Raw genomic sequence first — 144179 nt, 5'->3', positions numbered from 1 at the left:
ACAAAAAAGTATGGTACTTTGATCATATAATGAAGGAAAGCCATAATAAGCAGGCCATTTACAGGAAAAGTTTTCATTAATAAAAATACCAGCTCTTCACGGCTTTTTTATCAATCCTCCAACGTATGAGCAAAGTGCCAATAATTAAATTAGTAATTTTTTTGATTTATACATAATTAATTTTTTTTTTTTGCATTTCCACAAAAAACAAATGAAATTTTTTTATCAAAAAGCACAAAAGTCAAAATGATTGGTCTAAAAGGGAAAGAAATAGCAGATATGTACAGTACTTGTATTTCACGTTCGAAATGCTATAGTGCTATTTTTGAAAAACACTCTAAAAAACATCTAATTCAAACGGAACCAATCATCATTATTTAAAAGAAAAATCGTTCAAAACTTCCATCACATTTTACAAGATGACTTTTTTCGTCCCTCACTTTTAAAAGTGTAATTTTACGTCCCTTACAAATTCACATTGATCAAATTTGGTCCCTACCTAGGTTTCCGACTTGTTTTTGTCGGAATCCATCACGTGACTTGCATGTGATCATTTTTAAGGGCAAAATTATCAAATCAAATTTTTACATAATCTGATTCATAGCCCCTCATATTTCACAAAATGAATTTTTTCATCTCTCATATTTTTTAAAATGAATTTTTTCATCCCTCATTGATCATGTATACGAATAGTTTTTTTTCTATAAACCCACGTATATATCTATTTGATTTTACCTGAACAGTATGAATCACATGTAATTTATCTCTATTGGATTTTATCTAAACATGCTAATCGTAGTTATACACATGCTATTCAATTGATATATATAGGGGTTTTAAACTAATAATTTTGTTTTGAAACCCATGTATATATTTATATGATTTCACCATTTGAACCTATTCAATATTTGTGACATTTTTTTATAATAATTTATTTATTGAATTGTATAATAAGGTCATCTAATTAATGAGTCCTAACTCGAATTCTATAATTGTGCTAACAAATTTCAATTTAAATTTGAAATTTCTACTTGACACTTTTAAGACCAACAGTTGAATTATTTGCCTTGTGATTGTGTTAAAATTTGAAAGTGCCAATCACTTATTTCTTTTTGTCATACTTTTCTTTTGTTTACTTTTTCTATCCAAATTTAATTCGATATAAACACTCAATAATATTTAATATTAAATGTTTTCTTTCAAATTTCGAGTAAAAGAAAATGAATATAAGTGAAAAACTAACAATTTTTTTAAATTCATGTATATATCTATTTGATTTCACTTGAGCAATACGAATAGTGTGTAATATATCTCTATTTGATTTCACATGCTATTCGTACTGTTCAGGTGAAATCAAATAAATATATACATGGATTTAAAAATAAATTATTCGCATACATGATCAATAAAAGATGAAAAAATTCATTTTGAAAAATGTGAAGGACGAAAAAATTTATTTTATGAAATGTGAGGGATTATGAATCGAATTATATAAAATTTGATTTGACAAATTTGCCCTTAAAATATGATCATGTACAAGGCACGTGGTGAATTCCGATCAAAAACTAGTCGGAAACCTAAGTAGGGACCAAATTTGACCAATGTGAATTTGTAAGGGACGTAAAATTACATTTTTAAAAGCGAGGGACGAAAAAAGTTATTTTGCAAAATGTGAGGGACGTTTTGAACGATTTTCCCTTATTTAAAATACCAAATCTGTGAATGTGTTTTAACTGTTATCCATTGGTATTTTAAAGTATCATTTTTTCATCAAATACCATCTCTTTAACACCCATTTTTTCATAAATAAATTTATTTATCGGATAAAATAAAAATATACCCATTTTTCAATAAATAGCTTTTTCCAATAAATAGCTGGTATTTTATTGAAAAATGAATTTATTTTTATTTTATCCAATAAATAAATTTATTTATGAAAAAATGGGTACTCTGTTTTTATAATAGAGAAAAGCCATAAAGAGCTGACGTTTTATGAAAAAATGAGTACTCTGTTCTTATAATAGAGGAAAGCCATAAAGAACTGGTGTTTTATTGGAAAGCAGATTTATTTTTATTTTATCCAATAAATAAATTTGTTTATGGTAAAATGGGTATTAAAGAGCTGGTATTTGATGAAAAATGATATTTTAGGATACCAATGGATAACAGTTAAAATACATTCACAGATTTGGTATTTTAAATAATGAAAACTGTGATTTAAAATACCAAATCTATGAATGTGTTTTAACTGTTATCCAATGGTATCCTAAAGTATTATTTTCCCATCAAATACTAGCTCTTTAACACCCATTTTTTCATAAGCAAATTTATTTATCGGATAAAATAAAAATATACTTGTTTTCCAATAAAACACCAACTCTTTATGGCTTTCATCTATTATAAGAACAGAGTACTCATTTTTCTATAAAACACCAACTCTTTATGGTTTTCCTCTATTATAAGAACAGAGTACCCATTTTTTTCATAAACAAATTTATTTATCAGATAAAATAAAAATAAATCTATTTTTCAATAAAACACCAGCTATTTCTTGGAAATAGCTATTTATTGGAAAACGAGTATATTTTTATTTTATCCGATAAATAAATTTGTTTATGAAAAAATGAATGTTAAAGAGCTGATATTTTATGGGAAAATAATACTTTAGGATACCATTGGATAATAGTTAAAACACATTCATAGATTTGGTATTTTAAATAATAAAAATTGGTTCCGTTTGAATTAGATGTTTTTGGGGGTGTTTTTCAAAAACAGCACTATAGCATTTCGAACGTGAAATTCAAGTACTGTACATATCTGCCATTCCTTTCCCTTTTAGACCAATCAATTTGATTTTTGTGCTTTCTGATTAAAAAATTTTCATTTATTTTTTGTGAAAATGAAAATTTTTTGTAATTATGTATAAATTGAAAAAATTACTAATTTAATTATTGGCACTTTGCTCATACGTTGGAGGACTGGTAAGAAAGCCGTGAAGAGTTGGTATTTTTATTAATGAAAACTTTTTTCGTAAATAACCTGCTCTTTATGGCTTTCCTTCATTTTATGATCAAAGTACCATATTTTTTTGTATTTATCACGAATTCACATATTGTGATTGTGAATTAAAAATTTTTCGAAATCGTATTTTCATTAATTAGTCTTTTTTTTCGTACTATCGTTAGTTTGAATAAAAATTTTGTTGCACGGTGTTTGGGAGCAATTTATAAAGTAACTATATAATCCTAAATATTTTTATAATTGCTTAGTATATTTATGTCATGGGTATATATTGTTGGTATGTTATTATTAATTTTATTAGAAAATTATAGTTTCACAATTTTTAAATATAATAAAGCAGTGGGAAAACAATGCACAGTGAACGGAGGAATTGAAGGGAAAAAAAAACTGCATCCGTATACGTCTTGTTTGATTTATGTCCACGAGTGTTACCATTGCATTGCAACATAACGGTTAATGATTTCCTCATTTTACAAATATACATGTGATGTTACGAGAGACTGGCTATGAAGCAATGATCAAAGGCTTCCTACCATAAAGATTCCGTCTCAATAATATGGCAGGCAATGTCAATTTCAACCAGGAATTTCCGGCCCCGTCTGCCTGGCGGAGGATAATAATAATCCATCTAAATCAAGTCCATACGGCCATGTGAAACTGTCGACTGCGGGAATCTATCCATCCGTCGGTCGCCGTACAAATCCAATCCTCCTCCAGCCATCTTCATCTGAGATGTGGAAGCTACTCACTTGTTACTCGCTATGCCTATAATGTCCAGCTGGCTAGTAGTAACGTAGATTGATCAGCAAATCAACTTCTCATTGGATAACTACGCTCTGAATTAAGAAAACAAGGATTCTCGTACTTCTATAATTCAGAGCGAATTGCTACGTACTTCGCCATGTGAAATCAAGTCTATACGGCCATGTGAAGCTGTCGACTGCGGGAATCTATCCATCCAATCACCCATCGGTCGCCGTACAAATCCAATCCTCCTCCATCCATCTTCATCTGAGATGTGGAAGCTACTCACTTGTTACTCGCTATGCCTATAATGTCCAGCTGGCTAGCAGTAACGTAGATTGATCAGCAAATCAACTTCTCATTCTCATTGGATAACTACACTCTGAATTAAGAAAACAAGGATTGCACGTACTTCTATAATTCAGAGCGAATTGCTACGTACTTCTCATTTTCACCTGTACACTTGTGTCATGTATATTTGTACTGATATGTATATGTATCTCAAGATCAATCTTGTCAGGGTGACTGAGCCCCTTTATTATGGACTCTTTAATTCAGAGCGAATCGCTATAAATTACATTATGGGAAATGCTGCAAAATACTCTGATCATCTGGGCTGTTCCATTCAATGTCATCAAATTAAGTTCTCTCCTCTGGGCACATCCATGTGATCCTAAAGTTGATATTTCACTGTTACCTGCAACAATTTCTGAATGGGTTCAGGTTTTAGGCTTTCAGCCATTGTTGGAAAAAGTTCAAAATGCATGATACGTAGAGATTAAAGTTGGGAAGATGTGGAGGGATTCAGAAATAAACACTCTTCCTTATAGTCATTATTAATAGTTAAAAATTTCTTCACTCGGCTCATCTGTCCACATCCACGTCCTAAAGTCGATTTGGCATCTATCTTACCATCCCATGGAACCTTCTCTCACATAAACATGACTAGACAAAACATGCGTCATGGGAAATTACACGTGGCAGTTTTCTGTGGTGCCGACATTTTCACATTTACTTTTTCGTTGGTCCATTGTGTATGGTACGACAATTTATTGGAGATGGACAACTCTAGGACCTGGTCCCAAGCCCTCCTTTCCGGTTATTTATCAATCAGACAATCAGTGTTTTCAGAATCGGATCGAATCAATCGGTTGGATTGCGAACCGGATCTACCATCGGTCCAGTCTAGTATCAAACCCGAAAGTTAACGAAAAATTACTAAAAATCGATCAAATCGTATGAACAATTAAAAATCGTACAAATCGTAATCCTGCAGTTTTTAAATTTTCAACAAAATGTCCAGAATGAAGCGATTGAGATTCAAACCTGAGTTTCCATGTTCTCATAAGGGAATCTTACCACTAGACCACAGTCATAGGACAAGTAGAGTTTGTTGAGAATTCTACTTAACTTGACTAAGAAATAGATTGAAAAAATGAAACCCTAACATTAAGAAAAGAAACAGTAGAGTGCAAACACACTTTTCTTTCCATCACTTTCTCGGCTTCATGAGGCGGCCAACGGCTCTCCAGTTCTCCTCTTGAATTTTTTTTTTCAATTTTTTCTTCTTAACCCTTTCAAACCCAAATATCCACAACAAGATTTTCTCAAGCCTTCACCATTATCATCAGGCTATCATCTTTAGCAGACTGTAGACAAGTTGGAAATTTCAACTTTTCCTGTTTTCCATCATCTTTGTAAGTTTAATTTTTCCCTTTTCAAGGTTTTTGTTTTCTATATTATTATCTTTAGCCATTTTTTTGCATTTTCTTCTTTTTCTCCCAATTTTCATCTGTTTCCCCTAAACTTGTTTGATTTTTATTTGATTAATTAGGGATGAAATTATTGCAAAAGTAGTGCACCTCCGTGTAGGAATTGGGTAGGAATTACAAATAATAACATTGGGCTGGTAAAAAATATGGTAGTTGGCACATAATCGAAACTATTGCTCATTGAATTTAAAATAATTAATGGTATAGGATCATGGAATAATGAAGATCCAAACAGGAATTAAAATATTCTTGAACCTTTCTGGCGACAAATGAAACTGGTTATCATGCGAAGTCAGGAGTATGTCCTCTAGCTAATTAAATGCTAATGGTAATAATTTGCATCCATGTGAAGTCCATTCTACAATAAGGCATGTTCCAAACTCCTTTATATATATTTTATATTTTGCAATCCATTAAATTTAGTAGCAATTTATTTTTTATGTGTTTAGTTGTATCTTTGTTTTTCAAAATTTTTTATTTTTCTTTTGAGTTTGAACAATTAGATTTATATTTTTATAATAAAATTTTAACTTTTTCAGGTTAAATTGATGAAATTGTGAAGGCGGTGTAGTTGCTTATCATGCCACTGATGGAAGTTTGTTAGTCAAATGGTTTGTCTTGATTATGAGTTGGACTCTTTTAAGGATTGTAAAAAAATTTCAATATTTATTTTATTTATTTTTGTGTTTTTATTTGTGATAATTGGTGAACATTTAGATTGTATCTATTTATGTTTGTAATGAATTTATGAAAACTTGTGGTGAATTATGATATTTTAATTATGTTTATCATTCCAGGTTTTATGTATAACTTTTAGAAAATTTGTTATTATCTCAACTTAAATTTAGTTATGTTGGTGAATGCATTTTAGAAACTTAAGTTATCAATAACCATGTTAAATTGTACATTAGTCGTCAAATTCAAGTATAGAATGAAGACCTGTGAAATACTTAACACTAAAGCTGCAAAAAAAAAAAAAAAACCGATGAACCGGCTGATTGGATCGATCGAACCGCGAACTGGCCACCTCTCCGATTCGCTGGCCGGTCCGAGTTTAAAAACATTGCAGACAATGACCCATACAATCATTAAAATTTCCAAACGTGAATGGGTAATCTGGCAAGTAGTTGGGGCCCTACATACAGGCTCGGTGCCACAGCAATTGTTAAGACAGCACATCTGCACCAGCTGTAGCAATAGGTAGGGTTGGCCATATTTCAACCTTATATATGGCATCCTAATTATCTGGCCATATTTGGGTGTTCTTAGATTTACTCCGATGCTGAAGTTCACTGAAGTTAGCATTCGGTAAACAGTAACACAAAAAATAGGAAATGAGGTGGGGAGTATGAATTAGTTTTAGTAGTTATAGATGATTAAGGCAGTAAATGCCTTAATCAGAATTACAAATGTACCATTAACAAATGAGGTGATTAATGAATTATTTGCTGACATTTTTGTGTAATGTGTATCATCAGTATACAATAGATTTAAGGTTAACTTTTTATATACTAACAATATAGTGACTTTTTTATATTAGTAGTTTTGGATATATGTCACATGTTTATAATTTAAATATTAAATTTAAATTCATGTTATGTGGCATGATCTATATCTATCAGTGTTAAAAAAAAATTATACGCTGATAGTGTATAAAAAATTTATCTATAGATTTAACTCCGTGCATTAACCGTGCATGCACAGAGTATCTTTAATGCACATAGGTTATATTTATCAATAAATAAACGCATTAGTGTTTTCATATTTCATTTACATCAAATTGAACAAAATTATTTACGTTGCTGTGAACTATATGACAAGATTACACTTCCAACCAATGTATAAATTAAAAACCAATAATTGTGTTAAGTGTAAAACAGAAAATTGGATCATGGGAAAGAGAATCATTATCTCTTCTTGCATTACATGAGATTTTTTTTTCTTTTACCAACACAGGCCATATTAACAATAATTGACAGGCAACTTGATGCAATCAAATAATCATCAAGGGTAAGGTCTTATGCAATCAAACAATAATGAAAACAAGTTATACACAAAAGTAATTCTGAAAATATCAAGCAGATAAATATAACGTGATGTCAAAAGTATTGATAAGAGACAAATAACTCACAAATTTATGAAATCTAATAGACAAGACAATCAACAATTTGTGAAATGCACAATTCGCTTTTATAACTCACAAATGTATGTATTTTTAGTTTTCTCTTTAATTATTTAATCTTCTTTCTTAAATCGCCCTCAAATTTAATTGTTGTAATTATAACACTTTTTGTCTAAGACACTGAAGATTGTAGGAAAAAAAGGGGGAAAGCAACCAGCAGCCGGCAAATGGTTTTTTTGCTTATGCATCACCACGACAAAATGGGTTTTTCTTTACCGCTATTGGTGCATTATTGATAACTCATCGGCATGACTCATCGAACATGTGGAGAAGTCGGGAGAGCTATGAAAGGAAAAGTCGATAGAGTGAGAAAGGACCGATGGTAAGCTAACCAACCTGAAAAGTGATAAGGGTTCCAGCGATAGGCGGATTAAGATAAGTCTTCCAACATACACCCTACATTTTAGGAAGGCAGTTACCTTATCCCCAGGACACAGGAAAAAGTGATAACCGTTCCTAGCAGTTTTGTGCATTTTGCACATTGCGTACTTCTATTTGCACACGATGTAATTTTATGTGTTCAACGTGTAACTTTAGAACAAATTTTTGTGGACTTCACACATGTTATTAAAAATGAGATACAAGAAGTGATCTGAACCGTTGGGACTAAAATCTGGCCGTGAACAGCTCAGGAGCGATTCATCTGATGACCGCTCCTGCCCCTCGTCCAGGAAAAGTGGTTGTCAATCAAGGATCAAATTGCAGAGTGGGACATGTTACTCACCACATCTCAGGAAAAGTGGAATTATTAGCCATTAAGGCAATGAAGGAGAGAAAGTGGTCCATGAAATTAACAATAAAGATCAGACCAATTAACAGCCATATTCTAGATGGAATCTTTGGCTAAAGGATGTTGATAGGACCAAATCCCGCAATATTATATTTAACTCCGTGCATTAATCGTGCAGCAATAATGCACATAGGTTATATTTACTTGATAAATAACCAGAGTAACATTTTTGTATTTCATTTACATCAAATCAAACAAAATTATTTAAGTTATTGTAAACTATATATCTTGACAAACTTATACACTTTATTCAATTTGAAAAGACATATTGTCTTGAAAAAATGGAGATTTTTTACTGCAATTTGTTTTTGGGTGGAAATCTGAACAGAAAGCTCAAATCAAGATTTAATCTGGCAGGCGGAGATAATTTGTACTGTCTGACAAGATTACACTCCCAACTAGTGTGTAAAGTAAAAAATAAAAATCAACGTGTGTAAATGTAAAACAGGAAATTGGATCATTGGAAAAGGAATCATTTTCTCCTCTTGCATTACCTCATTATTGGCGTATGAGATTTTTTTTCCCCCTTCTCTGTAATCTGAGAATCATAACAACACAGGCCAAATTAAAAATTATTAGATAGGTACCCAGTGCAATCAATTATTAGATAGGTTAAAGACTTTGGAGGGTCCAAAGACACAACACAGGCCAAATTAACAATTATTAGACAGGTACCCAGTGCAATTATTAGATAGGTTAAAGACTTTGGAGGGTCCAAAGACTTTGGATGACATGCAGAAATCGAGAAATGGTCCAAAGACTTTGGAGGTGACATTGGATCAAGGGTCTCAAGTCTAACAACCAACCTCCCACAAAAAAATGAAACAAAACAAAATAAATAAAAAAGACTTCATCCTACCAAAGAGTAAGTGAAGTCAATTACAATACTTTCAAATATTCGTCCCATCCTATCACATACAGTTTCGTGTCCACAATAAAATTCCAATTTCAGTTGGTCAAGAAATGCAGTAACTCCTATCTATATTCCATGTTCGATTCAAATGTTAGTCTTTGGGTTGTAAACAAAATTGGCTGGAGGATCCTGGTCTTGTTTAACGAGGACGGGAGAAGGAAAACTTTCCCTGCCTTCGATCTGCACGGGTTTGATTTTCATTGATATTCATCCTTGCTGCGGCCGTCCTGAGTGATATTTTAGTGCTTTTGTGTGGTATGACCTGCAACATATGTAGTCATAATTTTTCAAGTCAAGGTCTGTTGAAGTTGAATAAATCACACATGCTATTATTTGGAATGGACAGAATTAGTCATAGATCATAAAACGAAAGTGAATACTTGTGGTTTATAACAACAAAAAAAAAAAGAAAAAAAAAAAAGAAAAAGTCCATCCACAGGAAATGAAGTGGTATTTATCACCCCGAGGCACGATGTAGTCCTGCAAGTTGAAAAGAAAAAACACACAAATAATTAGACATCATAGATTTTGTCACAGAAAAATGAAATTCAAGTTCCAAAGTCAATTTTTGTAAGATTAATCGAAATAGTTAGATCCTTAATGCTACTTCTAAATTTCAGCAATAAGGAGCTAAGGTGTTTTGGAACTTTATTTTATTATTATTTTTTTAATTTTTGGGTCTAATCAATCGGAAATACACAAACGAAGTAAAGTCTCAATAATATGGCAGGCAATGTCAATTTCAACAGGAATTTCCGGGCCGTCTGCCTGGCGGAGGAGAATAATAATCCATCAAAATCAAGTCTATACTCTATATGGCCATGTGAAACTATCAACTGCAGGAATCTATCCATCCATCCATCCATCCATCCATCCATCCCCCATACAAATCCAATCCCCCTCCATCCATCTTCATCTTAGGAGTAGAGCTGTTAAACGAATCGAGCTGTTCGGTAGTTTGGTTCATTTCGACTCGTTCGTATTCGTGAAAGACTCGTTCGAAATCTTAAACGAACCGAGTTCGAACGAATTTTTTTGTTCGATTAATAATCGAGCGAACACGAGCATGTTCGCGAGTTTTAACGAACGTTCGCGAACATGGACATAATTTTTATTTGACAAATTTTAAGGTAAATTTTATGGTTGGACTTTTATATTTGGAGGACAAATTGCTTTGTTTTATTTATTATTTTTATGTTAATGTTAGTTATATAGTTAATGAATAATAGGATTTAGTCACTTAGTGCTTTTATTGATTTTGAGAATGATTAATGATTGGTATGACACATTTAAGGCTTAAAATAATTTGGATTCGAACATTTCTAGCATGTTCGCGAACGGCTCATTTATGTTAAATGAGCCAAACACGAACTCGAATTCGAATATGAATTTTGTTTAACGAGCCGAATACGAATACAAGTTTGGAGTTCGAAAATTAACGAACGAACACGAACGCTTAATGAACAGAGTTCAAACACGAGATACTCGGTTCGATTCGACTCGTTTACAGCTCTATTTAGAGATGTGGAAGCTACTCACTTGTTACTTGCTATGCCTATAATGTCCAGCCGCCTATAAATTCTCCACAATTTCTACGCCTATAATGTCCAGCCGCCTATAAATTCTCCACAATTTCGTATCCTCAGGTCAATTGCCTTTGGCATTTCATATTTCGTGATCCCATCAGCTGAAAACTATCCAAACACAACTTTTGTGTTGGGCAAACTAGCATCAACACCATATCTATTAACTGCAGAGATCGACCATGGAAACGACTGGTAATACTAAAAGCCATTTTAGTCCAGATCAGAAGCGGCGGTTACTGGGGGAAAAAGCAGCTGTGTTCTTATTTGGTGGAACTCTGTTTCTTGCGGTTTATTTAGGAATAACGGGGACTTCCCTTTTCTGCAATTCTAGGCAGCAGAGTGGCTTAAGCTCACAGGTTCAAGCCTTCTCGACAGAAGGTTCATACTCAGCTGAGACGATGCTTCAGCTCAACGCCGCCATTGTCCACTATGCCACATATCCCCAAGTCCCGCTACTATCACGGGACGAGATCCAAGTTGCCGTTGACGTCCTCAAAGCTAAGTCTCCATGCAACTTCCTCATCTTCGGACTCGGCCACGATTCCCTCATGTGGGCTTCACTCAACCCTGGTGGTACAACGTTATTCCTAGAAGAAGAACCCAAGTGGGTCGACAAAATTCTCAAGGACGCACCGCATCTTCGTGCCCACGTGATCAAGTACAGGACTAAAGTCTCCGAGGCGGATGATCTCCTCAAAGAGTACCCGACCCAACCGGAATGTTCCGCTCAGAAAGCTTTCCTCCGCGGAAATGAGAGGTGCAAGTTGGCGCTGAATATGTTACAGGAGGAAGTTTACAACCAGGATTGGGACCTGATCTTGATTGATGGCCCGATAGGGTTTTTTCCGGAGGCACCAGGGCGGATGTCGGCCATATATTCAGCGGCTGTTATGGCAAGGAATAGGAAGGGATCGGGAGCGACGCATGTGTTCGTGCACAATGTGGATCGAAAGGAGGAGAAAACTTATACGGAAACGTTTTTGTGTAACAAAAATCGGGTCAAGATCGTTGGGAAGCTTGGGCATTTCGAGATACCGCCGGCCGCTGATTCCAACCCACATTTTTGCTAGAATATTGGTCCGTCTGATGGTGTGCCTAAAATTAATATTACTGTATTGTCAACTTTCTACAAAAATTGTTGTGTATTAAAAAGTATCTTGAGAATATTTATAAAATTCTGTCACCTATTATGCGCCACCCACAACATCACTAATCTTGGATGCGAACCCACCAACAACCGTGATCCTCTATCCGTTATATCTATTCATTTTTTCTGTTTAATATAAAATTACGTAGTTCCACTAACTAATATTATTGATGTGGCACATAACATTGAATGCATATTTAGGGGTGTTTAGTAAATGGGTTTCAAATTTAATAATATCCATAAATAATGTCTGTTTACGCCTAACTGTACCCATAGTCTTCTACTTTTGAATTTGACGTCGCATGATTTAGATGAAATTAGACAAGCATTTGAGGACGAGATCCTTGAATTTGTTAAAATTGCAATTACATGCAGTCATGTTGATTAAAAAAAAGGCTATTCATGCTAAAATTGAATTTGAAATCCAATTATCAAACACCTCCTAAATATGCATTCAATGTTATGACCACATTAGCAATATTAATAAGTGATTACGTATTTTTCCATTGGACAGGAAAAATAGATAGATATAATGGACAGAGGATCCTCTCTACAAACAACCATGACCATCCTCCCCTGCTAGCGACCAGCACCTACCGTCACGTCAAGCTTTTCCTCCCTCTCTTATCCTTTATTTTTCCCCTCCTCCTACCTTTGGTCATGCTACCAGCTCCTTCATCCTCCCCCCCCTCACGCTTTCCCCTTCCCCAGCTGGTAGCATGACCAAAGGTAGTGAAGGAAAATGGGGGTTGTAGGGGAAAGAGAAGAAGGAGGGAGGAAGGAAAGAGAAGGGGAAAGGGAGGAGAGGGAGGGAGAAAGGAAAAAAAAAGGAAGGAGAAGGGAAAGCGAGGAGGTGGCGGCAGAGGTGACGGCAGGCGATGGTGGGCTAAAGTGGGGATGGAAATGGAGGTGGTAGTGGTGAGCTGAGGTGGCAGTAGGTGTTGGTGGGTTGAGGTGGTGACACTAGCAGTGAAAGTGGGAATGGTTAGACGATGACATGTTTTCATACTCAGCTGAGACGATGCTGCAGTCAACGCCGCCATTGTCCACTATGCCACATCTCTCCAAGTCCCGCTACTATCACGGGACGAGATCCAAGTTGCCGTTGACGTCCTCACAGCTAAGTCCCCATGCAACTTCCTCATCTTCGGACTCGGCCACGATTCCCTCATGTGGGCTTCACTCAACCCTGGTGGTACAACTTTATTCCTAGAAGAAGAACCCAAGTGGGTCGACAAAATTCTCAAGGACGCACCGCATCTTCGTGCCCACGTGATCAAGTACAGGACTAAAGTCTCCGAGGCGGATGATCTCCTCAAAGAGTGCCCGACCCAACCGGAATGTTCCGCCCAGAAAGCTTTCCTCCGCGGAAATGAGAGGTGCAAGTTGGCGCTGAACATGTTACCGGAGGAAGTTTACAACCAGGATTGGGACCTGAACTTGATTGATGGCCCGATAGGGTATTTTCCGGAGGCGCCAGGGCGGATGTCGGCCATATATTCAGCGGCTGTTATGGCAAGGAATAGGAAGGGGCCGGGAGCGACGCATGTGTTCGTGCACAATGTGGATCGAAAGGAGGAGAAAGCTTATACGGAAACGTTTTTGTGTAGCAAAAATTGCGTCAAGATCGTTGGGAAGCTTGGGCATTTCGCGATACCGCCTGCCGCTGATTCCAACCCACATTTTTGCTAGAATATTGGTCCGTCTGATGGTGTGCCTAAAATTAATATTACTGTACCGTAAAATGTTTACTATAATTGTTGTGTATTAAAAAGTATTTGGAGAATATTTATATGATTCTGTCACCTTTTACGCGCCAACCACAACGTCAATAATCTTGGATGCGATCCCACCAACAACCATGACCACCCTCCCCCACTAGCAACCACCACCTACCTCCACGTCAAGCTTTCTCCTTTTTTCCCCTCCTCCAGCCTCTGGTCATGCTACGAGCTGGGGAAGGGGAAAGGGAGAGGGAGGCGGGTAGGATGAAGGAAAATGGGTGTCGTAGGGGAAAGAGGAGGGAGGAAGGAAGGAGAAGGGGAAAGCGAGAGGGAGGAGACGGAGGGAGAATGGGCAAAAAAAAAAAAAAAGAAGGAAGGGGAAGGGAGGCTAGACAGCTGATTGCTTCAGCTACGGAAATGGTTGGGTACTACCATTTCATATAAGTTTCCTATAATTAGTGAATACATAATTCGCTTTTATAGCTTGCATGTATTCTTAATTTTCTGTCATACTATCAGAAATGGTTGGGTACGACCCTTCATATAAGTTTCGTATTTAATTATTTAATTGTCTTTCTGAAATCGCTTTTACCGCTGTTGGTGCAATATTAATAACTCATCAGCATGACTCGTCGAATGTGAAGCGAAGTCCGGAGAGCTATGAAAGAAAAAGTAGATAAAGTGAGAAGGATCGATGGTACATTAACCAGCTTGAAAAGTGATAAGGGTTCAAAGGAACCGCTGATGATTATGATAAGTTTTCGACCATACACCCTACATTTTATGAAGGTGGTAACCTTATTTCTAGGATATAGGGAGAAGTCCTTATCAATCAAGCATCAAAGTGGGACATGTTACTCGCATATCCCGGGAAAAGTGGAAGTTACCAGCCATTAAGGCAATGAAGGAGAGAAAGTGGTCCATGATATTAGCGAATAAAGATGAGGTCAATTAACCGCCATATTCTGAAGGGAAGTTTTAGCTATAAATACCGGGAGATGTTCCAGAGAAGGGGACCGCAATTCGCATTAGAGAATGAACACATTTAGTGTCTGTTTGATAATATAAAAAAGTGCTGAAACTGAATTCATTCAGACATTCAGATGTTGTGAGTGTTTGATAAATAAAAATTCACCTGCTGAACTTATTAAGTAGTGCTGAATTTGTATGTATTTTTTTCAGCACAAGAATCGTAGCTGAATGCTTAATTTGATAAGAATCAAGACATTTACTTCAACTACTTTATCTTATCTACCAAATATATCCCTGTTTGTTAATTACATTCAAAATCCTTATCTGATTAACAACCTAATATTCTCTATTCAAAATTTTTTTTTAACAATAGTATTTTTTTGAAGTAATTTTCATCCACAAACATTTATATTTTGATATATATATTTTTTGTGCAGATAAATATTATTTATGTGATGTAGCTTATCCACACACACGTGGCTTTATGACACCATATCGAAATATTAGATATTGGTTGTCTGATTTTCGAAATGCTTCTCGTCCAATATCAAAAGAAGAACGCTTTAACCAAGCACATGCAAGATTGAGAAATGTAATTGAACGTGCTTTTAAAGTATTAAAAGCTCGTTTTCCCATTTTTAAAACAATGAAACCATACCCTTTTCCCACACAAAGAAACATTGTCATTGTATGCATTGCTCTTCACAATCATTGTCATTTTCATACCTAACAATTTTAAGTTAATTAAATCATAGGTTCTATTTCCTTTTTGGATTAAAAGATAGAAGGGTAAAATTGTACAATTTAGCTTATTAAGCATTAAGTTATGAATATTTATCAAACAGTATAAATAGATTCAGTATTAAGATTCAGACATTCATATATCTCTTTTCAGTGCTTAAAATTCAGCAAATTAATTATTTCAGTATTCAGAATTCAGAATTCAAATTCAGTGTTATCAAATGGAGCCTTAGTCATGTCTCCTAAAATGTTGTTCTCTTTTAGTTTCTTGTTTCCTTAGATTTCCTTAGTTAATCATTAGGTTTTCTTTAAGGTCCTTCATGTTTTCATATTACGTGACACTGATTTAAACCTATTAGTGCAAAAAAAATTATAGACTGACAGTGTATAAAAATGTTTATCATAGATTTAATTCCATAAGTTAACCGTGTATTCACAATGTATATTTAATGCACATAGGTTATATTTACTCAATAAATAATCACATTAGTGTTTTCATATTCCATTTATATCAAATCAAACAAAATTATTTATGTTGCTGTGAATTATCTTGAGAAATTTATATAATTTATTCAATTTGAAGAGACATTGTCTTGAAACAATGGAGAATTTTCATTACAATTCTTTTTATTTTTGAAATTTGAATGATGGCTCAGATCCCAAAGAAGCTACAATGGCAGTTACACTTCGATCAGGGATAGTGCTGGATGAACCGGTGCAAAGATCTAAAAACAAAGCAAAGCAACAAGAGGAGGCATTAAATTAGGAAGGACAACAAGAAAATAGAGAAAATGGGTCTAACTCAAGTGACGATGCTACAAGTGATATTGCTTGAAGTTAAAGCTTGCGCTCCATCTATTCCGTTCCTGCAAAGGCTTACAAAGAAGGCAACTGATGCACTATATCAGAAGTTAGTGGATATGCTTAGGAAGTTACAAGTCAATATGCCTTTTTCTGAAATTTTGGCAAATATCCCTACCTATGCAAAGTTTTTAAAGGAGATAGTGTCAAATAAAAAGAAGTTAAAGGACTTTGCAGAAGTGTCTCTTATTGAGGAATGTAGTGCAGTACTTCAAAATCGTCTTCCAATTAAGATGAAAGATCCAAAGAGTTTTATTGTACCTTGTCAATTTGAACATATTCTTGTTGATAAATGTTTGTGTGACCTTGAATCTAGTGTTAATTTGATGCCTTTATCATTTTTTTAAGAAATTGAAATTTGCCAACTAAGTGCCTATTCAAGTGATTCTGCCATTGGATGATCGTTTAGTGCATTATCCAATGGGCATTGTAGAAAATCTATCGATTAAAGTTGATAAATTTTTCCTATTGATTTTATTGTTCTTTAAATGGAGGAAGATATTTGTATGCCTATTATCCTTGGTAGAGTGCTCTTAGCTATGGGAGGAGTTAATATAGATTCACTTTAAGGAAAATTAACTTTAAGGGTTGGCAAAGAGAAAGAAGAATTTAATATTTTTGAATCCTTAACATACCCTTCGTATGAGAAATCTTGTTCCTATATTACTGCTAGTGACGATTTGTATGGTGAAAGATATGTCTTAGAGTAGGATGCAAGATTTATGCCTTTGCATGATCATTGCTCATATTCTTCTTCGGTGGTCCGAAAGCGCAATATTGATGTGAGCAGTTATACACTTCTACAAGCACATAAATTAGAGGATGTGCAAATATCTGAACCATTTCATCCTTCTTGACCTTATCAGCCCTGTCCGGCTGAAGAAATAAAATTTAGCACTTATCGCGAGGCAACCCGACTTCTTTCTAATTTTGTTTAATATTTTTCTTTGTTTGGAATTAATGGAGGTGTTAAGTTCTTTAAATTTTATTGCTTTCAATTTTGGGTTATTAGGTGGTGTGTTTAACCCCTATTTATAGTGTTCACTTGTTCTTTTAAATTGGTAGGATGACTTCCTGCCCTTGACTATTGGATGGTAACTAGCAATTTCTAGCCCACTATGCTTGGTCATTGGAATTCATTTGTTATTAGGAGAGTTTCACTTTCATCTTTTTTTTTTCTTGTTATTATTTCTTTATTTTATCCCTAACATTGAGGACAATATTGTATTAAGTGTGGGGGAGGGGTGAAAGAGTGAAGTGAAATTTTTGGTTAAAATTTTCAAATTTTTGTTCTTATTGTTGATTTTCTGATAGGTAATGGCTTATATTTCAAGTATGATTTTTGCTAAGTTTTATCTATATGAATGTTTTAAGTGTTAAATGGTGCTGTTTTAGAGTGTTTCTTTGGTGAATATGTGGTATTTTGAACTTTTTCAATTTATAGCTAACTTTTTTAGGTATTGTAAATATTTTTCTAGCACTTTTCTTGTGAATTTGGCCTAATTATTAATATTAGCTCTGCATAATATTGGGATATAAAATAGGCTTTTGTGTTCTTATATATCCCTATATGCTTATTTTATTAATATAACTGTATTCCACTGGTTGTCGTTACCTAATAAGCGGGGTTCTTCACCTAAAAGTGTCGACTTTCACATCAAAACGTAGCGATAGCTAAGAGTATGTGATTCTTAAGCGGTGAAAAGTTTAGTAACTAGGCTCTTTCATTTAGGAGATGTTGGAGTTTGCGTCAAAAGACTTGAACGGCTGAGAATTAAGTACCTTTCCCTTGTTAAAATGTGAAGAAAGCTTAAGTGTGGGGGAATTTGAAAAAAAAATAGAAAGAGAAAAATAAGGAAAAACAAGAAGGAAAATATTATAATAATAGCCTAGGGATCCATGTGGTTATATTTTTGAGATTTTGTTTAATAGTTGGGACATTTGTAGGGAAATGTTTATTAAATATTTTATATACCTAATTTGGTTAGCCGAAGTTGAAAGGGTTTATCATATTAAACGCTAACTGAAGAAATGTCCTTTTGGTTTTCACTATTGACACTTGACATATGTTTAGAATGGTTGCTTTAATAATAATAGTCTCGAATATAGCCATTCTTTGTATTCAATAGGTTTTGTTCTTGTGTTTGAGGACAAGTACAGACTTTTTAATTTGTATTATTATTTGGTTCTTGTGCTTGAGGGCGTATTTTGTATTACATTTATATATACAAGTCACTAGTTAACTATATTATTTGAGTTTTATTTTGAATAGAAACTACTTAATTTTGTTCTTATATTGTTCTAAGAGAAAACGGACCAAAACGTGGCACAAAGAAACAATGGAAGAACAAAAGCATGATGACAGGTTCTCAAAACAAGTACAAGTTTAAATCCAAATATACCTGTTTGACAGCAAATATATAGGTTTAAAACATATATTGGATCGATCCCATGAGGAGCAACTAACATAAGTACCAGGTCTCTACTCTACTATTTAGACTAACTACTAAATAAAGCAATACAAATCACGATACTTACTAATAAACTAACTTAACTCTATAACTTGCAAGATAACAATGGAAAAATATCACTAAATACTTGAATCTAGGGAAGTAGAGTCTACTTATCGTACAAAAGATACAAGTGAATAGATTTACCTCTTTTAATACTCTTGTTTATTTAGAGATTCATTTCCATATTTACCAAAACTCACTCTCATGATGTAATGGCCTAAAATAGTCTAGTTTTCCCTATTCTCATGGTGAATAACTAAATCTATTCTTTTGCTCTTCATGAAATACAGAATCAATCCACTTAAGGGTATCTCTATTTTCATGAGTCTACTCCTTAAGTTCCATTTATGTTGTTTCATCATTATTACCAATTTTTTTGAATAATAACAACTATAATCTTGCTATCGGTGATCAAGCAACAACAAGTAATAAGCATAACTGGACAAATTAAAACAAAAGGTAACAAGTATAAATTATATTCAACTCATATCAAGTAGCCATAAGTTTCAACTACTCCCTAGATCTAGAAATTTAGCAACTCAATGTGATATTTAATAAGAAAGACCATAGCTCCATTGCATAAACACATATTGAATCACAAGTAAAGAGAAAGAGAGAGAAAGCTTAGCCAAGGTGATAATCATGCTCCCAAATATTCTATTTCTTCAACAAAAAGAAGTGGTACAATGAATTCTTCAAATTTTTCTTGCAAATCCCAAGCTAGAGAGAATAAGAAAAGACTGAAACTAAGCTCTCTCACTAAAATCTGATCAATATTCTCCCTAAAGACTAACTCTCTCTTTTTTTTCCCAATGATTCTTACATATATGTTGTAAGGAGAGTCAAAAAGTGGAAATGATAAGATATAAAGCTCATTTTCTCTTCCTTAAGGAATCTTGAGTATGTGCAACCGAAATTCTGAGCTAGAATTGAGTTGGAAAGCAATGTGAAAACAAAGCAAGTTGCAGTAAAATAAAGGACAACAGGCAACCTCTGAATATGTGACCTAAGCCAGTGTATTCGAGGTCGCGTTTTCTCTTTTATTACATTTTCTTACAAGGAGATGCACAATTGAGTTAAAGCACCAATAACCATTCCAAATATATGCATACCATTGCATTATGCATGTGGCTGCGATAACTAGTTGCAATATGCATGTGGACAAATAACTGCATGTTTAATAATTTCTATGCATCGTACTTGGTCGGTTACACGGTGTATATTATTTCAACCAGATTATACATGTATTTATATACATGCTACTCATTGAAATAAACTATAGTGTATGAATGAAAAATTATTGGGCGATTTTACAATGCTAACATTTTTCTTGTGGCTAGTTGGATGCGATTCCTATGTCTTTTGGTAGTAGCGACAGTAATAAACCAACCTACACAATAAATGAATCACTGTCAATTAAATACAACAAAGGAGGGACCTGTATAAGCATAGGAATGGTACTCAAATCTTCTTCAACAAGTTACAATTATAGGTTACTTGGACTAATAGTGGGACTACATAGCTTGCTTTTGAGTGTAAGTTTGGTGGAATTGCTAAAGAGGTTTGAACTTTTCACAAAACGCAGCAAAAATATTGTGAGTGAAAAAGATTCATTTACAACAGCTTATTAGCTATAACAAGTACCTTTGATGATTGTAAAGACAGCTATATTGTCCCCGCAACAAAACTATTTTTGTTGTAAAATTTATAGGCATTATCTTTTGTGTCAAACTCCATTCCTAATTGTGGAGTACCATCTTTTGTCTACTTGCTTATTTCCACAAATCCAATTCCTGAAAATCACCACATGTATGTTAGGTATCACAATGTGACCCATTTAGTATACAGGTTGTGCAAAAAGATTTTACAGGATTATCAATTACATATAGGGCATAGCTAATCAAACGCCAATTGTACACCTATATGAATGTTATGAGTCTGACATAATTAAAAACTATCTAATTATTCAATCTACAGTTGACTGGGGTTCCAACTTATAAACAAGAGTAAACAATCACTAATGCTTATTAATGTTTGCATTTCTTTCCCACAAAGGTTCCATTATCAATCTCTGGGACCCAATTTAACATCAGTATACTAGTTGATTGTGCATTTACGATTGTATCAAATATTTCTCCACTGTCACTGTTCTATCATAGAATATAATAGTTATTTAACAAGATGTACATGCACACTAATTATACATGCACACTAATTAAGATAACTTATAACCATTTTTCACATTAAAAGATAGTCTGAACAATATGTTATTTGACCTAACAGATACAAATTATTATCTATGCTCATACACATCTAATTTTAAGAAATGAACTTCATTTATTATACTGCTATTCTACAAAGGCACAAAGTTATAAGTATGAGGTAAAAACAGTTACTATTTAATATTTTGTGGACTTCCCCCTTCCCCCTTCCTTCTCCTTCCCATTCTTTTATAAAATTTCATTCTATTGTCATTTGGATAGACCTAATTTTAACATCATTACATTAGTGGATTACTAATTTACAATTCTATCACAATTTGAATCCATTGACACGATTTATTCACATAAAATAATACTTCTCTAATATGATGTCAAGGCACACTGAATTGTAACCAATTTCTTTCACTAGGTAAGTTCAGCAAAATAATATGTACATAGCATAACACATATATCTACAATCTGCACTTATACTAACCAAGTTTAAAAGAAATTCTTTTTAATTAATTCATTGCTATTGCATGAATATGTACCAAATTTGTAACATGAAATAGTAACTAGCAATGTTTAATTAACAAAGTGTGTAGCTCCCTCCCCCTTGTACCCACTATTCCTTTTTTTATTATTGTTTTCCACTCAAATGTGATTCTCTACATATATAGATGCCAAACCATGTTAGAATCCACTTAATTAGAGATACATGAGAGTATTTCTCAACTATCAGATGCAAGGCAAGGACGGTTGCCAGTTCAACTGTCCTTGAACAATGTAATTTTTTTGAACGTTTTGTAATTCTATGTAAATTTCTTGTACATCTTTACAACAAGGGGTGATACTGTGTCACTGTTCATGTGGGTCTCATGTATAATAATTAGTCTCTGTTGTTAAATTTTACAAATAGTTCATATAAAGTTACATCTTATTCAAAAAATATTATATCATTTTGAATAGTTGTTACTGCCAACCGTTTAGGTCCCGCATCCTTAACTATCAGTAGTTTATCTTAAAAAATATTTGATATCAAGAAGTATAGCTAGCCACAATCACTCAAATATCTCATAATCTTGGAAGGATCCTTCTTTAGAGATATATGAGAGTATTTCTCAACTGTAAGTAATTTATCTCAAAAAAATATTTGCTATCAAAAAGTATAACTAGCCACAATCACTCAGATATCTTGTAATCCTGGAAGAATCTTTGTTATACTCCTTATTTCATTCGTGCAATTTATAATAACTCACTTTGCTTATCTTTTATCTCTATATCTGTCAGTCTACTATGATGAGAATGCCCATCTGCAGCCGGTAATACAATCTAAATTGTATGGTATCACTGCTATCCTACAATAAGAATGAAAAAAGTAATTAATGATTACCTTCATACTCTCCTTATTATTTTATATTCCTATAAACTTTCCAAGTCATTTAATTCATCTACTGAGTCAAATTTACAAACACTTGGCATGCATGAGTTTCTTGTGCATACCTCCCCCAGGTTGGTTCTTACTATATCTAATTTGTGCTACCTATCATCTTCCTATTCAGAATTTAAGACTGGTTTCTTTTGCCTGTTTATAGAAATACATTAGGTGACGAATCATTAGATGTAGTTCACGACATGGTTCAGTGACATTACCTTCGTCAAATTGGGACATTATGTTTCACTAATGTCAGATGGCATAGTTGCTGTTATTTAGTTGTTTGACAAAACTGGAGGCTGTTGTAAATCTATTTCCTCTATTCCCTTCTACTTTGTTGCCTGCCCTGGAAAGGATGTAGAGAAATTGTCCTAACAATTTTTAGCCTTATTCAATTGTTGCATTTGCTTCCAAAGATGTCTGCAAAGATAAATTGGTCCTTCAATCTTCACTCAAAATGCCCCACGAGTTTGGTTTCCTCTCAACAGATTTCGCCCCCTTTCTTCTTCACATAAACGTGCCCCAAAATTTTCCTCCCACTTCAATGTTTGCATTTTTATTTCTCAATTATTTTTGGCAAATATCCGTAGAAATAGCAAGACTTATTTTGGTGTACATAAGAATGAATGCATGCTTTCCCTGCTTTTTCCTTTCGTTTTATGCGGTTGATTCAAAATTTTCATTTGATATTTGAATTTTGAATCATTCCATTTGCCCCAAACGGATCCCGTTAGGACTTTAATACATTTTTTACTTTTTTATTCTACCCACTTGTTGCAACGATGTCGTTTTTGGTTCAACAACAGAACTGGTAGACGTGGCTTCTTCTTCGCCTCATCGCATTTTGTAAGAGAATTGCTCAGGAACGGTCATCCTAGTGACTGTTACTGCCCAAATCCGTTGCTAAGGCCCTACATACAGGTTCGGTGCCACACCAATTGTTAAGACAGCATATCTGCACCAACTGTAGTACCACAATTATGTATACTAACAATAGGCAGGGCTGGCCATATTTCAACCTGTATATGGCATCCTAATTATTTGGAAATTGAAGTATAAACCGACAAGTTAGCTGAAGCAACCAGCCTGACAATTTAGAGGCTACATATGTAGAGATAATTAACTTCTACACTGCATATAAAAATGCCAAGTGATATATTAGCTGCTTAAGTAACACACAATCTTCTAGAGATTGGTATTCCAATGCTATTTACTTGTTTAACCTAAATTTTCTAAGCACTGAAATAAATATTAGAACATTTGGTCAAGTGAAACTATAATTCATTGATATAAGCAAGAGGGTTTCTAAAGGAAAAAGAGATCTCAAGTATATAAACCTATACTATGTACATACAAATATAGACTAGATAGCTAACTAAAACCTGTATGTTTAAACTCGAATTGAATCAGCTCGTTCGATCGACTGGATTGGGAATCAGCCAGTCCTCTAGTCCAAGTTTGTGTTGAAAATCGGGTGCAAGAAACCTGATCAAAAAGTCGATTTGACAGTTAATCGGTAAAACCAAAAATAACCTGGTTTTAAGCTAACCAAGCATACAAATTTGATACAACTTGGTTACCATAAATTTGACCTCTTAATACACAAGACATCTTGAAAAAAAATTGAAATTACCATGACTACATATTTATTCTATTTATTTTACGCTATGTACAATTCAAATATACTTATGATGTTATGCATTTCGACTCCTAGATTAACCTGTTAAGAAATCAGTTACGTCAACGCAAAATGTCAAATCATTAGTGAAAGTCTAGAAGATCACTGATTTGGCAATGAATCATTCCCTTTCCTTGCTTCCGCCATTTTTAAGTATAAACTAGATCTAAAGTGCTTTAATTTGTGAAAGATTTGCATAATTTTCTGAATAGTCTGACAAACAGTAATAATCAATAACGATACAAGCTCAAGTGAAGTATTTGAGCAATCTTCTCGTGCAAGAGGCTGCAGATTTAGGGGTGTTCCTAGATTTACTCCGATGCTGAAGTTCACTGAACTTTTGGTAGAAAGTAACACAAAAATAGGAAATGAGGTGGGGAGTATGAATTGGTTTTAGTAGTTATAGATGATTAAGGTAGTGAATGTCTTAATCATAAATACAAATGTACCATTTACAAATGAGGCGATTAATGAATCATTTGCTGACATTTTTGTGTAACGTGTATCACCGGTATACAATAGATTTAAGATTAACTTTTTATATACTATCAATGTAGTGATTTTTTTTTTACACTAGCAGTTTTGAATATATGTCACATATGCATGATTTGAATTTTAAATTTAAATATTTGTTATGTGGCATGATATAAATTTATTAGTGTAAAAAAAATTATATTCTGACAGTGTAAAAACTATATACTGATAGTGTATAAAAAAGTTATCTGTATTAATAACTCATTAGCGTAAGGTAAAAAAGAGGGAGAGCTATGGAAGGAAAAGTCGATAAAGTGAGGAAGGGTCGATAGTATAGTAACCAACCTGAAAAGTGATAAGGGTTCAAGCGAAACCCCGATGAATTGTGCCGATAGGGGGACTAAGATAAGTCTTCCAACATACACCCTGAATTTTAGGAAGGTGGTTACCTTATCCCTAGGACATAGGGAAAAGTGGTTGTCAATCAAGGATCAAATTGCAAAGTGGGACATGTTACTCGCCACATCTCAGGAAAAGTGGAAGGTAAAACCAAACCCCGCAATATTAGATTTAACTCCGTGCATTAATCGTGCATGAACGAAGTATATTTAATGCACATAGGTTATATTTACTTGATAAATAACCAGAGTAGCGTTTTTCTAAATTGTATATCTTGACAAATTTATACACTTTATTCAATTTGAAAAGACGTTGTCCTGAAAAAATGGACATTTTTTACTGCAATTTTTTTTTTTGTGTGGAAATCTGAACAGAAAGCTCAATCAAGATTTGATCTGGGAGGCGGAGATAATTTGTACTGTCTGACAAGATTACACTCCCAACTAGGGCTGCAAACGAATCGAGCCCCTCGTAAGCCGCTCGCGAGTGGCTCGAGTCAAGCTCGAGTCGAACTCGATATTAATCGAGCTCGAGCCGGCTTGAGTCAAACTCGAGCTCGAACTCGAGCTCAGAATATTAAGTCCGGCTCGCGAGCTTGAGTATATATATATATTTTTTATTTTTATTTTTATTTAATAATAAAATTACGTGTATTATATATTTTTTTATTTTTTATTTTCATAGTAAAATTACGTATATATCTTTAATATTTTATTATTTATTAAGAAAAAAATATTATTTTATTTATTTTTTTAAAAATAAAATAATTATTTTTTATTTTTTTCGAGTTCGAGTTCGAGCTCGAGCTCGGCTCGACTTGATTCGAGTCGAGCTCGAGCTTGAAAATTACTGGCTCGTCGAGCTCGAATTTGATAAAATTTAGTCGAGATTCGGCTCGATTAGCTCAAAACTCGACTCGGCTCGACTCGTTTGTAACTCTACTCCCAACTAGTGTGTAAAGTAAAAAATAAAAATCAACATGTGTAAATGTAAAACAGGAAATTGGATCATGGGAAAAAGAATCATTTTCTCCTCTTGCATTACCTCATTATTGGCGTATGAGATTTTTTTCCCCCTTGTCTGTAATCTGAGAATCATAACAACACAGGCCAAATTAAAAATTATTAGATAGGTACCCAGTGCAATCAATTATTAGATAGGTTAAAAGCTTTGGAGGGTCCGAAGACTTGGGATGACATGCAGAAATCGAGAAATGGTCAAAGACTTTGGAGGGTGACGTTGGATCAAGGGTCTCCAGTCTAACAATATGGAGCTATGGAACTTTATTTTATTATTTTTTTAATTTCTGGGTCAAATCAATCGGAAATACACTAACGAAGTGGGGTCTCAATAATATTGCAGGCAATGTCAATTTCAACGGGAATTTCTGGCCCCGTCTGCCTGGCCATCAAAATAATTGGAGAAGGAGAATAATAATCCATCAAAATCAAGTCTATACTCTATATGGCCATGTGAAACTGCCAACTGCAGGAATCTATCCATCCATCGCCATGCAAATCCAATCCATCTTCATCATAGGAGATGTGGAAGCTACTCACTTGTTACTTGCTATGCCAATAATGTCCACCCGCCTATAAATTCTCCACAATTTCGTATCCTCGGATCAATTGCCTTTGGCATTTCATATTTCGTGATCCCATCAGCTGAAAACTATCCAAACACAACTTTTGTGTTGGGCAAACTAGCATCAACACCATATCTATTAACTGCAGAGATCGACCATGGAAACGACTGGTAATACTAAAAGCCATTTTAGTCCAGATCAGAAGCGGAGGTTACTGGGGGAAAAAGCAGCTGTGTTCTTATTTGGTGGAACTCTGTTTCTTGCGGTTTATTTAGGAATAACGGGGACTCCCCTTTTCTGCAATTCTAGGCAGCAGAGTGGCTTAAGCTCACAGGTTCAAGCCTTCTCGACAGAAGGTTCATACTCAGCTGAGACGATGCTTCAGCTCAACGCCGCCATTGTCCACTATGCCACATATCCCCAAGTCCCGCTACTATCACGGGACGAGATCCAAGTTGCCGTTGACGTCCTCAAAGCTAAGTCTCCATGCAACTTCCTCATCTTCGGACTCGGCCACGATTCCCTCATGTGGGCTTCACTCAACCCTGGTGGTACAACGTTATTCCTAGAAGAAGAGCCCAAGTGGGTCGACAAAATTCTCAAGGACGCACCGCATCTTCGTGCCCACGTGATCAAGTACCGGACTAAAGTCTCCGAGGCGGATGATCTCCTCAAAGAGTACCCGAACCAACCGGAATGTTCCGCCCAGAAAGCTTTCCTCCGCGGAAATGAGAGGTGCAAGTTGGCGCTGAATATGTTACAGGAGGAAGTTTACAACCAGGATTGGGACCTGATCTTGATTGATGGCCCGATAGGGTTTTTTCCGGAGGCACCAGGGCGGATGTCGGCCATATATTCAGCGGCTGTTATGGCAAGGAATAGGAAGGGGTCGGGAGCGACGCATGTGTTCGTGCACAATTTGGATCGCAAGGAGGAGAAAACTTATACGGAAACGTTTTTGTGTAACAAAAATCGCGTCAAGATCGTTGGGAAGCTTGGACATTTCGAGATACCGCCCGTCGCTGATTCCAACCCTCATTTTTGCTAGAATATTGGTCCGTCTGATGGTGTGCCTAAACTTAATATTACTGTACCGTAAACTTTTTACAAAAATTGTTGTGTATTAAAAAGTATTTGGAGAATATTTATAAAATTCTGTCACCTTTTACGTTCCACCAACAACCATGACCACGCTCCCCCCACGTCAAGCTTTCCTCCCCCTCTTCTCCTTCATTTTTCCCCTCCTCCTACCTTTGGTCATCCTACCAGATGAGGAAGGGGAAAGGGAGAGGGAGGGGGGTAGGATGAAGGAAAATGGGGTCGTAGGGGAAAGAGAAGAAGGAGGGAGGAAGGAAGGAGAAGGGGAAAGAGAGGGCGGGAGAGAGGAAAATAAAAAAGGAAGGGGAAGGGAGAGTGAAGAGGTGGTGGCAGGCGATGGTGATGCTCGTCCTTTTCCAGCTCAAGAATTTTTTTCCGTTTTTGTTTATTTGAACATTAAACTTGAAAAAGATGCTACGTACTTCTCATTTTCGCCAAGTGCATTTGCGTACAAGTCACCTGTACGTACTACTATATATCAAGATGAATCCTGTCAAAGTGAGCCCCTTTATTATGACTTCTTTTACATTCACTTTTTCGCTCTCCATTGTGGATAGTACCAGGGTGCGACAACTTATCGGAGATAGACAACTCTAGGACCTGGTCCCAAGCCCTCGTTTTTCGGATGAGGGGCAGGAGCGGTTATTAAAAGGATCGTTCCTGAACTGTTCACGGTCAGGATTTGGTTCAAAAAAATTATACGATTTATATTATTTCTTGTCCCTTATTTTTAACATCATGTGTGGGGTTAACAAAAATTTGTTCTAAAATTATACGTAGAAGTGATGTTTTAGCTGTTCATGTAACATCATGTGTGGGGTGCCAAGTGATGTTTTAGCTGATCAAGTAACACATAATCTTCTAGAGATTGGTATTCCAATGCTATTTACTTGTTTAACTTAAATTTTCTAGGCGCTGCAAATAAATATTATAACTTTTGGTCAAGTGAAACTATAATTCATTGATATAAGCAAGAGGGTTTCTAAAAGAGAAAGAGATCTCAAGTTATTAAACCTATACTATGTACATACAAATATAGACTTGACAGCTAACTAAAACTTGTGTTTTCAAACTCAAACTGAATCAACTTATTCGATCGATTAGATTGGGAATTAGCCAATACTCTGGTCCAAGTTTGTGTTGAAAATCAAGTGCAAGAACCCGATCAAAAACTGGATTTGACCGTTGACAAATCAAATAATCAAATAATCATCAAGAGTAAGGTCTTATGCAGTCAAACAATAATGAACACAAGTTATACACAAAAGTAATTCTGAAAATATCAAGCAAAAAGATATAACGAGATGTCAAAAGTATTGTTAAGAGACAAATAACTCACAAATTTATGAAATCCAACAGACAATCAACAATTTGTGAATGCATAATTCGCTTTAATAGCTTGTATGTATTTCTAGTTTTCAGTCATACTACTGGAAATGTTTGGGTACAACCCTTCATATAAATTTCCTGTTTAATTATTTAATCTTCTTTCTTAAATCGCCCTAAAATTTGATTGTTGTTATTATAACACTTTTTCTCTACGACATTGAAGATTGTAGGAAAAAAGGGGGAAAGCAACCAGTGGCCGGCAAAGCAGAGGTGCACCAAGAACAGTAATAAAAAACAAGCTTTTCGAGCTCCTTTTTTTTTGAGAGAGAGAGAGAGAGAGAGAAATAGATATTTTCAGAAAATAAGTAATAGTTAGAATAAATAAAATTCAACAAGTGTGCAAGACTGAAAACTGGATCATGAGAAAGAATGTTATTTTCACTTATGCATCACCTTGACAAATGGGATTTTCTTTACCGCTATTGGTGCAATATTAATAACTCATCGGCGTGACTTATCGAACATGAGGTGAAGTCGGGGCCACAACCAGGTGCAACCGTTCCCTGACGGTTGTGTACATTTTACATACCGCGTAACTTTATTTTTATACGACATAACTTTATTTGTACAATGTGTAACTTTACAATAAATTTTTGTGAATCTCACAAACGTTATTAAAAACGAGATACAATAAGTGATTTGGACCGTACAATTTTTTGGATCAAATCTTGGCCGTGAACAGCTCAGGAGCGGTCCATCTGATGACTGCTCCTGCCCCTCATCTGGTGAAGTCCGGAGAGCTATGCAAGGAAAAGTCGATAAAGTGAGGAACGATCGATGGCATACTAACCAACCTGAAATGTGAAAAGGTTCAAGCGAAACACCGATGAATTGTGTCGATAAGTCTTCCAACATACACCCTACATTTTAGGAAGGTGGTTACCTTATCCCCAGGACATAGGAGAAAGTAGTTGTCAATCAAGGAGCAAATTGTAAAGTGGGACATGTTACTCACCACATCTGAGGAAAAGTAGAAGTTATTAGGCATTAAGGCAGGAGAGAAAGTGGTCCATGAAACTAGCGGACAAAGATCAGACCAATTAACCGCCATATTCTTGCGGGAAGCTTTGGCGAAGGGATGCTGACAAGATAAGGAAAAACAAACCCTTGGCTGATCCTATCAACATCACGATTGCCATTGTGTGGTTTGGTTTTGATAGCCTTTGATAAATTAAGGAGCCATCTTCCTTAAAGCAAATGGCGTTTACTAAGAGACCCAATGACAAACGAGGAGCAAATAAACGGGTTGCTTTCCTAGTGTTCGTAATTTAGTGCATCATACAGACAAAGATATTATTCAAAATATAGGCCACAAAATAAACTTTGAAACAGTGACGCTGCATTATTGTGGTGTAAACCGACAAATATATAGTGCGCAATAATGCACATGTACACGAAGCAATTGATATATTTCGAGCAATAATGAGTAGCAAGTGTTCTTGGCAACCACGAATGTGGTTTGGTTATGATCTTGATCAGGACCCATTTTGATTCTTGTACGATTCTCTATTGTGTGTAACAAAAGTATCAGTGTCTGTGATTAATGTAGTCATAATTCCACTGTTGCAAAATTTCTTCAGCAATATTAATCACTAATCTAGGGACCAGACACTGACGCTTTTAAAAAAGAAGAAGAAGAAGAAAAAAACATGTTGGAAATGAGACTCGATCGCCCTAAAACGCATCCACTTCTTTGTATGGAATATATATAACTTAATCAGCTAAACATGAAAATGTTTACATTCTTTAGAGCATAGGAATTTGCATTTTAGCTCATGAGAAAATACTTGTAATTAAAGAGGGTTTCGATTTAACGAGTAACGAGTGTTGGTAGAGAGATGAGAGTGGACATGCCAGATTGCATTATCTTAGACTGATTTTGTCTACAATACGCTGTAACCAGCATCTATCTGACTAAAGAAGAAATGCCCTTTTTTTTTTTTTTTTGTCTGGCAAGAGAATAAATTTAAGGGCAAATTACATTTTATCCCCATGTGGTTTAGCGTTTTTTTACATAACCCTCCTATGGTTTCAAAAGTTATACATAACTCCCTCATGGTTTGGATTAAAGTGTCAAAGTGACGGAAATAGTCATTCGTAACGGAATTTCTAAAAATATCGAAATTACCCTTATAAATACATGACACACTAACCCCGTATGTTTTTTATATTTTACCATATAATCCTCTTATGGTTTAATACTTTATCATATAATTCTCTTATGATTTTCAAAATATACAAATAACCCCCCTTGGTTAATAAATAATTTTCAACTTTACATAAGGATTTTTTTTTGATATTTTAGATGACTCCGTTACGAATGATCATTTCCGTCACTTTGATACTTTAATTCAAACCATGAGGGGGTTATGTATAGCTTTTGAAATCATAAGAGGATTATTTAAAAAAAAGCTAAATCATAGGGGGGAAAGTGAAATTTGCCCTTAGTTAATTGATTAATAAGCTTGGTGATTCCCCTTTATAATCAAAATGTTGAAATCTATATTCACCCAAAGACTAGATTTTGCTGATTCTCATTATTCTCTATCATCAATTTGTCTAAACAGATTGTCGAGTACTTATTTTTAATCTTACAAGGAGCTAAAATATTACAGTAACATGTTCTATAATTGAGTTACATTTGCAGATCATGCCAAAATTGCAAATCATACAATTTATATTCATGATTTGGGCCTAAATGTACAAGATATTATGCATATTATGCTTTTGAACTCAACTGGTAAACAAATTATACATTGAGCACAGAAAATAAAATTCTAATCTAAGTTTTGTAGCTGAGATTCCAAATGGAAACAATCACAAGTCATACAAATAATAAGCAATCTGAAAAACGATCTCAAACTTTCTTTTGAAGAATTTGCTAATAAGGAACTCCTAGTGAATTTTGTGACGCGAACTATGAATGATTTTTATTTCTATTTGTTTGTGATTACTTGTCTCTAATTTGTAAAGGAAATTGATAGAAGATGGAAGATGAATTAGGAACCCGATTTAGTTATTGCTTTGTTTAACAAAGAAAGATTCCACTAAGCCCTTAGAGCCAAGTTTGGGAGTTCTAGAGTAAAAGAAACAAAATGAAGTGAATAGATTCTAGGGAAAATTCCACTTTACCCCTCTGTGGTTTAGCATTTTTTATATAACCCCTCCATGATTTCAAAAATTATATATAACCCCCTCATAGTTTGGATTAAAGTGTCAAAGTGACGGGAATGATCATTCGTAACGGAATCACCTAAAATGTCAAAAATACCCTTATGTAAAGTTGAAAATTATTTATTAACCAAGGGGGGTTATGTGTATATTTTGAAAACCATAAGGAGGTTATATGATAAAATATTAAACCATAAGCGAGTTATATAGTAAAATATAAAAATCATACGAGATTAGTGTGTCATGTATTTATAAGTGTAATTACGATATTTTTAGAAGTTCCATTACGAATGACTATTTCTGTCACTTTGATACTTTAATTCAAATCATGAGAGGGTTATGTATAGCTTTTGAAATCATAAGGGGGTTATGTAAAAAAATACTAAACCACAAGGGGGTAAAATATAATTTGCCCTAGATTCTAAGTTTAAGAAAAATAGAATGATTTTTTTATTTTGGGAGGAAAAGGTTACTTAAATTAAAATTAAATAGTATCAGTTATAAGCGTACACGTTAAAGAATGACATTTTGTTCATTGGTATGCTAAGACTTTGCTTAGCGGTCAATTATGCTTACTGAATATCGGAGTCGAAAGCACCCAAATATTTTTTTTTTATCAAAAAATAAATGTTGATTGGGTAAGTATGAAGTTTAATGGAAGCACTATCTCAATATGCTAAAGATGAAGGATTCTAATTAGCCCAAAAAAAAAAAAAGGAGAAGGATTCCTTTATCTGGTGGAGCAGTCCGCCCGAGTTTATACTGCCAATTCTATTGCCCGATATAACATGTACTCTACACAAGAATTACATACAGGTCGAACAAGTTCAAAAAGCTAATAGAAGCCAGATCGTTATCTGATGAGCCAAAATTTGTTTATCAATCTATAAACTGTTTTTGGTCTCCAGATTTCCAGGTCCCAACAAATTGAGCCACACTATGACCAATTCAAGGGCTGGCTGCTTTAAGAAGACAGAGGGGCTCAATTCACAGATTGAAAATGCTTACATTAGATATGAAAGACCCCCAATAATAACCTGTGAATGCTCAGAGGAAATTTTCTCTACTAATTCTCATTTCCCTACAACCATCGACATTAGCACAGTAAATTTTAGGATGTGAAGTACTTGCCCTAAAACACTAGGTGGCCGGCAGTTCTGCTCAGACATCCTTACAGAATAAGCATATGCTTCCGATGCTTTTGATTATGATTAGACAAAATACCCTTCGACTTCGATTGGACTTACGTCTAAAGGGCTAGAATCCTTAAATTATGCACTTTTCATTGCTAGGGGCTAATCTTTTTTTTTTTTTTTCCCTGCAACGATAGATGTCTTAATCTAGCCTAATCTAGGAGAAAAGGTAAAGGGAGATGGTCAACTAAGACCAGCCACATATTGTAACAAATTTGTAGGAGGCAGGAGTTGAGCCCCTGACCTCCAGCATCATCATTGCTATGGGCTAATCGAAGATAAAAAATGGATTAGGGGAAGTTATGGTACCATTTGTTTTCCTTCCTTTTTTGGTTGCATTAGGACTCACTTTTGGAAACAATTGAACTTACTGCCAAATGCCAATCCTGCCATACTCTTGCAGATCAAGAACACTGCCGTGCTGGTTTAAGAAGAAAAATGTAATCAAGTTTAATCTTAGTGGTTAATAGTGGTTGCTTAAAATGAAAAAAAAATGACTTGACTATTATTTGTATTTTCACTTTAAGTTAGTTATTGCTTAAGATCTTAAATCATGTTCGGTGTAAAGTAAGTTGCTTAATTCTAGTACATTATCTAGGGACAAGTATGACAGTATCCAGGCATGTCTAAGAAAATAACTCCTTAGTCAAGTTCAACAAATATTTGCACTCTAGGATGTTTCCTCCCTTGCTTTTTTTTTGGGACCATTTTGGTTCGTGACAACATATGGCATACAATCTTTCACACTGAATAGTAAATCTCCCAAAATATTGGGTTCGTGCCAAACCTTATTGCAGAATTATGGCTCTATGGAGAGGACTTCTAATTGCTTGGGACTTACAGTCAAAATAAAGTAGAATTTATCTAAGGCCATCTGTTTGGTTTTCCAAAAAACTGTCCAAGCGCATTCAAACCTTATTTGGCAAATTCAAGAGCTATTGAATTACAGATGAGCTACTGAATTAGGGATGGCAGTGCACACGCTAGATCACTTTTGAAGGAAAGAAAATCAGTGTGCAGATGTTTTGGTGAGAATGAGTTTGAGTTTGCAACCAGGTCCAACGGTCCTTCCTCGTCCACTGCTCCTGTTAAGGACTCCTTGTCAAGGGACATTGTGGGAGCCTCTTATAGTAGATTAATTGTGTTTTGATAGGCTTTGATCCTCCATTTGCTTTAAATTTATTCACTTCCCGTATGTAGCAATTAAAAGATCTAGTTTTGAGTAGATAAATTACATGAACAGATGACAGGTGCCGAACCTGTACAATAATAATTACCTACTCAAGAAAAATACAAATTTTGTATATAGTGGTGATTAGGGTCGAATCCACAGGGATTGGGCAGAAATTTGCTCCCTTTAGAGTAAAGATAAATAGGGAGTTTTAGGATTAAATGCTAATAAACTAAATAACTCAAATGCAAAAAAGAATTTAATTAACAGAAATAATTGGGAGAGCTCTAGCCAAGGGTGCACTTCAGAAATGGTTCATGCACTGATCATCGATTCACAGATAATTCCAACATCTATCAATAGATTAATTATAGTTGTCATGCACGCGATAAACAACCAATCTTTCCTTAATTTCTCGATAGTTAAGGTACGACCGTTAACTATTTCTCTAACCCGGAAACAACCCTAGGTACGACCGTAGGATTTAATTTCTAGATTGCATTAATAATTAGAAAAGCCCAATCCTAACTAACAAACACGCTACGAGGGTTTGTTTAAACTAGATCGTATGCTCCCCTGACATAAACCCAATTACGCCAATTGCTACTAAGATAGAGATAACGAACAATTACGGATTCAATTACCTCTATTTAGCAAAATAGCCTATATGAATAATTAATTATTGCGCACTAATCAATCATACATAAGGACTATAACAATTAAAAACAAGAAACACATAAATACCAATAAATGAGGAAATGATTAAAATAATTTCGATCTCACAGTAAATGCTGAACCAAGTCTTCAGTTGTTCCCTTGACTAGAATTAGGAGGTTAGTCGTCCATTAATGGAGAACAACCATGCGAAAGAGCTACCTGAAGTTTACAAGATTGTTCCTGGCCAAATCGGCCACGGAAGAAAAGTCAAAGATGAAAATCAAAATCAAAGCAATTGTCCTCCCCAAGGTCGGCTAAAAAGAAAAAATGCAAAGACCTAAGTCCCAGCCGAATTGTTCCTCCCGGATTTGTTGCTGCCTTCAACTCTTAATCACGCGGGATCCGGCCTTCTCCTTTTCCCAAAGAGTCACGGCTCTTTTTCTTGTTTTTTTGGCTGAAGTCCTAATCAAACGGGAATCTGGCTTCTCTTATTATTTTTTGTTTCCTAATTGAAGTCTACTAGCAAATAAAACTAATCTCCTAAATAGGAAAAGAAACCATAAAAGAAAATATTCCAAGTTTTCTAATCCAATATTAAAACTAATAATGAAGATTAAAATCTTCAAAATCTTCCTTCAAAAATTGCTTTGAATTCGACTCGGACTTAGAAACCAACCCCAAACGTGCCACCATCCAATGAATTGGAAAATTGTCACTTTTAATCACGTTTTGCTCCTTTTCCTACAATTGGCACTATTAATCAAATATAAGTAGAATTCGACAATTAAAACAATATTTGGCTAAAATCAAGTGGAAAAATAATTATAAATGTAGTAACAAATTATAACCTATCAACAGATCCGGAAGACTATAGCTATATGTCAAGGAAAAGTAAAGTATAAAGCAGACTTCAATGGATTTTCTATTACCTAAGGCTATAACCAAATAATCAAGGGTCTCCTAGATTTCAACAGTTTTGCATACCCTATTACCAAATACTCAAGGGTCTCCTAGATGTTTTAAATAGCATCTGTCAAAGATTACAGGTGAAGTTAGTCGTCGCAGAATGAATTTGCTGTTTTTAATTGATGGCTCACATAAATTTAGACCAAGCGTTCTCCCAAAAACTTCATGACTGCAAGCTGTCTATTAACATCCCATTTCAATAAAAAGTGAGAATGAAACCAATCTAGCAGACAGCAAAAACCGGTTTTCCTTAACCCATAGATTGCTACACAGTAGGCACATAGGAAGATGCGGTACACAATGCTGTACAAGACCACGCTTCGGTTTCTTGTAGTACATCATTTCAGCATGCGAAACACAAAAAAAAGTTATAACCTGGCAATATTTACTTCTCTGACAAAGAGAATCTATCCCTTCCTTGAGGTTTCTTGGAGATCATCACAGATATCGCCAAAATACTTCTTCGCTTCGTCTAATATGATTTCACAATCTTCAGAGCCTCTCTTGAATAACAATATTCTTCTACAAACTGAAGGCATCAGAATCTTTAGAGCTTTCCCATTTTTCAAAAGATACTCAATCAGCTTCAATTGACATTCTTCTTCCTCCTTGTAAAGAAACTTAAATTCAATTTCCTTCAGAAGTTTGATGAAGCATATGGGGAGAGCCTCTGAAAACAAGCACTCCAATTCTTCGTTCTCAATGACATTGCCCAAACACACCTGTCCATTCGAGAAGATTAAACTGCAAAGCCTAATGAAACGGTTTTTGGGATAAAACACAGCATCATATTTACCTTCGAAAAAGTGAGAGCCTCAAGGCTAGGGGCCTTCCCAAATAAGCTAGCTAACGCTTTCCAAGAAAGGATATGGTCAGTTTCATCAGGATAGCAGCTGCCTACAAGCGTCAGGCTCGTCAAATTCTTGAAAATCGGCAGGAAATCTTGGGAATCATAGAGAGCCTTCATGGAAATGAACCAGAGCAATAAGGATTTATCATCTGAATATATGACATCATGAAATTATAGAGAACACCTAAATAAATTATTAGAAGACAACGTACCTCCAGAAAGTCCTGTCCTAAGGAAAGTGATTTCACTGTTTTCACCCTTATAAGATGAACAATAGCATCACGACTGTTTAGTTGATCCTTGCACAATCCAGCTCCTATACTCGCTTCAACAAGAGAGTTTAGGTTTTGAATGAAATTAACTCCAATTGCAGGTGCAGAGTAGGACAAATGTGTAAGGTTTGGAACATTGAAGATGACCTGATGCTCGCCATCATGTCTAGGAGCACCATATGCCAAATGTTCCAGAACACCTGAATCCACAAGAACAGTACAGTCACCTCCCCACAGTTCAATTCTCAATCTTTTGATCGAAGGACCACTGAAATCAACTACATCAGCTTCAGCATCATTAGTCTCCTCATCCTTCACAGATTGTAAGTCTAATGCTACATCCAGTTCTTCAAGCAGAGGGCAACCTTGAATAAGCCTTCGAACAGAATCAACAACTTGTCCCTTTAACGACATGTGAAGCACCTTAAGATTTGGTAAAACCACTAAACTGGGGACTTCTGTAGAAACCACCAGTAGTCGCAGAGAAACTAAGGTTTTGCACGCGAAAATTCCGGGACAATTTATTGCATAATGTCGAATTGAGACAAATATTTTAAGTTCTTGAACATTAAACAAAAGTGCAGCAGATATCCACGAGTCAATTAGCGATCGGAACTTTTTATCAACCATTTCATAAATCCAGAAAACGGAGAGTGTAAGTTTTGTAATGGGAACCCCATCTCGGAATTGAAGTATTCGCCAGGCAAGATATAAGAACTTAATGAGCCTTTGACTATCAATAAACTCAAGGACAGATTTTCTGACATTAGGCCTATAAGTTGACTTGAATTGGAGATCAATATCAGCAAGTGAAGCAAAAAGGAATTTCCACCTGGTGGATAGAACTGAGGTGGCTGCAGATTCTTTCAGTGGGAGAAACGATAAAATGTGGCAAATAAGAGGGTCTGGAAGGGCACTGATCCTATCAACACTACCAACATCTGAGCCTGGGGTGCTTTTCATCATCATTAACTATGCTGTTATTTCTCTTGATTACTGAAAAAGATCAAATGGGGTTTTAGTCAATTTTCCCAAAACAGAGCTTATAAAGGGAAAAGGGATCTTTTGCCAACACAAATATCAGCTGAATTTCTGAGTCTGTAGACAAGGGCATGCAACAGAAGAGAAAAGTAAAGGAAAAGCTGGAACAAGAAACACCCGAGATTTATGAAACCCTTGATTGCTTCGAGTTGCAGAGAAGCCATAGTGTTCAGAAACTAGCCGCTGAAGCAGAAGCAGCAGCACAAGAATTTCCAAGCACCATATGTATGCTTTAGGTCAAAGATTGGCATTTGAAGTTTAATAGTATTTGTTTAATTACTTTTTCATGTACAGATGTGATGTAAATCTAGTGGTTTGTTATGAAAATGAATAAAAGGTCGTATAATTGGGGACATACAAGTTGAGAAGCCGAGAGCAAGGGGCAAATTGGGGAACGAGATGCGAACCGAATTTGAGTAGCTCGATTAAACATTCAAATCAAGTTTGAATCCAAACATATAGGTCTGTTAATGGGTTGGGTCCTGATCTGGAATAATACATAATATATAGGACTTGGATCGGATCCATTTATCTGACGCGTCTTATACTTCATATTCCGGATCCGAATTCGATGGGTCTTGGATTCGGATTGATTTATCCGAAAAAAATCTATCAAATCTTACAATTTTTAACAAAAATGAGAAAAAAATATATTTGTAAACTAATTTCTAACTAAGACAAAAAAAATCAAATAAGAAAAGAAATCAAATTGACCTTATTCAAATACATCACCCTAATCAAATTATATTGATAAATTTATATTATTTGAATTATTATTTTATTTATTTTCGGATCCGACCCATTGTTCTGTTTGACAAAATGAATTTGGATCCGAATCCGGATAATGGAATTAAATCCCTATCCATACCCGAAATAAATTGATGGATCCAATCCGGATTTGGGTCTAGACCCAATCCATTGACAGACCTACAAACATATCTCCAAAGTCCATTCCAAGCAGTAATAATATATATTTAATTTGTTTTAATACTTATGAAGGTGAAATGCCTACTTTAACCATCACATGATGGGGAAAAGTGGAAGAGGGGCAGATACTGTCCAAATTTCATCTTTTATCTCGATTTTAACAACATATATGAGAATCATAAAATTTTATTCTAAAATTACACATTATTAAAAGTAAATTATATCGTGTATAAAATACACATAACTATCAGAAACGATTGCAGGTACAACCATTCCTGCCCTTGTTCCGGGGAAAAGCAGTTTAGTAAACCGATATCAGCGGATTTTCTAGCGCCTATAGGTTCTAGCCAAATGATTTCAGCTAGATTTCAGCTATTTCGCATACCCTACAATCAAACACTCGAGTGTGTCCCGCTGGACTATTAGATGTGTTTAATAGCCTATCCCAAAAGACTACACGTGAATTTAATTGTTGCAGAATGATTTTTGATCTTAATAATTTGTGGCTTCACATAAATTTAGACCAAGTTTCCTCCAACAGTTTCACAGCTACCCAATTTGCATAAAAAGCAAGAGCAAATGCAATCTAGCAAACAGCAAAAAAATGGTTTTCCATAACGTATATTGCTTCACAGTAAGCACATAGGATGATGTTGTGCTCTTGATATTAGACAAGACCATACTTGGCTTTGTTGTAGGAAATCATTTCTGCAAACAGAAGATGAAAAACAAGTTATAACCTATGAATATCTACTTCTCTGACAGACAGAATCTATCCCTTCTATAAGTTAAAGATCTTCGCTGACATGGCCATAATATTTCTTAGCTTCGTCTAACACAATTTGGTAATTGATTCAAAAAAAAAAACACAATTTGGTAATCTTCGGAGCCGCTCTTGAATGACAATTTCTTCTACAAACTGAAGGCATTAGAATATGACCAACAATCATCTTCTTCAAACCTTTTCCATTTTGCAAAAGATACTCAGTTAGCTTCAACTGACATTCTTTCTGGTCATGCCCAACTTTGCTATTATGGGATTTTAAGTAGTTTGGGTGAAATTGAGAAGCTTAGGAAAGTTGTGGGGTGGGAGTGTATTTAAATAAAATATTGGAAGATGTAAATTTGTAGTGGGATTCTACTATTCTAGAAGCTTTATCATTTCCTTGATTCTTTCCTTCTTCTACCGAGTCTCCAATCTTCTTCTTCTTTCTTCCAATCAAATGGCATTCTTGGAGGATCAAAATCAACGGGGTGATTGGGATATTGGGAACTCTTCGTTGTTTACTATTTGAGGTAACCTCTTTCATTTTTAAGTTGTTATAGTTTTATTTGATGAAAGTTTGATGGATAAAGTGAGTTTTGTGATTAGATCATTATTTGGGTTTCACGTATAGTGTTGGGCAAAATACACTTTATCCCTCATAATTTAATAATTTTTCACATAATCCCCTATAGTTTCAAAAGTTATATATAATCCCTTTATAGTTGGGATTAAAGTGTCAACATAAATTAATTAAGTAGTACACTTAATTTTCTAAGCAAAACTTAGCTTAAAAAAATTGAGTGATAAGTCATTCACTTATCACTTAATGTGATATACAATAAAATACATTAAATTTACTACTTAAGAAGTAATTTAAATTTTAAATTTTAAATTTTATATTTTAGTTTTCAAACTTAAAGTTTATCAAATGCACCCTAAATTCATCTTGATAATAAAAGGAAGTGGTGAACGCTCTTTAATCTTTGTCCCCCATCTCTTTTTCCCTCTTCATCTTATAAATCAAGGAAAACTTCATAGTTTCTTTAAGGTGCTTTTCCTCTAAGATGACGATAGTGGTCTAAACGTTAAAATTTTCTAGTCCATATAATTTAGGAGTAAAGAATACTTATTTCACCATCTAACGGTGAATTTAAAATGAGCACGTGATATTCAAAAGAAATTTATTCAGTTGTGTGGAATAACGATATGCTATAAAATACCAACCATGCAATCTATCTTGACGGTGCACACTCTTTAATCTTTAATTATTTCCTAACTTTTTACCCTCTCCTCATCTTATAAAGTGGGGAAACTCTATAGTTCCTTTAAGGTACAATTGTTTTAAGATGATGATAGTGGATTAAATGTTAATTTTTTCAGTTGTAGTGATTTATTATTTTACCATTTAACAGTGAATTTGAAATGAGCATATGATATTCAAAAGAAATTTTAGAAACTCCCAGAAATCATGTCTCTAACTTTTCGTAAAGCAATCCCTCAAGCTTCTTCATCGTTGGTTAGCAATACTCTATCTAAACCCGTACAAGTAAAATTCAGTTATTTAGTGGACTTCAATCACTAAAGCAAGACATGATGGCAATGGATGTGGTTGCCTATTATTGGGGAAAACGCTTTTCCATGCGAGTTGAAGCTCGTCCCATCCCTTGCCCCATCAGACTCGACTTACTCAATTGATGTTTTTATATGTCAAGCTATATGTTTGTGTGATTTTTTTTTTGTGCAATTTGTTATTGTATTTTGAATTTTAAGGTCAAACTTTGATTATTTCACAAAATAATTTTTCATGTACATATGTGATGTAAATTTAATGATGCTCATGAAATAAATAGAATAAAAGGTAGACATAAGTGGAAACCTACCAGTGCAATTTGAAAATGAACTAAATTACTCAATATTTATGATGTGGGAGATGGGAGAGGGAAAGGGTTGGATGGTTTGGAGGAAAAGAGTGCAATTGAGAGGTCCTGAATTTGAATCCTCTCACTTATATTATTAAAAAAAACTACTCAATATTCAAAGGAGTTCAAGTTGATAAGAGTTTGATTAAACTTGGTTTGCCAATTGATCAAACAAAATTTGAACGGCATGTGTTCTGTGTTCAGTAAACTTTTAAACTCGGCTCGAATTTAACTCAATTAATACAAAAATAAACTTTACATGTAAAAGATGAAATTATTTGAATTTGACTCAAGTTTGACTTGATAAAGCTAGTTTGAATTTGATTCAATAAATAAACAAGTAAAATTTGAAAACAATTTAACTCTTTTAAACTATTTTACACTCCTACCTATGAGACTGGGGTAGGGGACCAAAATAGGAGAGCAATGCTGCGTTATTGTCATTGTGAAGACTCCTCTAGTAGAATGCATTTGACAGGAACATTAACCTAGTCTATATTATGGAGAAGTGAAACTCCAATTGGGTGATTAAAATCTTGGGATAGATTTCCTAGTCAAGCAGGTGGATCAAGTCCACGTTTGTATAAATCTTAACCTTAAAACATGTAAATAATCTTGCCCTGTCTATGTGGCCCGAAAAAAAGAATTAAACCAGCTCAAAAATTCTCAAGTTGGAGTCAAATATGAGTAGCTCTAACTCTAATTGAATCGATTCCAAATCCCAAGAAAGAATGCTTACTTAGAAGCCCGTGGTCTTAGTAATAGTATATAACTAATTTATTTCAATGTTTATAAAAGTGAAATATTTATTTCATCCATTATATGACGAGAAATAGTGTAGAAAATAATTGTCAATTTAATTTCTATCGCCTATAACCAAACAATCAAGGGTCTCCTAGATTTGAAAAGTTTCACTTACCTAAAACCAAATAATCAATGGCATCCTAGATGTTTTTTTTGTAACATATTTTGAAAGACTACATGTGAAGTTAATTGTTGTGTTGCGGAATCAATTTTGCTCTTTATAATTTAGGGCAAATTACACTTTATCTCCCTGTGATTTAGTATTTTTGTACATAAATCCCATATAGTTTCAAAAGTTACACATAATCCCCTCATGGTTTGGATTAAAGTATCAAAGTAACGAAATTTGCAATCCATAACGGAATCACCTAAAATATCAAAAATACCTCTATGTAAAGTTGAAAATTATTTATTAACCACAGGGGGATTATGTGTAAAGTTAAAAATTATTTTGAAAACCATAATAGGGTTATATAATAAAGTGTTAAATCATAGGAGGATTATATGGTAAAATAAAAAATCATAAGAGTTAGTGCATCATGTATATTGTATATATATTTTTTGGTCATTTCGACCATTTTAATTTTTAAATAAGAGTAATTTCGTCATTTTTAAATATTTCGTTACGAATGATCATTTCTTTCACTTTGACACTTTAATCTAAACTATGAGGAGTTATGTATGGCTTTTGAAACCATAGGGGGGTAAAATGTAATTTGCCCAATAATTTATCACTCCTATAAATGTAGACTTTCTTCCAAAAATTCACAATTGCAAACCTTCAGTTAACAGCCACTCTAGCGTACAGCAAAATAATCGGTTCTCCATAACCTTAGCTTGCTTCATTCTATGCACAAAGGAGGCTCAAGAACTTAAGGAGCCGCTGACTCTCATGATATTCAAAGATAGGCCAATAAATCGCTTTAAATTCGAGATCAAAATCAGGAACTGAAGCGAAAAGGTTTCTCCGCCTAGCAGAGAGAATTGAGGTACCTCCACCTAGCAGAGAGAATTGAGGTGACTACAGATTCTTTTGTTGGGAGAAATGATAGAATATGGCAGACAAGAGGGTGAGGTGACTTTACTAATATCTCAGGCATTGTTTGAATTTCCGTTTTTCTCCAAACAATTTGTGTAATTAATCTAAATTAAGATAGTGAGATGACTTTACTAATATTACAGGCATTGTTTGGATTGCTGTTTTTCTTCAAACAATTTCTATGAGTTTTATTAATACATTTCCGAATCATTTTTTTACTTTATATATATCAAACTATTGGAGCATATTTTTCTATAAAAAACTTTAGAAAATAGCCATCGAAATAGTTGTTCTCTAGGAAAGTTTCTCCAATTATTGCTTGTGATATCCAGACAGGTTTCATGGTTAAGAAAGTGGAACTGTCAAGGTAGAAGTAAGATTTTTTTTTTTTTTTTGGGCACTACTTGATCAGCAAAAACAAAAAGGACATTTAGATCTAAATGCTAACCTAGATAGCTAAAACTTTGGGTTTCGTTAATGTTGCATTGCAATTTTGAAATTTGTAACAAATTATAGACTCGCATTTAAATAAGTTTGGTGATTAGATGCCTCAAGAAACACAACTTGGTGAATAGACGAAGAGAATTTAAAATTTCAGCATTACCAAAATTAAGTACTTGTGCTTAGTGTTTATAAATTATATCCAAGGACACCCAACGTCCATTTTCTTTTATCGTGATTCTCACTAAAAGTTGGTTGTGCTGTTGAAAAAAAAAACTTCAAGATTCTCCTATCCCGTATTCAATTTGTTTGGTTATTTATCAACCACAAAGTGACTCTAATATGACGGTGCACGAATTTCATTGATTAAGTTACAAAAAGTTTCTAATTTGCTTGGAAGAGGGTAAACATGATTATGCCAAATAACCTTTTTTTTTTTTTTAAATCGAGATGCCCTTATTACCTTAAATTGGCTAAGAATGCAATGAAATTTAATATGGTAACAGTGTAAGAGTATCAAACAGGAGTGTATCAGTATCAAATGGGCCAGAAAATCACCCACCAGCTTATTTCCAATCTGTTGTTTCACAAATACTACCTTGAATAACTAGAGAAATTTCAGTTATAGGTCGATTCCATACACATATCAGTTCAAAGATTCTGCATTACAGCCAACCTAGTACCTAATGATTTCTTAGTTGCCAATAATTCACACACTGTAACTCTTGAAGATGTAATTTGAGTAGAAATATCATATGAACAAATCCAAAGGGAGTCCTCCGATCAATACTGAATTTGAAGTTGTTGTCCAAGCTCTCTTCCACAAATTTCATGATAGCAAGCTGCCTATTAACAGCCAAATATATCATGATGTGAGGACAAAACCAAGCTAGCACACAGCACAAAAATTTGTTTTCCATAACCATATTCTTCCTTCCTGTAAACCCGTAGGAGGATGTAGCACTGAAAACAATACATTAAAAACCATATCTGTATTCTTGTAGATCATTTTAGATAACAAAAAATGAAAAAAAGTAGAAGAAGAATAAGAAGTTATAACATATAAAGATCAACTTCCGTCCTTTCTTTAAGTTCTGAGAGAAAGAACCTATCCTTTCTTTAATTTTTCTTCAAGATCACCGCACATCTCGCCTAAATACTTCTTAGCTTCGTCTAACACGATTTCACAATTTTCAGAGCTTGTTTTAAATGACAATATTCTTCTGCAAACTAAAGGCATTAGAATAGGACCAACAAGCTTCTTCTTTAAAGCTTTTCAATTCAGCAAAAGATACTCAATTAGTTGAATTCAAATTCATCCTCCACCGTGTTGAACTTTTCGAATTCTATTTCCTTTAATTGTTTGATGAAGCATATGGGAGGAGCAGCTAGAAAGAGACTATCAAAACTTTTATTGAATGTGATTGGGTTGGATCACTGTGATCGAGCAATATTTCAAGTTCTCGAACTTTAAAACAAAGTGCAGCAGATGTGATTGAGTCAATAAGTGACAGAAACTTTTCATAAACCCAAGTGATAAGGAAATCGAATATTCTGATGGGAGTCATGTCTCGGAATTGAAGTATTCTATAACTGAGATTCAAGAAGTTAAAGAGCCGAAGAATATCAAGAGACTCAAGGACATCTGTTTCTCTACAAATGTCAAATTCAAGATCAATTTCAGGAACATTAGCAAAAAGGTATCTCCACTTGGTTGATCGAACAGAGGTGGCTACAGATTCTTTAGTTGGGAGAAACGATTAAATGTGGCATCAACATCACCAACATCTGGGCATTTTATCTAAATTATTATCTAGCTGTGATAAGTGAATATGTTACATATGTTTTGTATGATTACATGCAAATTTTAGGGGTTCATAGCCATGTCTAAGCCCTTTTTGGTGCACAATTGCTTTAAGTGTTAGTGAGGGTGAGGCAAATGTGCAAAATGAGTGGATTAATGCATAAATATGTGATATTTGGTAGGTTATTGGTGCATGAAACACTCGCTTAAGTTGAAAAAGATGCAATGTATATCTTGGAGGATAACACATAAGTGAGACCAGAAGAGAAAGTTGTGCACCAAAGGAAGGAAATTGAAGCTGGAAACAAGGGAGTTGAATCCGACCTCAGATTGGAGCAAAAAAGAAGAGATCCGACCTCGAATAAATTTCTGTAATCAGAGGCTGTATCTGAGGCCATGATTCGAGCTCGGATCCCTTCGATAGAGGCCTCGGATCTTGCATGCAAAATAAGTAAAAATTGAAGAAACCTTACATTCAAGCTCGGATCAGCTTGGAACCCCTCGGATCCAAGGGCTTCGACTTTCTCTCTCCTCTACAATTTTTAGAACAACTTATGTACATTTCACACTTATTTTTTTAACTCTTGTTTCACAACAAATTATAGTTGGAAAGCTGGAAAAGCATCTTGTACACTGAAGAAAAAAATTATTTGAGATTCCAATGAAGGGCATTTTTGGAAGAAGAAGTAAAGAAACAAGTAGAAAAACACATTATTGAAGAGAAAGAGAGAGAGGGGAGAATAGGAAGAGATAGAGAAGAGAAGATATAGAGCTTTTCTTTCTTTTCTCTCTAGATTAGTGATAATTTTAGATCTAGTTTTCATTTCTATTGAAAGACTTAAAGAATTCTTGATGTAACAATGTATTTTTGATGGCAATGAAGATGATGGACCTTGAAGATCATGTTTCTTCATTTGAAAGAGCATTTCTTCTCCTTTACTCTCTTTACTTGTTTCACTAATGCTTTGTTATATTGAAGACGTGAGCTTTATTGTTAAATCTACTGTTTCTAGTTAAATCTTCTTGTTCTAGGGATAGATGAAGTTATTTGTGCCTTAACTATGGTTGAATAAAGTTGATTATTCCTATATCTTGTACTAGCTAGTTCATTTGTTCATGCTTTAATACTTGTGAATGCTTGATCATCAATCACAAGCCACTTTAGTTGTTGTTAATCTATGAAAATAGTTGACAATAATAGAAAATGAATGAATGGAACCTTAGGAGTAGATACACGAAAGTAGTGGTATACTTAGGTAGATATTTATAACATTTCTTGTACTTGGTATAGTTTAAATTTGAGATTTCACCACGAAAGTAAGAAAACTCTAGTGTAGACTAAGTTTGGTTCATTGGCGAAAGCTAGTACCAATTGGTTGAGTGAAATGCATCCTTAACAAGACAACAGCATAAGTGATATTTAGCTAATTCATCCATGATTAGGTGCAGTTAGTAGATTCTACATCCTAGGGCACTTGTGTTTAGTTGAGTTACTTGGAGTTGTTAAAAATTTGCATTGTCTTACTTTTGCTTTTTGGTTGATTAAACTAGTTAAAATTCTTGATAAGTTTAGATAATAGAGTGAGCTAAAAGCCTTGGTAGTTAGTGATTCCTCGTGGATTCGATCCTAATTATTACTGAGTATTACGAACTACAACTTGTACACTTGCAGTGCACGAGGGATTTAGGTTAAAATTTAGAGTATAGGTTTAGTCCTCGTCAAGCTAATAAAGTGAAAAACAGATTTTTTTGCTAAGAAACACTCGCATGATCAGATAAACACTCAAGCCATAACAACAAGGGCAGACAATAGTAAACCAAGAAAAAGAAAAACAAGAAGAGGAGAAAAGAAACCTGGGATTTTTGGGGAACGAATTGTGAAGGTACTGTGAGTTGCAGAAAAGCCAAAGTGTTCAGAAATCAGCTACAGAAGCAGAGGCAGCAGCTCAAACGTTTCCATTCATCTCTTTATAGAACATTTTTTCAAAGGACTAGTAGACTTTGAGCCAACACATTCGGCTTTGAGCCACATCAGTTATATCCATAATTGACTTAGATAGTTGTGGATTTTGGAAATACTTGTAATGCGTCACGTATTTTGCACGTGGCTATAATATCATAAAACATAATGTTTCTTATACATTAAAATTTATTTGTGAAAATTATTTTAACAAATTTAATATGTGCATATTTTTTTTTATTTAGCTTTTTATCTTCTTTAATTTATTATCCTTAAAATCATTATTTTAAAAAAAAAGTTCACAAAATTTTATATCTACAAATTCATATAAAATCTCTAGAGACTTTGTAACAAATAAGGATACATTTGGTCTCTTTCAATTTAAAGTAATGGTTTAAAGGAAAATAAATTAAAGAAGATGAAAAATTAACTTCTAAAAAGTTAAAGATTTGACCAAATATGAAATGATTTGACAAAAGTATCAATATTTTGAATGGCATGTATAATATTGATACCTCTAATTACTTCGTTTGTTTTTTTTTTCCATGACAAACAAATTATGATAGTACCACTAAAATTGTATGATTTTTCGTTAAATATATGAAGATTTTTTTTTTATTTTTCTTTTAGAGCTGGATGACCTAAATTTGCATGCTAAACAAAGGTTAATTGTTTGCAAATCACTGGGTTGGCTCAGTGGTTAAGGTAGGGTTTTTAGAGTACTTTTTGGTTCAGAATTCGAATCCTATGCATAATAGTTAGGGATGAAAAAGGTTTTGGGAGAGTTAGAAGGGCAACAGAAAAAATAAAATAAAATAAAAATGATTGTTTGCATAAATACTAGTTGCATGCTTTACCATTATTAGTTTTCATGTTACATAAGTTAAATTTGAAATTCTTCAATATGAAGTTATATACACCATTTTTTAAAAGTGAAGAGATGCATATTCTTTGAAATTGAACTCTTTGAATTATTTTGTATGTTATTTCTGTTAACAATGGAATATAAATAATTCACCATGTATAAATTTTTTCCGTCTATCTATATCATTTTTTGAGAATTAAAATTTCATTGGTAGCGGTAATTGAGTTTGTCTATTTTTGGTTTGTCTTCTTTTAATTTTTTTTTGGGGCAAAATCTAACTTAAAGCACAAACGACAAGTAAGAGCGCCTTGTTTTGGTATCAATAGTAATATTTTCAAAGATTTAAAAATTTAATTAGGCTATGATTAATTATTAATTTTTAATTGAAATAAAAAATTGAAAATAGAATGCAAAAAAACACATTAGTTTGGAGTGTTATAATTTGTTTATTGTCTTCATAATTCAAATTTAATTAAGGTTACAATGTTTTCCTAATTACTACAATTATTGCTATTATTCAATTGCAATAAATCTAATTATTAGGGTTATTAGGGAGATTGGTATTTTCGACAAAATAAAAAAGGGTTAAAAACAAAAAAGCCCCATGTGGTATAACTAATATACGAAAAAGCCTCCCGTGGTTTCAAAACATACAAAACAACACCTCATATTTTGAACTAAATTGTAAACTAATAAGATTCGTTGAAATTAACGAAAATGATGGTTTCGACTGTTAAACTTACCGGATTCTGTTAAATTTAACAAATTCTGTTAAATTTTTCGTTAAATTTACCGGATTCTATCAAGTTTAATGAATTCTGTTAGTTTACAATTTAATTCAAAACATGAGTTGTCGTTTTGTATGTTTTGAAATTATGGGAGACTTTTTTGTATATTAGATATACCACAAAGGGTTTTTTTTTTTGTTTTTAACCCAATAAAAAACTAAGATCAATTTCTGCTCAATCTCTATTGCTTAACATCATCAACTATTATTGTCTTCTAAATCAATAAATACAACATAATGAATTTTAATCATCATAATACATTAAAAGAGTATAATGTGAAACTTCAATCATTAATTAATAAGGGTATAATTGAAATAACAAAAAATAAAATCACAAAAATGTTTACACACACACTCCAAAGTATCGAGACTCATGGTACTTTTTATATAGTAATGAAAATGATTATTATAAACTCTTTTATTATTCATTGAATTAAACAACTTGGATGATTACATGTGAAAGATATCGTTTCAGCATCACAAAGACTTGAAATTAGCTTGTTAGATGCTTGTAAAACATGCCCAATGCTAACCAAGTTCCTTCTTCTGTTAATCACATAATTCTCACTATAAAAATTGGTGTGCTATGCTCAATTCTTTCATTATCCTGAGTCTTTAACTACAAGAAACAATCCCATCACACATTAAATCTGTGTGCTTATTTAAAGGTCATATTGAGTTGCAAACAGATTTCTAGTAAGTTTGTGATCATATTGAGTTCTGAACATGCGTACTTCCATGAGTTTATGGTGTTTTGATATTGTTTTAATTCATTTTTTTCTTAATAAATTACTAATTGTGTCCTAGTTTAGATCTCTTATTAGTTGAGCCGATTGTTATGAGGCACAAAATTAGTTTAGGTTTCATAAACAGATTTAAACTTCTGCGTGATTTTGGGTTGATTATGCTTGAAGAAGAGCCCATATAAACTTATGCTTTTTGGAGCTAAGGTACCTTAAATTACTCCATCCCTATTCTTGTCACTCCAATTAGATCATTCACAATTGCTTAATTTTGGTTAAACAGAACTAAAATATCCACTTAAGTAACCCTTTTAACTTAACTCCTACCATCTTACATATTTTAAGTTGCAGTCTATAAAAGCATGTAGAAAAGAGAACAATTCCATTAAACAAATGTTGCCAAAGAAAGATAAGCAAGTTGCAAGAGAAGAGCAAGAATTCAAGTTTATGAGATCAAGCTGTTATACTTAATCCCTATGATGTATCAGTGTCATATTAGGCTGAAGTCACATTCATGATTCAACTTGAAATGTTTTCAAACTATCCTTGACCAATTAATAGCATATAAAGATTAGGGGACCATAACATTAAGCTAATGCATAAGAGCCAGTTTTTCCCAGCACAAAGGAAGATGAGATCTCTCACAATAAATCTTACAAAGTCGAGAACTGTCTTGCAAACAACATTATATAGGAGGTTAACAAGTCAGATAGCAATACTTGGATCTCAAACCAACAAAACCTGGAGCAATAAAATCTGCTAATGGTAATGCAGAATCATTAGCAGAAAGACTTCTGCTGAACATAAATTGAGCTAGAATACTAGTTAAGCTTCCCGTAACACGAGTTTACAGTTCACAGAGCTCCTCTTGAATGACAAGATCCTTTCACCAACTGAAGGCCTTAAAAATTGACCTACAATCATATCCTTTAAACCTTTTCCATGCTGCAACAGATATTCAATCAGCTTGAATTCATATTCCTGATTGCTGAAATTTTTGAATTCGATCTTCTTCAGCTGTTTGACGAAGCATACTGGAAGAGCCTCCAGAAAGAGACTCTCAAGTTCATTGCTTTCACTGATGTTGTCCAAAATCATCTGTCCATTAAAAGTAGGTTAAAACTGAAAAGCCTAATGCGATTATTTTTTGTGATCAAAGAGTGCATCACGACTTACATGAGTAAAAGTAAGAACTTCAAGGTTAGGGGCCTTTTCAAACAAGGTAGGTAGTATTCTCCAAGCAAGGGTATGATCAATTTCACCAGCATTGTGGCCATTGTGGCCAAGTCCAAGCTCCAAACTGGTCAGATTATTGAAAGTTGGCAGGAAATCTTGCGAACCATAGAGAACCTTCACGCAAACCCAAAACAACTTAAGAGTCATGAAATGCAAACGCCTAACAAAAAAAAAAAACAGAAAACAAGCCATATAAAAAAAAAAAAAAAAAAACCTCCAGATAGATAGTGATTTCACTCTTTGGGCCCTGTAAAGATGATCAATAGCATCATGAATTTGTAGTTGATCATCAAGCCACCCAACTCCTATTCCAGCTGCAACAAGAGAGTCTAGGTTTCCAATGAAGCTAACTCCGGCCACAGGCGCCCAATAGGTGAATTCTTTAAGATTTGGGGCGTTGAGGATGACCTGATGCTGGCCAGCATAGTTGTAAGCAATATAAAGCAAACTTTCAAGAATATTTGACTCCACAACAATCTTATACTCACCTCCCCACCGTCGAATTTCCAGCTTCTTGATGGAAGGACTGGAAAATTCAACAACTACAACTTTAGTATCATTTGTATCCTCCTCCTCCAAAGGATTGGAATACAATTGTAAACTTAGTTCTTCAAGAATAGGGCAGCCTTGAATAAGCCTCTGAACAGAATCATCAGCCAATCCCATTAAATACATGCGGAGAACCTTAAGGTTTGGTAAGAATACAGAGTTGGGGATATCCGCATGCACCCATAGTTGCAGATAAACCAAGCTTTTACGCTTGAAAATCCGAGGACAAGTGATTACATATGGTTCATTTTCAGCTTCCACGCATATTTCAAGTTCTTGAATTTCATACAGAAGGGCAGTAGATATTAGCAAGTCAATGGTCGACCGAAAATTTTCATATGCCCAAATGATGGTGAATTTAAATTTTCTAATGGGAGTCAGATCTCGTAGTTGAAGTATGCTAAAGGTCAGACGCAAGAACTTTAAGAGCCGCCAACTATCAAGAGACTCATCATCACTTGTTTCTGGTTCAAGATCAAAAGTTGGTTCAAATGTGAGATCAAATTCAGGAACCGAAGCGAAAAGGTATCTCCACCTACCGGATAGAACTGAGGTGGCTACAGATTCTTTGGTTGGGAGAAACGATAAAATGTTGCAGATAAGAGGTTCGGGAAGGGCACTGATCCTATCAACATCATCAACATCTGGGCTTGGGGTGCTTTTGATTTTCATCGAATTTGTTGCCATTTTTATCTAAATTATTATAGAGCTGATAAAGTGAAAAGGATTTTTGCTAAGAAACACTCAAGCCATAACAACAAGGGCAGGCAACAGTAAAACAAGGAAAAGGAAAACAAGAAGAGGGGAAAAGAGACCTGGGATTTTTGGGGGAACGAGTTCAGGTGCCGTGAGTTGCAGAGAAGCCAAAGTGTTCAGGAATCAACTGCAGAAGGAGAGGCAGCAGCTTCCATTCAGCTCTTTATAGAACAATTTTACAAAGGACTAGTAGACTTGCAGCTGTCAACACGTTCGGCTTTGCGCCAGATCAGTTGTATCCGTTGCTTACTCAGATAGTTGTGGAATTTTTGGGAATATTATTAACTCTTTTTAGTATCCATTGAATGTTTGAAAATCATAACAGATTGCAACAAAAACAACTTCGGTGACTATAGGTGAAAGACATTTTTTTTCAGCATTACAAAGACTAATAATTAGCTCGTTAGATGCTTGCAAAACATATCCAATGCAAGCCAAGTTCCTTCCTCTGTTAATCACATAATTCTCACTGTCAAAATTTGTGTGCTAAGCTCAATTCTTTCATTATCCTGAGTCTTTAAGTACAAGAAACAATTCCATCACAAGCTCAATCTGTATTTAAAGATCATATTGAAATGCAACCAGACTTCTTGCAAGTTTGTGATTATACTCAGATTCTGAACTAGCGCAATCAGGCATGCTTCAATGAGTTTTTGATGTTTGACATTGCTTTAATTCTTTTTTTTTTCTTAATAAATTACAATTTGTGTCCTAGTTTAGATCTCTTATTAGTTGAGCTGATTGTTACGAGACACAAAATTAGTTTAGGTTTTATAAACAGATTTAAACTTGTGCGCGATTTTGGATTGATTATACATGGGGCAGAACGCATATAAACTTAATGCTTTTTAGAGCTGAAGTACCTTAAACTACTTAATCCTATGCTTGACACATCCACAATTGCTTAATTTTGGTTAAACAGAACTAATATATCCACTTAAGTAACCCTTTCAACTTAGCTCCTACTATCTTACATATTGTAAGTTGTAATCTACAAAAGCGCGTAAAAAAGCAAAAATTCCATCAAAAAAAATGTTGCCAAAAAATTAATTAAGTTGCAGGAGAAGAGCAAGAAGTAGACAAGTTTTGTTTCCTTTTGCTTTCAGATTTAGGGTGCGAGCTGTTATGCTTAATTTCAGCCCTTTTTGATGTATCAGTCTCATATTAGGCTGTTGTCACATTCAACTTGAAATTGTGTCGAACTAAACTAATGAATAGCATATAAAGATTCTGCTGAACAATAAGCTAATGCATACAGACCATAACAAAAGCTGGAGCAACAAAAGAAGCTAATCGTAATCTACACATCATTATACAGAAAGACTTCTGCTGAACATAAACACACAAGCTAGGCAGTTAAACCTTCACTTAGCTCTAGATAGCAAAGAAGATATCAACACATCAAGAAAGCCAAATGAAAGCAGTTCATCATCATCTTGCTGATACTTGCATAACATCTTTAGGACAATGCCCAGAGAGCAGACCACATACAGAGAGAAACAACATTAATTCAATCCATTGTAACAGGATCTCCCCCCCCCCCCCCCCCCCTCCTTCCCACCACAACTACAACAAAGTATAGGGGGAGAAATGCTCATTAGTCGGCCGCCATTTGAAACAAACGCTCATTTCAAGGTTAGGGGCCTTTTGAAACAAGCTAGGCAGCATTTTCCACCAAAGAACTTCATCTATATTACCAAAAAAGCAGGCAGATAAAAGCACCTGGATGGTCAAGTTTCTAAAATTTGGCAGCAAATATTGGGAACCATAGAGAGCCTTCATGCAAATTAGAAAGTATCAAAGCAACTTCCTTAGCAAGTGTAATGCAAAGAAAAGTAAATTTCAAAAAAAAAAAGAAAAGAAAAGAAAACAGAATACCTCCAAAATGCGTGGCCATAAAGAAAGTGATTGCACTCCTTGCACCCTCACAAGATGATCAATGGCATCATCACTTGGTACTTCATTGTTAAGGTTAAGGATAAGAAGACGGGTTAAGGTTCTGAAAGAAGCAAACTCCAACAGCAGATGCAAAGTAGGAAAAGGATCTAAGATTTCGGGCATTGATAACCACCTGATGCCCAAGAGTGTGTTTGGCTATCATCATACTCCAGACTTTCTAGGTTATTTGACTCCACAAGTATCGTACACTCTGCTCCCAAGTGTTGAACAAGCAACATATTGATTGAGGGGCTAGAAAATCAAGCTCAAGTTTACTACCTTCATGCCCTTCATTCAAACACTGGATGTGTAATGACAGGTTTCCAAGCACAGGACAACCTCGAATAAGCATTTGAACAGAATCATCAACTAATTGCCTTAAACACATACTCAGAACTTTAAGCTTCGGTAAAAACACTAAATTGGGAATCCACATCATATAACAGTAGCAGATAAACCAATGTTTCACATGTAAACATCCCGGGACAAGTTATTGCATATGTTCGAATTTCAGAACATGACAAAATTACGAGTTCTTCAACACTAAATCCAAGCACATCCGATATGATTGTGTGCTGTAAAGCCTGTAATTACTTGACTAGATCAACCCGAACAGGTTTGATGTGCCAAATTACTTATTCAAATCGAAGGATACTATTGCTTCTTGATTGAGAGGATCAAGACTGATGGAACAAGGAGGAGGACACCAGCTGAGCAGGAAAATAAGACTCCTAGCTGTAAATTCCATGAAACAGATAAACACATCGATACAAATTCATCATAACCAAAAAAAGACGTTCAGAAAAATAAACTAAAACCACAAACAGAAGCTCATACAAGGCTGAAACAATAGAGGAACCTCAAGCAAAAGATATGTGCACAATGTAGAAAAGCAAATAGAACGCTTTCTCCATGTCTGTTGCTTCAGAACACAATTTGCTGAAATGAGAACCCCCAACTTCTAAAGATGGAATTAGTAACCAGCCCAAGCCAAGAAGTTAGCAAGGATTGAAAGGAATTCAGGGCACATGCTTTTTGCTTCATGATATCATGTATCATCATAAAGAGGGGACCATTTTTGAGACAATGCTTTGACAGCCGAGTGTGGATAAACCCCCTCCAGATGAAGAGGGCATCCATCAAATAATGAAATACCATCCACTGCAACAGGACTTGGTTAAAATTTAGACAATAAGGCAAGAAAATCACCGACCAGCTGATTCCAGGTCTTTACTTCTGCAGTAACTTACTTGAAAATTATAGGAAAGAGTACTGACTATTGAAGCAAAATTCAAAAATATCAGAATTAAGCTCTTTATGTCTCGAACAATAATGCAAACTGTTGCCAAATCTTTGAGAACATCTCCTCTATCATGGACGAAGTGCAGCACTAATGAAGATTCTGAGGGCAGCTAAATCATCAGTCTTCTCATTCTAGCTAGACGGGCTAAATATATGCTTTTTCCTTAATGTCATGTTTTTACCTTTTTTTTTTTGTTTCAAAATGGGATTCCCAAACTTTTCCTTCGGAAAAAGTAATTTTCATGCATCTCCATCCACTCTTAATGAGTGACTTATTTTGAATTACTGGGTCACATTTGTCGATTTATCCCAAGCCAACTCATCGAAACATTTATGCCTCCTTACATATGACTATATGTCTCCTTAAAAATTTAAATTGCAATTTTTAAATTCCAAAAAATCACTGATCGGGGAAGGATAGTGTACATGTCACGCTCCGGACTCGCAGACCCAAGACGCAACAAGAGTCTCAACAGCCAAGTTCAACTATTTGAGCTCTATTCTCGCCTCTGTTTTAAAACTCGGACCGGACCGGCGGTCGAACCGATTGAACCGGGAACCGGCCAGGTAGCCAGTCCGAGTCATATTAAAAAACCGGAAATTTAAAACTCGGTCAAAGCCGGTCAAAAATCGGGTTTGACCGGGAAAAAATCGGTTTTTCCGGTTCAACAGTAATTTTTTTTAAAAAAAATTCAAACTTTTTAATATTATGTTTTGACCCCCTAAATTGTTAAAACTTATTGATATACCTCAAATATTTGATACTTTATAAATATTGTCCTAAAATTTGATGTTATTTTTCAATTAAATTCATAATTTTAATTCTAAACTTGTTAATATTTATTAAATAATATAAATTGCTACTTGATTGTTCTAATTTCTTTATATTTTCTTGTTAAATATATTTGAAACATCAAATATATATGAATATACCTTTATTAATATCAATATATTATTAGATATTATATATATAATATTTTAATTTTTAAATAATTTTTATTTATGATGTCATCCGGTTCGACCCCCTATCGACCCCCGGTCGAACCCATTGACCCCTGATCCCTGACCTCGGCCGAGTCACTATCCGGTCCGGTTCTGAAAACATAGATTCTCGCTAGTCCAAAATAGATATTCAAGTTGGACTTGAGTGCTCATACTCTACTCAAGTAGAGGTCTATAGCACTTTATATTTCCGCTGTGAGATGCAGTATAACATTCACCCCTCCTTTTTATGTTTTGCAGCCGGATTGTCCACTCAGTTGTGTCAGATTCTAGAGGTAGATCATATGAGTTTTAGAGATGGCTTCTATCCTTAGGTCAACAAAGCACTTAGCGCTGCACAAGACTTAGTTCCTCCACTTCTTTATGTAGTCTGATCCAATACCATTGACCTAGTATCACTCATGCAGAAACTACACGAGATTCATTCTGATATCACAATGTCACATTTTGGGCCCAAGATGTGACTAGAGTCTCAGCAGCTAAGTACCAGTACTTGGGCTGATATGGAGTGATCTGATCTAAGGTTGGTTTAGTGCTTGGATGATTGCATTTCCTATATAATATGTGGAGTGAAGCTGTAAGAAGTATAAATAAGAAAAAAAAAAAAGAAAATATAAACCTTATCTCAATTTTAATGGTCTCTTTGGTAGGTATATTTGTATCGTAGGAAGTTGTTTGTGTCATATGCAGCGGGTGTGACTACCTATTTTGTCAAATCAAAAAAAAAAGAGAATAAAAACCTTGTCTCTATAAGAGAACTAGTTTGTACCCATTCATTGAATGGGAATTATCTAAAAATAATAAATTATTTAGTGTAGTTCATAAAAATATTTGCATAAAATACAAACTTGTTGTATAATCTATTATAACCTTTCTTAAATACATTGTTATTCAAAAATAGTCTTATAATGTAAATTTAAACATCTAATTCTGTAATTAATATTTCAAAAATGCAAAAAAAAAAAAAATCGACAATATGATGACATTCAAAAACTTGAAAATAGGGAAGATCAAATCTTGGCTAATCTTCGGTAAACAAAAGAATGGCCAACCCGTTACCAAAACATCAATTTTGGTACTTAATAAAAATGGCTTAAAGGTTAATGTGAAAAGAAAAGAAACCGAATGAAATATTAATAAAAGATAAGAATTCAGAATCAATCAAGTCATAGGAACAGACAACCTTCTAAATCTGTTCATGGCTAATAGAAACCAAAACGAAAACATAAGATGTACTTTGCTATTAAGTCAAAAACATAAAAAATCTAAATAGTCTGATGTATATTGCATGACGTGAACTGCTGTATGACAATGAACTTGATGCCTAGCCATTTATGTAAACAGTGACACCTTCTTGTTCTTTAGAAGCTTTCTACCAAAGTCTAAAAGAAAACATTGAAAACTACACAAAATTTTTTTAACCCCAGACACCTAGAAAAAAAAAATTAATACGTTGTTGAAGACAATTAATAAATTGTCAAAGACAATTAAAAAATCGTGTGAAAACACATAGTTCAAAAGGTCATTTTTAAATCACTAACCAAAAAAGCAATATGTGTTCTACTTGAATTGAAGAGTGAATCCATAAATTGAAATAACAAATTAATTACAAAAACCTTGCTAGAAATAAAAACCAAACGGTAACTTTTGAAGACTTAGAAAATTCAAATTCAATGACCTAGCTATAAAGAAGGTGTAGGAAATTACAGACCACATACAGCGAGCATAAACAAAGTCCAAATGCGGTCCTTGCGTTGAAGGGAATAAAAACGAAGTTCCAAATCCGATCCTTGCATTGAAGTAAAAAAAAAAAAAACTTTCAAAAAACATTGTGAAAAAGTGTAAACATCTGCACTGCTTGTAGAGCATCTTCGATAGCGATAATCTGATAAAGATAATCTAATATTTGAATTGATATTTCGAACTTTTGAGTTGACGATTAGAGAGAGTTAAAAACATAATTCAAATTATTTATACTAATCCCCATGAAATTTAGGCATGACAATTGGGGTTAAGGCAAAAAAAGGTGAGAGAATGGAAGAGATAATTATGGAAGGATTATTTAGAATTGTAAAGTCAAGAGAAAAAAAGGGATAGAATAGCGTAGGTTATCGGGGGGTTAACCCATAAAGCGCGTTGCACCTACTTGCTATGTCAATAAGTCACGTAGGCAAAAAATAAACTAAAAGGATAAGGATGAGAATACGACTTTATTATATATATATATATATATATATATGATATAACGATACACACCCTAGTCTATCCATAAGTTACACACCCCCAGATTAGACAATGCATCTGCTGCCATCAACTTCCCTAAAGCAATGAGAACAGGAAACTACAATAGTAGAATAACAAGACCAATCGTTTGATTCCTTCGCTGTCCATTTTGGGGGTCGATTTATGAAACCCTTAAAGTGCCACGAGTTGCAGAGAAGCCAAAAGTGTCCAGAAATCAGCCGCAGAATTAGATAACAACAGCTAAAACATTTCCATTTTCATTAAGTTTCCAAGTCTAACAACAAGGGCAGGCAACAGTACAACAAGAAGGGCCAAAAAATAACAATAAAAGAAGAAGTACAGGGGAAAAAGGAAATTAGAGCAAATGGGATTTTGCGAGGCGGTTTATGAAACCTTAACTGGTGAGGTGCAGAGATGCCAAATGATCAGAAATCAGCAGGAGAAGCATAGGCAGCAGCTCCAACGTTTCCATTCATCTCAAAGGGGAGAACCTTTTTTTTTTCTTTTCCCCCAATGGCTGGAAATTTGTGTTTTGGGCAGAGAAAGAACTCAGTATTTTTTTTTTTTGATAAAAACAAAAAAACCACTTGTGATTAAGTGAACATATGAAAAAGTTTTCGTGATTTCAAAACATACAATCCTCTCATTATTTGAATTAAAGTGAAAAGGAGACAAAAAAGAGTTTATAATAATCATTATGATTATCATTACTATATAAAAAATACCATCAGTCTTAGTACTTTAGAGCATGAGTGCAAGCATTCTTGTGATCTTAGTTTTTGTTATTCCAATTATACCCTTATTAATTAATGATTGGAGTTTTACATTATGCTCTTCTTAATTTATTATGATGATTAAAATTTATTATATCATATCTATTGATTTAAAAGAAAATAATAGTTGATGCTAAGCATTAGAGACTGAGCAGGATTTGATCTTAGTTTTTTATTTTGTCCAAAATACCATTCTCCCTAATAACCCTAATAATTAGATTTATTGAATTTTAATAATAGCAATAATTGTAGTAGTTAGGAAAACAATGTAACCTTAATTAAATTTGAATTATGAAGCCAATAAACTAACTATAACACACCAAACCAATGTGTCTTTTTTCATTCAATTTTCAGTTTTTTATTTCAATTTAAAATTATTAATTAGTCATAGCCTAATTAAATTTTTAAATCTTCAAAAATATTACTATTGAGACCAAAACAAGGCGCTCTTATGACAATGGAATCTTTCGTTTGTGCTTTAAGTTAGAGAAGACAAAAAAAAAAAAAAAAAAAAAACTCAATTACCTCTACTAATGAAATTTCATTCTCAAAAAAATTGAACAGTAGTTTATATGTAGTGAATCATTTATATTCCATTTTCAACAGAAAGAACATAGAAAATAATATAGAGAGTTCAATTTCAAAGAATATACATCTCTTCACTTTTTAAAAAATGGTGTATATAATTTCATATTGAAGAATTGCAAATTTAACTTACATAACATGAAAACTAATAAATACAGAAAGCAATTATTAAAACAAGGAAACATAACAGGAGCAATTATAATGGTAAAGCGTGCAACTAATATTTATGCAAAAAAATTATTTTTATTTTATTTTTTGCCCTTCTATCCCTCCCTACACCTTTTTCCATACCCAACTGTCACGCATAGGGCTCGAATTCTAAACTGGAAAGACTACTAAGAACTCTACCTTAGCCACTCAGCCAACCCTAGTGATTAACAAACAATTAACTTTTGCTTAGTGTGCAAATTTAGGTCATCCAACTCTAAAAGAAAAATAAAAAATAATTCATATATCTAATTAAAGATTATACAATTTTAGTGGAACCATCATAATTTGTTTGTCATGGAGAAAAACAAACGAAGCAATTACAAGTATCAATATTACACTTACCATTCAAAATATTGATACTTTTGTCAAATCATTTCATATTTGGTCAAATCTTTATTTTTTAAATGTTAATTTTTCATCTTCTTTAATTAATTGTCCTTAAAACCATTATTTTAAATTGAAAGAGACTGAATGTATTCCCATTTGTTAAAAATTCTCTAGAGATTTTATATGAATTTGTAAATATAACATGTTGTGGACTTTTTTTTGCTTTTAAAATAATGCTTGTAAGGATAATTAATTAAAGAAGATAAAAAATTAAATAAAAAATAAAAATATGCAAATATTAAATTTGCTAAAATAATTTTCACAAATAAATTTTAATGTCTAAGAAACATTATATTTTATGATATTATAATCACATGCAAAGTACGTGACCTATTACTAGTAAAATGAAAAGGGATTTTTTTGCTAAGAAACACTAGCATGATCATATAAACACTCAAGCCTTAACAACAAGGGTAGACAGCAGTAAAACAAGAAAAAGAAGGGCAAAATACACTTAAATCCCTTGTGGTTTAGTGATTCTTTACATAATCTCCCTATAGTTTCAAAAACTATATAAACCCCCTTGTAGTTTGAATTAAAATATTAAAGCGTCGAAAGTGATCATTTGTAATAGAATCCATAAAAATATCGAAATTACCGTTGTTTAAAAACTAAAGTGACTGAAGTGACAAAAAATATGAATATAATATGCATAACACTCTAATCTCCTTAGTTTTATATTTTATCATATAACCCCCTATGATTTTCAAAATATATAAATAATCCCCTGCAGTTAATAAATGATTTTTAATTTTATATAGGAGTGCTTTTGACATTCTAGTTGACTCATTATGGAATGCAAATTCCGTCATTTTGATACTTTAATCCAAATTATGAAAGTGTTATGTATAACTTTTGAAACTACGGGGGAATTACGTGAAAAGGCAGTAAACTAGAGGGGGTAAAGTATATTTTGCCCGAAAAAGAAAAACTAAAGCAGGGGGATTTTTGGGGTCGATTTATGAAACCCTTAAAGTGCTATGAGTTGCAGAGAAGCCAAAAGTGTCCAGAAATCAGCCGCAGAATTAGATAACAACAGCTAAAACATTTCCATTTTCATTAAGTTTCCAAGTCTAACAACAAGGGCAGGCGACAGGACAACAAGAAGGGCCAAAAAATAACAATAAGAGAAGTACAACAGGGGAAAAAAAGAAACTGGGGCAAATGGGATTTTTGGGAGGAGGTTTATGAAACCACCCTCAACCCATTTCGTGCGTGCTGTGTGCGTGACAAGTACATAGTATGCATTTTCCTAATATGTCTTAAGTATACAAATTTTGGTTGCACAGAAATGGATATCTTCCAAGCATCACTGTCAACGTTTCACATATCGTAACACACTTGCATCTCTAATTTGAGTAGAAAAATCCTACAAAAAGATCCACTATAGTAATATGACAGTGGAAAAATAAAATAGAAAACGCCTACGGATTTTTCCCATAACCTATATCCAAAGAATCAAGGTTCTTTAGATGTCTTAACATAATACTAAACGTTACATGTTACATTAGTCACTGCAAGAATTGATTTTCCTCTTTACGTACGTTCAAGGCTCGTGCAAATCAACACTAAGCTTTCTTCCCCAAATTTCATAAGAGCAAGCTATCTATGAGAATCAAATAGTTGTGCTGAACGGTAACACAAAAATTCTAGCATACTGCAAAACTATTGGTTTTAATTATCGTAGATTCCTCCACTTAAAAGCATATAGGCAGATGTAGTAAGCATTATTAAATTAAGAAGCAAATCATGATTGTATTTCTAGCAGATGATCTCAGTACACAAAAAATGAAAGAAACCAATGATATATGCCTGTCCTTTCTTCAAGTTTTATCATAAATCACCAGAAGTCGACAATACAACATTTCAATCCACAGAGCTCCTCTTGAATGACAATATCCTGTCACATACTGAAGGAATTAGATCTGGACCTACACTCAGCTTCTTTAAAGCATTTCCATGCTGCAATAGATATTCAATTAGCTTGAGTTCACATTCCTTAATGCTGAAATGTCTGACTTCGATCTCCTTCAGTTGTTCGATGAAGCAAATTGGAAGAGCCTCTTGAAGGAGAGACTCGAATTCGTTGCTTTCACTGATGTTGTCCAAAATCATCTATCCATTCAAAGTAGATTAAAAGTGAAAATCCTATTGCAATTATTATTACAACAAAGACAGTGCATCAGAACTTATGTTGTTGAAAATAAGAACTTCAAGGTTAGGGATCTTTCTGAACAGGCTAGATAATACTCTCCAAGAAAGTGAGACTTTTCATAAACCCAATTGATATTGAATTTGAATATTGTAATGGGAGTCATGTCTCGGAATTGAAGGATTCTGTAACTGAGATTCAAGAAGTTAAAGAGCCGCAGAATATCATCTGTTGGATCAAATTCGAGATCAATTTCAGGAACCAAAGCAAAAAGGTATCTCCACCTGGTGGATAGAACTGAGGTGGCTACAGATTTTTTAGTTGGGAAACGATAAAATGTGGCGGATAAGAGATTCAGGAAGGGCACTGATCCTATCAACATCACCAACATCTGGGCATGGGGTGCTTTCAAATTTGTCACCATTTTTATCTAATATTATAGAGCTGATAAAGTAGAAAGGGATTTTTTTTCTAAGAAACACTCGTATGATCAGATAAACAATCAAGCCTTAACAACAAGGGCAGACAACAGTCAAACGAGAAAAAAAAAATTAAAGCTAGGCAAAGAAACCTGGGATTTTTGGGGGTCGATTTATGAAACCCTTAAAGCGGTATGAGTTGCAGAGCAGCCAAAAGTGTCCAGAAATCAGCCGCATAAGCAGATAACAACAGCTCAAACATTCCTATTTTCATTAGGTTTCCAAGTCTAACAACAAGGGCAGGCAACAGTAAAGCAAGAGGGCCAAAAAAAAGTAAGAAAAGAAGACAAATAGGGGGAAAAAACCTGGGGCAAATGGGATTTTTGGAGGCGGTTTATGAAACCCTTAACCCGTTTTGTGCGTGCTTGCGTGCGTGACAAGAGCATAGTATGCATTTTCCTAATATGTCTAAGAATACAGATTTTCGCTGCACAGACATGGATATCTTCCAAGCATAAAAATACATAGTTTCCAAGAGCTATATCCTGCGAAATTGACCAGGCAATAGTGGCATAATTTCACAATTAAGAGCTGTAACTCTAGGCACTCCTCTAGTAACTTACCTTCACCAAGGAAAGATTGTTGTGTCTCCTTTGGCGTACAATCCGGCAATGTATCAAGAGTTATCTTCTCTAAAGCTTTTCCATTCTGTAAAAGATATTCAACAAACTTGAATTCACAGTCTTGGCTGTCATAGAGATTTTGGATTTCTACTTTCCTAAGACATTCAACGAAGGATACTGGAATAGCCACAGCGAAAGGACATTTAAATTTCTAGTATCTTTTGCCATCATCATACCAAAATACTTGTCCATTTCAACATTATTATATGCAGAAAAAAAAACGCAAAAAAATTATTAAAAATGGCAAGAGTTACAGTAACTCATTTTGCCAAAAACAAGCACTTCGAGATGTGAGGAACTTTCAGGTAATCTTTCTAAGGTCTTCCACAAATAGATGGAGACAGCTTCACAACAAAAGCCACCTTCAAGCTTTAAACTGATCAGATTTGCAAAAGTTGGCAACACAGATTGGAAATAAGAAAGAACCTTCATACGAAATGAGAAGAAAACAAAAACAATGTGCAAGTGGAAAATCAACTATTCTACAACTCTAAAGGAAAGCTTGAATTCATGGAAATACAAGAAAGTGCAAAACCTAATGACAGCAAGTATAGACAACATAACTAATTGATGCTATAGTATCAGGATAATAAGCACACGTAGTTCCCTAAAAGTCATACAATGTGCGGAGCACGTGCATTCAATCAATGCTTGAATTTTCCCTTTCTTTTCTTATAATTAAGTTGATTATAATTGTATTTTTATTCTGAAAGTTCACAAAAGTACATTTTATTAGACATTTTTCGGCACATGCATTTTCCTAGCTATTTGAAGAATATTCAGAAGAAATTAGCAACAAAATTTTATTGGGCAAATTCCACTTTACTCCCTGTGATTTAGCGTTTTTTCACATAACCCCCCTATGGTTTCAAAAGCTATACATAACCCCCTTATGGTTTGGATTAAAGTGTCAAAGTAACGGAAATAGTCACTCGTAACGGCGTCACCTAAAATGTCAAAAATACCCTTATGTAAGGTTGAAATTTATGTATTAACCAAGGGGGGTTATGTGTATATTTTGAAAATCATAAGGGGGTTATATGGTAAAGTATTAAACCATAAGGGGGTTATATGGTAAAATATAAAAATCATAGGGGGTTAATGTATCATGTATTTATAAGGGTAATTTCGACATTTTTAGAAGTTCCGTTACGAGTGACTATTTCCGTTACTTTGACACTTTAATCCAAACCATGAGGGGGTTATGTATAGCTTTTGAAACCATAGGGGGGTTATGTAAAAAAAGGGTAAACCACAGGGGGTAAAATGTAATTTACCCAATTTTATTTGATAGACACAGTGATTTTACACTCTGCAATCCATGCATAAGCTCAGAAGCTTGACTGTATTTTGCTCTACTTTCAGTTGAAAATTTGTAGTCCACTGGTATCTTGGCTTTAACAAGAGACTTCAGATTGTGACCAAAGCACAATCCTAGCTCATGATCTGCATGGACCGAAAATTTGAGATTATAGGCTTTTGATATATCAAATTTAGAACGTGAATCACAGTCAAAATTCAAAATTTCAAGATTCGGGCATTAACTAAATTGTCCAGAATACTTCAAAGTCTTCAGATTGATCGCATCCACAACTATATTGTGTAATTTGTTTTCATGTCCACTGCAAAACACAATCAACCTTTTCACTGAAGTACTCGGAATTTCAAGAAGTTGAACCTTAAAATCGTTAATAGTATCAAGAAATCAACCTGCAAGTAATAACAATTAACAATACTACCTCAACAAGAAAGCCAGATGGAAGCATGTCATTATAGATTCTTATCACTCATACTTGATTAAACCAACTTAGAAGGCCATCTTTGGATGATACTTAAACAGTAGAAATTGCAAGCACACAAGATACATGAACATCTTATCTTCCGCCAATGTAAGCACGGAGGAAATATATGAAAAACAATTCGGTTTACAGTTGGACTCCTTCACTATACATAGGCATCGTGTCTTTAAATTTTTTTTAGCATGCGTCAACGCCAGTGAAACCACATATTTCTCTTCTTTTCTAACATAACCTGGCAATGCTTCGAGCATCTCCTGAATGACATTATCCTTTTGTTAGTTGAAGGTTTTCTAGAGCCACCAAGTGTCATCTTCTTCAAAGATTTTCCATTCTTTAAAACATACTGCACTAGCTTCAATTCACAAGCTTTCCCATACAACTCTGCAATTTATATTTCCTTGAGCTGTTTGATGAAGCGTGTGGGAAGGTAGCTCAAATTTTTTTAGATCAAACTGCCAATGTACCTGCCCACAAAAATCAGAGACATGAACTGAAGACAAAATATCAATATAAAGGATTAATCGTCTGATTAAAAAGTTCATGAAAACTCACTTTGCCATGTATAAGTGACTCAAGGTTAGGGACGCTCTCAACTATGCCAGGTAACTTGTCCCAATCAAAGATAATGTCAAGCTCCAATCTTGTGAGATTTTCAAAATTTGGCAAAGAATGTTCAAAACCAAAGAGAGCATTCATGCAAATGAGAAGAAGAATTAAGAACAACTTAGAATTTACAACTCAAGCAAAGAGCTTTAAATTCATAACCAAGTGCTCACGAAAGAGTGCGTACCTCTAGAATATTCTCTGTTAAGCAAAGTGATTTCATATGCTGCACGCTATGAAGAAGCTCAAAAGCATCCTGAGCATATCTATCTACTGTACCAATCCCTCCTATCAATAATTTGGCTCTAACAAGGTGCTTTGGGACTTGAATAAAGTTCAACCCAATGCTTTGAGCATTGTAAGCCAAATATTTTAGATTTGGGGCATTTATCTCAAACTTTACCATTGTTTCACCTGATATGTCACCTGATGTATCTTGGTATAGTTAAAACTTTCAAGACTTTTGGACTCTATAACAACAGTATATCCATAATCCTTCTCACAACAATCGATTTTCAATTTCTTTAATGAAAAATTAGAGATCTTAAGAAGTTCCTTAAGACATTTGTACCTCAACTTCAGCTCTTCGAGCAAAGGACAGCCCTGGGTATGGCGGTTTGGTTTTGCTCCTCTGTGGGTCTATGTTTATAATAATGTAATTTTTACTTCGACTTTACAGATTTGGAGTTTGGTGGGCTTCAGGTTCTTTTCAATTGCTTTCTTTACAATGATTTTTCGTAGTTTCTATTATCTTATCAAGAAAAACTTGAACATGTTTTGTTTTACAACTTGCCGCATAAACTCCAAATCCCTTAACCAATACAGTTAGGCGATGTTTTGAATCCTTTCACAATTTTGGATTCCCATTGTCAATTTTGATGTTACTAATTTTCTCAATTTTGGGCAATCATTTTGAAGTCTCTAAGAATGGGCTTCTAGTAAGTTATACAAAGCTGCAGTACTTTTCATGAACAAAACTCAATGTGTTCCATCTTATATTTGTTCTTTAAAATTAGGGTAATTCTCACTTGACCCCTTTAAACTATATCATTACTATTCATTTATCCCTTAATGTTATATTTTAGTCATTTCACTCCCATAGGTAATTCAACTCAGCATAGTAATTAATTTTGGATAAAAATTCCCTTTTATTTTATAGCATTACTACATTGTTATTATAATTTTATCCCTTTAAATTATAGTGATACAATCATTTTACTCCCTAACATTATTTTCTACTCATTTTACCCCATTGTCAACCTAGCCAGTATGTTTAAAAATTTTTTAAAAGTATTTACTTTTTTTATATATAATTAAAAATAAAGAAGTTGGAATGGCTATTCTTTTTTTCCCACTCTAAGAGTTCCAAAAACATAAAAAGAAAAAAATTTTCTCAAATTACTTTATTCACATTTATTAATACTAGAAAAAGAAAAAGAGCTATGAGAGAAGGATAGAAAATTAGATTTTACAAAGAAAAAATAAGGAACAATCAAATATTATCGTATTACTTTAACATTATCAGGATTAGGATTGGAATTGGGTAGTAAACAGAAAAGTAAAGTATTTTTAAAATAATAAAAATATTAAATTCTTTTTATTTGTATATTTTAAAAAAGAGTTGAGCTCTCTCTCTCTCTCCCTAGCTATCTTTCTAATTGTTTTTCAAAATTAATAAGATTGCCAAGAAGAAAAAGATTAATTTTCTGATTTTTTGCTTGATACTAAAAAAAAAAAAAAAGAGCCACTCTAAAAAAGGAGGGTACTTTTTAAAAAAAATTTTAACTTGCAAAATTGGTTTAATGGTGGGATAAATTACCTAAAAAATAACTTTGGGGGTAAATTGATCATAAGGCTATAGTTTATAAGGATAAAATGATAATAATTTTTAGGGCTAAACATGTCCTTTCATTTGAATTAACAGACTTTGTTAAGTTTGACCATTAATTTTGGGAGTAAAATGACTAAAAAGTAACTTAAAGAGGGAAATTGAGAAGTGGCACAAACCTTAAGGGAGTAAAATGATAATAATCTAAAAAATAAAAAATAAAAAATTGATAACAACCCTTAAAATTGTCTATCATTCATAAGGAGGATATCACTTGTATTTACCAAAGATTGCACTTTTTTTTTCTTTGGCAAAATAATAACTTTCATTTATATAGCAAAGAGAAGATTGTACTCTTTTCGAACTAATTCATTATAGAAAGGGTTAAATGCACTAAATCTCCATATACTTTGGCCTCAATTGTGTTTTGCCCCTGTGAACTCATTAAATAAGTACTTCACTCCTATTTGATATTTTAAAACAAAAATTCTCTTATATTTTATTTTTATTATTCATTCCCTTATTTTTCCTTTTCCACTACTTTCTTTTATTTTTTATTTTTTATTTTGTATTATTTTTCACTTCTCTCTGTCACTATTTTGTTTCACTTTTCTATTAGTATTACTAATTTGTATGTTTATTATAACATTGCAATTATTTTTTACTTACAATTTCATTCTTATTTAATTTATTTATTTACACTTTTAGAAAATTCAAGAAAAACTTTATAGTGTAAAAAAACTAATATATGTCTGTTATAGTCAAAAAGTGTATGTTACTAACAATTTGGCTATTTAAAAAATATTAGTGAACTAGAACTTTAAATTAATTAATATTTAAAATTATATCCCAAAAACTAAAGTAACCGATATTTGTATTCTTTTTTTTTTTGTACATAGTTAATAAACCATTATGTATTATGATTTGAATTTGTTGCCATTGTTATTAAAATTAATTTATTCTAAACTCTAGACATATTAATTTAAGTAATATGTGAAATAATCTATGTGTATAAATAACATATACTTTATTATAGCATAGACTTTATGATCATTCAAAAAGTAAAAAATAAATAAATGATAAGTTTAAGAAGATTAAAGTCAATATATAGATTGCAATAGTAAAGAGAAGAAAGTCGTTGATCATATGAGAGGAGAGTAATTTTGGAATAAAAAAAGAAAAGAGACAAGTAGACAAAGGGTAAAAAAAAGAGAAATAAAAGAAGTAAACTAATAATTAATATGGACTAGACACTTTTATTCTAAAACAAAAAGTAGCTAGGAGGACAAAATCTCTATTTATTGAGTTGAGGGTGGGTAAAGTACAACTGAAAATGAAATTCACGAGATTTAAAAGTTCTTAACCCTTGTGGAAATTGAGGAGATTTTGTTGAACATATCGCCATTGTTATGAAGTGATGAGTTCCACTTGATAAAACTCCGAATTGTAATTTAGCAAAGTTTCAGGTAGATGGACTTAGCAGATCTTGTTTTTTTGATGCAATCACTCAATTTTATTTTCTATTGAAACGAACATTTACATTCTTCTCATGCTTCAGTTCAGTACTATAATCATTTCAAACTGACAAGGAAAGTCTGTTTTATTTATTAAATACTATAACGTTTTATTACCCTCATGACTAAAGTAAATCACCGAAAAAAATTGCCTGGGAACCCAAGGATCTGAAGGCTTATAGTTCTTAGGGTGGGAGAGAGGGGGGGGGGAGTCTTCGTGAACCTACAGAAAGTATATCTAGAAGAAAATAAGGAAAAATCAGTCTTAGCTTCGTCAACATATTTTACATCCTAAATCCTTATACTATATAAGAATGAGTTTAGGGCTTGAATTTCAACCGTAAGGGTGGGTTTTTTTGAAAATATGAAAGTGTTTGAAGTGCAATTAAAGTATTGAATATGGGTCATTATAACTAATTTAGTTTTGCTGTAATTACTTGGATGTCCTTTTAAACATTTAAAACTAGGGGTAAGTTTGATATGTGACATTGTTTGATATCCGATTAAACATTGGATACAACTGAATTCAGCTTGTGTTTTAGTGAAATTACATAAAAGCCCTTCTAATCATTTAATTGTATTAACATCTAAGTCTTTTAATTTCTTAAAGCCTTTCTCATCAGTTATTTGCAAAGTTATGATATATAGATGTTAAGACACAATTAATGTCAATTAGTAGAGAAGTTTGATTTTTTGGCCGTTAGTTATCATAGATGTTAATTCGGATGTTGTTACACTAGCTACTCTTCTTCCCTATTTTGCAACACCTTTTTCAATAGATATGTTTTCTTTAACCAATTTACTTTTTGGTTGTAAAAAATTTGTAATATTGCAAGTTGTATGTGCAATAATTTTTTAGTATTTTAATTCAATTACCCATGTTAGACAAGCTTGATAAGGAAGAGACCACATTTGTTAATTGTTATTTATGGTTTAAAATAAGTTTATCATCATAAATTTTCCCATTTATAGATTACATCTACTTCTTTTGTTGTTTTAACTATTAGTTAGGATAATTTTCAAATCGTTTGCTATTTTATTGACTATTCCATTTAGACAATTTTTCACTTCATCTGATTAGCCAATATGTTTAACTATCTACTTAAAGTTATTTGGCTACAAATCTAAAGCATGTATCTCATTACTTTTAATTATTTTTCTTAAATTGAATGGATTAAAATGCTTTAGTACTTTTTTGAGGTAATTATTTCTCTAAATTAGCATGTTAGTTGTTGTATATCTTTGCAACTAACACAAAACTGATATTTCGTGATTGTGACCCCTATCGAGAAGGAGATGCTTTGCTATATGTCCTAAATCATACAATAAATTATAATTAATTGCTTGCTCAATGTGAAGGTCTCGTGATGATATATGTCCTTAGAATCAATATAAATTCAAGAATTTGGCTTGCAAGAACCGAAATTCTACTAGCAATGATTTCTTCAAGTATGCTAATTGTTCAAATCTCACTTATATGACAAGATAATGTGGTGGATTGCCCTTATAGCAAGATCAAATTCAAACTAAATAACAAATTTTAAGATCTCTAAAGTGCATGAGCAGATATAAATATGTCTTTTATTATATTAGGTTAGATGGAGATGCAAAGTAGTTGATCGTATCTTATAATTATGTTTTATTACATATTATATTTTTTAACTTAATATGTAACTTATGATTTTTTTAATTTAATATCACATAATAAAATTATCATACTTCAATTCTTATACTAGAAAATACCAAATAATAATTATTAACTATCTTAATTATAGGCACTAAACTCCCACGCGTTGCGTGGGCTTTTCCTCCTAGTGAGTACAAACAAAATGCACATTGGATGCTTTTTTTTAATAAGCATTTTTTCCAACAGGGGAGAGATAGGATCTAAAAAGTGATGAGAGAACATGGGGATTCAAACCTAGAAAAATACATTGGATGCTTCAAGAACCTAAAGAACATCTAAGCAGAAAGACGAAAAAAGTATAAAAGAAGTAGCAATCAATAATGAATTAAAACAAACAAAGGACAAGAAGAAACCTTTGTTGAATGATTGGCTAAATTTCAGTTTCAAATTGATGGTTTATTGAAAGTAAATCAGAAGACAGTTCCTCCCTGCAGTCTTAGGCATTTAGCAATTTCCACTTTTTGAAATTCGACGATCTAAATTTCCAAGTTGATGAAAATCTTAGTAGCTTTCTAAACTTAGTAAGTGACAATGCACCTTACGAGTAAAATGTTTTCTATATTCACCTTCCAATAGGGGTGGGCACGGGTTGGGACGTGTACCATTTGGCTAACCCAACTCAATCTATATCTTACGAGTTAGCTATTTTTTGACCCTTTTCTGTCTTGCATATCAGTGAGTATCAGGTTATAGGGTACCCGCTGAGATAGAGTCGGGGCAACGGGTACCCAGTCTACCCCACTTATTATTTAATTTTGTATTTTACACATTCATCTAAACTTTAATAAAGATTTTTTTTCTCAAAAAAAGTTTCCCACCAAAAAACAAACATGTGAAGAGAATACAAGAAAACGGAAAAAAATTAAAAGAATTCAAAATCAATAAAAGTTTGAAATAAGTAGCACCTTTGTTTAAATATATATTCCACATTAATTTAACTCTTTTCTATAAAACATAAAATTATAATCTCTGCAAATGAATCTTGTAAATAAACTATAGTCTCTCATATGTGTAATGCAATTTGTTCACTGAAATTACTTTTATAGCTCTAAAAATATTATTTTATAGTATATGTACAAAAATTAAAAAAATTAAAAATTAAAAAATATATATGTGGGGTGGGTATGTGATCCTAACCCGCCCCACATCTAAGCGAGTATTTGATTCTCTTTTGATCTGATTAAATAATACAAATCGAGTATCATAATTTTCGGATCAAATTGGATTGAATTGGATGGAATTGAATCTCAAGTTTATATATGCACGTCCTCTCCCATGATTAAGCCAGGAATTCCCATCAAACTCAAGTTCAACAAGGTGGATTCTCTCGTGACTATGGTTGGATAGAATCCAGATATCTGGCTTTGAGTTTTGACAATTAGTATTTGTTCAATGATACATGTTTAGCTATTTTGGTCTTTTACTATGAACTACTCAGTGCTCTTAGTATGCCTTCAAAGCGTAGCGTCTCATTAGACAAGACTATCAGTTCCATGAGTCAATTCCATTATAACTATTTAATTGGATAACAAGATCAATGAACTTATCAGTTCTCAAGTCTGAAGTAATCAAAACTGATCGAAACGGAAGACGAACAGTATCAAATGAAACAGGATAACAAGATATGAACAGTGATGAACTGCAAACAAAAGCATCCCTGGCCAGCATCTAGAAGCATATTGCCGACTTTCAAGAACCATGTATCTATCGATTTTGAGGTAGAGGAAAGAACAGTTAATATTAAAATCAATCAGCAAAAGACAAGAGTAATCCCATCAACCGATGACTAGCAACGACTTCGAGGAATGACTGATCAAACAGATTTTCATTGTGCATAAACTGATTTCTTGAAGTCAGTCCAAACGTCCTCAGCTATCTCAGATACTTGGGAATTTTTTCTTCTTCATTGCTTCATCATTCTGCAATACTAGATGTAATCAGCAGAGGCAAGCCAGAAGGCAATTGAAATAAGGAATAGACATGGAGAGCCAGAATTGTGAAGGAACACTTGGAAATTTCGACCGGAAGAAAACAGATTAAGACATGCAATAAAAAATAGGGTCATATGATGACGTACAACAATGATATGCTGCTGAACAATATTGCTTTAGGTGAGAATTTGCATCTCAACAACTCGCATTCTTCCACACCCTAATCCCACAAACAAAACAATAACTAACGTATGAACAATCACAGAATTACTACCTTAGATTCGTCCTAGTATAAACACAGGGCGGATGTTGTAAGCATAATAAACCGCAAAAGCAAACAAATATATATCCTTACAGATCAATAAATCATACACTAAAATATGAAAAAGATATGTATTGGCTCAGATTAGACCATTCCACACTGACTGAAAAGTAAGCAGCCACAGTATGTAGATTCCAACTTGAAAGTCATCAAACACCATCACCATCGGGTGAGGAGATGGTATATGCTTTCGCTAATAAATCTTACCTTTTTAAAAAATCTAATATCTAACGTAGATCTTGACAAATACCTAACAGGTATTCATTAATAAATTAATACCCTTTTATTTATTATATACTTTCTATTTGGTATCCTGCGAGTGCATCCAATAATAGGGGTGTGCACCTTGACCTCGTGATATGAAAAATCAGTGATCCGATTCGAATTAGGGGATATCCAATCTGGCAGATCATATGTGGATTGGGTTACATCTGGATCAAGGAGTAATGCATATTGGATTTAGATATTATTTTTTGTGATCTGTATAGTATTTTTTTAAATTTTTTAGAATTTTTTATACATCAAATCCACTAATTTATAATAGTTTTATCTCTTGTTTATTATTTTTATTTTTGTGTCCTCTTTCAAAATAGGCTTTCTTTGTATATGGTGTTAAGTTTTTAGAAATATGGTCATATATTTTATTGATAAAAAAATTATAGATGAAATATTGTATCTTTTTTGTTTGAATAAAAAATGAAAAAAATTATGGAAGTTACTTTATATTGCAACAAAAAAAGATTAATTTAGACGAAAAACTCTTTTTTAATGACTAAAAACTCATATGTAAGTACAATATTTCACTTATATGATATTTTTTAAACTATAGTACATTTAAATTTCATTCTATCTAAAGAATTTATAATTTTTTAAAAGAAAAAAATCGAATACGGATTGAATATCCAACTGATATGATCCGCATAATACGGATATGCAAATATATGGATATCCGCATTAGCGAATCTTGAGACAATTCACAAAATCACTTATTAGATATTCATGAGTTGGTCAGCGCTTTGGTTCACGGGTCGGATATCAATTGGGTTCACAAAATAATTTAATATTTTATTAAACATTAATAAATTAATTTAATATTTTTAATAAAATAATTTAATAAAATTTTAATATTTATAACTTTTATTAAAATAGAGTAGTTTGAAACTTTAGAATTATAAAGTAAATCGAGGGTTTTGATATATAAAAATTTGCATTTACTCAAACTCAACCGATTCGGACCCTTAAAAATAGATTTTAACCAAGTTTTTGAACATAAATTTGAAATTCAATTAAATAATGGGCCTAGTTTTGGCTAAATTAGGGTTAAATCGATTAAAACCTAACCATTTAAGAGAAATAAATGAGCTTAACTCAAGCTAATATAGAAGATTTTTCTTTGGATCAAGCTTGAGTTTATTAAAATCCTCATTCAAAAAACCCAATTGATAAGGTTATGTATTTCTATAGAATTTGGTTTCGAAAATAAGCTTAGTAAGGGTAATTTTGTCCAAGGACAATATAATCCTTCTATTATGATGTTACTATGGCAAATTAGTCAAAAAATTAAATTAATTAATAGGGATAAATTAGTCAAAATTTTTAAAATAATGAATATGGGCATATTAGTCAAAAAATTTTATTATAATTAGTAGGGGCTAATTAGTCCTTTATTATCATATTATTTATGTGAGAGTATGATTATATCATAGTCAGTATGAATTTGCATCATTCATAAGGGCAAATTAGTCCAAATATTGTTATGCTGGTAGTAGGGACAAATTAGTTAACAAATTTTAAAATTAATTAGTAGGGGCAAATTAGTTCATTCATATTATATTTTCTTGTAAGAGTATGGTTATATAATTATAAGAGTATAAATTTGTATTTTTTGTAAAGATAAGTTGATCTAAAATTTTATCATCCTATCTATTAGTCATCCCGGTAGGACTAATATCACCTACCCTGTAGGATTATTTTATCCCATGAATAGGGGATTAATTCGGATAGGTAGGATGTAATATCTTATATATAAAATGCAACCAAACATAAGATAACAGAGGATGATTAATCCAATTCTATGTCATCCCATGAACCAAATGGACCCTAAAAATAGAGGAGTCAATCACAACCAATTATATTGACTCACTAATTATCCGCCCAAACTTGCCCATTAATCTTGAATGGGTACTCAATTAAACCCATTTAATTGACGGGTAGTGAATTGACTCAACTTACCTATTTAAAAATAATTATACATCTCAACTCAACTTTTAGTGAGTATTAAATAAATAAATTTAAATTTCTTACCAATCTAATAACAATAAAATACCATTATTTCTCGTCAAATACCATGCGAAATTTTTTTTTTAAAAAAAGCAGAATTTTAAGTGACTCGTAACTAAATAATTGGGCATACCCATACCTATTTATTGACTAGTTAATTGTCCATAGGTTATTACTTTCCATGGTACAATCTCATTGAATTGACTCTTGAGTTCTTCTCGACCTAGGTCTCGTAGTGATTTGCGAAGGTCATTAAGGAATTTTTCTTTCCAATAGGCTTTGTTATCGTTTGATCTTGCATATATTCTAGTTAAGAATGTATCTTTCTACCGTCTGAAATCTGAGACACTTTTGCATTTGAAGTTATTTAATAATTCTGATGATTTTTTCCTAAATATCTCTAGGTCACCAACAAATGTCTTTATAATAGTGAATATTAATATTGCTATTGCATCTGAGATGGTATCTCCATCTTCAAGGATTGGTACACATTTATATCCATCTATTTAAATGGGTATAATGAGTTGATCCAACCATGATCTGTCCAAATCCACCTCAATCACCCATTTTAACACTTTTACCTAAAACTATTCATTTATACCCATTTGTTGACCCAATTATATCTATTGATGAATTATGATCTGTCCAAATCCGTTGGACTTATCCATTTTGACTCCTCTACTTAAAATTCAAATATCTATAATGACTCGTTGAAATTCATCTTTAATCACCCATTTTGACCGTTCTGGTTTGTGCTTCTGAAGCGGGCCGGGTATAGTGTGATAATGTCAAATTTATGGGGTGTTTCCGTCATTTTACTGGAAATCAGGTATAGGCCACGTGGGTCGGAGGAGCCGGTTTAGGCGCCGCTTGCGCTTAGTGACAGCGACGATGACAGTTTGAATCGGCCCTTTCTTCCGTCTCTCCCCTCCTTTTCATCAGTACAATTGGTAGCCCTACCCCTCCCCGCCGTCAGTTTGTATCGGCCTTTTCTTGTTCACCGCCGTTAACGCACCCTCCTCTCTGTTTGATCATTAGAGCTGCCGCCGCCGTGAAGCTATCAGTTCGCCGTGAAGCTATCAGTTTCGATTGGACGGGTCTCTCTTCGGTATTTCCTTCTACTTGGCCAGCGTTCTGATTGTCTAATTTTTTTGTGACTTTAAAGACTCCCAATTTTCATGTTTTGTGAAGCTGACATAGTTTATTTTAGACAAGTCCTTGGAAACCTAGTTAGTAGTAACCGTAATCAATTAAACCCAAAAAAAAAAATTCCATAACGAATTGGAAATAAATTAGATGAAACATTTGCAGGCCATGTTATCAAGAGCTGTTTCGCCGGCCCTTTTTTTTTTGTGGACAATTTGAGGCCTTCCAGTTGGATGGATCATGCAACTGCAACTGTAGTTAGGCATTATAGCACAAGTGCCCAAATTTTAAAAAAAAAAAAATTCTGTTGTTAAGTGACACTGTAAGCAATCCAATCTCTGTGTTCTCCGCTGTCATTCGCCTAAATTGACAAATTATTGAGTGTATATTCTATATGTGTGTGTGTGTGTGTAAGTATATTCAGTGTTTTCAGAGATTACCGGAGTCTTTTAGAATATGTTCTATGTTGGTGCACTATAAAACAAGATAAACGAATAGTCATTCTGATAATTAACCTTTCGGTTGCTTGGTCAAGTATCAAGGTTACTTTGATACGAACTACTGTGGACTACAATGGGAAAGTTTGCTGCATTTATAGATGAGAAGTTGAGCTAGTCGACTTCAAAGCTCTGTATCTGCTTGTCAGAGAAAGAATAGTTGCGTTGGATGCATCTCCTAAGGCCTTTTATGATCATGAGATTACCGGAACTCTAGAGGTAACTTGGTAAACTCCAAATCCGAAACTGTGGACTGGGATGATTAGTTGGGGGGTATCTCTGGTAAAGTTGTTATTTGAAAATAAACCTTGATGCAGCTGCAATGCTATCTAGGATTTAGAATTGCTTTCTTAAGTGAACCCTGAGTACAACCTGTAGACTAGGTAAAAATTAGATGAGCTGAATCATAGTACCAGTTTCCTTTCACTCTTTAGTACCTAAGTGCTGCCAAAATATATTTTTAGGTCCACCAATATTGGCTATTGTCAATCATTACGAGCTCGTTGCCTCTGCTTCCTATGTTAAAGAGGCTCAGGGTATATGCCAACAATTGAAAAAAACCGTAAATTCTACAGTGCATGAGTTGGATATTTCGGCCTTCCAGTTGTATCTAAAAAATTTTCCTTGAATCGAGTTACAAAATTTTTACTTCAATCAAGTTTCGACAGTTTCATGAGGTTATTAGGTTATATGGATGTCAAAATTGCAGATTAACACTTTCGTTTGGTATTCCAAATTCTTGAACCTTTTTGGATGGATAGATTCTGATTTACAGATAAAAGTAAAGGTTGATGACAACTCTTACATAAGTTAATTTGTCAAAGGCACTCTGCAAAAATGAATAAACCCATGATTCCAAGAACATGTTGAAAAAACCACAACAATTATTTTTGGATAGTCATAGTTGAGAATCATCAGCATTCTTTGCAGCCACTTTCTGTATTTACTATAATGACTCTTTATCCAGTTTGAAGGTAAATCTCTCGATCTATACTGCTTTGCAAATCCTGCTTGGGATTTCTCTTCATTTGCTCCAGTAATTGGGAAAATTGCCTCTTTATGTGTAGTTATGATTGAATTCTGCTTTCTGTTCTTGTTTTTGGAATTTTCTTTTTCTGTCATTGATTTTGAGATGGATTTTTTATTTTGTGAAGAACCCATCTTGTTTTATTGTCAGTTTTGAGCTGTCATTTGACCAAAGTTTTTTGTTTCTTTTGTTGCTTTGGGGTTAATATTTGTGATGGCTGTGCTGATATTATCTTTTTATTGTTCTCAGTTCTTCTCTGTTAAGCATATGCATAAATGTTTGTGGTATTAGGTCTGTAATGGTGAGTTTTTTAATAAACTTCTCATTTGTTTCTTAAGGATATTGAGATTGAGCAAGAATTATTGATTTCTTTCTTAAGGATACAGAGATTGAGCAAGATGAAAAAGAAAGTGCAGTGGTGGTGAGAAGTAGCTTAATTAGTTCTTTGTTTAGTGATTTAATTTCGCCGGTTCCATATAATTCTGGTTTTTGAGGATTAGTGGTTGGATTTTATTATCTAGCTAGTTTTTACATGGTTTTTTACCCTGCTTTCCTGCTTTAATGGCTTTTTTTTGTAAATAACATTGAAGTTTGGTGTTATACTTCTTCAAGCAATGATTATGTCAGTGGTTGGTTTTTGACATGAAATTTTGCTGCAGCTTGCTGGATACAATCGTGTGATAGCTTTTGGGTGGTTGTCAGAAAGATGTTCATATTACTATTATCTTAGCCAATTGCTTAGTCGTAAACTTAATGTATTTGATTTCAGAGACAAATTTGCTAACTGCCTTTTATCTCAGCCTTGTTTGTTTCTTTTTTGATTGTGTTTCTGATTCATGACTAAATACTGCAGGGACACGATGGTGAGGGCATATGCACAAGAGCACACCTACAAACACCCATGGGAGCGTGTGACTACTGCTTCCTGGCGCAAATTTGCTGATCCTGAGAACAAGAGCACACTGTCTCACATCCTTGAAGTGGATACTTTGAACCGCAAGCTTGACTCTACTTCAGGAAAGCTTTACACAACACGAGCCATCACCATCCATGCCCCCGGACCTTGGTTTATTCGCAGAATCATTGGTCAAGACATCTGTCATTGTGTTGAATCTACAGTTGTTGATGCCAATTCTCGATCGATGCAACTTGCTACCCGCAATATCAGTCTGCAGAAGTTCATTGAGGTGGAGGAGAAGATCCGCTATGATCCCCATCCACAGAATCCTAATGAATGGACAATTTGCAAACAGGAAACTAGCATTAGAATAAAACCCCTATCATCACTGGCGTCAATGGCGGAGAAGATTGAGCAAAAGTGTGTGGATAAATTTCAACAGAATAGTGCTAAGGGTAGGGAAGTCATGGAGAGAATCTGTAAGTATCTTGAAGCTGAAGCTAGCGGAATCTCAATATGAATAGATTTTTCAGTATTTAAGCCTAGGTGTTGTACCTGTGAGGGTTGAACTAGATGGAACTAGGATTGCAGTGGAAAGCTTTGTAGGACTTGATAGTTGATCTTTACTTAGTTAGACGTAATAATGTTTAATAGAGGAATACTTGCTTGATATGCACCTCATGCAACTTGCCCAGAATGGAATGGCCATGAGGTATTGGATGAGATACATGAAATCCTAGCTGCTTTTGGATGTAGCTTTTGCTATGTTGGAATTCATGGATTTGGTGTCAAGCATGTCATACCAAATTGTCAACACGATGAGAACTTTAATTTAGATTTTAACATGGCAAGCCGGTGTTGCTGCTGCTGCTATTAGATTCAAAAATTCACTGTTGCTGCTTCTGCTATTAGATTCAAAAATTCACTGTCTGATTAGGTCTAAGATTGAAAGACAGGCTTAGGCCAATAGAAGCTCAATAGAAAGCGGATATTTGTACTTGAAACTGGTCAAGATTGCGTTGATTTTATCTCCAAATTTTGTGTGAGACGCTGCATAAAAATAGTCCTCTAGCTGGATGCCGTTTACAGCTTTATGTACCAATGTTTGATTCAATCAGACTACATATTTTTTTCATCCTTATGGGTAATAGGACTCGTGTCTTTTCATCCTTATTGAACTTGAAATGTGCTTCTTTTGCGTCAAATTTTAGTAATGGTCTACTTTCACAAACAAGTTGTGATATTCACTTACCAAGATACATTACATTGGGTAACCAAAATAAGTTACCTGATAGGAATAGGTATGATGGTCTCGAACACTTCCTCCCCTGTACCACTCCATTCCTCCCTTGTATGTTAATGCCCTTTCATTGTCTGTTACAGCTACTTAAATAAAAGCCAAATTCTTCTGTGCAATTAGCAGAATACCATGAAGGCAACCTCAATTATTCTGTATGAATGACCATGAGAAGGGTAAATTAGGCATTAAACTTTAGAGACGTATCATAATCCTTACAATTATTGGTTGCAAGATTGCCCCTCATAGTAGTAGGTAGATAAAGGATTACAACGAAAACCCCATATTAATCTCCAAACTCATATGTTTTGTACAAGGGGAAATTGCCAATTCAGTCTCCAAACTTTTTCACTTATGCTGATTTGGTCCCTAAAAGTTTTATTTCATGAATTTAGTCCTTTAACCAAAATTCTAATGCCAATTTAGGACCTATGTGGTGTCCTGCCACAAACATGTTTTTGATCACCCAAATTAGCGACCATTTAGGGGAATTTTAGGAAGAAGAAAATAAGCTTTGGTATGGAAAACAGTTACATTGACCAAATGAAAACGCAGATAGGGCATTCAAGGGCATTTTCTTCTCTTTTGAAAAGTTTCAAATAAGTCCAAAACAGAAGGGAGTTATGTAGAAATTTTTAAACAAAAAAGGAGATATTATGACAGAACTTCAAACTACAAGGGGTTTTTTGTATTTTACCCTTATAAACCATAATATAGCTACCGAGTACAAGAATTATATTGGCTGTACTTATTGTTCCCAAACATAATGTCTCATTTTGCTACAGTTTCATATCATTTGCTGAACCATTTATTACTTTTTAGTACTTAATTTCCTTACCATTTGTCTGTTTTTTATTGTCTTAATTTCGTTTTATTCATTTAGACCATTGTGATAGTGCCCCGGGCTTTGGACTTCAAACTTCAAAACTTTTTTTTTAAAGTGAAAGGTCTCGAACACAAAATTTTTCACTTGCATTCCCTCCCTGTGTATCACCAAAACCATTCCTCCTCTTCAATTTCAAAGAAGTTAAGTTCGAATATTCAGCAAAAGATTATTTTCTATCATGGTTCAATGTAATTCTAAAATCCAATAGAAGGGTTCTCACATTTCCTTGTGTCACATTGCATGTGTTCAAGGTACGAGCTCAAATTAAACACCTATTCAAAAATTTTGTTCCCTAAAGCGACTCCATTAGCAAAACATACGTTACACACTAAAATGCTTAGATATATCATTATTCTTTCTTCATAAAACTATAATTGAATCTACTAAATTTTTCTTTTTTTTAGTTTTCTTGTTGAGTTTCCCTTTTTTTTTTGGAAATTGATATTAATCTAACTTCATTCCAAATCAAATTATTTTCAAATTCTCTATGTAACATAATATCTTAAGATTGATATCACACCGATACCCTTAATAATGTTTTAATGGCATGTAAATTTGGAGTCTTAAGATAATATCTTAACAAAAGATACTACTTAACAAAGTCTTAAGATATTATGATGAGAGTATTATTAAAAATATAAAATTAAAACACTAAATCACTAAATTAAATTTACTACTCCCTTCGTCCTATTGAAAGCATTATACTTTTCATTTGAGATGTCTCAAAACATTTGTCATGTTGAAAAAGTTAAACCATTTTTTAGTCTCTCTTTCCAATATAACTCTTCTTTCTAATCATATGCATGTTACCGTTCAAATTTAAATTTTGAATTTGTAGGGATAAAATTGAAAAGAGAAGCACAAACATCACAATCAAACCACTATTTTTAAAAACTTCGATTCCCCAAACATGACTAAATAATTGGGACGGAGAGAGTATTAAATGTTTGCAAAGAAAATTCTCTACTCTTTACGACCAATGATGTTGGAAATCAAGGACTGAATCAAATATTGAAGTTACCTCTATCCATGATTTGGCCGCAGCGCAATCTTTCGGACAAACTTTGGTTGAATCACATTTTTTCTAACAAACGAATACTGGATAATAATTTTTTTTAACAGTAGATCACATTGATCTACCGTTCTTAATAAAATGTCCTCCCTACCTTCGAAATCTATTGATGTTCATAAAATAATTGCGTATGGTTGTTCTTAATAACATTTTATCTAATGAAACCATAGTGTTATTTGTTGATTTTGATAGTATTATTGTTTCCATGCCTACTAATAGTTGCATATGCCGTGGATGCTTCAATCAAAGCCAGTATCATTATCATTTGTACATTTAAGTTTCTCTCCCTTTCTTTTTTTTAAAAAAACAATTTTTAAATTTTTTTACCTCTTCTTCTGTAATGAGGAAGAAAGTTTGGTCCACTCGACTACCTTATTTAGTCGTTTGAAAATGCCTTCTCTCTCTCTCTCTCAAATTCATAAACTTTGAATTATTTGTTTTAATTGATTTTGAGTAAACTTGTAATTTTATTTGAGTTTGGATTAATAAAAGGCTAGAGACACGTGACAGCTGTATAAATAAGGGATAGAGGGGACAGAGACTACTTTGGAGATAAGGATTCGAAGCCCCTCATGTCCCACCATCCAAGAAACATATTAACAAATCCTAAAATAATATAACACTTCACATGAACAGTAATTGTGAAATAAAATACTATAACCCTTTCGAACTGAACAGTGACTATGAAAGGAAGTAACACTAATCTTTTCTATTTCATTTTCTCAAACTGGAAGGAAACAAAAGTTGCATCCTCATGTCCCACCATCCAAGAAACATATTAACAAATCCCTAAAAGAATACAAGTCTAAGACTCAAATAAAGCTGAAATGAACAGTAAATGTGGAAGAAAATGTAATGAATATTTTCTTCTCCAGATGCATCTGATACAAAAAACCTTTGGGTCCAGGATGAATTTGCTCTTTGTGAGTTTCGTAAAAGAAAGACATCATGAGGTTGGTCACCAGGAGGAAGAAAGGTCACATTTCCATGAGAACTTAGGAAAAAATGATTCATGATAAATTTACATCACCATGAACTGAAGAACAAAAAAAAATTCATAATAAAAAATACTTCACCACTAGCAAATATAATATATACATTCTGGGAAGATATATATACATATATATCTTGTCTTTAGATTCTGTTAGCATTCCTTAATATTAATAATATATAATCACACCTCTACCTTTAACATGGCAATGCTTGGAATACCTCTTCAGTGACAATAATCTTTCGGGGACGTCTAAAGATCCCATGCCAAGAGTCACCTTTTGCAAAGCTTTTGCGTTGCGCAAAAAGTACTCAACGAGCTTAAATTCATATTCCTCCTTGCAGAATCTTCGGATTTCTATTTCCTTGAGATGTTGAATGAAGGAGACTAGAATAACTTGTTGTAACAGGCATTCGAGTTCTTGTAAGTTGCCATCCCAAGCTACCTGTCAATGAAGAGAAAGAAAATGAAAACTGACAAATCTAAATGCAGTGAACTCTATTCCGGAAGCAGTTTGTTTTAACTCACTTCTCCGAGAACAAGCTCTTGAAGGCTAGGGGAACATCCGAATAAGCTTGGCAGCATTTTCCAGCAAGACAGGGACCGAACCTCCAATCTAGTCAAATTCTTGAAAATTGGAAATGGACGTTCGCAATAATGGAGAGCCTTCATAAAATCAGACGAATATTAATTAGTAATTGAAAGTATGACGTTCTAATTATGAACTCAAAGCTTTGAAATTTGATTCGGTGCAGTACATAAAATATATACCTTGAGAATATTCTGTTCTAAAGAAAGTGATTTCACACATCCTACCCGATGAAGATGCTCATAAATATCCTGAATACTGTCTTGTTCACCCCAGTGACAGACTCTTATTTTGGCTCCAACAAGACAATTTGGGATTTGTATAAAGCTTTCCCCAAGACGGTCGACTGTGTAAGCCAAATACTTGAGATTTGGGGCAACAAGAATAATTTTACGTTTTCTTGCACAAATATCCGAGTACTCAAAACTTTCGAGGATTTTACACTCCACAAGAACAGTACACTCACTGGCCCAACACTCCAGTTTTAGTTTTATCAAGGAAGAGCTAGATATTATAATACCTCTCTGCTGCTGTCCTGTTGTGCTATGGCTAAAACCTGCTAAGCTTAAATCCAATTCTTGGAGCACAGGACACCCTTGAATAAGCCACTGAATAGAATCTTCATTTACCAATATCAATGCGCTCAAGTGCAATGACTTGAGATTTGGTAACCAAACTGAATCTGGTGAGACATTTAAATTCCCTCCAGGCCAGCAGTCTAGTTCCAGAGAAACTAACGTTTTGCACGATAACATTCCTGCCACAGATACTTGTTCGATAGAATGAGCCCTGGACAAAGCATTACTATCCACTGAAATTTCAATTTCTTGGGCTTTACACAAAAGTGCAGCGGATATCAGAGATTGAATTGCTGCCTGATACGCTCGAGGTACCTGACGAAGAGAGAGTTTAAACTTTCGAATCGGGGCTCCATTTCTTAGCATAACAAGTCTGTAGCCAAAATTCATGAAAGCGTACAAGCGCTGATAAGGAGGATGATCAATGACAATCCCATTATTTTGAGAAGGATCCAAAGATTGTGAATCGAAAGACATGTCGAGATCGATATCAGGAGTTGAAGCGAAGAGGAATCTCCATCGGGTGGAAAGAACTGAGGTTTTGCCAGCTTTTTTCGAGCCCAGAAATGACAGAACGTGAAGGAGAATTTCGTCAGGAAGGGCACTGATCCTATCAACTCCATCAACATGATCAGCATCGTGTTGGGGTGTGATTTTAGCTACCTTTTGCTCCGGATCCATTAACTTACCAAGGCTATAAGAATTACTGCATCTTTCTGAAGAAATTTCAATACAATTCTTTTAAAGCCTGGGCTTGAAGGGTTTAGGTGATTTTGTTGGAAAAAGAAACCTACTCCTCTCGAAGTCATAACCTTGTTGCCTCTCTCATTCGAGGCCTTCTGCCTTTAGGACCATTTTTTTTTAAAACATGTAAGGTAAATGTCGGTTGGCTTGTCTTGCACCCGTATGCAATATAGACCCAAATACAATGAATGTAGACATTAAACTAACAAGAAAATTGCTCGTTCATCATATTTTATCAAATGAAATTTTTATGCTTCATTTTAAAATATTAATTTTATGTACCTTATAAATTTAAATTAACAAAATTTAGTCACGACCTAAATCTCCAACCACTTTTTAACTTAAAATCACTGTATGACTCATATACAATCATTTTTTACGTATAAAAAGTTCAAATTTCACTTTTTTAGTGGCAAAAATAAATATATATTAGGTAAATCCCACTTTTTTGGAAAAAGATTGAATATGATTCATGTTAGATCCTGTTTTTAGGTGCAAAAATAAATATAGATCGGGTTATTTGTTTAGCTATAAATGGAATCTAATATTTTTGTCCCTAAAACAATAATCATGTGTAGATTGTGTGACGGATTCAAGATAAAAAGTGGTCAAAAATCTATCTTAGATCAAATTTTGCCGATTTGATTTTGTAAAGGACGTAATGATACCATTTTAAAAGAGAAGGATGCAAAATTTCATTTGACGAAATGTGAGAGACATTTCGAACTATTTTTCCAAACTAATAAGCAACAAATACTAAAACAACAAATTATAAAAGACACGGCAATCTTTGCCACTTGTTAAAATTTGTGCACACAATTCAGTCCCAACTCCCAACCATTTAATTGTAAAGTAATCCATCTCTTTCCATAAGTTATTCTCCTTAGGATACGACCCAACTTATATCCTTACTCCTTAGTTTTAGCCTTAACCTAACTTAGTTTTAGTTTTGTTATTATCTACCAAAACTAGTAGATTTTTTCGATGTGTCAATGTAAGGAATATTTTGCACTAATAGGTAAAAATTTTAAAAAGATCATATATTTAATATGTGTCCATCTAAGGGTGCTCAGTGTAGCGAAAGTTTAATTTACCTAGTAATACTGTGAAGTATTCATGAAATTCAGCAAAAAAAATAAAATAAAATTGGCCTACATGAATGATATGTGATGATCAATATTTGATTGGAAATTTGGAACAAATCAGTAACCATTCCCAAAGTAAGAAAAAGTTTATATGATTATTTGTATTCATAGTTCAGCATAAAGCACAAACTAAGAAATTAAAAGGGAAATGATTTCAGGACTCCTCAAAAAACCTCAGGCATCCCTTTCCTTCTTTTTCATTAGATGAAATTTAAGGAGTGTTTGAGGTTTTTTCAGGAGTGTTAATATCATTTTTCAATTAAAATATGTAGAAATAACTTATAGCCAACAAAGAGAAACATTCCTTTTTGTTTTTATCAGAGCTGTTTGTACCAAAACCTTGCAATCCCCAAAACATCATCTAAATGACAATATTCCAAACTTTTGGGCGCCCTTTGGCACAAATTGATAGAAAGAGTAATCCGAATAATGTACTACTGATACTAGTGATTAGTGGAATTTTTTATGCCAAATGAGTCTATTACTCAGGGAAAAACTTTAGAAGTCCAGAATAACTTAAAAGCTTTAAGCAATAACAGGGGCAGCGTAAAAACTTAAATAACCTATGATTTCGAGAGCAATTGCTAACTGTGGTGGTGAATGGAGTTGAATCAATCCAAACATCTTTTTCTTATAAAAAAATATACAATAACTAGATGTTTTAGGCAACATGACTTGGAAAAAAAGAAATCACTGGTACGTAAAAGAAAAGAAAAGATAAAATATAATTTATAAAACAAAAAAACGACCGTACTCCATCACCCAAAACCAGCCATGTCGGCGTTGAAGGAGGTTCTGACTCATTGGCCAGTGGCAGCAACCATCCGCTTAACCCTTCCAGCCAGGGGAGCAAAGCCGGGAGACAAGCTGGTGTCCACAGTCCTGGGTTTTTACAAGATCAACGTGATGGCCTTCAAGGACAGGACCTTTGAGTTCATCATAAAGCCGCCGTCCGTGACTTGGTAGTCAAGTGATAGCCTTCGCCATAACCTTGAAGCACGTTTACAATATTGCCAAGGTGAAGCAGCATGACCCCTATTGCCAGTATATGCCATTGGAATCAATTTGTAAGTCTATCATTGGAACGGCTAAGTCCATGGGGATTCAGGTTCAGACGGAGCTTGATTAGACTTGCCACTACTCCTATCTACTTGCTTATAAACTTGTACTTCCTCGTTGTCTCGTTTCAGCTTGCTTGTAATCTACTCTTCTCTCTTCTTTTTGTTTTTCTTCTTCTTTGTTGTCCTTTTTAGTAGGGAGTAAATGTTTCTTTTGAGGTTTGTTTGGGAGTTTCAGAAGAAAGTCAGATGAATTTTGTTCAGAGTACTGTTGGGCTCAAATTAAGCAGTACTAGTCGTCTTGGAGGGATTGGCTGTTGATTTTACAAATGTTGCATGATGCTTTTAGTATCTTGAAATGGAAAAGTGTGATCAGTCTCCAGTATATCTATTGCAGAGTTTTGGCAGTGGTATTCAACGCAATTGCATGCTTGGAACTTTGAGGAATAGAGGTGAATATGCACTCCTATATGCACGTAAAGGGGGGTTATTTATTTCCAAATTGCATCCGCAAAAACCAAGAAGACAATAAAAGATCAGTGTTGGATGTGTGTTTCACCAATCAATGCATTTCGGTATTGTATGCCTTTGGATTTCTCTGCATTCTATGTGTGAGCAAGTCCACTTAATAACAGAGGTGATTTTCCGTCATTAGTATAGTTTTCTTTGTTAAGCAAATCGTGTCGAACGACTTCCAATTAGTGTATTAATAATATTGACTTCTGAAAAAAAAAAAAAGAAACATATGTGGATCACTCTTGTGTCTGATATATGTTTGAGATTTGGGAGAATTGATAAAGAGAATATTAATGACTGACGAATTAAAATCCAAACATTCATAGTCTATAGTCTTTGAGATTGTTGGACTCCACAACAACACTAGTGGCAATATATTTCCAATAAGTTTCACAGTCAGAATTTTACATTCGAATACTTCTATAGATCATCAATGTGGGAATTTCCCAAGTGCAATCCAGCTCTAGTTCTTGAAGCAAAAGGATTTCCATGAATAAGCTTCTGAATGGAATTCCAATCGACCAATGTGGAATTCAGCTTTTCCACTTTTCGAAACAATGAAATTGGGGTTTTAGGGAAAGATGGACAAAAAATGGTGCTTTACCACAGCTTTGGGTAGTTTCTATTTTTCTATAGAACAAAAGGGCCTCGATTTTGCACAAATGGGCACCAAATTTTACTAAGTTTCCATAATAAGATGGTAATGTCTAAAAAATGTTAACGTGTAGCTCAACTGGATTGAAAATTATTTCGAAAAAAAAATTGTTGGAATAGTATTATAACACTTTTTGTTACATGATAATGTAAGATAAAAATGTAATTGAAAAAATGCGATTGAAAAATATTTTTGTTGAATAATAAGAAATTTTTTTTAGAATAATGGTCAATCAAAACAAACCAACTCCTTTTTTCCTTTTGCCTCATCAAAACAAAAAGGAAAAGGAAAAGCATGCTAAGCTATGTAATAAGATATACAATAAGGAAAAAATTAAATGATATATGCAAAGATATTAGCAGTTTTTAGGCCACAAATCACTAAAGAAATTCTTTAGTGATTCTTATTTTTCTTTTTTCGTGTCAACGAGAGATATTAAAGCCGAAACTTCCTATTTACAATCTCTCTCACTTTACCATCCAACCCAATCCTTCCCCCTATTTAGTGATTCTTTCACTTGCATTTTTAGTAATTCTTTTTCAGATATAAAAAAATTCAAGACACCTCACATCTATGTAGAAACTTTTAGACATTGATTGTGTCTTCAATTATTTTTGCAATAAAAAAGTAGGGGTATAAATTATTTATTACACATTGTAATTTATTTTTCAGTAATAATAGTGTATAATAATGTTTTGGTACGATAAGAAATCAAATAGCTTAACTTGGTTGGCCCGAACTCAACTCGAGCTTAGTGTGGATCAAGTTCGAATTGAATTTTGACCAAGTTGACTTGTGAGCGCTCATGAGTCAGCTTTTTAAATTTTTTTTATTTTTATTTATTTACTTTTTTATAAGTGAGATGTTTTGAACCCAGAACTTTCTACTTACGATTTCTCTCAACTTACCACCCAATCCAACCCTCTTCTTCATGAGTCAATTTGATTCATTTGCAACTTTTTTTTTCCAATTCGTATTTTTTTGCTTAAAATTCTATTATTTGGATGGTGTCGCTTTTACCAAACTATTACTATAGCACCTTTTCGATAATTTTGGCTCTTTACCATTAATTTTTTCATTAATTATTGACTTAAATATATTTTTTTATACAAGATTTCAAATCCCCATCTTTCATTTTTATTTTTTTAATGAAATAGTTTTAAATTCGTTTAAACTACTGCTTGATTTATGATTCTTTTGTTTTCTCAAAAGTTAATAAAAGCATAAGATTCATATGCCATCGACGAAAAATGTCTCTTTTCATGTTTAGCTAATAGTTGCAGAACTCTATTGTGATAAGCAACCGTAAAATTGCAGAGATAGGGCTGGGTTGGGTAATATGGGGAGAGGGAGTGTATTGAGTTTTTGGTATGTGAAAAAGTCCAAAATTAATAGGTAATTGTCTAGGTCCGTTAAGGAGTTGTCCTACCTATTTATAGGCCAAATTAGGTTTATTCCAACCCCAGAAAAAGTGGGGAAAAATACAGAAAATTCTGCAGAGAAAAACGATGTCTGATTGGCCTGAAATTTTAACTAAAGGTAGAGGACATCAAGTTCTATGTTCTGAACGGTGGAGATCGGATTTCAACGGCTCAATCTTTAGTTCTAAATTTCGAACTGCTGCTATTTTCTAGTGAAGTTTTTCACAACTTTTGTTCTTTATATGGGATTTGGTGACTTTGTTGATTGTTTAAGGTCATATCTCAATTGTGAACTTGCTGAAAGTTGTACTCCACTTTTAATTGGTGATAGTGGAATAATTTGTGGTGGGCTCAAGAGTCTCATGGTTTTTTCTCTTCATATTGGAGAAGTTTTCCACGTAAAAATTCTTGTGTCTTCATGTAGTTGGTTCTTTTTATGTTTACGGGCGATTTATCTTCCATTAGTGCTAGATTTTTGTCTTGCTTAACTCTCCTAGTCTGTGCTAAAGAATTGGGGAGGTTTTTCACTGTGTGTTAGAGTTATTTGAAACCTGATACCTCCCAACAAAGTGTAAGTGAGAGATTCGAGACCTCTCACTTACACTAATTTTTTTTTTTAAAAGCATATGTAAAACTAATGGAAGCTATAGCATATTTAGAAGAAGGCTAATACCATTTTTTTTTTTTTCAAAATGAAGAAGCCTGATGCTTAACTACTTAAAAATACTTTCGTTAGTTTTTAAGTTATAAACTTTTTATTTACGGGTACCTATTTTGTGAAAAATCTAATTTCAAAAAAATTAATTTGTCTCCTAAGTCATTGGGTGGTTCTGGCAAGTGAATTAGTTGATCATTTAAGTTCGAATGTTACTAAGTTTACTTAATTAAAAGTAAGACTTGAGTAGCCCGTTTGGATTACAACTTTTAGAATTTTTGTAAAAAAATTATATTATAGCAATATCATGTATGTGAGGTAAAAAAAAAATTATCAAATATATAGAGGGAATGTTCCAAATTTTTCCTCAAGAACTCACAATCCAAGCAAGCAAGTGTTCCAAAAAACATAGGGATTGGTGATTCTCAAAAATGGTTATATATTTCATTTTTGCCCGTAGTACCAAATTATTTCAGTCAGTATTGTTTCCTAGCACATATACATCATTTAGTAATGGTAAAACATCATTTATTGATTGTAAACTTAATTGTGAAGAGTGTAAAATATACTTCGTCATACAAGTTGACATAGGCAATTAATGTCACATTAATCCTGTATGAAATTATTAAATTAAGCCTAAAAACAGCAATATTTTAGTCGAATTAAGCTTTTAGTAATTTATTGAAATAAATTATGGCAATTTTATAAGTTAGGAATTGTTATTTTACTAAATAATTTCTTGTGATTGTCAAGACTAATTTATCAAATCATCATCTAATATATAAACAATGAATTTTATTACTATTATTATCAGTTGAGAAGAATGAAAGATCGAGAACCCTGTTATTACTTTGTGACTAATGATATATTGATAATAGCGTAAATTACCACTTTTTCCATATAATCCCTTGTAATTTCAAAAGTTATACATAACTCTACTCGTGATTTGAACTAAAGTGTCAAAATAATAACATTTGCATTCTGCAATAGAGTTGACTAACATATCAAAAGTATCCTTATATAAAGTTGAAAATTATTTACTGACTATAGAGAATTATGCATATATTTTAAAAATCATAAAGGGATTATGTCATAAAATATAAAATCATAAGAGGTTAAAGTATCATACATAATAAGTTTATATATTTTGGCCACTCCGGCCATTCTAACTTTCAAATAAGAGTAATCTTGACATTTGCATAGATTCCATTACACATAATCATTTTTGTTCCTTTAACACTTTAGTCCAAACTACGAAAGGATTATGTATAGCTTTTAAAATCACAGGAGGACTATGTGAAAAATGCAAAATTACAAGAAGGTAAAGTATAATTTATCCTCAATAATATTATTTCTCTTCTTCCACACATACTTGTACGCGTGCAAATTGCCTCCCCACGTGTATTTGCGAGTGATAAAAGTTAATCTTCTCGGTCTAATAATTTTTAGATTCTACAGGTTCAACCAGGATTCACATATTTCAGCAATTGTTGCAAGACTTCTTCGATGGCAAGGAGCTTCGCAAGAAGACCAGCCCTGATGAAGCTGTTGCCTATGGTGCAGCTGTTCAAGTCGCAATCTTGGGTTGCGGGGACAACCAGAAGATTAAGGACCTTGTACCGGTGGCTGTAACCCCCATTATCTCCTGGTGTAGAACTTATTGGAGATCGCATTAATGTTGTGATCCCTAGGAACACCTCCATCCCTACTAAAATGGAGGAAGAAATCTGTATGAAATTGGAAGACTGTCAAAAGAAGAAACTGAGAAGATGGTGGAAGAAGCCCAGAAGTTAAGAAAACGAGGAGTTCATGAAAAAGGTTACGACAAAGATTGCGTTAGAGGATTATATCTACATGTTGAGAAATGCCGTCAGGGATGAGAAGAGCCAAGCTGCAAACGGCAAACAACAAAAAGATTTGAGGATATGATTCAGCAGTCCATTGAATGGTTGGAAAGGAATCAGCTTACCGAGATGAAGGAGCTTCAGAGTATCTACAACCCAATCATTACCAAGATTTACCAGGGTGGTCTGTACTAGGAATGTTGCTGGTTCCAAAAGCTTGAAAGTTTATTCAGCAGGAGGTGCTGCATTGACAAGAACAAAAAGAACACACTACCAATATGCTTTGTTAGTTTAAACTAGCCTTTGTCAAGTTCTTTTAGTGCTTCAACTCATTGCCATGGTTCAGAACTGGTGTTACAGCTTTCTTAATCGAATAGAAACAATTAGCTGTAAGCTTATAGAGATACAAAATTTCTGAGTCAAATTCCGTGAAATATTGTAAGCTAGATATAAAAGCTAAAGCTAAGGCCTTGTTGTTCAGAAAAATTGCTACGTTTTCCGTGAACACATTTCCCAGTTACTTTTTTACCTCACATATATCAAATCGCTACAGTAATTTTTTTACAAAAAAATCCAGAAAAATGCAATCCCAACAAGGCTTAATCTTTGTGTTCTCCAGTCTCAAAAGCCAAAAATTCAAGTTTCCTTTTCCACGGACACAGCAAGAGTACAGAACAAATTCACATAGCACGCTTCAGCGTTCCATACATGTTCAAATAGTTGGAGCAAAATTCTTGAAGAGAATGATAATAAAAAATCGATCCAAACTGTTCATGCAGCCTAAGGCAAGAGAAACACCCATAGCTTGATACATGATTTTTACTCACAAATTTTAATTCTAGGTCAATCTTTGAAACAGAAAACATCTCAAAGAAAGATCTGAACCGAAGTGGATTATAATCGTGAACCGAGGTGGATTATAATCGAAAACATACAGGAAAAGAAGACAAGTGCAACAAACGAATAGGAACACAGGCATCAAGGGATCTGATATCACCTATAACCATATGATCAAGGGACTCCTGGAAGTTTTCAGGCAATTGTTGAAATGATAAATACACGGTACAACAGCATTGCTTTTCATAGTTTTGCTTCGCCTATAATACGAGTAAGCAATCCTTTATAGATCAACAAGAGCATACGACTTAACATTTAACCTAAAGGCAATAAGCAATTTTTCTATGTTTTACAATAATAACAAATGTACTACCTAAGTTATGAATCAACTAGCAAATATCAATGGTGCTATATTGTTATATCAACTAATTATGTTTAATTTCATCCAACTAGAAGCAGATATGAGCGACTCAGTAAGCGCATAACAGAATTTGAAAATGAAACCTTGACCGGCATTTCACTATAGAAAGATCAACCATTTCTCAATCCAAGACGTTTTAATACATCAAAAATCAGCTACTACGATAAGTAGAGGATCTCCTCTAGAGTTATCAGCATCTTCGAAACCAATATACATCGCATCCCTAGATTCTTATAATACAATCAGTCCCCAGAGCATCTCTTAAACATTCCTATAATTCTTGCACAACTTGAAATAAAAGTTGAAAATTCTCAATCTAATAAAAGCAAAACCATTGGACCTCAATGCAAAGATAAATTAGAGAGAAATCTCCTCGCAAACTCTTTCAGAAAAAGGAAGAAAAATTAAAACAAAATGGAAGACTAAGAGCAACAACATGACAAAAGCACATAGTTGCAGGCTTCAAGAACCATAACTCATTTTTTTTTCTTTAATTTCGTTTCTTTTTTGTCTAATGGACAGAGTTAGAAGCAGAAGGCGATTAGCAATCAATAATCAATCCATGCATCAAAAGGCAAGAAAAACACATATCCTTAACTGGCATTATTTCAAAAAAAAAAAGGGGGGTAAACAAGAAAAGCAGTCAGATGCAAGCCATAGTAATTATTACATGTTCTTAAAATGCTAAGCAAATAAGATAGAGGGAATAACAATCACTGATCAATTCAAGAAGTAAAAGATAATCAATTGATTCCCAATCTTTATTCCTGAATTCCTGGATTGACTGAACGATATAGTTGAAGGTTGAATAATTAGTTTCTTTTTTATAGCTCCACATGTTTGAAGACAAAGATGTAACTTGAGAAAAATGAGCAGAGCCAAGAAGGGGCAAAAGCAGTGATCATAACAAAAACTGCAATGCATGATAAATCACTAAATATCCAAAATAATACAGGGTCTCCTAGAAATTTCTCTATAAATACAGACTATAATTAAAATGACTTGCACCACACAAAAATGTGCTCTATATAGTTTCTGCATCAGGTATATCTAGAGAAGCTTTCTTCTACAAACTTTGACAAAACCAAGCCCACTAGGAACAACAAGTTTTGGTGTTCAATTAAAATGCATACTTTCTTGCACCTGATTGAAATAGAAGTCAGCATAAATTGCTTTAATATCTTTAATTCCTAAATTTTTTACAGATATTGAGTATTTACGAGGCATGTTAGAATGCCAAAACCAGATTCAAAATATCCAATGTTCAGCAAACTAAGCAGTCATAACATGTAAAATAACTTATCTGACCAACAAATAGAAAAACAATCATTTGTTCCTATTAGTACTCATCAGAACTACAAACTGATTTAGCTTCAGGTAACAAAACCTTGCAATCCTCAGAAGATCTCCCATATGACAATATTCATTTGCAAACTGGGGCTTCTAAAAATCCACCAAAATTCATCTTTTTCAAAGCTTGCCCGTTTTGTAAAAGATACTCAACTAGCTTGAATTCATATTCCTTCCCGTTCAACTTTGAAATTTCTATTTCCTTGAGATGTAAAATGGAACATATTGGAATAAGCTGTGGCAATAGCACCTCAAATTCGTCTTCTTTAATGTTATCATCCCAAATCACCTGCAGTACAAAAAAGGATTAAAACGGAACACTGAATGCAATACTAGTTCATGATAAAACATTTTCAGCATGACACACCTGATCAAAGACAAGCTTCATCAGTTGGGGTGCACTTGCAATTAAGCTTTGTACCATTTGCCAGGAATGGATGCGGTCAAAGGCTATCTTAAAATCATGATCAGTTTGGGTATGTGCCACCAACACCAAGCTGATCAAATTCTTGAAAGTGGGCAAGGAAAACCCAGAATCATAAAGAGCCTTCACACAAAACGAAAGAAATAGCAATTAAAATTTTCATCATTTGTGAGTGGAAGTATGCAGTTCCAATAACTCTACAACTCAAAGGAAAAACTTTAAAGTCAGGAAGAAGTTAAAGTTCAGAATAGAAAAGGCATACATCTGGAATGTACGCATACAAACAATGCCATTCCACGCTTTGCACCCCATTGAGTATCTTCACAACATGTGGCACTAATAGATCATAGTGCGAAATGAGTAATTTAGCTCTAACAAGAGAGTTCAAGCCTTGAATGATGTCTAGTCCATTTGCAACACCTTTGTATGCCAGATGTCTGAGATTTGGGGCATTGATAAAGATTTTATGATGACTGAGAATGACGCACTGAAATATTCATGGTCCAAACTCCTGAGAGTGTTGGACTCCACAAGAACAGTAGTATCCACATGGTAGGAACTAAGTCTCAGCTTCAGAGTTTCCATACAAGGATTAGAAATATCAAGAATTTCAATTCAAATACTTCTATCCTCAGCACGGGAAAGGTCCAAAATGCAATCCACCACTAGTTCTTGAAGCAAAGGACAACCACGAATAAGCTTCTGAATGGAATCCCCATCGACCAATTCGAATTGTTCCAAGTGCAATACCTTAAGGTTTGGTAAAGAAACTGACTTGGGGACTCTAAAATTTACTTCCCAGTGTAGTTTCTAACAAGTTAGTGTATTGCACGTAAAATTCACGTCCTCAGGAGATAAGCGTGGACTGTAATGACCCCGATTATAATCCACAAAAAACTTAAGTTCCTGAAGCTTGGAAGAAAGTGCAGCACTAATTAAAGAGTCAAACGCCACCCGAAACCTTTCCTCAACCGCCAAAAGAAAGAGTTCAAATTTTCTTATTGGACGATTCCCATTCCTTAGCAGAATCAGTCTATTGACAAAACTTATGAAATCAGAGAACAGGCGATCACGGGCATCCTCATCACTGTTATCAGGGAGTTCATTCACATGGTTCCGAGGATTAAAATCGAATTCGGGTTCACAAAACAGAGGTAACAGCGGCTTCTTTGGTTGTGGGAAGAAAAGATAAAATATGGCAGAGCAGATCATCTGGAAGGTCACTGATCTTGATCCCTCCCATTGACACAAATTTTCCTGATCTTGATCTCTCCCAATTAACTGATTAATAAAATAAATACCCAAATCGGGTTTTCGAATTGTCCTCAAGAAGAGTGTAAAAGTAGCTTAGAAATCGAATGCAACTCCAACTAATATCAGATTATGCAATATTAAAAAGCAAGTTCAACAGAGATAACACCTGGGATGAACATTTTTGGGCGTTGGGAAGAAATCCCTAATGTCCGCTAGCTGCAGAGAATCCCTGGATTCAGCTGCTCTGCTCAACATTCTTCGACATCAATTCCTCATTTTTTTTGGCAAATTTTCAGCTTCTTTTTTCTCGCAGACTCTTTCTTTCTTTCTTTCTTGGCATAATCTGCGAAAGGGCAAATCGCCAATTTGGTCCCTAAACTTTTTCACTTGAACCAATTTAGTCCTTCACGGTTTTTTTTCACCAATTTAATCCTCAAACAATTTTATCGTGTCCAATGTAGGACTTTTTGGGCGGCGCCACCACATTTTATGTATTTTCCACGGCGGACCAGGGGTATAATTGGAATGACAGGTATAATTGTCTAAACACCTTGACTAGAATGGCAGCTCTGTCACGATAAGCAAAAGAAACCCCTGCAAATCGACTTCTTCAGAGCTCATAGGAATTAGGCATTCTGATCAAAATGTAAGAAAATGTGATTGCCAACAGAAGATGAGCAGATCCGTGTCTTCGATGATGGAAGGTGTCGATGGCGACAAGGATGGTGAAAAGGAAGCAGTTGCAGCAACACTATCCAGTAAGCTTTAACTAGATCTTACTTAGCTGAACATTTTCTGCTATGCTTGTTTGATGTTTGAGCAGCTGCATGTTAGTTTAACCTTTTCATTGATGTTTGAGCAGCTGCATGTTAGTTTAACCTTTTCATCAGAATGTTAAAGCTAATGTGTTTGTACTTTGTCGTTGTCTGTGGGGCTGAAGTAGTTGAACATTTTCTTCTCTGTTTAATGATAGTGTTAAGCATGTGGGCGGTTAATTAGTGGAATATGGTACATTGTGGGGTTGACGTGTTTTTTTAAAAATGTCTTATGCGTGGGTCATAGGCAGATCTGGGGATGGTGAAATATGCTATATTTAAAACTGAATTTTTTTAATGGTGATGTGGTCCCTGTAGTTCTAAAATGTAGTGTGCTGTTGTTTTCATGTTCTAAAAAGTGAGACAAAGTAGTAGGAAAATAACTGCACACTTGAATGTTCTGATGTGGTCCCAGATCTGGCTTTTGTGGTTATAACACACCCGGATGTTGTTATTAATTAAGTCTTTTTTTGTGGTTTAAAAAAATGCAGGACAAGAGGTTGAATTTTTTACTTTGAAAATCTATCATGGGGGTGTATATGTTAAAGAACCCATAGAGCAATATTTGGGGGGCAGCATGGAAAGTTTTGAAGGTGTCATTGCCATGAGAGTGAATAGAGCAATTGTATCTGACTTTTGCTATTATCTTGGATATCCTGCAAATGTAACAATGATGTATAGAATTCCAACTGAAGGTGGTGCACTTGTGTTGAGAAAAATAGATTCTGATGATGCGGCAACTGACATGGCTTGTATAGGCAAGCAAAATGGAGAAGCAAAAGTTTATGTTGTTTCTGAGTTTCACATTAGATTGATAGATGGTAAATGTGAGAGTGCAGTTGCATCAAACAGTTGTAATGCAACCGAAATAGAAGAAGAAGATGACTTCTTTGTAGACATAACATTTGAGGATGTTGATGTTGCTGATATAGAGGAAATTCCTGTTCACCTGGAGAAAATGAGCCAGCTTGAGAAGAAGAACCAGGAAACTTGTCAGGCTGCTGAAGTAGAACAAGGTGATGTGGATGAGGCTAATGATGCTGTAAACTCAGACTGAATGGAGGGTGAAAAGTTCCATGATAGTGACTATGATTTCAGTGAAGATGATGATGATGTCATTTTTCAAACTTCTGTTGTGCCTCCATATCAGGAGTTAGGTGCTGTAATGGATAAAGTGCGAACAGGAAATTGCCAAAGTAGAAACAGAAAGGCAAAGAAAGAAGCAAGACAGGCAGCAGCACCCAATAAAAAAAAAATCAGAGTCAAGGCAACTTCTAATTCACACCTACACCTTGATGAAGGAGATCAGATTCCAGTTCATGAGGAATCTGATTCGATGGTGTCAGATGAGCTAAATAGTGTGACTGATTCCTCCGATGAAGATAGCACAAGGAAGAAACCCAAACTGGTCAGATTCCGACCAGAAATGGACATGAATGATCCAAAATTTCATGTTGGTCAACAATTTGATGATAAGCAGCTATTCAAGATGGCAGTTGACAATTATGCAGTCAAATGGGGGAAGGATATAAAGTGGGTGAAGCATGATAAGCATAGAATGAGGGTGAAATGCAAAGCTGAACATTGTAAGTGGATGTTGTTTGCTTCTAAAATTGATGATGGTGATGATTCCATTGCAATCAAGACAATGGGTCCAGCACACACATGTGGCAGGACCTTTTACCACAAGAGAGCTACCTCAGGTTTCTTAGCAAGAAAATATGTGGACTTCCTAAGGATGAACAAGAGAATAACAGTTTCTGAGTTCAAGGATAAGGTACATGCAGAACTAAATGTAAACATAACTAAACCTCAAGTTTATAAGACATTCATGAAGGCAAAAATTTTGATCCATGGGAGCTACAAAGATCAGTACAACAGATTGTGGGATTATTGTGAGGAACTAATGAAGGCAAATCCTGGTTCTACAGTGTTCATGGAAACTACATTAGATAAAGATTCTGGAAAACAAAGATTTCAGAGACTTTACATTTGCTTCGAGGCACTGAAGAGAGGATTTAAATCTAGTTGTAGGAAGATAATTGGAGTTGATGGCTGCCACTTGAGAGGTCCACATCCGGGTGTGTTATTAACTGCAGTTGGGATAGATCCAAATGACTGTGTTTATCCAGTTGCATATGCAGTAGTTGAAGCAGAAAATAAGAGGTCGTGGAAATGGTTTATTGAATTCTTGAAATATGACCTATCCATCAATGATCAAAGAAATTGGAGCTTCATAAGTGATAGACAGAAGGTGAATAAGATCAACTGACATTGTTTATATATGTTTATTACATATATATGAATGCTTACTGATTGTGCTGAATTTGCATTTGTCTATTTTGCAGGGTTTAGGATCTGCAATTCAGGAAGCCATTCCAAATGTTGAACACAGACATTGTGTAAGGCACTTGCACAACAATTTCAAAAAAAATCATCCGGGTGAAGCATTGAAGGAAAGATTTTGGACATGTGCAAGGTCATCATACATGAGGATGTTCGAAAATCATATAGAGTGTTTAAGGGATTATGATGTAGCTGCTTGGAAGTGGTTAAATAACAACACCTCTCCCTATCACTGGTCAAGATCACATTTTCGAGTGGCTGCCAAGTGTGACATTCTCCTTAATAATTTATGTGAAAGCTTTAATTCGGTCATAATGGATGCAAGGGAAAAACCAATCCTTGGAATGCTTGAGACTATCAGAATCTATCTAATGGAAAGGCTTCGTACAAAAAGGGAGTGGATGAAGAAGAGGAGTGATAAGATCTGTCCAAAAATTCAAAAGAAACTGGAGAAGGCAAAAACAGAAGCAGCTGCAAACATCGCGAGATGGTCTGATCAAGATAAATTTGAGGTTACACATATGTATGGAGGCAAACATGTGGTGGACTTAAAGCAGCAGACTTGTAGTTGCAGGAGATGGGAGTTGACTGGATTGCCATGCTGCCATGTGATTTGTTGTATTTCTTTAATAGGTCAAGAGCCAGAAAGCCTTGTTCATCATTACTATTCGCGAGACAATTACTTGAAGGCTTATGAGCCAGCAATTGCTCCTTTGAGTGGGCCAAATGTTTGGGTGCAATCGGATAAAGATCCTGTCTTACCACCCTTGACGTTGAAGTTACCTGGTCGGCCAAAAAAAGTAAGAAGAAGGGAACCAGAAGAGCCTAGGCCTAATTCGAAGGGGGTTACCAAACTTTCTAGATCTGGCCTTGTTAGAATGACATGTACAAAATGCTATCAAAAGGGGCATACAGTGAGAAAGTGTCCACTGCTGGTACCTTCTAATGAACTTGGTGCATCTACCAATAAAAGGCCACCACCGTCCAACTCCAACAAGTGTAGCAAATGCAAGGCACTTGGCCATAACAAGAGAACTTGTCCACAAAATCTCAGAACAAGGGAGAACGCACCATGTGAATTGCCCCAAAAATCTGGTAATTTTACCTATCCCTCATCCACTGATTTATGGTGTAATACTTAACTAATGATGCTTTGATGTGTACAGATCAAGTGTTCGGGAAGGAGCCAACTGAAGTACCTCTGGAATCTAGCTCAATGCCAGATGTTCCAAGTGGTCAGCAATTTAGGATTTTTCCATGTAGTTCATGATAATTTTATTCTTGTACTTGTTACCTGTTTTAATTTATTTCATGGTCAGGTGATAAAGCACAGGCTGTTATAGATGAACAAGAGGTTATTGATTTACAGCCATCAGGTCAAGAAGAACTACCTGAAGTGCAAAAGAAATTCACCAAGTGTTCCTTCTGTCATGGCTTAGGACATAACCGGCAAACATGTGCAACCTGGCAAGCTCAAGCATGGAGAAAAAGAAAGGCTGCTATGACTGTTTTTGGTCCATTCCCTCCATCAAAGGGAAAAATGACTAGGAAAAAGGAGAAAGTAAGTTCAAGTAATTCAAACAGAAACAAACAGCATGTCTTGCACATTTGTTGGATAATGATTTTGACGACTTAAAACGAGACTGTTTATGGCTTTTGACATGTGCCTTTATTTGTGTAGGCACATAGGCTGTTGGATGAAGAAGATGATAATGTCGCCCAGTCAAGTTAATGGAGCTTGGGAATACAGCAGACTTCTATTTTGTGGGATATGCTCCGTTTTGTACATTAAGAGCTTCTGTTTTGTCAATGGATATAATTGGATTAACAATACGATTCTGTTTTGTACATTTGATGGGCTGCATTTTGTCTAAAACGAATTCAACGCTGAAGTAAAATTCAGCCTGCTATATTGGAATGTCGCACCTATGTTGATGACTATGAACTTGTATTCGCACTCTTCCTATACCATTTACTTTGACTGAATTCTTGTTGTTTAGCAGTTTATATGGGGTATTTGTGCGAGTAGGGATTATCGAAATATAGGATGAAATGCTGTCAAATTTTTTATACAACTTGAGGTGAATTTCTGTTAAATTTTAACAAAGACATCTTTCAAGGTAATATGCCCAACAACTGACAAAATCTCTCAATCATTTTATAGCGATTTCGTTTCAGTAAATGTGCCCAGCAACAACTGACAAAATCTCTCGATTAATTTACAAAAAGATCATTCGAGACAATGTTGAGAAATTTCCAACTTTGTGATGAATTTTAAAAAAATTCTACAAAAAGGGTGATTTTAGGTTTAATTTCCGTCAGGGGGGTCTTCGCATTTGTGAAATGCGAGCTCAATGAGCTCGCATTTCACAAATGCAAGCTTACAAGAGCTCGCATTCGTGGAATGCGAGCTCTGGTTATTGAGCTCGCATTCCACGAATGCGAGCTCTTCTCAATTTTTTTTGCAATGGTTTAAAGCAAAAGAAAGTATCTCAATTAATTTAAGGGATAATTTCAGAAACCTCCCCTGAGAGTTGGACGGGTAACTAGTGTGTCAGAGAGTTGCCATAATCTCCTTAAACCCGCATGCGGGTTTAAAGAGTATTCGGATATTCTCATATTCACCTATGCAAATCGAACCAACCGGATATCTTATCCGTATCCCATTTTTTTAAATAAAAATCTTATAAATTTGAAAAATAAAATCAAATTTAGATGTATTAGGGTTTTAAAAATATTATATAAGTGATAAAAATTTTATAAATTGTAAAAATAAAATCAAATTTAAATAATTAAATGTTATATTTGCATAAGAAATAATACAATAATCATAATAATGATAATACAATAATATTGGTGTAATAAAACTGCCATTAATTTAAATATTTACTTATAATGCCCAAAGAGCCTAATTACCAATTTTTTCTTCTCGCGTTCAAATATAACATTAACCCGCATGCGAGCTAACCTTGAAATAGAAAAAACACAGAATCCCGCTTGCGGGTTTCAGTGTTATTATGCAGGCGGGATTTTAACCTGCTTGCTTGTAAACATGTACCACATTGCTCTGAAATTATCCCTTAATTTAACTACCATTATAGCTATGCGGCAAGAGTTCAAGTATAGACAAATAAGGAGCAGTAAAGGTTCAGACTAAGTTCTAAAGCAAAAAAGCACACATCAAAAGCCAATTTCCAAGATGCCTCAAGCATGGAACCAAATTCTGAAGCATTGAACCAAGCATTGAACCAAATTCGTATGACTTACTTAACATGGGCTCACACCACTGAACTTTGGATTCATTTTGAGAATGCGAGCTCGCACTGAGCTCGCATTCACTGAACTCGCATTCTGATGTTGAGCTCTCACTGAGCTCGCATTCTCAAAATGCGAGCTCAATGAGCTCGCATTCTGAGAATGCGAAGACCCCAATTCCAGAAAATCATTCACAATACGCCCTCGTTGTAGAATCATTTTTTTTTTCATCACAATGTAAGAATTCACCCACTCCTCCATTTTCATGCATAAACATGTTCCATACACCCATGTCTACATTCCAACATTACAACATTCAAATTACATGAAGCAATTACTCAACTTCTAACTTCATACAGGAAGATCTAATGTAGCATTTTTAACTTGCCATTCCTTTCATTGCCACTGGGTAATAGTACAGCAATAACCATAATACATATGCAAATCACGACCAGCATTAGCCACTTCTTTGCTGCTTTCAACTTCCTAATTTCACTTTTGAGCACCTTGTTCTCTTCTTCAAGCTTACACATTTCAATTTTCATGACATTATTTTCTTCCTCAGCTTTCCTCAAATTCTTCAAAATTTTCGCCATCATATTTTTTGTCATCTGTTGCATAGGTGGATCATACCACAGAAAATAATTGCAGGCTTTTGGGGTCTACAATAACCATTAATTCCAGCTATTAGTTGTAGTAAATTATATAATACATCAAAATATACAAGTGATATGTCGTGATTAATTGTAAAAATTACCCCATAATTTATGCATCCATGAAATCTTCTGCCTGGGTTCGCCAATGTCCATGAAGTTACAATTCTACATTCTTCACGGCAATGGCAAATTACTGCTTCATTCCCATTGTAGAATTCTACCTTCTCTCCCTTCACCCCTGTCGAATGCCCACTTACTCGGCTATCCAGATTTGAGTGTTGGCTGCTACATAAACTTGAGGCGGAGTTGTCGAAATTTCTGCTTGATTGCATTTCACCTGCTTGTCGAAGTCTCTCCCTCAGTTTCTGCTTGTCAAAGTTTCTGCCCTAATTCCTATGAGCTCTGAAGAAGTCGATTTGCAGGGGTTTCTTTTGCTTATCGTGACAGAGCTGCCATTCTAGTCAAGGTGTTTAGACAATTATACCTGTCATTCCAATTATACCCCTGGTCCGCCGTGGAAAATACATAAAATGTGGTGGCGCCGCCCAAAAAGTCCTACATTGGACACGATAAAATTGTTTGAGGATTAAATTGGTGAAAAAAAACCGTGAAGGACTAAATTGGTTCAAGTGAAAAAGTTTAGGGACCAAATTGGCGATTTGCCCTCTGCGAAATTGGGGTTTTAGCCCTTTGGGTTTTATTTAGCGAGTTTCTAAAGAGCAAAAGTGCAGGATTTTGCGCAAATAGGACCTCAATTTTACTAAAATTCCATAAAAGCTATAAAATCCAAAGTAAAATTCACGTATCACACAGTTCAAATCGGTGATATTTATTTCTTTTTATTCTCTGCAGAGTTTTCATTTTTCAATTATTTGTGCTAAGGTAATTTGATATTTTATTTTTTTCTTTTCTTTTTTTTGTATGTTCAATTATCAAAAAGTGTAAAATGAGAAATAGATGCTATTGTACTGTAAGTTTTTTTGTTATCGCTTTTACTATGACAATAATTGTTATCAAACCCGGGCACACAAATTAATGTACCAACATAACTTTGATATACTGTTTGAATGAGATTATTTAAAGAACAAATGGTCTTATAAACAATATAATCACAACAATATATAGTTTTTATTTAGAAAAAGAAAAAAGAAAAAGAATTTAGTTAAGTTTGAGTTTTAGCTTTATAATTCTTAAAATTAGGACTTAGAACATCAATCCTATATACAAAATTGTAGTCACGAGCAAATCTATAGTAAAGGTTATCACCCCTGTCTATGGATGTTTATATCATTTTTAACGATAATAAGGATGTGGTGATTGGAGTTTCTATTTAAGGTGCTGATATCAATTGCCTAAAATTAGTCTTATATACACTTGTTGTGCATTTAATATATGTATGATATATATGCAAAATATGATTTTAAATTCAAATAAAAATTAGTTGTTACGCATAAAAACTCGTTTACGCAGTTTCAGTGTATAGAATAATTAATCCAAACACATATTAGCTCAACTCTAAGTGATAGTATGGATACTTTTTTGGTTGCTTCTCATCTTCAAAAGCAAAATATAAATTCAAAAGCACCTATTTTACTGCTTTTGATTCAAATATTTTTGCCTTCAAAAAAAAGGAAAGGCTAATACATGTTATGAAATAGCAAGATCCGAAATAGCTATATTTTGTATTTTAAAATCAAGTGCTAAATAGTGTCTAAATCATGAATTGGGCTTCATGTGAATGTCATATGATGTCAAATTGATTATTTGGACGATAACAAAATCTACAGTAAAGCCATAGCCTAAGTTCACTAAGGATTTTCCCAGCAAACAAAACCTCCTCTGCTAATCTGTGAATTAAAGTGTGAAATGTATTTCGTGCCCCAACTACTTAATTGGATAACATAAACTAAGGACTTCTGGGTGAATATGGACAAGAAAAATGAGAACAAAAATCTTGAAGAGAATGCCAATCAACAACCAGTCCAAACTATTCAAACAGCCAAAGGAAAGAAAAACACCCATAGCTTGATTCGTGATCTTTAATGACTTGAAGAGATTTTAATCTAATTCTCATTCAACATCAGTTACAGAATGGGAGAGGATTGGGTTGGGTGATACAAAAGAGAGCGTGTAAATGAGAGGTCTCGAGTTTAAGACCTCGAACCTCTCACTTACACTATTGAAAAGAAAAAAACTCAGTTACAGAGAACAAGCTCAAGAAAAAGGGAATCATATTAAGGGAAAAAAAAGTAAATAGAACAAGATTTTGATTTTCTAAAGAAAACTTGGAGTAACAAAAGACAATATCTAAAAATAAATAAATAAAAGATAGGACGAAAAGACATCAAGGGGTCAGACATGACCTATATATAACCCAAAAGTGAAGGAACTTGAAGAAGTTTTTGCAGGATATTTGCTCAAGCTAAGAGAGAGCATGCAATCCTTTACAGATTCAACAAGAGCTTATGCTGGCTTACCTTTTAGCCAAGGCAATTGCCAATTTTTTCAATATTTCACGATAACAATAGCTGTACTAAACTAATTCTCTCTGCTCTTCACTTCGATTGTTAGTTTTCTCCTTAGGTTTTCTGTTTTCGAGAGCAAAAACAGCAATGGTGTTATAACCATTTCTTTGACTTACCACTCCTACTAGAAGCTCATAGGAAGGATTAAGCAAGCATAACATAGATCGAAAAAGAAACCTGTAAGAAGCTATAAAAGAGATGTCCGATCCGACTCGAACAGGATTAGTGGAAGATCGTAAAACGGATGCAGGTATGAGTGGTTTATAACTCAAAAAAAAAAAAAAGAAAGAAACGCTGACTAGTATTTCACCATAGATAGATCAAACATTCCTAAATGCAAGAAGCTATAAATATATCAAAATCAGCTACCGCGATGAGTAGAAAATTCCGTGTCCAGACTTATCAGCATCTTCAAGGCCAATAAACCTCACATCTCTAGCTTCTTACAACACAATCTGGCACTCCTGCGAGTATCTCTTGAACGACCATATTCTTGCACGACCTGAAGGCTTTACAAATCCACCAATAATCATCTTCTTTAAAGCTTCTCCACTTTGCAAAAGACACTCAACTACCTCAAATTCGTATTCATCTTCAGAGAATCTGTTGATTTGTATCACCTTGACATGTTTTATGAAGCACATTTGGAGGACCTCAGACGACGGACACTCAAAATCAAAAAAATCATCATCTTGAGCCACCTGTCCATAAAAAGAATATTACAAGCAAAAGATCCCATGAAATTCTAATTCTATGGCAAAACAGTTGATCATTATGATATCTCACCTGTCGAAGAACTAGTTCTTCAATCCTAGGCACGCTTTCATTTAACTTTGATAGAGCGTAGCAGCTGGGCATAGCATCAATTTTCAATCTGATTAAATTGTTGAAAGTTGGCAACGACAATCCAAAATCAGCCAAAGCCTTCATTCAAATGAGAAAAATGCTTAGAATAGTTTAAATGAATCCCAAATTGTAAAAGAAGAACGTAAATATACCTCTAGGGAATATTTGGTTAGTTCCAGTGACTTCACACTTTGCACCGTATTCAAAAGCTTAAACACATGCTGACATGTTGCTTCATCATCAATCCAAGGAATTTTTATTTTGGCACTAACAAGAGATTTTGGGCTCTGAATAAAGTTTACCCCGTACGGATCAGCATGAAAGGCCAAAGATTTAAGATTGGGAGCATTTATACAGATGATAGAATTTCTGAAACATCCACCTTCATATTCCAAATTTTCAAGACTATTTGATTTGACAACAACAGTATATTCAGCTCTTGAGCAATCAAGGATCAGTTTTCTCAATGAACCGGAAATATCAACAACTTCAACTATGATATGTCTGAAGCCATATGTAAAGCGACTGAAGCCTAACTTCAGTTCTTCAAGTAAAGGGCAACCCTGCATAAGCCTCTTTATGGTATCCTTATCCACCAATCTCAATCTATCAAAGTGCAGTAACTTAAGATTTGGTAAACAAACAGAATCAGGGACAATCAAATCCACGTCTGGCCAGCCCAGTTTAACAGAAGTTAGTGTTCTGCACATGAACACTCCTGCTCCCGCAGGGGATAAGCTGTTGGTAGGATCGTACTTATATTCTAAATGAATTTCAAGTTCTTGGACTTTACTCAATAATGCAGTAGATAGCAATGCCTGAATTCCCGGCAAACAGTAATCGTGAACTCTCTGAATAGAGAGCCTAAATTTTCTAATGGAACGCACATTCCTGACCAGAATCACTCTGTAGCCAAAACTTATGAAACTAAAGAAACGACGAAAGTAAGCATTTTTCTTGTACTCGATGTTTTCACCAGAGGAGTCATAAAAATTGAATTGGAGATCAATATCTGGGATCAAAGTGAAAAGGTATCTCCATCTCTTGGATAGAACAGTGATAACTGCAGCTTCTTTGGTAGGGATGAATGACAAAATGTAGCAGAGAAGATGCTCTGGAAGATTACTGATCCTATCAACATCAGTATAATAAACATCATCTGGGATGGTTTTAACAGCCTTCTGTCTATAACCCGACATCATTTATTATCTCTTTTTACGTAGCATAACAGAAAGTGAAAGAAAGGGATTTTTTTCAAGAAATTTCAGATAAAGCTCTAACCTTTTACAAAAGAGGCAACAGAAATAGATAAAGAGAACCTGGAACCAAGAGAGGCTAAAACGGATGGGGAATTGAATTGAATCAGTGGAAGAAATCCCCCAACTGTTTTAAACAGTACTAATATTGCAGAGGAGCCAAGAAATCAGCAGCAGCAGCGTCCGTCATCTGTGGTCTTCGAAATTGAAACTCCTCCACTTCTTTTTTCTATCTACAAACCCTATATTATCTAAAATGAATTACATAGGTGTAGGTGTTTAGAGATTAGAATATACTAACGACTTTTAACTATTATTAACTTTTGCTTGAGTTAATTACAATTGTCCCTTAATATATATATATCCTGATTTTTAGTTTTCCCCCTAACCTTTATATATACTAATGTTCAAAGCACACAACAATGTGTGTGCAACTACTGGAAAAATATTTGTAAAATTTTTTGAATATATTTATTGAAATTATTTTCAAGAGAATTCGTTTTACAATTGACAATGAAAATGTGAAAAATTCGCAAAAATAAAATGTATAAACAAATAATTAATTGGTGGTAAAACATAACCATAACTGGTAGTTGCTAAAAAAAAAAGATTTATTAAATATATTGAGATATAGAATAGTAAGAAATACATGTTATTTGCTAAAAGGACTTGTAGTAGTTTAGCAAAAAAAATATAAAATCACAGAATGTGTTTACATCAAAAGGTCCCCTCTGCCATTATATATACTAGTATTCAACACGCACTCGATGTCTGTACAAGTGATAAAAAATAAAAAATCTTCTATTGAACTAACGAATGTAGATTTATTATTTCACAACAAAATCTAGTAGTAGGAAATTTAAAATGTTAATACAAAAAAATCATAAAAATTGAATAGAAAATTAAATCAAGCAAGTATCTATAAATGGTTATGTTTAAGTGATAAACATGTACTTCATTGGTTGTGTGATGTTAATGGTTGAGTTGAAGTGGATTAGTGGTAAGAAGTCATTTGAAGGATTAAAAAAAAAGAATTCTAAAATGACGATAAATTGTTTACACCAAATCATTTGCTCCCACTTCATTATTGTAGAGATTAGTTATGTGAAATGAAGTTAGTGGTCGAGTTGAAGTGAATTAGTGATGAGAAATTATTTAAAGAGTAAAAAAGAATTCTAAAAAGTGATAACGGATTGTTGACACCAAACCATCTACTCCTGCTTTATTATTGTATATGTATACACACGCACACATTAGTTTCAAGGGCCAACTGTGATGACCCAAAAAAAATTAAATTATAATTATTTTCTCACCTCCCAACTCTTTACATTTTTATTTAAATTATATTTTATAACATTTGCATTCATTTAGTGATTTACTTGTTAATTGATAAGTGAGTTTCTCTTACTTGTTTATTTTAACTTTTGAGCGATTAAATTCTTAAAAATTGTTGAATTGTGACTTATTGGTGAATTTGGCCAAAACCCTAGGAGAATATAAGTTGAGACATTAGTGAAGTTAAGAAAAACTTTGGGAGTTAAAAGAAGGTTAGAAGAGTTAAGGATGGATAGTAAGAAAGCTTAAATGGGAGACATTATTTGGCACTATTCAAAGTTGACCTTGTGAACCTTTCTTGTGGCTTGTATATTACCTCCAAAAACAACCAAAAAACCTTCATTTCTTCTTCTTGGCTGTACGAAACTTGAGAGAGAAAGAGGGAGAGAGAGAAATTTCTTCCTTCTTGAAAATTTTGAAGATCCAAACTTTCTTTCCACCAATCTATTTGCACCTTTGTAAGATCTTGAGAAAAAGAGACTCCTAGGGGTTGGTCTTGCCATCATCTTGAGTTAATCTTGCTACGGTTTGAAGTTTTGAAGAGATAAGTGACTAATCTACTTCACTCTTTTGTTTTTCAAACAATTGTGGACTATATCCTAGTAGATTTATAGCTAGAAAGATTGAATCTTTGATGGGTTTCTTTGAAACCTTGATTTAAATAGAGGACTTGAGGAAAAATTTCTTATGTTTCTATGGCAAGCAAGGTAGAGGACTTGAGGTTCATTCTTGTGATTTTATGATAAATGTTGTGATAGATTTTGATGCTTTAAAGCTTGATGTTGTGGCTTGTGTGTATATTTCTTGGAAAGCTTGAATCTTGGTTGGATTTGTTGCAAATTGTGGTGGAAAAAATCTGTTTTGAATGCTTCATGTTGGCCGAAATTTTTGAGTGTTGTTATCCTTATTTTTTAAGAAATTTTGGGAGAAATCTTACTCCACAAACTTTGTAGACATTAAACTTTGAGTGTGAGTTGGATTTGAATAAAAAATCATGAATTTGTGGGAAGGATGAGTCGGGTGTTGCTGAAAATTTTGTTCTGCAGGAGACTCTAAGCAGTCTTGGGAAATCTGCCGTATCTTGTTGTAGAAAAATCAAAATTGAGTTATGCTTCTTTCTTTTGAAACTAAATTCAGAGTACTTTCTACCGTGAAAATTTCAGAATTTTTCTCAATTTCTATGAATATCTGTAATTTTTTAAAATTGACTGAATTTTCACATCTGCTCAGTTTTTTTACCTGATGAAGCAGCAACTTGAGACTGGAATTTGTCTGTTTGTAGACAGAATCTCGCAAATGTTCCTAGGAAATTGTAGTCCTTTGAGTCTATATTCCAACAGTATAAAATTTATAAATTTTGAACTTACGAAACTCGAGATATGATTTTTAAAACAGTATCGCGCAAAACTAGAGAAAATTCTGTTTTTCTAAAGTTGTACTTGCTTTCATTTCCAACTTCAAGTTGGAGTTGTTGAATCATTTTGATTTTGGTTTTATGATTGGATTTGAGGTTTTCTCACAGTTTTATGCCTTTGAGATTGAATAGTGATTGTCGATTGTTCGAGACCGAATTTCTCTACTATCCCTTAGTCATTATTCGAATAGAGCGTGGCATGAAATCCTTATTCGATATTGCTAAAGGTTTAGTATAGGATTTATGAAGAAGAATTTTAGCTATAACTTGGTACTAAGATGGTGAATTTGTGGTTTTTACATTACTATGCCTTGTTAATCCCTAGATCACTACTTATATGTGGGTTTTCACTTAAAACTAGGGTCTTTTAAAGAACGAATGGCTTTTCTTCTCAAGTCGCTTATTGAACGTTATTATATCATCGTACTATATCCTTACCTTATTTGAAACCTTATTTTTCCCTATTTAGATTTGTATTTTGACTTTAGCATCAAAAGTTTTCCCTTGTGATTTGAGCAAGGATAGGCGATACTTTTAACTAAAAGCTTACACTTAGGGGCTCGACTACTTTATTCAAATATTTTAAACGGTGAATTTCTTTAGTTCACTTACCCTATGTATTTGGTCACAAGTTTTGAATGCGAACCCGCGGACCCTATCAACGAGGAAAGTTAACTTTTCTCAATGCGGTGAGTGTTCTAAATGCATGTTACACTTCATACTTGCTTGACATGCGTATGTTCTGTGAAATTGTTTGTTATTAAATTGTTTGATATTTGACTTGGGTGAGCATGTACTTTATCTTGCTCAACCCCTTTATCAACGAGGAAAGTTAACTTTTCTCAATGCGGTGAGTGTTCTAAATGCATGTTACACTTCATACTTGCTTGACATGCGTATGTTCTGTGAAATTGTTTGTTATTAAATTGTTTGATATTTGACTTGGGTGAGCATGTACTTTATCTTGCTCAACCCCTTTCTTGCTTGTACTTGTCGTGTTTTAGTTGTTTGGACTGTTGTCCCACCAACTCTTTATTATTAACTATTATTCTATGATTACTTTGGCTGCTTGGTTGGGCCATTATCCCACCAACACAACTGCATGTTGGGAATTCCAAAACCATGTTGGTTAGTTATTCGAATCGAGCCGGTAAGGGTCTAATCGATTAGATAATGAACCCTGGGTCTATTGTTTTGTCGAGTGGAGTGTTATCCCCTCGACTAATTGGTATGCTCGAGTATTACTACCACTGTTTATTGTGGCGTGCGGGCCCGGTATAGGGGGTGAAACGATGGATGGGAATTGGAGTAAAGCGGTGTTCTACGGTTATTGGTTTGATAAATGTTGACGGAGTGTCAACCACCTGCAAGATGTCCGAGCTACATGGGTCTGGCTTTTGGAAGCTGTTGTATCTTTGAATTGGATTGTTATTTCTTAACTTGCGCTTCAAGTATTTGTCTTATTCCTTCTTAAAATAGCCTTAAATTAAATGTTTTTGTTGGTTTGACTGCTTGATTTTCTTAGAACCTCATTGGGTAAAAGCTCACTGTATTTTTGTTTTCCTTAACAAGAGAAAGGTGTTAGCAGCCTGAGAGAAGTGAGCATGCTTGCACTTGATATATTTTGTATTTCATACTTTTGGGCTGTATACTACATCTTGAATTATGTATTAAGACATTTTGAAGATGAACGCTTCAACCTGTAATAGTTAGTATTTACTGGTGTTATTGAATGATTTACTCTTGCTTTTTGTCTTGAGGTGTTAGTGAATCCTGACGAGAGTTAGGCAGGTAGCTCGCTCATCTCTCTGGCTCGCCTTAGGGGAAAATGGGATCGTCACACCAGCTCAATATGAATCAATTTTGCATAAATTTTGTTTGTTACATACAAAAAATTTATGTAAATTTTGCATGAAAAAACTTTGGTTTATATGATTATAGTAATTTGGTAGTTACTATACTTAGGGTGATTATGAGTAATTATATTGGCAAAATATGATTAAATGATTGGCGTAAAAATTAATTTCATAAGGGTAAAATAAAAAATTTAAAAGATGACAAAAAGTGTTTTATACCAATTGCCATTGCTCAAACATTATATGTTGTATAGATAGCACTCGTTATATATAGTATACATATAGATATCTATATCTGTACAATAATAAAAGAAGAAAGGTGGCAGTTGGAGTCAACAATATTTAAGGGAGTTATGGGAGATTATATCACCACCCCTATCATGCCCATCTTTTTAATTTGTTTTCATCTTCTCTCTTTTCTTCCTTTCCCAAATTAGTTATTCTGTATCAATTTTTTTTTTATTTTGATCAAATATTAAATTCATCTATCCATCAATTTCCTTTTTAAAGCTTTTATTCATCAAAGAATTAAGTTTTAGTGCATTTACGTACTATTCGTCGTGAGCAATTGTAAATAGTTTAGTTTGTTTTTGAAATTAAATTATTATTATATTAATAATTTTGAGTTTGTCTTTTTATGTTTTTCATGAAATATACTTACCATTTGTACTTGTTGGTGAATTTTTTTTTTTTTTGCTTAAAAAACTAAAAAAAGAGTAGATAAAAAATTTTAATATTATTTTTGCCCCCACTAAAATTTTTTTCTAGCTCCGCCACTGTACTATATCTATTTTCCCATATAATAGGTCACTTAACAATCAGTGGCATTTAAATCAATTTCATCCATTCTTCAACTATATTGATGTAGAAGTTTTCTGGCCTTTTATCCTTGTGGCCTTCACAGAGTTAGTTACACAGAATCTGTTACAGAAATGATACCGACGCTAACAGCTAACTAACTGTGACTACTAACTACCCTTGTAACCGCCTTTTGAATCTTGCTCGCTCTACAGGTGACTGTTACACGGTTATTATAACATGGTATTTACACCTTGCTCCCTACATTATATGGTAATTGCATCTGTATGAATATTTCTACCGTATCAACCTCACAAAGCTTATTACTACTCTGTTGTAGCCTTCGTTTGCAAAGGAAATCGTCTAACCTCCTTGGGTGATGTTCATTATGAAGTTATCAAAGCAGCGGTTTCAAATCCTTGTATGTTTCATAGAAAGCTGGAGTTGGACGAGTATTCTTCTGCTACAGATAGAGGGCCCAAGACAACTTTGGATTTGTGATTGAGGAAGTCATCTATTGGACATGCATACATAGTTGCCTTTTATCTTACGATCGGGCAAAGCAAACATGCAAAAGTGATGGAAGCTCCAGAGCAAGATGACCAAAGGTTTGGCTGTTCTGCCAATTAATTTGTTTGGTCGTTCTCAAGGAAAGATACAAATACAATATGTCAGACACGACTACAAAGGTGGCTTTCGGATTCGAAGTTTTCATCTTCAAAACTCTCAGCTGGTGTAAGTAAACCGGGCCAGGGTCTATTACAATTTGGTCTAATTGTTGTACTTTTTACGTTATTTGATATACAATTACATTACATTATTTTATTTGCGATAAAAGTGGTATACATACATAAAATATTTGACATATACTCAGTACAATATTAGGATGTGTCTGTACACCAAAAATTTAAACATGTACTACGACTGGACGGCGACCCTCCAAGATAGTCGACCTGGTGGTGTAGTCTCTAGTTAGAGCATTCACCAGAGTTCGACCCCTGTCACAAAAATGGGGAAAAACCCAACAACCCAAATAAGGGTTGGGACCTGAAGTGGGTCCAGGTCCTTTTTTTTTACCCAAAAAAAAAAAATACTACGACTGGACGGAACTATATAAAACAATAATTGTACTGAATACTTGTGCATTACTAACCTAATAATATTGCTATTTAGAGAGAAATTGAGCATGCCATTGCGCTAATATTGCTCTATAGATTGTAATACTTGATTGTGAAGGCGGATTAGTCCAATTCCAGATTCAATGTGTCGAAAGTGAGAAAAGTATTTTTAGAGGGATGTTTTGGAAGTAACTCTTCAAAAGAATGAGAAGAGAAATTTTGTGTAATAGGTTGTGTTGCTTATATTACAGCACATGTATGACTCAAAAATTACATAATTTATACACCTATAATAAAATTAAAGCATGTGGTTTGTCAATTGTTAATCGTAATGTATTGTTAGTTTGGCAAAAAAAAAAAAAATGGAGAGAAACAAGCAAAATAAGGAAAACAAGATGGAGAGAGAATCAGAGAATAGATAAAATGGGGGAAAAAAGGTGGTGTAGGTAAAAACATGTATGCGTTTAGCCCTCAAACATAAATAAGAAAATATTTCAACTTTTTTAATTGGACAAAAAAAAAAGCATAAATAATGTCATGAAAATTGGTGGGACACAAAAGTCCAATTCTACGTTGATGCAAAGCGAGTACAACAAATTGAGTCCCGACCAGACCTGTTAATAGGAACCCAATAAAATAGCTGTTTGAATTTCCCGCGGCCGAGGAAGAAAATACGGGAAAAAAAATTGAAGGACCAGTTTTACTCCCAATTGGCCTACTAAACCTGCTTAACGAAATGATAGCCTGCAGGAACTTTTACCAGCAAAGAAGGACCAGTTTTCTTTCTTTTTTCTGATTCATTTTGGTTTTACACTCGCTTTAACCAAACTGAAAAGCAGAGGGGATTAAAAAAAAAAGTGCCCAAATTCTGGAACAAGGTAAATTATCACTATAGATGCAGAGCTTTGTGTCAATCTAACTTCTTTATAACAAAGCCAATTTCTTTATATGACCTCTTGATCACAATATCAACAGTTCTTTGCTATGATCGAAAACATAGAAACTAACCAGTCAACGATCTCATTGCACATAGTCCTGTCAGGCAAAGGAAATAAAGTAATTATTGCACAAAGCTTTGGAAACATCAATCACATGTTCAGATCTTGCTCCGTGTGTTGAGATCCTGCTTCAACTGATCTCTTAAAACTCTTCTTAAAAGCTTGTTCGATGCTGTTCGAGCAAACTCAGGGACAATCTTCACAAAGCTTACCTACAATGAGTTAGAACAGAAATCAGACACTGTCGAAGATATTATCTCCTATGATTATGGGAGATATTATCTTCCATAATTATCTCCCATGATTATGAGAGATATTACCTCCCATGATTATGGGATTTTATTGCTTATGATCAATCAAGTTTGAATAGATAGGATATGAGTTGATTATGTAATCCCTAAAATCATGGTTCTATTACCTTAAGTGGTGGCAGAACTAGGATAGGGTTGTCCTATAAATGCCTACCTTGTAAGCATATTTAGGGTGTGGGAAAATAAAGAAAAGCAGAGTTTTTTGTTCATTTTTTCTTTTCGTTTAAAGTTTACATGGTATCAGAGCTCCGGCTCTGTACCAATTCCTGCCTTGAACTACCGAGCAGCCATGACTGGATCGACTGCTCACACAAGAGAAGACTCATCCTCGTCTTTAGTAGTTATCCAAACTACAGATTACTCCGCTTCAAATTCTTCTTCCCTACAAATAACCGTTCATAAATTAAATGGTTCCAATTATCTGGAATGGGCTCAATCCGTAAAACTAGCTATCGATGGCAGAGGTAAACTCGGCCACCTTACTGGAGAAATTCAACAACCAGCTGCTGAAGATCCCAATTTGAAGAGATGGCATTCAGAGAACTCTCTAGTTATCGCTTGGTTGATAAACTCTATGGAACCAGCGATAGGAAAGCCACACTTATTTCTGCCCACAGCCAAGGATGTGTGGGACGCTGTCCGGGATATGTATTCCGATATAGAGAATTCGTCTCAAATTTTCAATCTCAAGACGAAATTGTGGAAATCAAGACAAGAAGATAGAGATGTTACAACCTATTACAATCAAATGGTAACTTTATGGTAGGAATTGGATCTTTGTTATGAGGATGAATGGGACTGCCGTGCAGACAGTGTTCGATACAAGAAACGGGAGGAGAACGACAGAGTCTATGTCTTCTTGGCCGGACTAAATCAAGAACTTGATGAGGTGCGAGGTCGTATTTTGGCCAGGAAGCCTCTCCCTTCCATTCGTGAAGTATTTTCTGAGGTCAGAAGAGAAGAATCAAGGCGTAAGGTGATGCTAAAGTCCAAGGCAGAGGATGAAGTTGAGACTTCAGCATTGGTTTTTAAGGGGACAGATTTGGACGGAGATAAAAGAAGGAAGCCTTGGTGTGAACACTGTAAAAAGTCGTGGCACACAAAGGACACGTGCTGGAAATTACATGGGAAACCATCGAATTTTAAGAAGTAAAATGGAGGTGATAGCAAGGTGTTGCAGACTGTGAATGAGGATTCTCAAAAGCAACAAACTGACTCTGAGACACCAGCCTTCACAAAGGAACAATTAAGCCAGCTGTACAAACTCTTTAAGTCTCCACAATTTTCAGTCACTGAGCCAAAAAGCTTCACTCCTTTCTGTTCTTTTGCTAAAAATGGTAAACCTTTTACTATTGCTCTTTCATGTAAAACATCAAATGCATCTTGTCCACGGATTATATGGGTTATTGATTCTGGGGCCACTGACCATATGACTAGTTTGTCACAATTATTTTCTACCTACAGTCCATGTGCAGGCAATAAAAGGGTCAAGGTTGCTGACGGATCATTATCCGTCATAGCTGGCATAGGTTCCGTTGTCATCTCTCCTACTCTAACACTTCATAGAGTTCTTCATGTTCCAAAGTTATCATGCAATTTGCTGTCCATAAGTAAATTAACTAGGGATCTCATGTGTCGGATTAATTTTTTCCCCTCTTTTTGTGAGTTTCAGGAACTGACCACGGGGAGGATGATTGGATGTGCTAGAGAAAATGGGGGACTTTACTTCCTTGAAGATGGATCAAATATGACAACACCAATCAAAAACACATGTTACGGGTCTGTCTCTATTACTAGTAATAAAGAGATTATGTTATGGCACTTTAGATTAGGACATCCTAGTTTTTATTACATGAAATACTTATTTCCAGATTTGTTTAAGAATAAAGATTCATCTTCCTTTCAATGTGAAATCTGCGAATTGGCTAAACATCATCGGTCTACATTTTCTATACATCCTTATCAACCCTCAAAACCATTTTTTCTATTACATACTGATGTTTGGGGTCCCTCTAGAATTTCAACTTCATCTGGAAAAAAATGGTTTGTTACATTCATCGATGATCACACAAGAGTTTGTTTGGTGTATTTGTTAAGAGAGAAATCAGAGGTTGCAAGTGTGTTTCAAAAATTCTACAGCATGGTTTTGACACAATTTCAAGAAAAAATCAAAATTGTTCGGAGTGACAATGGAAAAGAATATTTCAATAAAATTTTGGGAAGTTTTTTTCTTGAAAAAGGGATTGTGCATCAAAGCTCCTGCAATGATACCCCACAACAGAATGGGGTAGCTGAAAGAAAAAATAAACATCTTTTAGAAGTGGCGAGGGCATTACTTTTTTCAAGAAATGTTCCTAAATATCTATGGGGCGAAGCAATTTTAACTGCTACATATCTCATAAACAGAATGCCCTCAAGAACCTTGAATTTCCAAACTCCACTGAATTTTTTCAAAACAATTTATCCCATGTCTCGATTAGCATATGAAGTCTCATTAAAGGTGTTTGGGTGCATAGCCTTTGTACACAATCATGAACAAGGTCGAAGTAAGTTAGACCCTCGAGCAAGAAAATGCATCTTTGTTGGATATGCACCCACGCAAAAGGGGTATAAATGCTTTGACCCCATTTCGAAAAAAATGTTTGTAACCATGGATGTAACATTTTTTGAAGATAAACCTTTCTTTGGAGATCCTCTTCAGGGAGGGACTCGGCATGTAGAAGAACTTGTAGAAGATGATGATGTTTTTCGTATTGAAAATCAAATTCCTGATCAAAATTTTGTTGATAGGAGAATTGATTTTTCTGATTTTTTAGAAGAATCTGCAGCACAATTTCCTCAACAAGAATCTTTTCAAGATAATAATCCTGAAAAATCAAATGACACTCTTCAATTTGCCCGTCAAAAGGATTTTGAAAAACGTGAAAAAATTGATCAGGGATTAGAAGAGGATCTCTTGTCTTTAGTGCCAATAACAGAGTCGAATTCTCTTAGTGAAAGAGATGGGAATGTAACTGAAAAAACCTTGAAAACCTATGTCAGGAAAAATCATCGAGGAAAAGATAAAGCTCCCCCTTCTCTTCACAACAAGGAATCCGAACCTAGGGCAGAATTTGATGTTTTTGAGTCATCAGATAAAGTTTCCTCTGATTCAAAGATTGCTGATTTGGATCTTCCTATTGCACTTCGAAAGGGAGTGCGTTCTTGTACCAAACACCCTATGACTAACTATGTCTCTTATGAAAAGTTATCCCCTACTTTCTTGACATTTACTTCACAACTTTCTTCTGTGGAAATTCCAAAGAATGTACAGGAAGCATTACAAGTTCCAGAGTGGAGGAAGGCTATTGAAGAAGAGATGTATGCTCTTGAGAAGAATCAAACATGGGAAGTAACAAACCTGCCACAAGGGAAAAAGACAGTAGGGTGTAAATGGGTCTTTACCATCAAGTATAATTCCGATGGGACATTGGAACGGTACAAAGTTCGATTGGTGGCTAAAGGGTTTACTCAAACCTATGGGATCCGAATCACAAGTTAGCAGATATAAAAGATGGAACACCAGTTGATACTGCTCGATACCAAAAGTTAGTAGGCAAGCTAATTTACTTGGCTCACACTCGTCCTGATATAGCTTTTTCAGTGAGTGTTGTGAGCCAGTTTATGCATTCTCCATATGAAGAGCACCTTGATGCAGTATATCGAATTCTAAGGTACTTAAAAAGTACTCCAGGAAAGGGATTGTTCTTTAAAAGAGGAGATCGAAAGACCATTGAAGCTTATACAGATGCTGATTGGGCAGGATCAGTCATTGATAGAAGATCAACCTAGGGGTATTGTACCTTTGTATGGGGCAATTTGGTTACTTGGAAAAGTAAGAAACAAAGTGTTGTAGCTCGTAGTAGTGCAGAGGCAGAGTACCGAGCTATGGCTCATGGTGTGTGTGAGATGTTATGGCTGAAGAGAGTTTAGAGGAGCTGAAAAGACCTATTGAACTTCCAATGAGGCTCTATTGTGATAACCAGGCGGCAATTAGCATAGCTCATAATCCTGTGCAACATGATAGAACCAAACATATTGAGATTGACCGCCACTTCATAAAAGAGAAACTTGAAGGAGGAATTATCTGCATGCCATTCGTTCCATCAGCTCAGCAGATAGCTGACATTCTCACCAAAGGACTCCTCAGACCAAATTTTGAACTTCTTACAAGCAAGTTGGACATGATAAATATATATGCACCAACTTGAGGGGGGGTGTCGAAGATATTATCTCCTATGATTATGGGAGATATTATCTTCCATAATTATCTCCCATGATTATGAGAGATATTACCTCCCATGATTATGGGATTTTATTGCTTATGATCAATCAAGTTTGAATAGATAGGATATGAGTTGATTATGTAATCCCTAAAATCATGGTTCTATTACCTTAAGTGGTGGCAGAACTAGGATAGGGTTGTCCTATAAATGCCTACCTTGTAAGCATATTTAGGGTGTGGGAAAATAAAGAAAAGCAGAGTTTTTTGTTCATTTTTTCTTTTCGTTTAAAGTTTACAGACACCTATACCAATCAAACCAAGCTTAGTGCAATGTGACTTTATCAGTGACTCTGGTTCACTTTTAACAGGGAAGAAAAAGAGAAGATTAGAGAATAGATTGATCATCCCATGTCATCCTACTTCTACTGAATGTTTTCTTGCGGTGCACAAATTTAATACACTTCACAGTAACACATCTGCGCTTGCGCAGAAACATTAAAATCCTTTGTGCGAAATAAGTTTGACTGGCCAAGGGAGATGATGCTAAAGTATAACTTGACTCATAAAACTTCCGTATAGTATGTTGCTCATCCAGATTCATGATCACCAAGTACTGAGTATTGCTGGCACTTGGTATGGAAAATTATCCATAGCAATTATAAGTTATAAGTTCAGCACTAAAGTGCAAGGCCAGAACAATAGTACCTATCCTCTGATGTTGCAAAAAGTACTTGCAGTGACACCCTCTTTCAAGCATGCAATATGTCATTTATCTGGCATCCACTTCAAACTGCACTTGACTCTATCCTAGGAATATGTTTTTCTAGTGTCATGGTAAAGCTTATGCACTCTATCCCAAGGTTGTCATTCATTTCAACTTCAGGGGTTTGGAGAAGTCAGAACTTCGAACTAGCTCCATCGCTGACACAGTAATGGATTCAGATTCTTTGTTCTTAAAAAAAAAGGGGGGGGGGAAGAAAAAGTCATTGCTGTGACTAAGGTTCTTTGTGATTTTCTTTGTGCACCCTACATTAGTCCTTGTCTAGCATGTGTACTCCAATGGTTAGGTGCTGCAGAGATTAGCACCCCAAGAATTAAAGTAATCAAAAATGAAAGCAAGACAATCACTGCAGTTTCAGGGGCATTGGCAAAACCTTAAATAAAGGGTTCAGGTTGCTCTGTATGGCTCTTGAGAATTTCATCTTCAGCAAATCAGGGTCAGCACTGATTCCTTCCTTTAGCACAACAAATACAGCTAACATCTCCGGGCCACCATTTGGAGGTGGAGTACTGACTGCAGCAGTTTCCAAGATACCATCATGAGCTTGGTTACATACACGCTCAATCTCAACTGAACTAGTCTGCACAGGAAATAAAATAAATAAATAAGCAGCAAATAAACAACGTACTGACTTGCAGAAAACCAATAAGAGCTCAAGACCAGCCATCCTAATTAAATCCATTTCCAACTGAAGAAGTTATTTTTCAAAAGAAAAGTTTCAGGTAGAAATCTTTCATCCTAGATTCTATACGAATACAATCAGTTTTCTCAGTGAAACATGGGTAAAAAGGCAAGCTACAAAATAAGAAAAGGGTAACGGCTCTCAGTGTTTTTTGAATTAACTAGAGCAGCAATCTCAGAAACAAAAATGGATAAAAATATGGACAGACAGAAAGATAGTGCAGGTAAAGACACTGTATCCGCAATATGATAGATATACCTTTATCCCCCCCAGATTCATGGTATCATCAGCCCGGCCTTGTACAATGAGAAACCCTCCAATAGTACGTTTGACAATGTCACCATGTCGCCTAAGTTGCTGAGAATAGAAATTAAGTTATAAAAGAAGTAGAGGACCACCCTGATTTTATCCACAGAAATTCTATAAAGTAATAAATCACAGAGCTCTCATCTATTGAGAAGGACTAGACTTGAAGTGGTTCTTAGGGGTGCTTGTTTCACAGATTGGAATCGGAAATGGAAATGGAATCATAGACTCCGGTTTTGGAATTAAACTTTTCATTCCAATATCTAGCTTGGTTCACACATTGGAATTAGCATCATTCCAATTCCTGATACTTGGAATTAAATGCAATTAAATTCCAAATTTACCCCTGATATAACAATTCTTATAAAACAAAAGAATTACACATATGACAAATTAACATCTCCATAATTGTAACTACAATAGTTATTAACTTTATTGATAAAATATAAGAAAATCATAAACCATAACAAAAATTAACACCAGAAAATAAATATAGTGGCTGTATTAACAAGGAGTAAATTCCCAAAAAGAAGGAGTTTTTAAACTAACTTTCCAAAGGGTGGCGATTTTTGAGTCTCTTCCCAAAGGGCGAAAAACGCATCGAAGGAATGCATTCTTCCAAATAAAAATGTAACTTTCAAATACGTTATTTTAATTTTCATAAATTTATTTAAATATGAAAAATTGGTTAAATAACGCATAACATACCAGCTCTTTATGAGAAATTGGCAGGTTTTGTAGTATGTTTTGTACCAACTCTTTATAGGAAACATACTAGCTCTTTATGAGAAAAATTGGTTAAATAGCGCCCAAAGGAAAACTAGTATGCTTTGTATTTAACATAAATTAAATATGTGAAAGTTTAAAAAAAAAAAAAGAAATTGCCCATAACATACCAGCTCTTTATGGGAAACTTGCAGGTTTTGTATTTAATGCGCTATTAACCAATTTTGTTGGCCTGTGGAGTCCTCCCTCTTCCAAAACATGAACGGCTCATCAGTCAAAATCTCAGAGACCTCAACAATACATACATGATTTAACCCCAGGCAACCTGTAAATTCAAACTATCCGCAGTTTAAAAATGAAAGGGATTGCGTTCACTTTTCTAAAGGTACTTTGTAGTCAGGAAAATTTGGTAAAATGTAAAACCAGAAGTTTTGGCTCGACCCAGATCGTCCATTTCTTTGTTGGCTGAGGATTTTCCACAATCGGCCAAAAGATGTAGGCCAAATTCGAGAAGAACAAGAGTTGTTATGATTGAGTGCCTCTTTATCGCTGAAGATATTTGCCTATTCGTATCCCATTTAGATCTACTTTAGATTTTTTTTTTCAAGAAATTTTGGATAAGAGATGAAGACTATATGATGAAGAAGAGATAGGAAATCTGATGAAGAAGAAGAACAAAAGGTGCGGCGTGTGATGGAGAGAAAGAGAGGGTAGGTCCGTCATAAATGTTATCTGAGGGAATAACTTTTGTCCAAAATCTCCCAATTTGCTCGGGAATGGGATAAGTCTGATTTTTAGAAATGATTCCAAAAATTGTATTCCAATAGGCTTAACCCAAGCAATAAATAAGGGGTTTATTCCATTCTGTGATTTCCAAACCCTTTAACCAAGCAGCCCCTTAGTATTGTTTTGCATCTTATAGTCTCAATGCATAGCTGTTTCTACTGTTATGTGTCTCATATTGTTCTTCCCAAAGGAAGTCTCAGCTATCGATGGATCAACAAGACAAATATTGTTAGAAACAGCATGATTCCTCTTAGGCACATTGTCCTTTTGGATTCTGTGAGTTGATGCTTGTGGCCTAGAAATCATTCATAATAACAATGCAATCATGAATTTCTACCCAACTTCACAAGCATGGGAACTCCAGCCACAAACTTTCTGTTCTTTTAATCAGTGCACTGTTTTTAATCCTGGTAGCTCCACTGACACTAGTACACTGCTAGTGAGGCCCAAATCTCAAGGATTGCAAACACAATAGGAACAGCAGCTAAAGGAAGCAACTGCATAGGCTTAAAGGGCGGAAATCATTATGCAGTAGCTTGTTTCATAGTCCATGATAATGTGTGTAAAGTTGAGACTACTAGAAATGACTTTTGAAGTGAATTTTCTAGGTATTGATTGCTATATAAACAGGTAATCCATCCAACTTTATATAAAAGCTAAAAAGACTTTATATAAAACCCAAAACAGAAAGCAATTCAAGTCAAAAAACAGCATACCATTCCTTTGTATAATGGCATGCCCTTGAAATACACCTCCTCATGATCAGCATTCAACAATCTATTAGTTGCTCCCATGTAGAGAGGAAATAAACCCACTTCACCAACGCATGCTTGATCATCTGGCTGCACCATAAAAATTAGATTTTAAGAATCAGTTGATCTCAATTGAAAGGTATACTGAAATTGTTTAAGTGATACTATAAGAAGCACAAAGAAACAGCAACAACTAGTCACTGGAAATACAGCCCATTGAACAGAAAATGAGCTATCTCTTCATAAAATGATTGAACTCAAAACTATTCATAGCAATTCTATTGCAATAAATGATACTGAAGCCTGGTAGAGGCCAGTCAAAGTGCTTACGTAAGGAAGCCCATTTTCATTCAGGATGACAAAACTTGTGGACATTGATGCAGAGCTAAATGCAGCGAATGCTTGTGGTTGTAAAGGGTTTCCTTGGATATAAGCCGATGCAAGCTCTGTGCCTCCACAGCATTCAATAATGGGACTGTAGTAAGCCTTTGAAGAAAGCCAAAGGTCATCATCTATGCTTGAAGCTTCTCCAGCAGTAGCAAAAGTCCTGCACAAGATTATAAACTCTAGTACTTTAATGGCAAACCATTAGAACCACTTAAAATATAAATCTCACATACACATACCTTATCTTTGTCCAATTTAGGCCATTCATACACCCTGTACTCTTCCAAGTCTTAACTAAGCTTGGAACAGTACCCAATATAGTTACTCCTGCATCCTAATAAAGCACAGAAATTGGAAAGAGGCAAGAGGTAGGGGACTGGTAGGAAATTCGTGTTAGCAGTAATGGCATTTATAAGAGACCAATGCACGCAGCATGTTCATTATTAGGATCAAATAATAATTCTCCTCATTTCAAGGAGAAATGATTTTACTCTAACTGACACTGGAATCTGTGGCAATCACCTGAATGAATTTCCCAAAACCACGGCCTAAAGGAGAACCATGATAAAGAGCAAGTGTTCCGCCAGACAGAAAGCATGAGTAAAGCAGTATTGGCCCTGCCACCCAACCTAAATTTGTGGGCCAGCAGAAAACATCTCCTTCTTGAACATCAATATGTGCCCATGTATCACCAGCAGACCTAATGGGAGAATGCTGGGTCCATGGAATAGCTTTTGGTTCTCCTATTAAACAACAAAGAAAAAACACCAAAACATGTAGAAAATGATTGATAAAATAAAAAAGATAATAAAGTGAAGGCACAAGCAGCCATCAAAAATAACTTTTTAACCTGTGGTTCCTGATGAAAATAGGATATTGGTGACAGAGTCTATAGGTTGATAAGCTGGTGTGAAGTAATTTGAACTGCCAGAATGGAAAATGTTTCAAAATTACATATTCAGTAAATTGGAAAAGACTACATTTTTAAAAGTTAGACATGTACCTTTCTTAGAGAGAATCAATATATGTTTTAAAAGAAAAAGAAATTTCAGAGAACAGTATCAGTATTACCTTGGAAGGTTACACACACTAGAAAGAAAATCATTCCAAGACAAATCCTGGCGTCTTAACTGGACAGTTAACTCCTTTCCAGATGCAGGAATTACAATAGCTTCATAAGGAGCAGCTTCCACCACTCGACTGCAAAACCAAATCTTATCACAAACTAAACATTGAAGAGATTAGGAACCATCAAATTTTGAACAGCATCTCCTTAGGATTCCATTATCCTGTTAGATCTTCCATCATTGTGAACCTCCCTCTGCACTAATCAAAGGACTTCTTCCTTAAATTCTCTCTGCATTTAACAAATAGACTTTCCTCTTCACGGGTTATGTTTAGATCAATAGATTGAAATTGAGCTTAGCTTTCAGATTAATCAAACTCTCAAGGCCAAGTACTTCAAAACCAATTATGTGATGCAAGGAAAACCAATAAGAAAGCAAAATGAAAAAATAGTTAGCACATGTACGAGATGTCCTGCAAACTGAAGGCATTCAAACAGTGCAATGAAAATTAGCACTGCTCTGAATCCTGAATCAAAGGAACGAGATGATCAGGTAACAAGGTGACTTGTATGGTAACACATTACTGTTCACTGAAATCTTTTATTCTCTGAGTTATTGCTTGTTGTCTGACTTGTCTCCAGTGTCTATTTGGTTCTTTCCTTTCTTTCCTTGCTTTTCTCTTTTGGACTCTCTCTCTCTCTCTCTCTCTGTCTCAGTTTGTTCTAATAAGAGGTCCAATGATCCTAAAGACTGATGATACATGATATAGTCCAATTTTACAAAATAAATTCCAGGTCAAAGTGCCGATTCACTGTCCATGATGCTTACAGATGATAACGGACAATAGACCTCTGATAAAGAAACCCAGAAGGTGAGGGAAAACGCTATTGTTAAGTTATTGAGTGAACTAGTAGGAGCTTTGCTACAAAGTATTACAACACAATCCACAATGAGAAGCAAATCATTACCTGTATAAAGGGACTCTTCGACCTCCTCGTAGAATAAAATCCTGAATTTTCTCAAAAAGTTTAGAAGCAATTCCAATCCCTAAAACTGCCTCAAACAGACAAATCAAACAAATTAATCTTGGAACCAGCCAGTTGGAAATAAACCAAATCAGTAGCAGATAAAAGGATTGGTCCAAACAGTGTATTTTTATACATTATTGGACTACGGTTTGGTGTCCAAAATTGTAATAACTCGGAGAAAAAGAATCTAACTCGTCAGAATATAATTTTCATGAAGAATTGAAATACAAGGCTGAAATTCCAAAACCCTCTCATTAAGCTAGAATTTATAAAACAGAATATTAAAGAATATCATTTAATGAAATTAGATGGATCATGATCTAAGCCTTCAGGAAAAGCTTGCGGAACTTCAAAATTCATCCAATTTGTTTCATTGATCTCAGTGTCAACATATGGGAATCATGTGTAACATCAGAATACACTAAACAAGGAAACATTTTCACCATAAAGATTAGATGAGATTTTTGGAGTTCATAGCGCTCGAACTAAAGAATACCTCACCATAAAGATTTACTGTCAACTACAGGGACTTCAACCCGATGCATAAATCTAAACATGAGATGCGTGTAGGCAAGTTCAATACCAGTTTTGCAATTCAAAAGTAAAGAAGACTTGTAGAGATTATATTGAACTACCTGAGTAAATACAGCCCTTGCTTTAGACACACGCAACCGGGTTGCGATCTCCTGTGCTGCAAAGCTGTCAGCAATTGAGACAACAACCAAACCTGCAAGCACAATTGCTAGGTATATAGTAACAGCAGTGGCTGTCATTGGCATGTCAATTGCAATTGCATCTCCCTTTGAGAATTTTGCAGCCAGTGCATTTGCCACTAACCTATGCAAATTTTGGTGGATGCAATATGAGAAAAGGAATAGATAGAGAAGGATGAACTCAATAAACAATAGAAAACATGAGGCTATCAAACAAGAAGCTTGTATGAACAAAAGAATGAAGTGGTCATTTATCTGCAGAAACTTTGTTATCCTCTGGCACTCTAGGGAAACCAATTCTCATTACTAGTGGGAAAGAAATAAAGATTTAACATCTCAGACCTAAGGTAAGTAAGGAGGACACTCCATAAACATGCCATGTTCCTAAGGAGATCTTTGTTGGCCCTGGTGAATACTTTTCAAAGGATTATATCTTAGCAAAGCACGCTAGCAGAGGATAAATATGAAGAAAGGAAAAAAGGAACAACAAGAAGAAGAATAAAATACTAGATGAAACTGTTGTTTTTGGGTTGTTACTTTGTAGAAAATTGTTAGATGCAGCTTGTAAGGATCAAGCTCCTGAAGCTAGACGGAAGACATCGTTGCCTAATTAGCAGGACTGTATCTGCTCACAGATCCCCAATTCTACATGCTGTGGGGCTTGTAGGTGGCCAGGAAGGGCTTCGATTTTGTACAGAAGAAGCACTGTCAGCTTGGGAAATCAAGCCCTAGACACTGATACCATGCCTTCACAGCATAGAAAACCTCATAGGGTAATCTTAGCCCCACCATAAGGCCAACTGAGCCAGATTTTGCAAATTACATGGTGACCACCAAAGAAATCGACTTTTTGAAGTAATGACTAGTAAATCTCAATACAAGTATGTTCATGGAACCGAGGTTTCAAAGTGAGAGCTTACATTACTAGTTCTCGAAGCTCTCTTAGTGTCATCTGACTAACATCCAAGTCATCACATCCTTCATTTCTCCATATTATAGCTAAACTGTCATCTTGCTTCTTTGGACAACTGCTTGGAATCAAGCAACACTCGGCAATATTCAACACAGAACCTGGAAACCATTTTCCCGCATGTTTTGATTTGTCTGAAGTATCAAGGATGCAATTTGGAGCTTTAAGAAATTTAATTGAGAGATGGCCCAGAACAATTGACCAGTAAACCTGTAAAGGCAATAAAAAGTTGTTCAACAACAAAGAAAAATAGGATTTAACAGTAAATATAATTTTCATAATTGACAAAAGATTACAATACTAATAATCGAGTACATGCCTCAGGCTGCTCAACGGAGAATCTATGAAATAGTCTAAAACTTGCAATTGGGTCCTTGTATAGTGCTCCCAGAAGCTTCCGACAATGAGTTTCCATTAGGCGTCCCAAATTTGTATTTTTAGACTGGTACCTAACATGAAGATTATGCTAGAATCAACCTAATGCTGGGAAGAAATAAACATCAATTGACTAGATCTTCATTATTAAAGTCCTTGTGTCTGGTTAGGAATTGAACTATTCATGTAGAATAGACATTAAGAGGTCAATCAATTTTCATGTTTTTGACCTAACTTCATGCTTTAAACCATTTTGATACCACATTTTGATTACTAGGACAAGTATGGTCAATATGCATTTAGTCCATAGAATTAATTAGTCCTGCGACTCCCTTAGAGTTTCTTTACACCTTTGATCAATTCATCCCACAAGATCGTCAAGAAAACAAGATTAACCAACTTGCATCAGGAAGATCAGAAAAAACGAACCAGTACATGCTCAAACATGAAGATCTGTGTTATCAGCCAACCATTGACAACCTGTATAGTAGCCTTCATTGTCATACCATGTAATATACTTTTTTACGGGAACAAATGTAAAGTGTTAAGACACCAGCACTAGGAAAGACATGAATTCAGATCTCCAAAAGAGTTTCCGCTTAAATGTCCAAAAGATCCTTTTCTTTCTTTTTCTTTTTCTTTCTGACCTCATTTACACATGGCAAATCTACAAAAAACACTTGCCAAACAATGGCAAGACAGAAGCAACAAGCATTAGACCTACTACAGCAAGAGACAATATTGAAACTGAGGTTTGAAAACACTGAAAGTTCAGTTCACACATTGAAATTTTAAAGTTAATACAAGCAAAAGTTCATGGTCTCTGCCAGCTAGGCTCCCATCCTCAAACAGTTAAATGAACCTAAAGAGGATTAAAGGGCCTTTATAAATTTGAGCTAAATATAAACTGCACCATATCAGCAACTAGAGAAGACTTTTCTTGTTGGTTAATATGTCCACCACTCATGCATTTGCATCATAGACAAAAAAATTTTCCATATCTGCCTATCTATTGTCTAATCATGCATATGTGTGTAATTTACAACACAGAATATATCCGTATCTCAGTTCTGAGTTCATATCAAATGGTCGGTCTACATCATTTATTTATGCAAGAAAACATCCATTGAGACATTTATGGATATTAAAGCAAAATACATATGCCAGCCTTTCATCAAACTGCAAAAAGCAGATTCTGGTTGCCTGCTCATGTACAATCATCAAGTGAAAATTGCAACAAAATTGCTCTCTTGGTTCTGAAAAATTGTTCAATTTCTGCTTCTCTCAATGCTTTGGCCAAAATTATGCCTAAAGGGCAGTTTGATTTTTCAAAGGAAAAGGTTCTTAAGATTTCTGTCGCAGTAAATGGAAGAAAAATCTATCCAAACCTTAACATCCCCAGGCCCTGAAATGAATTTCATTAGTTTCAACATGTATACGCCCTAAAAGAACTTTACTGTCTGTCACAAAAGCAAAAACTTCAAGATCGAAACCTTGAAATTTACATTTCTATTTTAAAAGAGTTGGACGTTTTATAACAACAAAATTTTTTGAACACGAGAATCAACATTGAAAGTCTGACTTGCATTTCTTTTTGTTAGGTAAAGTCTTGACTTTCTTATCACCTGACAGCATAGTCCCTCAGAATTCCCATACTAATACAATGTCACAAGATTCAAACTTTTCAACTGCATTAATCTTTCATAAATTCCAAAAAAAGAAACGAAGAAGAAGAAGAAGCAGAAAAGCTTCAAAATTTCAAACTGTCAAACCCAATCAAAATCGCAAAAATCAACCAATACTTGAAAAGAATCATCAATACAGTGCTTACAGTGAAGGGAACCAATAGATAGGAGGCCCATTGGTGGACTCATCATAGTTATGATAAACAGAATAGTAAATGAGCTGATGAAGAGCATGTGGATGCCATGGTTTCAACAATTTCTGGGCTGCCAGCTCCCTCCATAGTTTCTTGGGGTCAACCGGCTCCTCCCCATTATCACTATTTCTGCTAACCTTAAAAATGGAATCTTTGAGGTGCCTTTGGAACCCTTTTGCCTCCTCAACTGACAGGCCTGCTCCAACCAAGTCTTCCACTCCCACATCACCAATGCTCTTCCCCATCTCTCTCCCCCCCTTTCCCTATCTGGGCTCTGCCAATTTTTCCTCTACACTCCCCAAAGCACATAAACAAAACAACTGGAGCTATAAAGTAGTGCTTGCTTCATAGCTCTTGCTTCTTGGTACTATTTACCAAAAGCAAAAGACAAACGTCGCCTGCTCCGTAACTAAAAAGGTCGTTGGGGCATCTATGTTGCTCCGTACAACGACCAATTCAGATCTCTGTTTTGTATTCAATTCTGTATGCTACTGAATTGTGATACAAATATTGAGGCAAATAATAAGAGAAGCAAAGGACAAATGTTTGGCTCCGTTTGGATTGTCAATTTTTGCTAAAACTGTTTTTGTCTTTCAAAAACAACCTCTAATTGTATTTTGGTTACAATAAAGTCTACAGTTAAAAAATGACAAAACTACGTCGTTTTGACAAAAATTGCCAAAAGACTTGTTCTCGGACTGCATCTATCGTTGACAGTTGACACCCATTCAACCCTCATATCACTTTCCCAAACAAGCAAACATTCTAGCCGCTGCTCTTGAAAAAAACAAGCAAACCAGAGTGGATTCAAGATCTGCAAAATTTCACCGGATCTGCAACCAATGACGTGAATCTGAGCCCATTTACGCCGCGATCACAGCCCTTTTCCTACGATTGAGACACTTAACCACGGCGGGTCTTCAGCTCCAAAAAGCAACCGACGGTACAGCATCTTCGCTGTGCAGGTCGAATACGGTAAGCTCTGGTTTCCCTGCTTATTTTACCTTTTCCAGGGCTGATTATATGAGGTAAACCAGGGTGGGAGTGTTGCGTTTTGACCTTGGGGAAGCTTATCACACGAACATGAGTCTGTTGGGTGTCTCAAATCTTTAGGTCAGCAACAAAGATATCAAATCCTTCGCTCCTATGATTATATCATTTTCTGTATGTAATAACTGAAGTAAAATCCATTATATTCAGGCCTTCCTGGAAATCTTGGATGCTAATTTAAGATGGTACGCAGTAAATTACATTCTGCTTGTTTTACTGGTTCTCATACTCAGTCGAATTGATGCATTTGTCCGAGGAATTGTGAAAAACGGGGGAAGGGGAAGGGGAGCTTGTTAGCTCTGTATCATGCTTTCTGTGTCGGAGCGATTTCAGAAGAGATGGGGAGCTCTTTTTAAAGTTTTCTTGTCCTGTACTTTGTCCTGGTCTTGGTATTGGTCTGAGATTTCAATAATGGAAGGAACAGCACCAAGTCCATTGTTTTTGAATTTGATTTACTTCCTACCAGTACTCAATCTATCATATTGAGAATCGTTCAGATTATATACCTTTATTACCGAATGGACAAATCCTGGAAATTGCTTGATTTGTTTATCCCCTTCCAAAATAGAGAATCGTTCAGATTATATCACTTATTTTCTCTCTGGATAACTTTCGAGGTGAAATCCTGGTCTTGTCCAAACTGTAAATTATATGATGTGATTGTGGTTAGCTCGGCCTTGTACCAATTTCATGTAAATTTTTCCATAGAAAGCTATTAATGAATACTTCAAAGTACCAATTTTTAGCTGCAGAAGGTCGTGCTTGCAATGAATGCCTAACTAGTTTGACATGCAGCATATCCCAATAAATTGTTTGTGGTGTTTACTTTTAATTAAGTTTGGTCTAGACATGTTCACTTTCTCTTCTGAATGCAAATTAAAGCTTACGTTACAGTCTTGGTTGATGCATGAGATGCTCTAATGTCCATTTTCATCTATTAGATTACAAGTAAATTGTAAAACTTATGCGAAGTCATGTAGGATTACAAAGATTTAGAAGTTCAAAGGGAGCATTGTACCTCTTAATCCAACATGTAACCTGTCTCATTATCACCCTGTAAACCGCTTTTTTGTTAGACTGAACTGGCTGTAGTCATCAACAATCACCATTTCAGTACGCTTAGACCTTTCCTATTATTCGTCTTAGTAAAGATGCTTGGTAGGTGTTGTTTTTGGCATCAGGTACCTCCTGTTTGTCATGTCAACATTCTCTATCAATTTTTTGATAGGAGGTATGATTGATATTGGTGGTATTGCATCACTTTTTTGTGTACCTGTTAGATTAATCTCAGGAGAATCTGCAGGAGCAGTATATATGTGATTGTAGAGAACTCATCTTTATTCTTCAATTTCTTGTCATCTGTGTGTGCACTCAACAAGTTAAGGACAACTGATCTGATTGCACTCATAACTCTAACTAAATCAAGAAGAATAGCATCCAGATTGATCTCTAGTTCAAAAAGCTTACCATTTTTCCCTCTTTGATGATTGAATTAGCACTTTCTTTTTCTCTTTTGTGGATGTGGAAAGTTAACTCAATTTGAGTTCCTTAGTTGTCTATAATTTGCTTACTTCTGAAACTTTCGGTTGTCGCATAATATTTTCTCTTGATTGAAACCTGGACAGAATATTCGACGGCTGTTGCTACATGTTCCAAATATTTATGTAGCTATTTTATTACTTAAAACTTGCGCGATGAGATGTCGAGAGTCAAATTTTAGGGCAGTTTGATTTCCCAAAAGCAACTGAATTTATAGAGCAGTCTAACTTCTCCTTGCTGTCCATTCGCTTATACAGGGTGCTTTACCGCTCTATATTGCCGCTGGCTAGGATTTCATGCCCCCTGTTACCCGCCGTTCTGCCAAAGGTATATTTGCCAATTTCCCCTTTGTTCAGTGCATTCTATAGTATGGTTGTCTAGTATTTGACGATCCTTGTTGTTGACACAGCATTGAAGCCGATTGGGATCCAGAAATCTCTTTCAACCAGGTCTGATTGGGCGGAAAACGATATTCGGAAGTGCCTTTCTAACTACTACAAGGTACCATTGTACCTCCTGTAGTTGTTTTTGCCTAATTTTGTGTGTGAAACACCATTTTAGTCATAATATGTTTGGGGGCTGACTCTTCTAAAGTTGGACCTTCTTCCTTGTCCCATGAAACAGTAAATTCGAACATTTTTGTTCATTGCCTTGAATATTATTGTCGGATTTCACTATGCAGAATTAGCATTTGTTATTTAGTTCAGTTTTTGTCATAACTCTTGACTCTAAAGCGAAACTTCACATTACCAAAACTGGTTTTGTTCCTGAGTTGCTAGTGTTATGTTGGATGGGTGCTCAATTTAATCTTTTTTAGTTATAGTTTTTTAGATTTTGTTAACAGATTTGGCTTGATCCTCATTACAATACATGATTGTCTAGTATTTAAACCTTGGTTATTGCTGTATTTTTCGATTAACCATTTGGTTATTTAAAGTGTATTTAATGGCTGACAGATTTGGGTTATCCACAGATTTGGCTATAAAGTGTAGTTAAACGTGCTTTAAATAAAATTTAGCTGCTTATGCAATACAATCTGTTTTCCTTTCTAAAAAGCTGCTTACAATTTGTTTTTTCAAATGGATTTGTGTATGGCTTATTAAGATGAGAAAACAAAGGCGCCATCAAGATAAGGAGCGTTGTAATTACTCTAGGCAGCACGAAATCAAGTTTGCTGAGCACCTTGTTGAGATGCATAGACAGGGTGAAATTAGGGACAATATTGGGTCCTACGTGGTTCCCGAAATCCGGCGCCGGTTAAATGGCCAGTACGGCACCTCGTTTACCGAGGATAGTATAAGGGGCAAGTATTATGCATTGCGCGGGGAGACCAAGCTGTACATTTCCTTTAAGAGGCGTGGAACGGGAATGGGTTGGGATAGCCAGAAGTTTACATGGCTTATGGATGATAGCCAATGGGCCGCGATGGAGCAGGTATAACCATTTTATGTGCCTTTTGTTTTTGTATATAAACTGTTCTGTCATTTCATACGTGTATATTCCATTAAAACTATTTTGGCTGAATTTGTTTTGTCAGGTCAACCCAAAATACAGCAAATTTCGAAATGACTGCACCGTCTATCATTTGCTTGAGGAAGTCTTCGTCAACCAAGGCGCGACGGGAGACTTCAGTTCTGGCTTCGAGAACGAGCCCCGTACTTCAGCCGATGAGCGAGAAATGGAGACTACAGCCCGGCTTGCACGGGGAAAGGGATCAAGGTCCAGCAGGGACAAGGAAGCTGAAATTGAGGTGCGAGGGCCGAAAGAAGCAAAAGGAAAGGGGAAAGGAAAGCGGAAGTCGGGTGATGGCTCTGGCTGTAGTCCCATGTCCACCGCTTCTGGCTCAGTGACCGATAGATATCTCAGGGTCTGTGAAAGCATCGAGTCACTGGTTAGTCGGAAGAAGAGCTCCAGCACGAGTGCCTCAGTTAGTTCTCCGAACAAGAATCGTTCTGGCCGCGATCCATCGAAGAAAACCGACTATGAAATTGCCATGGAGCAACTTAAACTTATTGAGAACGTCAATTTCATGGCCAAATACAACGCAGTTGAGATATTGAAGGATAAACAAGAGCTGGATATTTGGAATTTAGCTGCAAGTGACGCCGACCGCATCACTTGGATGAAGCTAAAAGGCTGTTTCCCCCCTGACTCTCAGGAGCCCCCTCCCCCACCCCCTTTTAGGTGCTTTCGTTGTTCATCAGGAGCATTTATTTGAAACTTGAGTTGTTGCCTAATGTTTGTTTGTATTTGAGGTCTGTTAGGTGTAGCATTTGCTACCGGAACTTGGACTTTATCCTTTGTGAGTGTTGTGGTCTGTATATTTGAATTTGCGGATGAATACTGGTTTGTTGAGTTGTTGAGTTGTTGTGTTGCGGATGAATGTTGAGTAATTAAATTCATGATGCCTTTGTTTAAGAATTGGTTTGCGGATTCAAGCCTTTTTTTTTTATTTAAAACTGGTTTGTGTTCTTTTCTATTAGGTTGGATATAACAAATCATTAAATTTTGAATGTTAAGCCTTGTATAATGCTTTAGATGAGGCCAAATTTGCTTTTCTGTATACATGTGTGATTTCTTGGTGCAGACTACAGGTTGCAAGTGGCCCGGCTACAATGTCGGTTGAATATTTGAAACTTGTTTTTGGCTACAGTTTTGCCTTTGGTTGAGCTGCAGGTCTACTGTGTTTTCCTAAGTACACAGTTAATGTATGGGTAAACTTGTTTTCTATCAGGGTCTTTCTGAGTTACATGTCTTTTCTGGATTTGGTGACTGATATCTATAGAGCACTATATGTATGTTATTGGAATTAAATGATGAGATAAGTGGCTCTAACCCTTTCACTTTCCCTGTTGCCATCATCTATTACTTCTCTCAACCTCTAGGAATGAAGACATGGATCAGGGCATTACTGTATCCTACATGAAGACACTTTCCCTTTACTATTGCAGTTTAGACTAATTGATGACTTGTTTATGAGATATTGCTTCCTTTACTATGTTCATCACAGATATTGTGCTATAGCGCCAACTATTTTAGCTGGTCGGGTTGACCCCATTCTCTTCGAGGCGATTAATGTCAGTAGAATGATTTAATGTTTTATATCCCATAAGTTTGGCTTATGCTTCTCACGGCTAACTATTCTTGTGCTCTTATAGTTGCTAAGTTTAAATTTGGAGTTTTATGCCTTTTTGAAGCTTGTATTTGCATTATTGTCCGACGTCAGGCATCCGAGCATGCAATTTTCTTCTTTGCCAGGGTCCCACAGATAGTTGAGAATTTTAAGGTGAAAACTCGAGTTCTGCTTTCCTTAATTTCTCGAAGTTGTTCTGGGTTCTGCTATATGTGTGGTGACAAATGGTACCATCCTGTGTCAGATGCAGGATATATCAGAAGCCACAGCCGAAGAAAGAGAAGAAAACGGATTAGATTCTTTTTGGCTCTTCCGGACTCCAAGCACCATTGCCTTTAATTATTTATTCAGCAACTGACAAATTCGATAATAAATGTTTTCTTTTATCAATTCGAGACTTAGGGTATCTTAGCTACCATTTGGTGGTGGGTTCAGAAGAAAGTTTTCTTTCACAGACAACGACGTGATACATTCAGATTTTTATGGCTCTTCCACCCAAAACACCTACGTTCGGTGTTGAGAATTTCCTGCTAAAGTAAGGAATAAAGTGATTCAGATTTTTATGGCTCTTCCACCCAAAACACCTACGTTCGGTGTTGAGAATTTCCTGCTAAAGTAAGGAATAAAGTAACGCCAAGTTATTCCTTACTAACGGATAAAGTAAGGAATAAAGAATAACACTTATTTTAAGAAATTGACTTACTTTAACAAAGATGTAAGGTAATTGAAGTAAGGGACATTCAAAGAGCAACTTTTGGAAGGAAAATAGCTCGTTTTAGGTATGATGATCATTTTTAGAGCAAGTTTTAGGTAGGGAATATGACTTACTTCAACAACTATTTTCAAGAATATGTCTTACTTCAACAATTCTTTCAAGAATACGTCCAAATGGTTGAAGAAGATGTAAGATTCTTTTTATGAAGTAAGATGCAAAACTTCTACTGGATCCCTCAACTTGTTGGCTATAAATTGGTTGGCGAATAGCCTCGATTCCTTATCCTCTTGTCTTACAAACCAATCGAATAGCCTATATATTTCAAATCCTTATCCTCGTCTTACAAACCAATCTCTGTGCCTATATATTTCAAGAACTTATCCTATGTTCTTGTCTTACAAACCAATCGAATAGCCTATATATTTCAAGAATAGCCTATCCGATTGCTATTACAAACCAATCCTCTTGTCTTACAAATTCAGAACTTATCCTCTTGGCTATAAATTGGTTGGCGAATAGGTTTTTGTTCAATTTTGGTCCATGTATATGTTGAGTTTTATATTTCCTACCCAATCTCTGGCAAATTAAGATTGGTTTTGAATGAAATCTCTGTTTTCCTTTTTTTTTTTTCAGATTCACATCCAACGCAGTCGCACAGATTAAACGAAATGGAGTATGATGGTTATGTGAATGGTGGGAACTTATCTGATGACTCGGACGACGACGAGCTCATGTTGGCCTTCGCTGCCTTTATTCTTGCTGGATTGGCCTTATTCGACCCGTACATCAACTCGGGCCAGCGCCGAAGAATTCGAGATAGTGCACAGTCAGGTCCTCAATATGTTATAGAGCTGATCAACGGCCATCGAGACAGAATATTCGACAACCTTCGAATGGAAGCTCCCCTTTTCCTCCAATTGTGTGACTTGTTGGTTCAGAGGGGCTATTGGGTGGCCCACCCGACACAACGGGTGGGGATTCATGAGTCCGTTGCTATATGCCTGCTGTGTTTGAGCCATAATGAGCGACATAGGGTGCTTGCCGACAGATTCCAACATTCTCCCGAGACAACGGACCGCCATCTACGCCGCTGCCTTAGATCTCTCGTTCGATTGGGACGTGACCTGGTCCGACCGGTAGATTATCACACAACCCATCCAAGAATACAGAACAGTGCTTTGTTTTGGCCCTGGTTTAAGGTTATGAGCTACTATGTCAAATTACTATTTCATTTTGTCTAACAGCTGTGACCCACTTATGGGAAGAATTTTTTTTTTATTAGGATTGCGTTGGAGCGATTGACGGAACACACGTTTCGGCCTGGTGTACAGCCGAAGACAGGGAACGGTACCGGAACCGGCATGGTAGCTTATCACAAAACGTTCTAGCCGTGTGTGATCACAACATGAGATTTACTTATGTCAGGGTAGGGTGGGAGGGTAGCGCACATGATTCTAGAATCTTACAAGAAGTCATACAAGATCCTAATTGTGCATTTCCGTGGCCACCAGCAGGTTAGTCCAGATTAAATCACATAATTCCTTTCCTCATTGTGTCTTCAATGAATTATAAATATAATTTCATTATGCCAGGGAAGTATTACGCGGTGGACGCGGCTTACCAGAATATGGCAGGATTTATGGCTCCATTTAAAGGTGCACGCGGAACTGCGCAAGAGCGGGCAGTGAGGACACTCTTCAACAAACGGCATGCATCGTTAAGAAACATTATAGAACGTACGTTTGGCGTCTTGAAGAAACGATTTCCAATACTTAAGGGCCCTATGCAGAATTACATGATGGCTACTCAAATTAATATTGTACTGGCTTGTATGGCCTTGCACAACTTCATGCGAGAGTATGTTCCAAATGATGCATATTTTGCTGAAGAAGAAGCAGATATAGCATTGGAAGATAACATAAACCCCTTCAACCCAATGCCCGCAGCACAAGCTCCAGATATGTCGGCTGCAGGAATTGCTGAATGGAATGAAAGTAGGAGAGCAATAGCCGATATGATGTACTATTATCAGCACCAGTAGAACATCTCCGGTCACTATTTGTTCAGATAGTAGGCCCAATAAATTGTACACTTATGTCTCGTCTATGTATTAAAAAATTGATAATTGTTTAAGTGCAAATGGCATTAAGTATTTCGAACACAGCCCCAAAAAAAATTAAATGTTGTTTTTCAAAAACGGTGAATCCATACACGCTTGTTTTTAAAAAACACTCTGTTTTTGAAAAACAACTAATCCAAACAACATTGAGTGTTTTTCAAAAAATGAATAGTGCTGTTTTTAAAAAACAACCCCAAAAACAGCTAATCCAAACGGAGCCAAACATTTCTTTGTAAAACTCACCCTACTTATAACATGAAATTGCTCTATTTATAGAGTTTAAACCAACTCCACTAACTATCCCGCTAACTCCACTAACTATCCCAATAACTCCACTCACTCCACTACTAACTCCACTAACTCCACTAGGTACTCCACTAATCCCACTAGTTATTCCACTAACTCCACTAATTAGGTAGCATAAACAAATATGATTAATTAACAACGGTAAATACTTCTAACAATTCCCCCCTTAAACTGAAAGTTTATCAAATATTCAGTTTAATATGATTTATTAACTGCACAGACTCCAAGCAGCTTCCTTAATTTCTGAAACGTGGATAACTTCAATGGCTTGGTCATTATATCAGCAATCTGATCTTCACTTTTGCAGTAGAGAAAATCAATTATTTCATCCCTTGTGAGCTCCCTTAGAAAATGAAACCTCACATCTATGTGTTTGGTTCTTCCATGTAGAACTGGATTTTTAGAGAGCTTGATGGCAGAACTGTTGTCACAATAAATTGTAGTAGCTCCTTCTTGCTGAAAATGCAACTCTTCAAGAATATTCCTTAACCAAATTGCTTGACAGGCACAGGCGGTTGCAGCTACATACTCTGCTTCAGTTGTTGATAACGTAACAATTGGTTGCTTTTTTGAACACCATGAAATAGCTGCTGAACCCATCATGAACACATATCCAGACGTACTCTTTCTATCATCAGAATCGCCTGCATAGTCACTGTCAGTAAAACCAAACAAATCTGATTTTTCACCATTCTTGTAAAATAATCCATACTCAATGGTTCCCTGCAAGTATCGAAGAATCCTCTTGGCAGCTAGAAGATGTGTCTCCCTTGGACTTTCCATGTATCTACTAATAAGACTTACAACATGCATAATATCAGGCCTAGTTGCTGTCAAATACATCAAACTTCCCACAATTTGCTTGTAAAGGGTGCTATCAACTCTCTTTCCTCCTGGTTCTTTGATGAGTTTTAAACCCACTTCAACTGGCGTACTAACAGAATTACAATTTGACATTTGAAACCTGTTCAGAATTTCTTGCACATATTTTCTTTGAGAGACAAAAATTCCATCAACAGATTGCACCACTTCAATACCCAAAAAATAATGCATCTTTCCAAGATCAGACATATCAAATTCGGCCATCATAGATTTCTTGAATTTCTCAAACATGGCACTATCATTCCCAGTAAAAATAAGATCATCAACATATAAGCAAACAATCAGCAATTTACCTCCATCTCCAATCTTTATGAAAAGTGTATGCTCATATGGACATTTCTTAAATCCCTCCTTAGAAAAATAAGCATCTATACGACTATACCAAGCACGTGGGGCTTGTTTAACCCGTATAATGCTTTCTTGAGTTTGTATACCTTATGTTCACCTCCAACCTTCACATAACCAGGAGGTTGATCAAAAAATACCTGTTCCTGTAAATCACCATGTAAAAATGCTGATTTCACATCCAACTGGAAGATAGGCCATGAATTTTGAGCTGCCAATGCTATCACCATCCTAATCGTGTCATGCCTTGCGACTGGAGCAAAGACTTCTCCATAATTCACCCCAAACTCTTGCTTATAGCCTTTAGCTACCAGACGTGCCTTGTACTTGTCAACTTCTTCATTCTCCTTTAATTTCGTCTTGTACACCCACTTGACACCTATAGATTTTTGTCCTTCTGGAAGATTGGTTAACTCCCAAGTGTTATTTCGTTCAATAGCTGCAATTTCTTCATCCATTGCCTTCTGCCACTTCAAATCTTTGACAGCTTCTTCAAAAACTGTAGGATCACAATCGGAAAATAGTGCAAAATATGTAAGTGGGTCTTCAGATTGATCAATTCCAGTTACCTCATAATCAATCATCCATGCAGGTCTTTTTCTAATACGTTGAGGCCGTCCTTCATCTTCTGCTACTGTTTGGGAATTTGATACATTATCTGGACCATTTGATGGAATTTGTTCTGTCAACCGCTGCCTGTTTTCTTCATCAACTCCATCAAAATCAGCGGGTATTTGTTGTTTAATAATATTGCTGCTCCATGGCCAAAAATTTTCCTCATCAAAAATTACATCCCGACTGATGACAATTTTCTTGGTGATAGGATTATAAAGCTTATAAGCTTTTGACTGATCACTAACACCAAGAAAAATGCATTTCTCCCCTTTGTTGTCTAGTTTTGTCCTCTTTTGCTCTGGAACATGAGCATAGGCAATGCATCCAAAAATTTTGAAGTGATCCACTGTTGGTTTGCATCCGCTCCATGCTTCCTCAGGCGTCATATTTTTAACAGCAAGTGTGGGACTTCTGTTCAATATATGAATGCTCCAGTTGACAGCTTCGAGCCAAAAATTTTTTGGAACACCACTTTTTGTCAAAATGCTCCTCACCATGTTCAATATTGTGCGATTCTTCCTCTCTGAAACACCATTCTGCTGCGGCGTATAAGCGGTTGTAAGCTGCTTCTGAATTCCATGCTCTTCACAAAAATTTATAAATTCTTGTGAATTATACTCTCCACCACAATCACTGCGAAAAATTTTTATGGATTTATCTGCTTCCTTTTCGACAAGAGTCATGAAATTTTTGAACGTTGAAAATGCTTCAGATTTTTCCTGCAAAAAATAGACCCAAGTTTTTCGACTATAATCATCAGTAAACGTCATAAAATAACGTTTTCCACCATTAGATGACGGATTTATGGGTCCGCATAGATCAGAGTGAACCAGCTCCAAGACATTTTTTGCTCTCCACGATTTTCCTTTTGGAAAGCTATCTCGATGTTGTTTGCCAATAACACATTCTTCACAAACTTCTGAAGGAGTTGTGATTTGAGGTAAACCAGCTACCATATTTTTCTGTTGCAAAGTTTTCAGTCCACCAAAATTCAAATGTCCATAACGAAAATGCCATAACCATCCCACATCTTTCGATTTTGTCGAGAAACATGAATAAGTCAAGTTCTGCAAATCGAGTGGGAACATACGATTTGCCGTCATCTTAACTTGAGCAATTAAGCC

At 34.8% G+C, this 144179-nt stretch overlaps 12 protein-coding genes and 2 long non-coding RNA genes across 16 annotated transcripts; 7 read left to right on the top strand and 7 right to left on the bottom strand.

Moving 5' to 3' along the window:
- Positions 1-11009: 11009 nt before the first annotated feature.
- LOC113690432 (arabinogalactan O-methyltransferase 1-like) lies at positions 11010-12205 on the top strand. Its single transcript, XM_027208367.2, has one exon. It carries the CDS (start codon positions 11188-11190, stop codon positions 12076-12078), a length of 891 nt encoding a protein of 296 aa, XP_027064168.2. The 5' UTR covers positions 11010-11187; the 3' UTR covers positions 12079-12205.
- A 669-nt stretch (positions 12206-12874) lies between these two features.
- Positions 12875-13952, top strand: LOC113690361 (arabinogalactan O-methyltransferase 2-like). Its single transcript, XM_072083339.1, has 2 exons — positions 12875-12884; positions 13174-13952. Exons 1-2 carry the CDS (start codon positions 12875-12877, stop codon positions 13845-13847), a joined length of 684 nt encoding a protein of 227 aa, XP_071939440.1. The 3' UTR covers positions 13848-13952.
- A 12683-nt stretch (positions 13953-26635) lies between these two features.
- LOC113690285 (arabinogalactan O-methyltransferase 1-like) lies at positions 26636-27920 on the top strand. The gene has a single exon (XM_027208157.2). It carries the CDS (start codon positions 26896-26898, stop codon positions 27784-27786), a length of 891 nt encoding a protein of 296 aa, XP_027063958.2. The 5' UTR covers positions 26636-26895; the 3' UTR covers positions 27787-27920.
- Positions 27921-36643: 8723 nt separating this feature from the next.
- LOC113735733 (F-box/LRR-repeat protein At4g14103-like) lies at positions 36644-38957 on the bottom strand. Its single transcript, XM_027262744.2, has 3 exons — positions 37446-38957; positions 37180-37344; positions 36644-37105 (listed from the first exon to the last, which is right to left on the bottom strand). The coding sequence occupies exons 1-3, from the start codon at positions 38472-38474 to the stop codon at positions 36791-36793; spliced, it is 1509 nt and encodes a 502-aa protein (XP_027118545.2). The 5' UTR covers positions 38475-38957; the 3' UTR covers positions 36644-36790.
- Positions 38958-51298: 12341 nt separating this feature from the next.
- On the bottom strand, positions 51299-53073 carry LOC113735664 (F-box/LRR-repeat protein At4g14103-like). Its single transcript, XM_027262687.1, has 4 exons — positions 52075-53073; positions 51778-51951; positions 51453-51699; positions 51299-51357 (listed from the first exon to the last, which is right to left on the bottom strand). The coding sequence occupies exons 1-4, from the start codon at positions 53071-53073 to the stop codon at positions 51299-51301; spliced, it is 1479 nt and encodes a 492-aa protein (XP_027118488.1).
- Positions 53074-63449: 10376 nt separating this feature from the next.
- Positions 63450-64159, bottom strand: LOC140038240 (uncharacterized). Its single transcript, XM_072083319.1, has 2 exons — positions 63863-64159; positions 63450-63698 (listed from the first exon to the last, which is right to left on the bottom strand). The coding sequence occupies exons 1-2, from the start codon at positions 64157-64159 to the stop codon at positions 63450-63452; spliced, it is 546 nt and encodes a 181-aa protein (XP_071939420.1).
- A 13392-nt stretch (positions 64160-77551) lies between these two features.
- On the top strand, positions 77552-81142 carry LOC113690142 (uncharacterized). 2 transcript variants are annotated; one of them, XM_027208067.2, is made up of 2 exons: positions 77552-77898; positions 80325-81142. In XM_027208067.2, exon 2 carries the CDS (start codon positions 80332-80334, stop codon positions 80887-80889), a length of 558 nt encoding a protein of 185 aa, XP_027063868.1. In that variant the 5' UTR covers positions 77552-77898; positions 80325-80331; the 3' UTR covers positions 80890-81142. The 2 variants fall into 2 exon arrangements, with proteins under 2 accessions (XP_027063868.1, XP_027063801.1); XM_027208000.2 differs by having other exon boundaries at positions 77553-77909.
- Positions 81143-84591: 3449 nt separating this feature from the next.
- On the bottom strand, positions 84592-86647 carry LOC113735583 (F-box/LRR-repeat protein At4g14103-like). Its single transcript, XM_072076314.1, has 3 exons — positions 85387-86647; positions 85144-85281; positions 84592-85060 (listed from the first exon to the last, which is right to left on the bottom strand). The coding sequence occupies exons 1-3, from the start codon at positions 86461-86463 to the stop codon at positions 84785-84787; spliced, it is 1491 nt and encodes a 496-aa protein (XP_071932415.1). The 5' UTR covers positions 86464-86647; the 3' UTR covers positions 84592-84784.
- Positions 86648-93196: 6549 nt separating this feature from the next.
- On the bottom strand, positions 93197-98435 carry LOC140035426 (uncharacterized). Of its 2 annotated transcripts, XR_011839661.1 has the most exons (4): positions 97115-98435; positions 96796-96975; positions 93946-96717; positions 93197-93867 (listed from the first exon to the last, which is right to left on the bottom strand). It is a non-coding gene; the product is annotated as an uncharacterized lncRNA (long non-coding RNA). The 2 variants fall into 2 exon arrangements; XR_011839653.1 differs by having other exon boundaries at positions 93197-96717.
- Positions 98436-108146: 9711 nt separating this feature from the next.
- Positions 108147-110113, bottom strand: LOC113735353 (F-box/LRR-repeat protein At4g14103-like). The gene is made up of 3 exons (XM_027262397.2): positions 108702-110113; positions 108490-108627; positions 108147-108404 (listed from the first exon to the last, which is right to left on the bottom strand). The coding sequence occupies exons 1-3, from the start codon at positions 109749-109751 to the stop codon at positions 108147-108149; spliced, it is 1446 nt and encodes a 481-aa protein (XP_027118198.2). The 5' UTR covers positions 109752-110113.
- A 7079-nt stretch (positions 110114-117192) lies between these two features.
- Positions 117193-132812, bottom strand: LOC113735253 (probable CoA ligase CCL12). Its single transcript, XM_072076232.1, has 14 exons — positions 132304-132812; positions 130417-130546; positions 130048-130307; positions 129050-129251; positions 128355-128395; positions 127391-127519; positions 127170-127243; positions 126842-127062; positions 126559-126653; positions 126263-126479; positions 125897-126022; positions 123621-123719; positions 123054-123260; positions 117193-117536 (listed from the first exon to the last, which is right to left on the bottom strand). The coding sequence occupies exons 1-14, from the start codon at positions 132594-132596 to the stop codon at positions 117423-117425; spliced, it is 2208 nt and encodes a 735-aa protein (XP_071932333.1). The 5' UTR covers positions 132597-132812; the 3' UTR covers positions 117193-117422.
- On the top strand, positions 118892-119348 carry LOC140035408 (uncharacterized). The gene is made up of 2 exons (XR_011839602.1): positions 118892-118972; positions 119308-119348. It is a non-coding gene; the product is annotated as an uncharacterized lncRNA (long non-coding RNA).
- Positions 132813-133140: 328 nt separating the features above from the next.
- LOC140035386 (uncharacterized) lies at positions 133141-137361 on the top strand. The gene is made up of 5 exons (XM_072076184.1): positions 133141-133326; positions 135198-135267; positions 135350-135441; positions 136045-136374; positions 136478-137361. The coding sequence occupies exons 2-5, from the start codon at positions 135237-135239 to the stop codon at positions 137156-137158; spliced, it is 1134 nt and encodes a 377-aa protein (XP_071932285.1). The 5' UTR covers positions 133141-133326; positions 135198-135236; the 3' UTR covers positions 137159-137361.
- A 2095-nt stretch (positions 137362-139456) lies between these two features.
- LOC113735181 (protein ALP1-like) lies at positions 139457-140829 on the top strand. The gene is made up of 3 exons (XM_027262197.1): positions 139457-139987; positions 140071-140302; positions 140381-140829. Exons 1-3 carry the CDS (start codon positions 139457-139459, stop codon positions 140827-140829), a joined length of 1212 nt encoding a protein of 403 aa, XP_027117998.1.
- The last annotated feature ends 3350 nt before the right edge of the window (positions 140830-144179 follow it).

Source organism: Coffea arabica, chromosome 1c, assembly GCF_036785885.1.
Source record: "Coffea arabica cultivar ET-39 chromosome 1c, Coffea Arabica ET-39 HiFi, whole genome shotgun sequence".
Lineage (NCBI taxonomy): Eukaryota > Viridiplantae > Streptophyta > Magnoliopsida > Gentianales > Rubiaceae > Coffea > Coffea arabica.
The sequence above is the reverse complement of the archived record's forward strand: the minus strand, read 5'-3'. Positions and strand labels throughout refer to the sequence as shown.

Excerpts from the sequence above, each read along its gene's own strand:
- LOC113690432 (XM_027208367.2), top strand. The coding sequence starts at position 11,188 with ATGGAAACGACTGGTAATACTAAAAGCCATTTTAGTCCAGATCAGAAG.
- LOC113690285 (XM_027208157.2), top strand. The coding sequence starts at position 26,896 with ATGGAAACGACTGGTAATACTAAAAGCCATTTTAGTCCAGATCAGAAG.
- LOC113735733 (XM_027262744.2), bottom strand. The coding sequence starts at position 38,474 with ATGATGATGAAAAGCACCCCAGGCTCAGATGTTGGTAGTGTTGATAGG. Across the intron at positions 37,345-37,445 it reads TAGGACAGGACTTTCTGGAG|GCTCTCTATGATTCCCAAGA; the intron begins GTACGTTGTCTT and ends ATTTCCATGAAG. Across the intron at positions 37,106-37,179 it reads AGGCTCTCACTTTTTCGAAG|GTGTGTTTGGGCAATGTCAT; the intron begins GTAAATATGATG and ends TCGAATGGACAG.
- LOC113735664 (XM_027262687.1), bottom strand. The coding sequence starts at position 53,073 with ATGGCAACAAATTCGATGAAAATCAAAAGCACCCCAAGCCCAGATGTT. Across the intron at positions 51,700-51,777 it reads AAGTTCTTACTTTTACTCAT|ATGATTTTGGACAACATCAG; the intron begins GTAAGTCGTGAT and ends TTTAATGGACAG. Across the intron at positions 51,358-51,452 it reads CAAGAGGAGCTCTGTGAACT|ATTTTATTGCTCCAGGTTTT; the intron begins GTAAACTCGTGT and ends TACCATTAGCAG.
- LOC140038240 (XM_072083319.1), bottom strand. The coding sequence starts at position 64,159 with ATGGTGACAAATTTGAAAGCACCCCATGCCCAGATGTTGGTGATGTTG. Across the intron at positions 63,699-63,862 it reads TCAAATTCAATATCAATTGG|ATGATTTTGGACAACATCAG; the intron begins GTTTATGAAAAG and ends TTGAATGGATAG.
- LOC113690142 (XM_027208067.2), top strand. The coding sequence starts at position 80,332 with ATGGTGAGGGCATATGCACAAGAGCACACCTACAAACACCCATGGGAG.
- LOC113735583 (XM_072076314.1), bottom strand. The coding sequence starts at position 86,463 with ATGGATCCGGAGCAAAAGGTAGCTAAAATCACACCCCAACACGATGCT. Across the intron at positions 85,282-85,386 it reads TAGAACAGAATATTCTCAAG|GCTCTCCATTATTGCGAACG; the intron begins GTATATATTTTA and ends GATTTTATGAAG. Across the intron at positions 85,061-85,143 it reads AAGAGCTTGTTCTCGGAGAA|GTAGCTTGGGATGGCAACTT; the intron begins GTGAGTTAAAAC and ends CTTCATTGACAG.
- LOC113735353 (XM_027262397.2), bottom strand. The coding sequence starts at position 109,751 with ATGATGTCGGGTTATAGACAGAAGGCTGTTAAAACCATCCCAGATGAT. Across the intron at positions 108,628-108,701 it reads TAACCAAATATTCCCTAGAG|GCTTTGGCTGATTTTGGATT; the intron begins GTATATTTACGT and ends ATTTGAATGAAG. Across the intron at positions 108,405-108,489 it reads AAGAACTAGTTCTTCGACAG|GTGGCTCAAGATGATGATTT; the intron begins GTGAGATATCAT and ends TTTTATGGACAG.
- LOC113735253 (XM_072076232.1), bottom strand. The coding sequence starts at position 132,596 with ATGGGGAAGAGCATTGGTGATGTGGGAGTGGAAGACTTGGTTGGAGCA. Across the intron at positions 130,547-132,303 it reads ATCTATTGGTTCCCTTCACT|GTACCAGTCTAAAAATACAA; the intron begins GTAAGCACTGTA and ends TCTTCATGTTAG. Across the intron at positions 123,261-123,620 it reads TGAATCTGGGGGGGATAAAG|ACTAGTTCAGTTGAGATTGA; the intron begins GTATATCTATCA and ends TTTCCTGTGCAG.
- LOC140035386 (XM_072076184.1), top strand. The coding sequence starts at position 135,237 with ATGCCCCCTGTTACCCGCCGTTCTGCCAAAG. Across the intron at positions 135,442-136,044 it reads GCCTTTCTAACTACTACAAG|ATGAGAAAACAAAGGCGCCA; the intron begins GTACCATTGTAC and ends TGGCTTATTAAG. Across the intron at positions 136,375-136,477 it reads AATGGGCCGCGATGGAGCAG|GTCAACCCAAAATACAGCAA; the intron begins GTATAACCATTT and ends TTGTTTTGTCAG.
- LOC113735181 (XM_027262197.1), top strand. The coding sequence starts at position 139,457 with ATGGAGTATGATGGTTATGTGAATGGTGGGAACTTATCTGATGACTCG. Across the intron at positions 139,988-140,070 it reads TGTTTTGGCCCTGGTTTAAG|GATTGCGTTGGAGCGATTGA; the intron begins GTTATGAGCTAC and ends TTTTTTTATTAG. Across the intron at positions 140,303-140,380 it reads ATTTCCGTGGCCACCAGCAG|GGAAGTATTACGCGGTGGAC; the intron begins GTTAGTCCAGAT and ends TCATTATGCCAG.